Genomic DNA, 144,179 nt, shown 5'->3' on the forward strand with positions numbered 1-144,179 from the left:
GCTGTCAGGGAAATTTGTCGTAAGAGGTCCCAATCCATAGGTTGTTGTCTCAGACATAGTTGTTTTATTATTGCTGGAAAAGTTGCATTCCAACAGTGCCTGCCTGGTATCACAGAATAGCTGCTCTATGGCTGAAGGCATCTTACACTCCTGTGAGAGCCTGGTCACACCATTTCCACTACACCACCAACCATACCACCTGTGACAATGAAGGCCTTTGTTTCTGAGGCTAACTCTGGGAGTGAACTTTTTGGATCTTGTGAGGGTTGCATCTTGTGTATTCTCCTTTGGGAACCCCCCTTAAATCCAAGTTTAAGCTGTAAAAAAGCTTATCGATTTGAGTCTCTACAGAGATTCATGGATCCTGGTTATCAATGGGCAGATCATGGGTCCTTTCAACTGAAAAAGCTTCTACATTTGAAAAAAGTTTTGAGAGCTCATATCCTGAACAACTATCTTATTGGTATCTATGGGAAGATCAAGTTGAAAAGTGGATAGAAAGGAATATAATAGTTAGCCCTAGTGACTCTCTTCACAAGAGGAAAGAGCAGAAATTAAACTTAGAACAAAATTGAAAGTCCACATCCAACCTAAATTCTCCTTCTTGAAATCTGGCCCATCTCCCCACCGTTACTTAAATCTCAGTAGTCCTCCACCTTCCCCAGAATATCCTTTAAACCCCCAGTTGTGCGTTCTAACCTTCCTTTCCCTGCAAGATTGACAGAGGATGCTAGGCCTCATCTCTAGGTCCCAGGTGTCCCAGGTTACTCCTATCAGTGCTGGAAGCCAGGAAGAGAATTTAGTAGAACCACCTGCGGCAGGAGGGAAAGCTGCTTTGCTTTCTTAAAACTCCTCCTGTTTTCCAGATCTGGCTCTGACAGCCTGGGGCCTTCCTTTGCAATGTCTTTTGCAGATGTAACCTGGACACCCACTTGCAAACAATTCATGTCCCCTGGACAACAACAAATCTTTTAAATTATAAAGCCCTTTTATGCCAGTTTGAGAAGCTCTTACCTTTTTTTTTTTTTTTAATATGACTGCATGGTTAAGTTTATTTGTAAAAGGCTCTCCTCCATCTTGCTGAAATTCTTTATTTTAGCACCGTGCATACCATCAATAATCAAATCACTTAAATTATTTGATCTAACATGTTCTTCAACATTCCTATTAAATCATCTAAGTAATCTTATGTTCTTATATAATAAAAGCAAAGCATGAAACATATTTATAAATTGACAAACTTTTTTTAAACCAAAGATAAAGTATAATTTTTAAACCTGTTTTAGAATTTCATGGAATGAACTGACAAAATTAGGTAATAAAGTGGCTAACATACTAGATCAACAGAAAGATCTTACCAAATTTCAAGAGGACTTAAAATGATTAACGGCCATTCACAACCCCACTCAGAGGGATCTTGTTTGGCAGTTAAGGGGTGTTCTTCCCAGCCCTGATTATGCTGTAGTTATCAGGCAAGCCAGATGACTCCTTGTGGGGGGAAAAAACCCCACAAGGAAACAGATGGCCAGAAAGTCTCCCAGGTCTTCCTGCAAATGACCAGGTAAAGGACCAACTGGAGGCTGATGGTAAGAGGCTAATGGAAACATTAGTAGAGGCTCGCCCTCTGGGCTGCCTTGGGCCAAGGTCAAATGGTAGGCGCAGAAAGCAGGAGAGCATCCAAGCCTTTGTTGAATGCTCTATACAGACTTTTCAAAGGCATCCTACACTAAACCCTGATGTCCCAGAACATAGAAATGTTTTAATTTCCGCCTTAGTAAGAAACTTTCTCTGGATAAAAGTATGTTCAAAGTAGTGTGGTTGAGTAGGCTAGTCAATCTCGAAGCAAGATAGCAGAAGCAGCTACCCAATTCTTAGAAGAGCACTTGTAAGAATACAAGAGGAGGGACGCCTGGGTGGCTCAGTCGGTTAAAAAGCTGCCTCTGTTCCTATCATCATCCCGAGGTCCTGGGATCCAGCCCTGAATTGAGCCCCTCATCAGGTTCCCTGCTCAGCAGGGAATCTGCTTCTCCCTTTGCCTCTCACCCTGCTCGCTCATGCTCTCTTTCTCTCTCTCTCTCTCAAACACACACATACACTCTCTCTCTCTCTCTCTCTCTCTGAAATAAATAAATAAAATCTAAAAAAATAAAAGAGAATACAAGAGGAAAAAAGAGTTAAAATTCAACAATTGTTTACTTACAACTTGAAACTTTAGAAAAGCAAAAACGTAATTCTGAAAGCACCTCAAAAGCCTCTCAGATCCTTTCCTATTTGCCTTCAGACATTTGCAGATATTTAAAATATCAGGACATAAGGAAGTACAATTGTTCTGCATTTAATAAAAAGAAGAAAACATTTAAATAGTAATTGCCCTAGACTTTTTTTTCCCCCTTTCCCTCCACCCCCTAGACTTCTAATAATAGACAAACATATCCCCAGACTCCTAGGAGAAAACTTAGCATTCTTTCCCTTGAAGATGTAAGTCTTATCATATCTTTAAAATGTAAACACCCCAGAAAGTAGCTAAAAAGCTGCCCCACCTTCTTGCCAGAGACTGGTGGGGAAAATTGGGGGTAGAGGGAAGGAGACTTTTAAAGATACAAACTGCTACAAAGTCTTTTTTGCCCAAATTTAGTCCACACCTTCCATAAGATTACTTCTCAAGGACAAATAGGAAGCTTAAAAGTCTTCTCCAGTAATATTAGTTAAAAGTTCTAACCATTTTAGTGGGTCAACTTATTTTGTCTGCCAGAGACACACTTACTTATAAACTAGTGAATTTTGTCTTGTATCTGACTCATGGCTAAAATTTTAAGATGGAAGCTATAAGGACTCTGTTTATGTCTGGCTAGGTATGTACGGATGCCTATGGATGTATGTTACATATGTGCCATTTTTCTACCTCAGGATGGCCTTACCAAAATTAATTTGTAAAAGAGCTCCATGTGGCTGGTTTGAAGGGCAGGTGCTTATATGGATTGGGTATTTTCAAAACTCTCAGAAATATAGAAACTAACCCACATGTTATTCAAGTTTGCACGGTCTAGGATAATTTTCAGTAAATAAAGGCTAAATTATGTTTGTTGGTTTAATTAACACAGGCATGTCTTTAGAATTATCAACATTAAGTATAATACACTTATTCTACCTAGATTTACTAAAAGTCAAAGTCATTATCTCTGTTACAAAATTTGTCAGCAAGAAAATTAACTTAAAATGATGGCTAACTGCTTTAATGTCTCACGAACTTTTCATAAGTAATCTAAGTATGACTGTTAAAACAAGTAAATTAGGGGTGGCTGGGCAGCTCAGTCAGTTGAGCATCTGACTCTTGGTTTGGACTCACATGGTGATCTCAGGGTTGGGAGATCGAACCCCAAGTGTGGCTCTGTGCTCAGCAGGAAGTCAGCTCTATTCTACTCCCCCTGTGCACATGCAGTATCTCATAAAGCAATAAAATCTTTTTTTTTTTAAAGTGAATTAAATAAATATAAGTGGTACAAGAGTTCTTGGGTGAACTTTTCAGCAATGATGGTCTTACAACATTTCTACTTAAGTAGTTTCCCAAATCTCTTCGGCAAATTTTACCCTTAGTTAAATGATGGGAATTCATTGAATGTCTAGATCATTTCCAAATAAGATAAAATACAGAAACATTGATCATTAAATGTAAGTTTATTCACTTTGGCTCTTATTACAGAGGAACTAAAGATATTGGGATCCATCAGTAAATGTGTCTTGTGTCACATTAAAAAAAATACAGGGAGAAACACGCTTCTCGAAGTTATGAAATGTATTCATAAATCTGCCAATATAAAGAATGCTAGCCTAAAGAGTTCATAATAAGCTAACTTAGTTTTTGCTCAAAATTAAGATTTCTAAGGTTTAAGAAATACTAATTAAAATATATAATTAAAGCTACTAGAAATAATAAGGGAAACAGTTCTGTATGCAAATAAATAAAATGTGTTTTTTGCTAATAAAAGGTATGAAGTATGGAGATGCACTTTTGTTAAGGGAAAAGAAAGCATTCTTGTCTTAAAGGAAAGCTGGTTATTTCAGAATGGGAAACATGAAAACAAAGAACAAACCATGGGCATAGAAAATTGGAAGAGAGAGGGAAAAAAATGTTACCTTTTATAATTAAGCTGGCTCAAATGTAATGGTTATTATATGGGTTTTAAAAATAAGCTTTAATATCAGTAGTATACTTATGTAACACTGGGACTTAATTCTCTTTCGTTGCTGACATGACAAAGCTTTCTTGGATGATTGATCTGCTCCTGATAAGAGATTATGAAAGGTTTTTCTTTACCTTTTAAGTAATCTGCCTAGAAAATGAAGATTCTATGTTTTATCAAATTAATTTCCTGTGCTTTGTTGCCTTTACTAAGTCTTTGATTACTTAGGAAAGCAAAGTCTTCTCTATTGAAAGAGCTAAGGTGTTTGGATTTTTTCCCCCCCAACTATGTAACTTTCTATATTTGCCTGGAAATCTTTGTCACTTTGGCTAAATGGACAAGTATTGTTTCACAGTGACCTACAATCCTATCTAATCAAATGTTTTAAAACTTTGCTAATATTTTTTGATCAACTTCTCCATATCAAATTCTAATCTTTTTGACCTGGAAGTATCCTTAATTGTGGAGACCACAGGTGGTTTGAGAGGGCTGGGCGAGGAATGCCTTAGAAATGTGTTGGCAGATAGGCCCAAGTGTCGTGAGACATTAGATCATGAGGGACCTTTATCACTCAGGAGGAAAATCAGTTAAAGATTTAAATAGGGGGGAAATGTGCTCAGATTCCTTAATCAGATGGTTTCTCTAGCTCCAGTGAGGAGGATAGATTGAGAAGGGGCAATGTTATCTTGCTTTTGGGGCCATGAGACTCTCTCTTTAATAAATGCCAGAAAAGGCATTCTGTTTTTCATAACATTCCAATTGCCGAAGGGCTATGGTGAAAGTGAGAAATCACTATTAATATTAGGGGGAAAATCAAAGGAAAACAAAAGAAAACAAAATATATCCTTCTAGTCTGAACAGTGCTAATATTTATACCCAACAATTACATTTCTAATGAAAGTCGATGCTACAAGAATCAATCTTGGTCTGATGTTGGAAATTCCTATATTTCTATGAAAAGGTTTTATTTCTTCTCACTAAAGCTTAAAGGGGACTTGGGGGTTCACATGATTCATTCAGAAGCAACTCACTACAGGAATGTTTTAGGGTAATGGAAACTGAAGCCCGTGTCACTTGACTCCATTTATAACAGGCAGTGCACACGGGGTGGGAGGTGAAATAGCCTGATGCTATGACCTACTTTGTGGCTGAAGCTCTCCATTGTCCTGGGAGCAAGGTTATTTTTGTTTTTGCTCATCTCTTAGATGTATACATGGAGCATAAGCATCTGCTGCTCCTGAAAACATCTAGATAGTCCTAGGGCAAAATGGGCTTCAAGGTTATTTAAGTTAACCTCTTAAAACCTCAGATACTTTTTTCCCCAAGTGAAATTTCATGAAGTGTACACAATGTTTTACCTTTTACTTGATTTCTCCTATCACCTATTTTTTTTTCTTTTAAAGAAATTAATCCAAGGCCCAAGTAGCTGGCTGTTGAACTCCCAGCTTCTGTGTTCCTGGATATAATGTTTGTTTTATTTTCCTGAAAGATTACACTTAAATATACTTTTTCTTGGCATATGTATGTTAACTTAAAAAAATAATTTAAAAGATGTTTTAGTAATGTTTCCTTAGGAAAGCAACTGGGAGCATATCTTCATGGTATTCTTGGATGGGTTATGTGATTTAAGAAACACTTGTAGTGTCTATCCCTTTTAATATATAGGGCTTCATTGAGTTTTAGGATTGCTGGATTAGTCTGGTTTTAATTTTACCCAGCTCATTTAGAAGAAATTGCCATGCTCATTTTAAAAGTAATCTTCACATCTCAGGCAACCATCAGGTGGGAGTTTATTTGGCTTGCTCTTGTGTTTATTTGATGTGAAGGTCCGTGGGTTCATCTAGCAACATGAGGTAATGCAGCATTGCCTGGTATTTCTGCAGTAAGGAAAATCTTTTTCTTCCTCTCAGAATCTGTTTTTGTAACGATAAACTTTACCTGGGTATTTCTACAATAATACACTAAAATAATGGTATAGACTGCAAGCAGTAAGGAACAAAGTTTAGAAAAAGACACATCCATGTTCAAATTCTAACTCCCCCACTACTAACTTACATGCCATCAGGCAAATCACCCTTGGGTTTTTCATCTGAAAAATGGTGAAATTTTTGCAGCAAATGGTTGTTTTAAATTATTAACAAAATAAAAATACCAAGTGAGGAAAATGGCATCTACTAATTAAAGGATTTTTAAAATTTTTTGAAAAGATTTTACTTATTTAATAGAGAGAGAGAGAGTGCCAGCACACTAGCTGGGGAAAGGGGTAGAGGGAGAAGGAGAAGCAGATTCCCCACTAAGCAGGGAGCCCGATGCGAGGCTCTATCCCAGGACTCTGGGATCATGACCTGAGCTGAAGGCAGACAGAAGCTGAACCAACTGAGCCACCCAGGTGCCCCAATGATAGGATTTCAAGTCATGAAACTATTGTCATTATTCTCTCTTCTTTTATTTCACCTTTTGTATTTCTCCCAATAACTTTCTAGTTTCCAACTGGATTTTGTCCAACATTAGCAATGCTGAGTCTATTTTGATCTTTTGGCAACTATTTCCTTTCCAATACAGAATCCTTCTTTTCTGGTCTTGATCTGTTATTTTGATTTTTCTCTAATGATTTCACCATTTGGATATAAGAATCATACTTTATTTTTCCATTTTATTCTCCCTGCTATTTGAGGTCTCTTTTTCTTTTTGACTGGTTATGCTGATGATAACTGTGATGAAAGTTTCTAACTTTAGACATAAAATTTCACCATGTTCACTGTCAGGGCCTCTCAGGGTGAACTTAGAATCAACCAGCAGCTTTATTACAAGTCTTTTTCTTTTTGTTTTTTGACCTCCTTATTTTTTATTTTGTAAACTCTATTTGATATCACATTTTTATTGAAGTATGACTTTGGATGACTTGCAAACTTTACTGTTTTTTTTTTTCTTATTGTTTTTATTTTTAATTTTAAAGTATTTTTCTGTAGTTGCCTTAGTTTTTTTTTTTTTTTTTTGGTCCTCCATATTCAGTATGATTGTTCTTCTTGTGTATTATATTTCCCCCCAGCTTTATTGAGGTATGATTGATAAATAAGACTATCATATATATTTATTTATTTTTAAGGATTTTATTTATTTATTCATGAGAGACAAAGAGAGAGGGGCAGAGACATAGGCATAGGGAGAAGCAGGCTCTCCGTGAAGAGCCCGATGTGGATCTCAATCCCAGGACCTCAGGACCACGGCCTGAGCCAAGGGCAGATGCTCAATCACTGAGCCACCCAGCTGCCCCTTATTTATTTATTTAGATTTTATTTATTTATTTAGAGAGAGAGCACATGACAACAGGGGCTGGAGGGGGAAGGGAGGGATATAGAGAAAGAATCTCAAGTAGACTCTGCTGAATGCAGAACCTGACAAGGGGCTCGACCCTAGGACCCTGAGATCATGACCTGAGCCAAAACCAAGACTTGGATGCTTAACTGATGGAGCCACCCAGGCACCCCAACTGTCAGATATTTAAAGCATACAGCTTGATGATTTGACACACAGCTAGGCTGTGAGAGGATTCTCCCCATCAAATTAATGAACACATCCATCACCTGGCATATTTATTTTTTGGTGAGTACTTTAAGTTCTACTCTCATCAAATTTCAATTAAGCTATGCAGTGTTAGCAGCTATAGTCATCCTGTTCTGCATTAGATTATCAGATTTTATCCATCTTGCAACTGAAAGCTTGTATTCTTTTTAAACCTCTTCCTATCTCCCCTGCTTCCCAGTCTCTGACAACCACTGTCTTATTCTGTTTCTACAAATTTGAGTTTTCTTTTCTTTTTTAGGTTTCACATATGAGTGATAGAATGCAACATATGTCTTAGTCTGGCTTTTTTAACTTAGCAAAACCTCCACCAGGTTCATCCATGTTGTTACTGTTATTAAAAGACGATCATCACCTAAACATTTCCTGGCATCTGGATATTAGAGCCCAGCAGGTGGGACCTAAATGTCCTGGTCCTTTGTGAGGCCAGTCTCTAAATGATTACACATATAAATAAAACACACATTGAACTTTGTTCAGTCCTTTACCAAATATTTCTTGAGAATTTGGAAGCAGGAAATTTATATTGCATTTTAATATAACTGCAATTAATTTTAATATAATTGTATTTATTTAAATACTACTACTAGTATTTAAATAACTCTGCTGTTTCCCACAGTTCCAAGCTCCACAGAAGCTCTCCTTCTCACTCCCTCCTCTCTCCTCTCTATTCTGTGTGCTGTCCCTAGGCCACCAAACTGGTTCTTCTCTTGACTCCCCAGTACCCACTTTGCCAAGCTCTTCCCACTCTCCCCATTGCCCGGATTTCTCCTCCATGGGTATCTCCACACCCTTGAAGAGCTAGGTTTTGGTTTCAGAAAGAGGAGCGGCTCCTGTGACTGTTCCAGGGAGAATGGAATGACCCTCAGGCAAGCATCAAGCTTCAATACATTATATGATAAATGATTATTATGTGTACCAGGCACTAACAATGAATGGAAGATGTCTAATCCTTTTTCTTCAAAGTTCATTAAAAGGCGACCACTGTTTGGGATCATTATATTTTTCAAGAACTTTGCCATCTGATTTCAACTGGATATCAATTTCAGTTGTTACGGGCTGAAATGACAGCAAGGTGCATGAGAAAGAATTTACATCTAACACTGGCTCCATATTACTGTCCTCTGTGCCACTGAATTATAAAATGTCATAGAATTATAAAATTATAAAATTCTTGTGGGATCTAATAATGAACTTTATTTGTGATGGAGACATTTCTTCATGACTAATCTGTTGTAGTCGATCTTGCTGATGATTTTGGAGGTTTATAAGCCTTGAAAATTACTTGGGAAACAGCATCAACTTACTTAGATAAAAATATACTTCTCTTCTTGCCTGTGCATACAGAATTTATGCTATATTTGCAAAATTGAACTATGGTATGAAATGCTGTATAATATGTTTTTATTATAAGAGGACAGACTGTTTGCTCTGCTCAGTCACTTACTGACAGAATTTACGTCTTGTCAGCAGATGATGTGAAATTGATAAAATGTGCTTCAATCATACAATCCAAATCAGCATAAGAGAGACTACTAGATTCCATCTGTTTTATTGCACAGATTACTCTGCCAAGAGGAAGCAAAGTAGTGAAGAAATTTGGGGGAGAATGCAGATCAGAAAATATTAATTCAAGGACATAGTGTGAAGGCTCTGTAGAGGGAGATGAGGGGGGACAGGTGTACAAAAGGGCAGAAAATAGAGCGAACACGCAAATTGGGAAATTTCTGTGGGCTAAAAGAAATAAATGAAGAAGAAGCAGAGGAGGCCACTACCCAAGGGAAAAAAAGACAGTATGTCCTACAGGGAGTTTGCATGGAATGGGGGTGCAGGCTTGAAAAGTAAAGGGAGTGCTCTGAGTCGTCAGGCTGATCAAGAGGCAGCTAGGGTGACTGAGACATTGGAGCAGCACCCGGAAGCTGTTCTCGCTGGACCAGAGTGGGAGCCCCACAAGAACACAGAGCAAGTCCTATGCAGTGAGCTGAACTAAGCTATCAGCAACCCAGCCTTCTGAAGCAATGGCCAGTTTTAATTCCCATGCTCCATCAGCTTTTTCTTCCGTGAACATGTCCCTTTCCACTTCTGTAAGCAGACATACCCAATCCTGTAGCTCAATCTGCCCCCCAAAGAGTGGCAGATGGGGCACCTGGAATTATTTCTTGAGCAACAGATAGTGTTGATAAAGCATGGGCAGGAGAGGGTGAAGAGATTTTTATGTGATTTAGGGGGAGAAGTCAGTAAACTCCCAAGCTTTTAGGTCTAGTCATCTGCAGACTATCAATCTTCAGCCCAGTTCTGAGTCCCAAACCATTGTTGATTTGTATCCCTGGGGTGGGGATCAGTGATGGAGTGAGGGGTGAGGCGACACCTGGCGGAATTAGGAAAGGAGCTACAGATGCTGATGGGACAGAGAGGTGAATACAGGCTATAGCTGGGAGAGGATTGATCCCAATTTTTTGAAGATTAAGTATGGACTAGAGTTGGGATGCTCGAAAGTTCTGTACTTAGCATGGAGCAATTTTTTTAAAAAGTGATTTTATGTTTCAAGAGGAACCTTTGATTTGACAAAATGTATCCTTTGCCAAAATATCTTCAAGTGAAGTCACATTTTGGGGGCAAATCTTGTAGCGATTTTGAGAGGAATGGAAAGGGAAAAGACAGGCTCATTAGAAATATCCATGTGTGAAATGATTGGGTTGAACTGGAGATCCTGCAGATCGTGTGGTAATAATGTGTCTAAAAGATCATTAAAAATATGAGATGTGGAAACCAGATCTGGCAACTCCCCAGTGCTGGTCCAGGGCTCAGCTAGATCATTGAATAATACAGATTTTTGGGGTCTATACCAGAAATTCTGATTTAGAGGTCTGGAGAAGGGCGTCGCTGGTGGTCCTGATGGATCCTCAAGTTTAGAAGCCAGTCACCTGCAGTCAGAGATCTCCATTTTGGCTTCAGGTTAAAACCACCTGAACTTTAGATGAATGTTGCTGTTCAAATTCTACCCTATAGCATTTAAATCTGAATCTTTGGGAGGCACTCGGGCATGGGTATGTTAAAAAAAAATCTCTTAGGTGATTTTAATATATAACCAAGATTGAGAACCTTTGCTCTAGACCATACTGAGGTTGTTACACTTCAGACTTAATGCTCTCAGAGCCTAGGCAAGAGGCAAGGAGAAACATCCTCCACAAGAATCATCTGGCTAATGATAATCTACAGTAACTCTGGCATTTATTACTATTATTTTGAGGAAGAACATAAAACAGATTGGAAAAAATAGTAGTTGAATACCCAATTCAAAATATCAGGGTAGTGACATCTAGTGTTGGATATAGATGCTTAGGATTTCAATAATCTCCCCTCCCCGCCTTGGCCAGTATTATTTAAGGTAAAACGCAAAGACATAAATTCCAGTAGTCTTTTAATCCAGTCTTCAGGACTATAAAGTAGATGGTTTGGTGATTGGAATGGGGGTGGTGGTGAGTGGAAAGATATATATATAAAATATAATTATTCTTCTTGTTTTCTAGTTAATTTGAAAAAAAATACAAAAAGACAAAACAGATATAGGAATTAATTGAGGCTACAGAACACCATCAAATAATTATCCCCAAATAATTAACTGGTATGTTGAGTTGGAGCAGGTCTTCCGATACTCTGGTCTGATGCCAAATCTAGAGCTTTCTCATTCACTGCCCTGAGTGGAGGTGTGGGTACTCATCTCTGCAGGAAACAGAATCCCAGCCTGCCACACAGCCCAGGCACTGCAGACCAGAGCTTTTGGTTTCCAGGCCTGCCTCCAACAGCGGGTCTAGGGCTCTCCTTGCTGCATTCATTGCTGGCTGTTCATAGTTCATGGCTCACCAGTGAATTGAAGAAGAATTGGAGAACCTTCAGGAAGACAAAGAAAGAACCACACGTGAGCCCCTGATTTGCCCCCTGCAATTCCAAACAGGTAAGTCAGTCCTTGTTTTGAGGCAAGCAGGGAGTGAGAGGCAGGAGCAGAGGCTGGGAAACCTTCTTCAGTATCTTTGCTCCCTCTTTAAGGAAATAAGGGCAGCAAGAAAGTACATATTTCCCTTCTCCCAACTGTACTTTGATATTTTTCTGAGCCAAAGGTGTCACTTCTGCAAATTAATCTCCTTTATAGTTGAATGATGAGAAAATAATAAAAAAACTTTTTTTTTTTTCTGGACTCTGGAAAATCTGTTGCAAATAGTGGAATGCATATAGAGAGTATACAATATAAGGCCTTAATGGAAATGTATGCTGGGGGCACCTAGGTGGCTCAGTCGGTTAAGAGTCTGACTCTGGGGCAGCCTTGGTGGCACAGCGGTTTAGTGACGCCTGCAGCCCAGGGCGTGATCCTGGAAATCCAGGATTGAATCCCACGTCTGGCTCCCTGCATGGAGCCTGCTTCTCCCTCTGCCTGTGTCTCTGCCTCTCTCTCTCCCGCTCTGTATCTTTCATGAGTAAATAAAATACAATCTTTTTTTAAAAAAGAGTCTGACTCTGGATTTTGGCTCAGGTCATGATTTCAGGGTGATGAGATGGAGCCTCATGTCAGGTCCCGTGCTGGGCGTGGAGCTTGATGAGATTCTCTCTCTCTCCATCCCTCTGCCCTGCCCACCCCCTGGCTCATCCGTGTGCCCTCTAAAAAAAAAAAAAACCCAAAACCCACCGCCCCTAAACCCAACTCTATTAAAGGTATATTTCCTATAATGGAGGGGGGAGGCAATTGAGAATCCAGGAGGGATCAGCACCATTTCAAGTAGCAGGTGGGCTCTCTATTACAGAAAAAGAATGAAGGCCACATAGAGATCACAACTTACAGGTAGAAGTTTTAAGCTTCCAGTGGTCTTTATTTTTAACAGATTATTTGAGTTTGTTATCAACACAGATTCTCCATTTTTTTAAAAACTTGTAATAGAGATAAGCCATAATGAAATAACTCAGATCTTAATTTTTTTATGCTGAAGAGCAGAACATTTTGCTAATTCTATAATCACATCAACAAATTAGTGTTTATTCAATTTGTTACAAAATTTGGGATCTCACTTGAGCAGCTGGCTGTCTTTCCTTGCCAAATTAATTGTAACAAATGTTCTAATTTCTTAGGTAAATGAATTCGAAAAAATCTTGGATTAAATAGGTCTGTGACTAAGAGGCAGCATTATTGGGTTACCCTGTGTCAGGTACCTGGGAAATCCCATTTGGGTCCCGGAGCTCTATTAACAAATGCCACTTTATAATGAGACCTTCTCTGGTCATCAGTAAGCTACTAAAATTAGCTAGATGAAGCAATTTGAGTATATGATCCCAGTTTGAATTTGAGGGCCGATGTCACATTTGATCAGTAAACATGGGACTGGATTTTCAGTTCCTATTTTTAAAGGATTAGAAGGTTAGGCACGTCCTGGCAGCTCAGGTCCTGAATGCCTGGCATGTCCACTTCTGATCATATTCAACTGTTCCTATAAATAAAGAAAGCCCAGTGGCCTTTCTGGGGCAGCCTATGGTAATATGACATGGCCATCATAGGTACTAACCTCACCCTTTGAAGAATCTGAACCTACCTATAAGCAAAATATAAGTAGATATCAAAAGTACTATTTAAAAAAAAAGATTCTATTTATTTGTTCATGAGAGACACACAGAGAGAGGTAGAGACATAGGCAGAGGGAGAAGCAGGCTTCCTGTGGGGAACCTGGTGCAGGACTCCATCCCAGGACCCTGAGTCAAGGGCAGATGCTCAACCACTGAACCACCCAGGTGCCCCCAAAGGGCTATTTTTAATAACAATGCTACAAATAAGGCTGTTTGTATCAGTAGTGAACAGAGTCTAAGACCCTTCTTTTGGGGCTAAAGGTACTAACAGTTTCAAATCTGCCTGTCCCAGGGCCTTCTAGCATGTGCTGCTCCGAGACAGTTCCTGCAAGCATGAGCTCTTCCATCTGAGTCCCAGGATTGAGGATATAAACCTTTTCCCAGGGAGGTCCTCGCATGCCTTCTGACCCAAGGCCTCATTGTGCCTTCCCTATGGAGCCACTCCTTCTAGAAAGCCTCAAGGCATATGAAAATGGAGCCTGACCATTTCTTTCCTGTTCTGGCCAGTAACTAGCTCTTTGAGATGAGAATGAATCACTAGCAATGCAACTATTCCATCAGGGGGACTTCTGAAGACTGCTGTCTAGGGGCAAATGGCAGTGTGGATAGGTGATCAAATCGATATCTTCCCCGTGACCACTATCTATAGCACAGCTGATGCTAACTAAGTCCTCAACTGCAGACAATAAACCACGAAGAAGATCTTCCAGATGAGGTGCAATCTGAACTAAAATGGAAGAAGACTCCAGACAGTAAGTGGAGGTAATTCTGAAGTCCCAGCTAATTCCCTGAAGCTTAAGGGGCAAGGGCTGGATGCCTGGATAGGTTTTAGCTAAGATAGATAGGAACTCCCTTGAAGTTTTTTTTTTTCTTTCTTTTCTCTTCTTTTTAAATAAATTTTTTTAGAATGACAGAAGTGGAGGGAAGGGAGGGGTGGAGGGAGAGGGAGAGAGATTCTCTGGCAGGTTCCACCCTGAGTGTGGAGCCTGATGTGGGGCTCCATTTCACAGCCCTGAGGTCATGAGCTGAGCTAAAACCAAAAGTCAGGAATTTAACCAACTGAGCCATTGAGGAGCTTTCTTTCTTTCTTTCTTTCTTTCTTTCTTTCTTTCTTTCTTTCTTTCCTTCCTTCCTTCCTTCCTTCCTTCCTTCCTTCCTTCCTTCCTTCCTTTCTGTGGCACTAGAGTTTATTAAGCTCTGACTTTTACTATCTTAATACAGGCATCGGGACTTACCCATGGTGCTCTTCATATATCAGATTAAAAAAAAATTTTTTTTCCCCCTGAAGTTTTCCTCATGATGGACTGCGAAGAGTAAGAGAGCTGAAAGATAAACATTTTTTTCCAGTTTTATTGAGGTATAATTGACAAAATTATAATAGATTTAATGTATACACTGTTGAAAGGATTTGGAAAGTAAATTATCCATCAGACAGTGTTGGAAGTAAAAAGGGCTCCTCAGCCAAGCTAGGTCAGTCTTTTCCTTTAAACTAAGGGAACAGTCAGAAAGAAATGCCCAAAGGCTTTAGGAACCCAATCACGGTCAATAGCCCTCAGAGAAAGCTTGGAGTGAGCCTCTGCATGGGGCCAGATGGTGTGAGGAGAGAAGGAAACAGGGATTACTGATCTATATGACATCTGAGCAAACCCCCATAAGTTATCAGCACCCCTGGAACTCTTGGTGGTTCTCAAACTCTGTCACATGGGGAATCATCTGGAGAAATGGTTTAGAATACATGTTCCTGGCCCCCATCCCAAAGAGGATCTTCATCAATAGTGAAGCCCTACAAATATGCTCTTTTGTTGTTTAACTGAGCACCTACCAGCCACACCTGGGAAACACTTGGCTGTTTATTTATTAAAATAAGCAATATGTGGAAAGTTAATGAGATATTTGAGTAGGAGTGGCAGAAGAGATGAAGCTAGACAATTAGAGCCAATGGTCATCAAAGAACCAATTCTGGAGTCTAGAAAATGAACAATCCCAAAAGTATGTTTTTTTTTTTTTTTAATTTTTATTTATTTATGATAGTCACAGAGAGAGAGAGAGAGAGGCAGAGACACAGGCAGAGGGAGAAGCAGGCTCCATGCACCGGGAGCCTGATGTGGGATTCGATCCTGGGTCTCCAGGATCGCGCCCTGGGCCAAAGGCAGGCGCCAAACCGCTGCGCCACCCAGGGATCCCCCAAAAGTATGTTTTAAAAGACAAGGAATGGGGACTTTGAGAGGTGAGATAATCTGTTCAAGGTCATAATGCTAGTAAGTATTGGGGCCAGAAGTCCAGCCAGATTCAGGAATCTGTTCTAACCACTGCAATAGTCTTTGCAATGCACTGTATTTGGAAGAGATCAATTAGAGTCTAACAAACCTGACCAAGAGAGAAGACATAATATTAATAATAAATATTAATATGGTAGCTCAGTTGGTTAAGCCTCTGCCTTAAGCTCAGGTCATGATCCCGGGGTCAGTCCTTCATCAGGGACTTTCTCCCTCTCCCTCTGCTGCTCTCCTTGCTTGTACTCTCTCATTCTGTCACATAAATAAGTAAAATCTTTTTTAAAAAAAGAATAAATATTAATGTACTTAATTGTGTGTCTCCTACGTGCCAGAATGATCAGGAACCCACTTGGGGATTCAGCCATGAAAATGAGGGACAAATTCCTCGCCTTTGTGAGTTTCATGTTCTAGTTGGAGAAGCAGAAAATAAGCAAATGAGCAAATGGAGGCACCTGGGGTGGCTCAGTCAGTTGGATGTCTGACTCTTGGTTTGGCTCAAGTGGTGATCTCTGGGTCCCGATCTCAAGGTCGTGGGCTCCAGCCCCAGATGGGGCTCCACACTCAGTGCGGAGTTCACTTGGGACTCTTCCCCTCTTTCTCCCCCTCTGCCCCATCCTGTGTGCTGCATGCATGCATTCTCTCTCTCAAGTAAATAAAATCTTGAAAAAAAAAAAAAGGAAAATAAGCAAGTGAACAAATAAATATACATTTCAGGCAAATATGTATTTTAGAGAAAAATAAAGAGAGTGAAAGGGTTGAATGGGAGGCTATTTTAAATTGGGTGCTCAGTTATGGTGTCTCTGAGGAGCGGACAAATGCAGCCATGGGGAGAGCCAAGCAAAGATCTTGGGAGGTGGATACTGGACAATAGGAACATGACTTTGGTGTTTTCCGGAAATACAATCAGGCTGGAGCAAAGGGGCAAGAGGAATAACATTAGAAAATGACCTCAGATAGGTAGCATTGTCTACACCACTCCAAATAATAGTCGCCATCTGACCTCAGCCGGCATCCTGTTACAGGACTGTGGCCACTCTTGCAAACAACCCATGCTAATTGCTCTGGGACCCTAGAGAGAACATCTGAAAATACACGAAGATTAGTTTTCATGGTTCTTGGGTGCAGTGCCTTTTAAGCATTAACCTGATTCTAAGATTTATTTATTTGGCTCATATATTGGTTGGTTACATTCCCAACGTTCTTTCTAACTCAGTTCAGGACAAATTTTCCCAGAGCCATAGGGTTTATGTGGTAGTTTAGTTTTCCAGAATGACCCTTGAGTCCCATCTAGCACCTCTGTACTTAACTGTGGTATTAATGATAGTACATAACCGAGGTGACAGCATTATTTCTGTGAGGAAGTTAATTCTGGGTTCCACTGAGTGGGTCCAATTCACACACCCCCTCCCACTGTCCTGTATGGGAAAGAGATCCACTCTGGTGCTGCCACTTTATAGGGTTTCAGCAGCTGCAGCAGATTTCTAGGGTTCTTGTGGCATCAGAGGGAGCTCTGAGCTGTTAAAGAGGGACCTGGTGACCCAAGGGTAGTGGGGAATCACACAAGAGTCCCCAGAATGATCAAGAAGGGGGCAGTTGTCCTCCACAGTGGGAGGAAATGGAAAGTAAAGGTGATGAGAATGTAGATGAGCGGCAGAGAAGATGGAATCACCAAAGTCCAGTGGAGAAGAGGGGAGAGATATCCAGTCAGCATGGCTCTGTTGCTTACCCTAAGGGGCACCATTGGCATGGGAGAGGTGCTCCTCACACAGAATTTAAAATTCGGGGGTGGGGTGGGGGTAGGTTGGGGAAATGAAGGGGTGTAGGGCAAAGTGGGGGCTGTTTTCAGCAGGACATTGGCGGAGGTGAACTCCTGAATGACACACCTACGTCTGGGTAAGAGATGCTTATATATCAGATATTTGTAAGTCAAAAACTGCCTTGAAAACTTTTGTATATATTACAAAGTTCTCCATAAATTACTATATATATGTGCATGCGCACGTGCGCACGCGCACACACACACAAACACACATATATATACACTAGGAGATAGAGTAGGATTATTTGGCTTCATGCTTTCTTCCAGACCAAGTTGTGTTAGGCCACGTGATAGTTTCTTTCCAGAAGTGCATTTTGGGCCCATCCTTCTGGTTTCATTGTGGACAAATGCAGAGAAAAGCAAGACTGGAGACAGGAAGAATAATTAGGAGGGGGCTGAAACAATGATGTTCAGGCCTGACGTAGGGCAGGAGGATTTGACAATATCTGGGCGGTGAAATTGGACCGACTTGAGACATTGGATCCGAAGGCAAGGAGGGAGAAGAGAATAGGATGCTTACTGGCTCCTGGTTAACTAAGCAGGTGATAGGGAACCCTGATGAATGAAGAGTTTTGGAGGAATGATGGTGAGTTCACTTCTAGACTTGTTGAATTTGATGCAATCAGGGAGGATCCAGGAAGCCCGGAGCTCAGTGGGGAGCCCAGAGGTGGAGCTAGTTTGAGCCAAGGGTCATCAGCACGCAGGTGAGACCACACCAGAGGAGTGCAAGGAACCAGTGCTGAGCATTTATAGAGGACACAACATCTAGGAAAGAGCCTTGAAGATGAGCAGCATTAACTGGTCACATAGAGAAAATCCAGTGACAGTTCATGGACTGGAAAACCAAAGAGTGTGTCTTCCACTGGGTTTACGAAGTACTAAACCTACCTGCTCCTGGCTACTTAAGACTGTTCCACAATGATTGTACCATGAGCATAAAATAAATTGCTTCTTCCTCTTTTAAACCCTTACTGCAATAGGTCCTTATGTAATAATTTGTAAAGAATTTAACATGGATCGAAACAGGATTCAATAAACTGTCTTTGGTGCCCTTTTAGAGAAGACTTTTACAAGTTATGAATATTTGCATTGACTTAAAGCTTTTTTTTATTGCCCAACAAACATTTTTAAGCCAATTTTATTGTTTTAATTAACCTTAGAAACATCATTAAACTTCTCATATTTTGAAATTGTCAATAATGAGGATGCCATCATTTTCTAACCAGAAAAAATTACATCTTTTTTTTTTAAAGAAATTAGTTGGAAGCAAATATGAAAAATACTAACAGTAACGGTGTGGCAGTGGAATGTGTGTTTGTTATATTATTAAAGTATATATTTAAATTTCGAAAAATCAGGAAGTTTAAAAAAGTGTTTATTTTCTGTTTTTCATTATTCAGCTCCAACCTGCAATAAGAATGTAGGGTTAGAAAAGTCCTGTTTGGGTACATTTTGTGTGTGCCCGAATGTAAAATCCAACACCATGATTATTACTTAATTCATTCATACGTCAGAGGCTACACCCACAAATATAAATGAATAGTGAGTCTTCAATTTTATTTTCTGGTTTTCTATCTTTGACCAAAATCGAGTGATAAAGTATCAGTGTTTCATGAGTCACTGAAGATCTACTCTCCACTCTGTTTTCATATGTGTGAATCGTTTCTAAGAGATCTCAGTAGAGCTGTGGTTCATTCGGGTTCGGACTCTCCCCCCTGAAAGAGCCACTGCTGCCAGCTTGTGGCCAGGGGGAAGCCAGGCTTTTTCAGGCCTGTGGTGATGATGACTGAGGCTGGCTGGTGAGGGGTTCACGGCTGTCCTGTCAGGTTCTCAAAGTGGCCTCTAGAGGGCAGAGAAATCACAAGCCCGTGAGCAATTCTGTGCCAACAGCTACCCAGGTTCCTGCAGCCCTTCTTTCAAAATATTATGTGCTATGCCTCTTTCTTTCAAGTGGGTTTGTTTTCATGGTCTATGGGACCAAATTTTTGAGTTACAGAAGGGTAGTGTTATTCACCAGAAACAGTCATTGGAAAAACCAAATGACCAATCCCTTCTATATCTATCCAGAGTTAACGTATGTGCATGAGTGCGTGCGTTACTACCCAACTTCCTCCCTCCTTTTACATGAGTACTAGCATCTGTACATCCTATTCTGCGTCTTGATATTTTTTCATTTAATATTATCTCAGGTAAAATTCAATGTAAGAATATAGAGAGCTTTCATGTTTAGGCTGCAAATTATTCTAGCTTTGGGTGTGCCATAATGTTTCAAGCAACACTTTGGTAAAGGACATTGAGTTGTTTCTGCACTACTGCAGGAACTTGTACGTGCATAATTTCACTTCTGCACTGATTACATCTGTAGGTTAAAAACAGGGATTGCCTCATGCAGTTATGGGGGCTGGTAAGTGTGAAATCTGTAAGGCAGGCTGGCAGGCTGGGGACTCAGGCAATGGCTGATGTTGCAGTTTCGAGTTTGAAATTCGAAGAGCAGGCTTGCAGCCTGGGAACTCAGGAAGGATTTAAAAAAAATTATATGGCTAATTTGTTCATACATTCGCTTTTAATTCAGCCAACAAGCAGTTAATATGTTCCAGGCTCTATGCGAGGCATGGGGCACATAATGTCAACAAACACAGACTTGGGTCCCTTTCTTAAGGAGCTTTCATATTCTTTTGACAACTCAGTCACATTTCTGGTACTTGCTGTGTTTTCTCTTCCTGAACCCAGGAGACACTTGATTCTTCTCTCCTCATCCTCCTCCACCCTATTGACCCCAAATTGTTTCCCACTGCTCTACTCCTGCCTACAACCCTGTTTAGAACAGTTTAGGTGTGTGTCTCCTCCTCCCTCCTTTCTCTATCTCTCCATTTTTCATAGATGGACAGGGCTGCTGGCTGGGTTCTCCATTCAGAGGCCTCTGCAAACAGGAATGCAGTCCTCCAAGATCTGAGAACTGGAGTCCTAGAAGCCCCACCCCTTCCTCTGTCTCTATCTCACCCCCAGTCATCTAGCCCTGCAGATTTCCCCAGTGATCCTGTGAGATGAGACCCAAGTGGGCCTCCTGGGAAGGGTCCTTCAATGTTGAGAAAGTTAGATGCCCACCTTGGGCTCTCGTTATCCAGCTGGATAAGTCATACACTGAGGGGTCCTCCCGGTATAGTGAGTGCTATGCTGGCCTGGAGTGGGGCACCCTAAGATCAAAGTGAAATTGGATCTCTTGCCCTTCTGTTGGGGTCCTTCTCAGTCTCTGTGGTCCACAGTTGGTGCTTTAGCCTCACCCTTGGGTTCTGGGATTTTCACAATGGTGTCTTGCCTATGGGTAGTTGCTAGGTGCCCTTTTTGTGAGGGGGCCTAAAATCAAGACTGACCTGTATTGCCTCTTGATGACATCACTTTCCAGGAAGGATTCTTGTGTTACAATCTTGAAGCAGAATTCCTTCTACTCTGGGAAACCTCCATTTTTGGTCTTCAGATCTCAGCTGATTGAATGAATCCCACCCACGTTATCAAGGGCAATGTCTTCTACTTTGAGTCAACTGATTGTAGATGTTAATCATGTCTACAGAATACCTTCACTGCAACATCTAGTTGCATGTTTGACCAGATAACTGGGCGCTATAGCTTTGCCAAGTTAACACTTAAGATGTAAGCACCATGTCAAGTTATTCTCCACAGAGGCTGAATGGATTTACTCTCTTACCTAGAAGATTTGAGAGTGGCATGCCCAAGATAGCATTAGAGGATATCTATCAAAAAAGCCTTTTGAAAGAGGTTCTGGTTTGCTACTTAAACCACTTGGTGCTATCACACTCGTAATAGCTAAATGATATTGAGCTGATTTTTTTTTTTCTCCTTTAAACTTTAAATTCCCTCTGAAAACAGTGTCTTTCCCAAAGAAATCTTTCCCTCAAGGACACCGCTTCCTCTGCAGGCTTCTCAAGGAGAGTGCTAAGTATCTCCCTTTGCTCTCCTTTGTGTCTTCCAGGTCATTTTACCTCTTCCCTAAACACCTACTCTTAAATTCCGTGTCACCAGGCTTTTCAGCTACTTCTCTTTAGTGCTGGTGTTCATTCCCAACCCCCAGAACACATTCCCTCATTTCTCCGTGTTTTTTAGTTCCTGGATCACTGTTGTCTCTTCTGTTCTATTCAAGTCTATTTCTGTCTACCGATCTACACGTTAATATATACCTAGGTGAAGCTTTCACATTCTTCTCTGGTTGAACTAGATTTTTAAGGGTAAAGATCCAGACAAACAAGGCGGGCAAGGTCATTTTAACTGGATAAAGGAGCTTATATATAAAAGCAAGAATGTGAAATTAAGGTTTGCGCATAGGAAAACCACCTAGTGAGATTCTAGTAAGTAGGGGCAAGATTGTGACCAGGCATAATTATCATAATTTATTTAGACTTTTGAGTAGAAGGTGAGAGTCATGAAAGATTCTAAGGGTTGAGGTAACAATCTAACATTTGTGTTTATAAAGATAATGCTGATTGTAACGTAGAAGGTAGATGGGAGGACAGTGTTGCCAGAGTGTCTACCAGGCTAAAAAGGTGTTTATCTCTGGGTGGCATATTATTTCTTAGACGGTTTATTTGTTCATTGTGCCACATCCTGGACTTGGGAGACCGAGATAAATATTTCCTGGTTGGCATCGTCCCCAGCATCTCCTGGGCTAGAGTTAGTCTCACGGGTGAAACATCTGCAGGGTACCCAGAAGAAGCTAGGTAGTTGGAGTAAGGTGGCCCTGTGGGTCCTCTCCTTTAAACTGAGTTGGACTAGGGGAGAATTTCATTTTAATTTCTTTGAAGATAGGGGTTGAAAGCATATAATGTAGTGTCTAAGTGTGAAGTTTTGGAGCTGAAAAGCCTGGGTTTGAATACAAGTTTTGTTTCTTGCTGGCTATGTGATCTTGAGCATCCACTGAGTCTCTGTACACCTGTTTCCTCATATAAAACATAAACATGGAAATAAAATTTGTACCTTTGCCACAGGCTTATCACTTAAAGCAGCAGCTGGTATATACTAAATATTAATGAGCGCTGGTACTATTACCTTTGCTTATATTACTTTGTAGTAAGACAAACGCTTTGGGGAAAATCCTTTGTGTAGCACTTCAAACTCCCATTTGCAAAGCGTGAGTGAAAAAATCATTTTGGGGGGTTGCTACAAAAATTTAATAAAGAACAGATAGAATATAATGTTGCAATAAAATATAGTCAAATCACAGTTTGTATTAGCTTTGTTTTTTTTTTTAACTTCATCATACAGAGTAAAGTGTTTCATTTTTCTTTAAAGATTTTATTCATTTATTCATGAGAGACACACACAGTGAAAGAGAGAGGCAGAGACACAGGCAAAGGGAGAAGCAGGCTCCATGCAGGAAGCCCGACATGGAACTTGATCCCGGGACACCAGGATCACGCCCTGGGCTGAAGGCAGACACTCAACCGCTGAGCCACCCAGAGATCCCCTGTTTGTTTCATTTTTGAGTGGTGAGTGAGTGTGTGTGTCTGTGTGTGTGCTGCATCACTGGGTAAAAGGCATTTTTATTCTAGCTCACATTAAGAAACATTTGAAAATTCTGTTTCAAAAGAAGCAGTGAGGCTAAAAACCTGGAGACACTGTCAAAAATAGGAGACTCCCAGGATGCTGGGTGACTCAGTGGTTGAATGTCTGCCTTCGACTCAGGGCGTGATCCTGGGGTTCTGGGATCAAGTCCCGCATCAGGCTCCCCTTAGGGAGCCTGTTTCTCTCTCTGCCTTCCTCTCTGTGTCTCTCATGAATAAATAAATAAATAAGCTTAAAAAAAACAAAACCCAAGAGACTCCCAACTTGTTTGAGCCTAGGAAAAAGAGGAAAATTCTTAATACATATGTCTACCATTTTGCTGTAGGACCTTCCCGGGATCCTTGACCTAGAAGCAGAATGTACTTCCCTATCTGCTCTCTAGGCACACCTGAATTTCCAAGAGTTGAACCAACTGAAAAGCAAGAATTATTTATTTTACAGCGGATTTGGGGGCTTTCAGGCTGAGTTTCTAAAAGTGCTCCCTCCTTTTCCTTCTGTCCCCGAGGTCTGACCTCTGGCTGGCCCGTGCACATGCTCTTTGTTACCTAGCAACTTTGACTGCCAAGCCTGAGCCCAGCTGATGACCAGTCAGCAGCATTATTCTTATTGTTACAACACTAGAGTAAAATCAGTGAGAAATTTTCCTCAAAAGAGAAAACACACTTACTATTTTGTTTCAATTCCAGTTTATGCTGAAGTAGGTGCAAGAACACATATTCTAGTTTAAATATTTTATTTTGGGAAGTGTATGTTTGCTACTGTAATATGGATCTGGAAAGGAGTCTGGAAGTAACTTGTGAGGCCATCTCATCTTTAACCCTTTCATTTCCATGTAACCCTTCTGTTTCTATATCAAATCAGCCAACACATAAGCTCATGGACTGTATTTTTATCAACTCGGATGTCTTCTTAAATGCAAGAGCCTGATGTTTTAAGCCTCAGTCAAAAGAGTTCCTTGGGGCACCTGGCTGGCTCAGTTGGAGGAGTGTGAGGCTCTTGATCTTGGGGTGGTGAGTTCGAGCCCCATATTGGGTGTAGAGATTGCTTAAAAAAATAAATAAATAAACTTAAAAGAATTCCTGGAGAAAATAATTTTTTAGGTTGCTTTTCCTGGACAAATATGGAAAATAATGCTTTAGGCTATTGTGCCTCAAGTTATTGGTATTCTCAATCTCACTACTATGAAAGAGTAAAAAAGGAAAGATGATACCAAATCTAAGTATTTAGTGCATTTTTCCATGCAATATGATGGTATTATATATTATTTAGGGATACCGTTCAAGTGTTTTAAAGGTTAATAGAGAAACTTACTTCCAAAATGATTTTAAATCCGGGTTTTTCTAAGAGGGTCAAATGTCTATAATAATAATTCATTCACCCAGCTACAATCTAATAAGGATGACTTGTTTAGTTATAAGAATATTAATTGAGGGATGCCTGGGTGGCTCATCAGTTGAGCATCTGCCTTCGGCTCAGGGTGTGATCCCGGAGTCCCGGGATCGAGTCCCATATCAGGCTCCTTGCATGGAGCCTGCTTCTCCTGTCTTTGCCTCTCTCTCTGCCTCTCTCTGTGTCTCTCATGAATAAGCAAATAAAATCTTAAAAAAAAAAAAGAATATTAATTGAGTTCCAACATGATGTTGAGCATATGCTCTCCTCCTGTGCATCATATGCTGATTGAACATGGTATCAAGCCTTTCGTGTCTGAAGTGGGTACCTTTCAATCAACTGTCAGGATTCAGGAATATTATAACGTTCAGTATATTAATAGCTCATAGGAAAGATTAAACATGAGACATGTACTAAAATGGACAGATGGTGCTATAGCTCCTCTACTTGCTTCAGAAATTCACTTTACTAGCTGTATTTCTTAGAATTGAATGAATCTCTTCTGGTAGCATGCCAATGTTCTCTGTAATTGTGGATGTGTGATGACTTGGGGCACCTTCAAGGAATTGTTCTCAATAGCAAACAGCTTAAGGAGATGAGTTCAGAGGCTGCTCAGCTTCTGTCATCACCCCCTGGCATTCAGTTGGGCCCTGGTGGTCACCTCTCCCTTGGAACCTAAGAGCCTATGTATGTGATTTTTCCCCACTTCTCCTTCTCCAACACTAACCCGTCTCTGAACCTGTTCACCACAGTGCAGCCCTTGAGATCAGGTCAGGTGCAGAGCTACTCATTTATTTTATTGTGAAGAAATTCCAGAGTATGAACTCGGTGGTTGAGGTAAATTACAGGTACACTAGTATCTCATTACTCAGTGTAACAACAGTTTTGAGCATAAAACTTTCTTTCAGGCATTCTCTGTCATCGCTCTCATTACCAGTCTCAAAGCCAATTTCTGGACTATTTTGGTTCCATCACCCACTTCTGAACTCTCTCTCAGACCCCTCAGTACCTGGAGACTTGGGATCCTTTGAACTCTGGGTCCCAGGTCTGCTCCTTCAGTTTCCTAGTGACCTGGTGATCAAGAAAGCTGTGAGTCCATGAAGTGGTAATTGATTAGTTAACCATACTTTGGATGAAAAATTCTTAGAAGCTCTCTGTCTCAATTTCTTTCATTCTCTTTGTCTCTGTCTCTGTCTTATGTTGTTCCTATCTTCTTTCACTTATAGCCCTGAACAGTTGAATGAGCATTGTCATTGGAACTCAGAAGACATGAGTTTGGATTCTTAGTTTGCCATTTACTAGCAGGTCAGCCTGGGAAGTCTAAGTCTCTGAGCCTCAGTTTTCTTACTGACAGAATGAGGAGACTCTTTGCCTTTCTTGCTTTACAGGGTTATCATGAGGATCAAATAGCACAATGAAGGCAACAGTCATGTGTAACTTGGTATTTGCTGTAGGAGACTGTGATTTCATTTAAAAAGATTGTTCTAAAGGTGACAGAGATTTGGCTAAAAAATGAAACACTACCCAGAGGCAAGTGCATTAACTATGATCAATGGTTCCTAAATTTGAGTGAATATTAGAATTATGGAGTCAGTGGGGCAGCTGGGTGGCCTAGTTGATTGAATGTTCAACTCTTGATTTTTAGCTCAAGTCACTATCTCAGGGTCAGGAGATGGACCCTGCATTGGGCCCATACTCAGTGGGGAGTCTGCTTCTCTCTGTCTCTCCCTCTCTCTTTGCCCCTCCCCCCCCACTCACGTTTTTCCTCTCTCCCTAAAATAAATAAATAAATAAATCTAAAAAAAGAAAGAATTATTGGAACCAGAAAAACAGTATATATTTTTAAGGATGTATTTATTTATTTGAAAGAGAGAGAGAGAGAGAAAGAGAGAGAGACACAGAGAGAGAGATAGAGATGGCAGGGGTGAGGGGTAAAGGGAGAGAGAGAGATTGAATCTCAAGCAGACTCCCCACTGAGTATGAAGACCAATGCAAGGCTCCATCTCACAACCCTGAAATAGTGACCTGAGCTGAAATCAAGAGTTGAACACTCAATCTACTGACCTACCCAGGCACTTCAATAGTATTTTTATAATAAGGCCACAGGTTTAGGATTTTCAGATACAATCCAAATTGCATGGCATATGGGACATACTTCCACTAGAACTTATTCATTGTTTACTTGAAACTGAAATTTAACTGAGAATTTTGTATTTTTACTTGCTAATACTGGCAATCCCACACAGGTGATTCTCATGAGCAGCTCTTTTAGAAACTACTGACCCAGATCCTGAGTGGGGCCTGCCATTACATGAGGGAAATGAGCTAACTACCTGTAAGGCAGGATTTAAGATGCTCCAGGAGATGATCCTATGAGAATAAGAAACCCTGCCTTACTATCTCCTCTAGGCTTGACATTTCACTCTTAGAATTTTATACATTATAAAGGTAAATATCCTAGGGAAGGGTAGAAACATTAGGTAATATCCATTATTTACATATTACTGTAGTTGAACAGTCTAAAAATAAGTTTTTGAGAGTGAATAAATAGGATATGAGGTTTTGATCTTTGTGGAAAGGGGAGGATAGTGGCCTGGCTTGTAGTTCCAGAGCTGGATGTAGGAGAGGCTAAGGACACACTTTGCCTACTCCCCAGGTCTGTCCTGGATCTGACTTGTTTTCTCAGTGATGTCCAGCCAGATGAGTGGCCTTTGCAGCCTCTCTCTGTTCAGGTGGATGAGAAATGGTAGGAATGGCCCTGGAGGATCAGTTACCTTTAGCCCTGCTTTGTACCAGTTCATGAATCATGACAGATGACAGAAAAACAGCCCAGATTTTCTTGTTCTAGGTCAGTGCTATCCAATAGAACTTTCTACAATAATGGAAATGTTCTGACCTGTCCATTACAGGACCCACAAACTACATGTTCCTACTGAACACTGGAAATGTTGCCAGTTCAACTAAATAACTGAAGTTTAAATTTTATTTTATTTTTATTAAAATTAAAATAGCTGCATGTGGCTTTTGGCTACCATATTGGACATGTGGTTTATGGGCCAACATCAGCCTATACTAGAGTTATTCAGCAGTTAGCAGCTTGTAGGTCATGTAGACACATTTAGTTTGCCCAGTTAGAATAACAAAAAGCCTGATTTAACATTTAATAATTGGCAGATTTTAAGTGAAAATCTAAATTTCTGCCTTCTTTAGAAGATAACAAGATATCTGGCAAACAAGCCAACAGTCCTCAAGACACTAACTTGAGCTTATCACTGGTTATTTTGCTTTTGTTTAATTTTATACCCTACCTGGTTCCCTCATTTATTTTATCTGCCTAGTTGCCACAGGCATTTGATTTTGGGATCCCTATTTGAAAAACAACAATGAAGTTTTGCCTTTATGAAAAGAAATTAAACTCCTAACTTTGAGATGCTTTTTAAAAATATTAATTAGAAGGAGCCTCTGATTGAAAAAGTGGCCCAAGTACAGGAAAGCAGGAGCTTCAAACTCTGTCAGAGTAGGACACTATGCTGGAATCATCATGTTTTAAGTAGACAACTTTGGTCTCATCTTTTTGCTTCTGAGATTTTCTGTTTATCCATCTGTAACAAAAGATAATTATAGTGGGTACCTTATAGCATCATTATATGGCTTTATCATAATGAAGTATATAAAGCACGTAAGATCTGTGCTCAGTAATAAATTTAAAATTTTTTAAATAACATTTTCATCTGAGTTATAATTTTATATTTAGATAAGAATGTTAATTTTTAAAGAATCTAGGAGAACTAAACAGTGGTTGGAAACAATGTACTTTTTGTTAATAAATAAAAAAAAGTGCTGCAGCCTGCATAGAGGAAATAAAAGAAAAGGTTCTTTTCACGTGTTTTCAGGTTTAGACTCATTGATCATAATCTAATATGCCCTACAAGAAAATAACTGCATTTTGAGCCTGTCAAGATGAAATTGGCTCATTAACACACTTTCCCTATTTAGTGGCGTAATTTGGAATTGGAAAGGAATCAAAAATAGACAAAGAAATCAAAATCAGATGAAACATAACATCACCCAAAAGCCCTTAAAAATAGGGCAGTGAATGCAAATGTGAGCATAACAAAGGGAATTAGGAAGGAGAAAGTGAAAGTGATTTTCCTGAAAGATACTATGTCAGGAAAGCAAAAAGAAAGAGGATGTAACATAGAGGTACAAAAAAATGGCAATCACAAACTATTGCAGAAATCCAAAGGTAAATAAAAAGACTCTATGCTATAGCTTATGTCTACATCATCAGGTAAAGTGATGGCCAACAGAACTTGTATGACTTTTAATGTTACTGATTTTGGAAAATGGCAAGAGTTTAAACTTAAGTGACTATAATCCTCTTAGGGTATTTGGTTATGAGAAAAATGCTTAGGAAACAGACATTTCAGCATGAACTAATGCCATGGGAACAACAAATCAGGGCTCTGCTCTCAAAGAGTTATCAAGTTGGGGGAGATATAGGGGAGAACAGAGGCTTCTGTGTGAGATAGATGATGACTGGTGAATTTGAAGGGATATTCTATAGTCTTTACTTTTTAATAAGACCATTTTTTTTTTTTCATTTTGAAATGGGTTCTGAAGGATGACTAGATGAACAAGAGTTTACCTGGTAGACAAGAGGAGAAGGTGATTCTAAGCACAAGGTAATGTGTGTTCAAAGGCTCAGAGACAAAATAGTGAAAAAAGATGGAAAAAATATTTATCATTTTCATCTGCAGAATATGGTACACAGAGAGGGTTTGTGGGATGGCTTACATCAGTAGCAGAGTTGTATATTAAACATTTTGGTATTTTGGAAATAAGATAGTAACACGAGAGAAAAATTGAACATGACAGTGAAATTGTGTGTTATGTGTGTTATCTTTCTCTGTGCTATCCCCAAACTTTAGTAATCTTCCTAGGCTTAAGAGATTCTTGATATTTGGGAATTATTTGTGGATACCAGTCTTGGGGAAGAGCTGAGATCATGGTACCAGGGGCAAGAGGACAAAAAGAACCACTAAAACTACTGCTGATGTTACATCATTTTTGCATGAATTTTAAAAAGATATCTCTTTGGGACCCTGTAGTTGATTTGTACAAAAAAGAGGCCTTCCATTACCAAGGCAATTGGGGATCTTCTTTTGATCCTTTCACAGCAGGGTGCACAGCTTTGAGGGCAGAGCACTGGTGGATTGCAACCCTTACTCACCTCCCTGGCCTCCTCACTCACCCATGACCTACAATACATAGCCTGTGCAACTCGATATGGCAACCCCAACCATGAGGAATTCTGCATGGAATGGAAATTCACAGGATGTATGTGGTGGGTTTTTGACCATCTAGTTTATGACAATGTGTGACAGCAGCTTTAGGAAACAAATACACTCCTTTAAAATTACACAATTTGGGGAGGCATTTGGGTGGCTCAGTCATTTAAGCATCCAGCTCTTGATTTCACCTCAGGTCATGATCTCGGGATTGTGAGACGGAGCCTCATTTGGGCTCTGTGCTCAGTGAGAAGTCTACTTGAGATTGTTTCCCTCCCTCTCCCACTGCCCCTCCCCCCACTCATGCTCTCTAAATAAATAAATAAAATCTTTTTAAAAGATAAAATAAAAACACGCAATTGTCCCGTGAACAACACAGTGGTTAGGGATGATGACCCCTGTCCTGTGCACTTGAAAATCAGCATATAATTTTTGACTCCCCCAAAACTTAACAACTAATAGCTTAGTGTTTACTGACAGCCTTACTAATAACATAACAATCAATTAATACTTATTGTGTATGTTATATGTACTATATACTATATTCTTACAATAAGGTAAGCTAGAGAAAAGGAAATGTTATTAAGAAAATTATTGGGAAGAGAAAATATTTTGATAGTACTTAGCAAAAGAAAGCCATGTATAAGTGGACCTGTGCAGTTCAAATCCCTATTGTTCAAGGGTCAGCTGTAGTTTCCAAAAATCCTGATCTGCTCAGAGTTCTCCGAATACACCGTACATATGTACACATAACATAGTCCCCAAATCTTTTACAGATTAGGTGATGTTGGCCTAAATCCACTTTCATGACTTTATTTATTTAGAGAGTGTGAGGTTGGGGGAGGAGCAGTAGGAGAGGGAGGGATTGCCAGCAGTCCCCTCTTGACAACTGCTGGTAATACTTGGATGATAGACATGTTCCATCTCTGCCTCTGTCTTCACATCATCTTTTTCTCTGTGATAAGCACACTTGTCATTGGATTTAGAATAATGAAGATTACATTTCCAACACCCTTTTTCACCAATACTGTCACATTCACAGGTTCTGGGTGGACACATCTTTTGGGAGCCACCATTCAACCCACTACAAGGTTAGTTGTGGTAGGACATTAAGCTGCTGAGAAGGCAGGAACTTCCCATCTGATATTCTGAGATCACTGCATTGCTTGTCTTCTTCTTCACAGCAGGTTTTGCATTGCTTGTTTACATCAGTTTATGGTTCAAAGATATTCAAATATTTGTCACTTACTTGCTGTTTCTTTCAGCCTATGTAGTCTTCCCTCATTTTATACGTGTGTGATTTGGTTTTATCTTGACAAGGTAACTGTTTTAAGAAAAACACACTTTCCATTTACACATTTATTTCTTAAAGCTAAAAAGTCCCTGAGTTGCTGTTGGCAGTCTTTGAGTTTGACCCTAAATTTTTCTGTCTGCCTAGAACTTGTTTTAAATTGTTGATATTCTAGAGACATAATTTTCCTTCTAATGTCTTTGCAGATTGATTCACATTGATGTATTCAAACCCTTCTATAATTAATGAATTCTCTTTGGCTCTCTGTATTTCAGAATAACATATAGTATGTAATATACATTTGATGAGAAAGGTTCCGGTGGGATGTATATTTATAGGTTGTAAATGCTTATTGTCACATATTTCTTTATTCTAACTTAAATGCCCATGGGTTTTTAAGTTAGAATAAAGAAAAGGCTCTTTTTTCTGAAATGGGCTTAATTACAAAATGAAACAAACTGCTCTCATGGAATTAAAGAATATTAAAGGTGAAGGTTTCTGTAGATTAATCTAGTGCACACATTTTATAGGCTAGGAAGCTGATGCAGGAGAAATTGATTTGTCAAAGATCATCCAGCTAGAGAGTAAAGGGAGATAATAAGATGTAGACCTTGTCCCATTCACCTTTATTGCTGAAAGTTAAATTTGCGACCGTTTTGAAAATGAAGTACCTAGGTAGAAACCCTAATGAAATGAAAAATGTGTTTAAAATAGGAGTTCCGGGGCACCTGGGTGGCACGTGGGTGAGTCACCTTTGACTCAGGTGGTGATCCTGGGGCCCTGAGATCGAGTCCTGCATCAACCTCCTTGCTGGGAGACCCTGCTTCTCCCTCTGCCTTTGTCTTTGCCTCTCTCTCTGTGTCTCTCATGAATAAATAAAATCTTAAAAAAATAAATAAAATAGGAGTTCCTACTTCATAGTGATGTATCTAGAAAAACAAATCTAGTCTCATCCTTTTTAAGTAGCTTATTCCTAAACTAGACAATGGCTTCTCTTCCACACTACCATCACATTTTGCTATTTCTAATTAAGTATATTAATTGAATAAATGCATTCTTTGCTGACATATTTTGTTTTTCCTTCTTCCAATATTTCCCAGTATCTTCTATTGAACTCCTTTCTTGTCATAGTTTCCTTGAACTTTATTTTTTTCAAAACTCCAATATTTTACTATCTTTCCTTCTATGGAATAAGTGGGACAGTCAAAGCTGGAGTGAAATGAAAAAGAAAGGTGGGAAGAATAAAGGGAGAGAAAAATAAGATTATTTCTTCCTAACTTTCTATTTCTTTTGTTTTTTAGGTGTCTATTTTTACAATGTTTTGCACAAAAAATATAGACCTAAATGTACATCAATAAGAAACTTATTAACTCAGTGGCTCTCAAAATTTGGTCTGTATCAGAATCTCTTCTGAACATTCTTTAAAATATGGACATTTGAGTCCCATGCTGGGCCTTTGGAATCTATGTAGTGTAAGCTGGACATTGGAGCAGGATAATTACTAAATTTCACAGGAGTGTAAGTAATGTAAAGTGAAATTGGCTAATTAACGCATTAAACTACTTCATGATAAACTCATGTGAAGAAATACTATATAGCCATCAAAAAGGGTAATGTAGACTAATATGAATTGACATTGATAAAGGTCCATAATCTGCTGAGTGAAAGGTCAGGTTAAAGCATGATCAGGTTTAAGATGATCTCATTTATTTTTTAATATATATCATATATGCAATGTAATAGTACTCCTAGAATACTGTTACATATATGATATATTATATATTATAATTAATATATTATACTATATTATTATAATATAATAGTTATATTAAAATTAATATATTAAAAATAAAATTAATATATTATACATATAATATATATTATATATATATCTGAAGGAATATAGGAGCCAGCATTCTAAATTGTGTTAGAGACTTCTACTTCCACTCAATATATTTCTGTTTTCAAAATTTTATGATGAATCTATTACGAGCCATGCATAATTAGTGGAAAATATTAAAATAAGAAACTGCCTAGGAGCTCTTGTCCTTAAATGACAATGTCAAGGAAGCTTCTGAGGAGACTTAAATTAATTAATGCCATTTAAATAATTTACCACCTGAAAAATGTTTTATTCATTTCTTTTCTGAGCTTATTCTTTTCAAACATTCTAAATTATAGGCAGAACATGTTTAACTTAGTTCGTAAATTAACCTCTTCATTTAGAACAGGGAAGAATACAAAATTCTGTGCCCACCTTTTTCATTGTGGTAAAAGCTGTAACTCTTAATGAGGCCAGTTGATTAACATCTATGAATTAGAAAGAAATAAAATGATTATCTTTCAAGCCAGATACCTTGTTTGGATTACCAGCACTGGCGAAATATATTACTATGTTCTAACACTATAGTGTCTTGGAACATGAGTGAATATTTTATTAAAGTGGGAAAAATAGGTTCTGGTTACCAAGGCTGCATTAAATGTTAAAACAAAAGAAATATAAAAATAAATCAATTATTTCTCATCGATAAGGGTGTGTTTAATCATTTTGGGTCCCTGAGTAAAAAGTTTAGAAAAAGTTGACTTTCATAATTTTATTTGGAAGGAAAACAGTTTTCCAGACACTATGTTGTGCAGCCACTCTTATGAAGAAAGAAAAAATATAGGCAACTTGTGCCTGTTTATGTTTCTCTGCAGTTTCCTTCTTCCTTGTATCCACCTTCCCCATATATACCAGGGCACATGAAGAAATGTCCACTCAAGTCAGATGTTTGTCAATAAGCAACTCTTGCAATTTAGAAATCTCAACATGGCTAATGTTTTAGAGTTCTCACAGAACACTCAGTAACCTTTTCTTCCCAAATTAGTATATTCTCAGAGTTATCTCTACGATGCTGCTATTGTTTCTCATTTGGTCTGTTTACATACTTTTAGCTTAGGGATAAAGCCAAAAACAGGCTTGAGCATATTGTCATTATTTGTTAATATTAACATTTCTAGGAGACATTAATGTCAGTCATAGGAATAAGGAAATATATAGAGATTCTTTTGAAGTTACATAAGGTTCTTGATAGTAAACGTGTTGTGTATAAGACATACACATCAGTTTTATACATATAATACATGTACATATATGTATATATACACATCTAATACATGAATACACATATGTGTGTATTTCATCTGTGAACAATGTTATATATTTGTTTTAATTTAAAAAAATTTTACAATGTTATATTTTTTATAAGGTTGGAAGAATTAGGATATGAAACTTAATGAAATCTAATTATCGAGAATTTACTATGTTCTAGACTTGTCTCATTTAATCATCGTAACTACCTGTCAAACTATAATTTTCAGGGCGTCTGGGTGGTGCAGTCATTTAGTGACTGACTCTTGGTTTCAGCTCAGGTCGTGGTCTTGGGGTGGTGAGATCAAGCATCCCGTGGACCTCCGCGCTCAGCCCTGAGTCTGCTTAAGACTCTCTGCCCCTCCCCTCTGCATGCCGTCTCTGTCCCAAATAAATCTTAAAAAAATAATAACTTTCAAGAAATTAAAAACATGATTTTCATTCCAATATAGAATGAACATATGCTAAAGATTTATTAACTCATTAATGAGCAAATCAGCAACATAATAGAGCTGTTCAAAAAGTATTTTAAGGAACTGGGTGTTTTTGGACATGTTAAGAGGAATGTCAGATTGATCCTCTTTTTTAAAAAAAGAATTTATTTATTTATTTGAAAGACAGAGAGAGAGTGAGAGCACAAGCAGGGAGGAGGGGCAGAGGGAGTCAGAGAAGCAGACCGCCACTGAACTGGGAGCCTGATTTGGGGCTTGATCCCAGGACCCTGAGATGATGACTTGAGTTGAAGACAGGTGCTTAACTGACTGAGACACCCAGGAGCCCCAGATATAAGACTAATACTGAGGGCAGTAAAAAATATCACCTTTTGGGGCTATCTTTTCTACCTGACAGAAATTCCTTGCTGCTCCACTGTACTTGCCTTCAAGTTAACATGTGACTCTACAGAGTCTAAGATCTTAATTTATGTACAAATCATACACAGGTCTGTATGAAAATCAAACAAAGCAATGTTACCCCAGATAATGAAATAGTGAATAGGCTGGTTAAACAATGCCCCAGTTTGACATTGAAAGTAAACTCTGCACTTTCTCTGCCTTATAGCTAAGTATTAGATACTATCTTTTAACGTATTCTATTGTGTAAGTACTTTTCTTACTCTCATTAATTTGTTAGAGTTAAGAAAAAACATCAGATTCAAATATACTAAGCGACAAATATTTTATAAGGCAGTTAAAACATCTGAGTTTGAGGTCAGCTCTACTCTATATATTACCATCTATGAATGGAGAATTTAGTACTATATTTATTACTTGACTTTTGTCTTATTTCTCTTATTTGGCTGATTTGGCATTGTGTTGTATCTGTGATTTTTATTTTTTTTATTTTTTTATTTTTTAATTTTTTTTGTATCTGTGATTTTTAAATGACAGCCTATGCTAAATTCTTTTGGTAGGTAAACAGAATATTAATATGTCATAGTTATAAAGATTTAACTTTATATGCCTATGTACATTTCCCTATACATTTCTTATATCTCTCTCAAATTGTAAATTAATTACTAAACATGTGACTCTTTTCATGTCCCCAAAACTCTGGGCCACTCAGTCCTGTTGATTATTGTATGTGTTGTACAAAGGAGGTCATTAAAGGTTGCTTAACCTTAATATGAAAAAAAAAACCAACAAACTCTTGAATGGCTATGGCCTGCATCCCTAAGCCAACTGGTTAATTCAAGAATATATATTATTGGTTGGGAGAAGAAAAAAAACCCTACATACTATGTCTTCTAAAGTTGTAACCCATCATCAGTCTCAGAAAAACAAATCCAGCTTTTTTTCATATATTTTGTCAGTTTTTGTAAATATTCTAAAACCACTTGAAAATAGGTTTGTTAATTTTTCCATTTATGGGGTCTACATATTTAAATAAGTGCAATTTATTTAAAAAAAAAAGAAAGAAAAGCAAAATCCAAATGCCTGACTATTTATGAAAGCTCATGTATTTGGAAAAGACATGACAAAACTATACTAAGAATAGATACAGGACTTTTTTGAAATGAAAAAGATGTCCTATGCTCTTTTATGAAAGATGTTGGTTTTGCTTAACCAGTTCTATTATTTCTATATATTTTGAAGCCCTCTAGGTTCTTCAGATTAGTAATTAATTATAGAATTATTATGAATTATTATGTGTACTTGACAATCTGATGTATCATTTACCACAAAACTTGTTTAAGACCAGTTTTCTATATTCAGTTTTTGTTGTTGTCATTAATGTTGTTTTTTGCTGAAAATAGAGATAACAATGACGGATTAAAATTCTGGGCCTGACTGAGGGGGGCACTTGATGGGATGAGCACTGGGTGTTATTCTATATGTTGGCAAATTGAACACCAATAAAAAATAAATTAAAAAAAATTCTGGGCCTGAATACATGATTTATTATGATAGAAAAAGTCTAACAGCCTCTTCTGAATCATAACACACTGGCTATCAATTTCCAGAATAATATTTAAACCTCTTAACCCTTTTGATATGAAAAAAAAGCCAATGCAAAGTACTTGAGCTCCGAGCTTTACATATTTCTTCATCTGAATTCTTAGACATCTGCGGAATACCTGAGTCAGAATTATCCTTGAATATATTTATTTGCTTCTCCTTGAGTTCTATATATATCACACAGCTCCCCAGGCATCCTCAGGGCTCTAGCTGTTTAGGCTCACTCTTTTCTTAAAACCGGCTTGGTCTCCGACCTCAAATATGCTGAAAATCAGCATCTCTCCTATATTGCTGAAGACTTTCTAGGGGCTTATGTTTTCCCAAGTCAGATTCTGTCCCAATTTCTGGTTTAGGATGAAATACATTTTTTTTTTTTTGTATGTGTCTGGCTAACTGTAATTCTTCTTTATTCTCAGTCCTAAAATAGCCCAAACAGGAAGCAGAGTCCTATCCTTTTAATCTCTCCCACTCGCCCTAACCACACACCATAAGTACAAGTGAATATAGCTGGCTTTCTGAAAGATTGGGATAATACAAAACTGGGTATTAGAGAGCTTTTTCTTAGAGTTCTGTGTCATTCTGGTTCTTTTTTTCTCCTTAGGTCTTAGCCATCCAGCATTTTCTGTGCCCATTGTAGCTCTCCTTAACTTCTTCACTTCTTTGGGGCGTCTGGCTGGCTGAGTCAGCAAAGCAAGCACTCTTGATTTCAGGGTTTTGAGTTTGAGGCATACGTTGGGGATAGAGCTTACTTGAAAAAAGTTGTTCACTTCTTCCCATTTTCTATTTATTCCTGGGTTCCCTTACTCTCTTCAAGTTATTCTTTTTTTTTTTTAATTTTTTAAATTTTTATTTATTTATCATAGTCACAGAGAGAGAGAGAGAGGCAGAGACACAGGCAGAGGGAGAAGCAGGCTCCATGCACCGGGAGCCCGATGTGGGATTCGATCCCGGGTCTCCAGGATCGCGCCCTGGGCCAAAGGCAGGCGCTAAACCGCTGCGCCACCCAGGGGTCCCTCTTCAAGTTATTCTTAACCGTTTCTTTTTCTCTCTTCTTTGCCTCCCAGACCTCTCTTTCTTCAGCCAGCAAGACCTACCAAGATGCTTGCTAAACAAGAGTACTCTCCCTAAAAGAAATTGTCACCAGCTAGTTTTTAAATTGAAAGAATAATACATGCATAAGGTTACAAAACTTTCAACAGTAACATAAAGAATGCAGAAGACATACCATTTCTTTCCACCTCACACTGCAAAAGACTCTCATTCCCATGGCTCTCTTTCTCAAAGACCCCTCATGCCGATTCTTGAGTACATCAGTTCAAGTATACTCCCACTTTTCTTATATCTCCCATTTCCCTCTCCAGATCAACTCTCTACCTTTCTTTCCCTGCTCAGAGCTCCATTATGGATTAATCCCCAGACTTGCTCACCTCTGGCTTCATGTTGGAAGATCTAAGTGATGGCGGGGAGGTGGGCTTGGCCTGGCTTCCTAGGGTCCTGTTTGTGGTCCCAACTACCCTCTCATCCCGTTCTGATAACTGTAACTTTATCCCATCTCCTCAGGTCTATTTGTGGCTATAATGCCTTGCATTATCTCTAGAGGTTTCTCTACCACACCCTCCCAAATTTATAAACAGCCTCCTTTGAAATCTCCTCAGATTATCCAGTTTGAGTGTGACCTGATAGAATCCTAAAGATGTAAATGGGACCATCATTTACGCACTTTTCTGGAGCTTAGATGCCAGGATGTATCAATTCACATGAAATCTACCTTAGGCCTTTAGAAGCAGAGCATTCAATCACACTGCTATAATACAGCAGGTACACTGCTATACCTGTCTCTTAGGTTAGGCAGTTAGGTTATCTCCTGTTTCTGACACTGATGCACACACATACCCCTGTGCTTATATCTTTGCACAGATATACAAGTAGAACTGCAGAATAATTTTCTTAAAAATAGCAATTGCTCTACCAAAGCCCATGGGCACTTAAAATATTAGTAAATGCTGACAATTGCCCCCTTAGAGGTTTGTATTAGTTTGTACTGCCTCTGATAGTATCTTGCCCATACAGTTAATTCTTTACCAAATCTATAAGTGAAAGAGGGTATCTCACTGCCATTATAATTTGCATCTTAAAAATTGTGAGCATACATTTAACAACTTTGTATTTATTTAAAATTATTTTTTTCCCAGGAAGCTGTCTTTTCCCATCTCTTATTGATATGTAAGTGCTTTTATTATATATTAAGGAAACTAATTCTTTGTCTCTTTCACACATTTCAAACACTTGTTTTCAGATTGTCATTGACTTTAACTTTGCCTATGGAACATTTCCAATGAAGAAAGTTGTATTTGTTTAGTAACCCTTCCCAATCGTTTTTAAAAATGTCTTTGTTAGAAAGATCTTCTCCATTCTCAGACAACTGAAAGATTTGCCTTCTTTTCCTCTAATATTTTTAGTTTTTACTTTCTATGCTTTTATGCTTCAAACTTTGACCCTGGAAATTTTCAGCATAAAAAGTTAAGTAGACCTAGTTCCTTCCAGATGTTAGTATTGTTCCTTCTCCATTTAATGACTAATTTGCCTACTTCCCATGACTTCAAAGAAATGCCATTTTAAAAAAAGATTTTATTTTTGAGTAGTCTCTACACCCAATGTAGGGCTCAAATTTATAATCCACAAATCAAGATTTTTTACTGACTGAGCCAGCCAGGCACCCCCAAAATGCCACTTGTATGTGTGTGTGTGTGCATATATATATATATATATATATATATATATATACACACACACATATATATATATAATTGTATATATAATCTATATATTTTATATACATATATAGAATTTCCATACTCATTTGTGTTTATTTTTTTTAATTTTTTTATTTATGATAGTCACAGAGAGAGAGAGAGAGGCAGAGACATAGGCAGAGGGAGAAGCAGGCTCCATGCACCAGAAGCCCAACATGGGATTCGATCCCGGGTTTCCAGGATCGCGCCCTGGGCCGAAGGCAGGCACCAAACCACTGCGCCACCCAGGGATCCCCCTCATTTGTGTTTAAATCTGAATTTCTATTCTGCTCTATTGTTTTGGCAGCTGAATTGATTAGTTGTAGTTGTCTTTACTGATTCAATAATCACATATTCCTCCACCATCATTTCTTCATTCAGCTCTTTGCTAACTGAAGTTCACTGTACAGCAGATTTTTCAAGAAGGGGCTCATGGGAAGTATACTTTTTAACTTCTTCCACATTTGAAAGTATTTGTTGCCTTTATTCTAAGCAACAGTTTCTATGGGTATAAAATTATGGCATGACATTCTTTCCCCTGGTGACTTCTGAGAATTACTGTAGAATTCAACACTCTTGTGGAGAAGTCTGGAGCCAGTTAATTTTTTCCCTGTTGTAATGATTTGACCCTTTTTGCTTGAATATCCAGAAGACTCTTTCTTTTTTGCTGTTAACTTAGTATATTGATCAATGTTGATTAGTTTGTATTAATTTTTCTTCTGGGACATGGCATGCACTTTGAACATGTTGACTTAAGCTTTAACCACCTGTAAGATGGTAGACTGAGCTCACCAGACAGAAGCATCCCTTTTATTGTAAACACATTGAAAAGATCAAAAAGAAGAATAGAAAAGCAATGTCATAACTGAATGTCATAACTGTCATAACTGAATATAAGCTGAGGCTCTAACTCAGAATGAAGCAGACTCAGAGATGAAGAGATGGCAAACTGAATGACAAATTAAAAGACAGGCAGGGGGAATGGGAAGATCCAACATATGCCAAACAGACTTCCTGTAGGAGAATATGGAGAGAACAGAGAAGTAGAATATTCAGGGAACTAATTACTGCAAAATTTTCAGAACTTAAGAAGGACATCACATATTGAATCCCTAACAGTATAAATAAGAACATATATTTCAAACACATAATAATGAAACCACAGAACATCCCCAAAGAGAGAAAATTATAATAGTGATGGAGGGAAAATTATCTACTAAAGAATGAAAATCAATCAAATAGCAACCATAGATACCATAAGGTGGTAACACAAAACCTTCAAAGACTGAAGGAAGAATCACCATCAATCTATAAATCTATGCCAAGCTAGCTATCATTTAGTACTGAGGGCAAAATAAAGACACATTTATACACACAGTGATCAACAGTTTAATATCACAGACTCTTACTATAAGACCTTAAGGATATACACTTAAGTAAGAAGGAACATGGTCTTAGAGGAAACAACTGATGCAAGAAGCCATGGTAAGAAGAGAAATGGGCAAAACATCTCAGAAGATATATATATGTATTACTCCTAAAGGCAGCAGCAACAATAATTTTAAGAAGACATTTGATAGGGTTTAAAGCAATGAAAATAAAATGGTAGGCATGGCATGTTATAGTAGGCTGTATGGAGAGAAGTTACATTATTCTAGATCCTTGAGAAAGAGACACCTATAATTTTAGAATTACTGAAAATAATAAAAAATTTAATATGTATGTTGAAAATTTGAAGGTAATCAATAAAATAATAGAAATAGAATATAGAAAACAGTAAAGGGGGAAAAGCAATGAAATAAAACTTGATTAATCAAAATGCAAGACTTGCAATAAAGAAAGCCAAAAAAATTTAAAATGAATAGAAATATTCTTTCTTTTTGGTTTGTTCAATTATGTTTTTGAATTTTTTCTGTTGCATGTATCCTATTTTCTTCTTCAGCAGTACCAAGCATGCATGTGATGAATTCTGTTGCCCATCTTTCCTATCTAGTTTTTCCTTTATAATTTCACTCTGCTCAGTTTTTTCAAGTGTGTTATCTCACATCTCTGTGTTTTCAGCAATATCTGTTATTCTTTTATTTCTGCCCTCCATATGGATATGATTTTTGTGATGGTATTCTTCTTCTCTTTCATTTTCTCCTGAGCTCTGCCAGCTTATATTTTGCATCTGCTTTCCTGAGCCCTTGTATCCCTCTCCCTCTCTCTCTCTCTCTCTCTCTATATATATATATATATATATCCCAGATAAATGTGTGTGTATAAAAATTCTTTGGATTTAGGGCAGCCTGGGTGGCTCAGCGGTTTAGCGCCGCCTTCGGCCCAGGGTGTGATCTTGGAGACCCAGGATTAAGTCCCATGTCTGGCTCCCTGCATGGAACCTGCTTCTCCCTCTGCCTGTGTCTCTGCCCGCCCCCCTCTCTGTTTCTCATAAATAAATAGAATCTTTAAAGAAAAATTCTTTGGAATTAAAAAATCTATATTGACTTCATTTATAGTATAATCTCTCTGGTATGTGGTTGTTATCTACCTTTCTTATGTCATGTTCTTTTCCCTCTTGTTTTTCTTGTGGTTTATGGGGGCCCATTCTTGGCTACTTCTGTTTGGAATGAAGTTGTTCCCAGCCTGGGAGGGGGTAAGGACCAGGGAGTGCCCCTGCCTCCCCCAACCTGAGGAGCAGCTACATTACATGACATCACCTAGGAAAGCTGTTTTACCACTTCACCTGGTGGCATAATTCTAATCCAAGTTAGAAGTTGCACTGGTTTTTCGTGACTCTCCATATGATACAATTTTCCAGGATGTTTACCTTTGACTTAGCTTTCACAACCTTCAACTTAAACAAATTGGCAGCTCAGGGGTGCAGGTCATCCTGGGTGTTGCTTTCACATGATACACTGATAGTCTGCTTCTTAGAGAAGTGGTGGGCCTGAATACTGCCCCTGCCACAAGGTCACCGAGGTGAGAGAAGCTCCGGAGGCAGTCTGGATACCACCTCTCCTTCCAGAGGCAGAGGGGCAGAGGCGGAGGGGACTGTTTTGCTGCTCAGGGGTCCCACCACAGAGGTAACTGGGCACTCAGAGCTCTGGCCCCATGGCCCGAGTAGGGATTTGCTTACACCATTCTCCCTGACAGAAGGCCAACATGCCCAGGCTTTCTTCATATATCACTGTTCACGATTTTAGGTATTTTCTTGCATTATGGAAGCTTTATCCGTACTCCTTGTTATTTTCAGTTGATTTCAGGGAGAAGAGGTGGCAGGGCTATTTTTACTTCGTTGGTTTAAACTGGAAACCGCCTTTTGCCAGCCTCGCCTTTAATAACAAGTTACCTCCTGCTACACGTATACTTTGATTGTCTTAGCCCCTTGCTCTGTGGGCGTGGAGAAGGGCTTGCCAGAAAGATCCTTCCTAAAGATAGGAAAAAAGTCTCAATATTTTAATGAGACTTATATTTCAACGGATCAGCATTCCCTCTCCACTGTACAGCATGGTTCTTGATACATAAGAAAGGCTCCCAAGAGATTTTATTTTTATTTATTTTATTATTTTATTTTATTTTATTATTTTATTTTATTTATTTTATTTATTTTTTTATTTTCCCAAGAGATTTTAATGTTATTTTACAAGCAGACCCAGAACTCAATCAAGGATGTTTAAAATTAAGTGTCGTTATTAATCACAATGCAATTCATATTGGAAAAATTATTCTACTGATAACGGTTTAAGGAGATATGGGGGGGATCCCTGGGTGGCTCAGCAGTTTAGCGCCACCTTCAGCCCAGGGCGTGATCCTGGAGTCCCGGAATCGAGTCCCGCATCGGACTCCTTACATGGAGCCTGCTTCTCCCTCTGCCTGTGTCTCTGCCTTTCTCTCTCTCTCTCTCTGTGTCTCTCATGAATAAATAAAAATAAAAAAATCTTTAAAAAAAACCCCAAGAGATATGGGGTTTGGGAGTGACTGGTATGTCACATGTGGCGGGGCAAAATTTATTTGTTGTTTTGTATTATCAGTTTCACGTTAGAGGCATTTTACTGTTTTGATAAAGTGGGATTTTAGGTTAAGCTATTTCTTTTTTTTTTTAATGACAATACAATCTTTTCCATTCTTTAAAGATTATTTATTTATTTATTTATTTGTTTATTTATTTATTTATTTATGAGAGACACACAGAGAGAGAGAGGGAGGCAGAAATACAGGCAGAGGAAGAAGCAGGCTCCATGTAGGGAGCTCGACGTGGGACTCGATCCTGGATCTCCAGGATCAGGCCCCAGGCTGAAGGTGGCGCTAAACCGCTGAGCCACCGGGGCCTGCCCAGGTTAAGCTATTTCTATCATATGGCAAAAATAGGGAAATGTTTTATTGAAGTTATTCTAAGAAAACTTACAACAGGACCAGAAACAAAACCAGCTATAACTCAGTAATAATTGCCAGTTGCTGCAAATTATCTGTGTGAACAAAAGTCCTACAGATGCTTTTCAGTTTGACCAGGGGTGAAGATCGTATAGCTAACAGCTCTAGCTGAAGTCACTTCATGTCCTCTCCTTAGTACACGGGCTCTCCCAACCCACAGTAGAGCCTGGAAGAGACTGAGCAATCATTTCCCATCCAGTATACCATAATTCTGAGGAGGATGGTGTGGTCAAAGGTGTCCAGTCTTCTTTGGAACATCTGTGCTCCAAGGGTAAGGGAAGGGGTATTATGCTTAGTGTAAGCAATAATGCTTCCACTTAGAAGGCAAGTCTTGTTTATGAGTGCTGACCCTTTCCACCTCAGATGTTTTAGCCAACTAGTCTAGAAATACTTCCTGTTTACCTTACCTCTTCCTGAAGGAAAGACTTCCTTTATTTAAGTATAGATGGATCTTTTTTTTCTCACCTTGGCAATAACCATATTTTTCATGCCTTGTCAGATGAAGAATACTGGAAACGTAATGGGCAGTGATAATTAATATTGTTACATTATAGTTAAGGAGTTTTCTTTTGCTTTGGAAGCACATTTACTGTTGAGTGTCCCGTCTCCATCCATCTATTTTGGGGATAAGTGATTGTAACTCTCTAATGTGGTCATTCTCCAACATTCATGGTCACAGGGAGAATCCACATCTTCATAATACTGAATTCCTCTATCCTTTCCATCTCTCAAGCCTTTTTGGTCTCCATTTTTCTGGAAGCAAATTTATCTTAATAAAACACTTGATTTTCAATAGGAGTTGTGCTCCTTTTCAAATTAGCCCTTCTTTTAAAAGCTTTGTTTTTTTTTTTTTTACTTAATTAAGTTTTAAATTTTATTTTTTGAGAGAGAGAGAGAGAGAGAGCAATAAGGAAGGGGCAGAGGGAAAAAGAGAATTCGAAGCAGGCTCCACACGCAGTGCGTAGCCTGAGGCAGCCTAGTCTCAGGACCCTGGGATCCCGACCTGAAGCCAAGAGTCAGATGCTTAACTGACCGAGCCACCTAGGAATCCCTTTGTTTATTTATTTACTTAATTGTTTAGAAGAGGTTCACAGAAAAGTTGGAGGGAAGGTACAGAGATTTCCCCATATACCTCTGTCCCAACCTGCAGAGCCTCTTCCATCCCAGTGGTACATTTGTTACTCTCATCCCAGTGGTACATTTGTTACATTGATACACCTACAATTGAGACATCATTATTACCCAAAGTCCATAGTTTTTACGTTAAAGTTTGCTCTTGGTGTTGCATATTCTATGAGTTTGGACAAATATATAATGACATGTATGTATCACTATAGCATCATATTGAGTATTTTCACTGCCCTAAAAATCCTCTGTGCTCTGCGTATTCATCCCCTCCCCCCTCCGAATCCCTAGCAACTGGTCTTTTTACTGTCTTCATAGTTGGCCTTTTCCAGAATGCAATATAATTGGAATCATACAGTCTGTAGCATTTTTCTGTGTGCTCTGTGTGCCATCAGATGTTCAACCCATGAGGCACTAGTGGAGTACACTGCTACCAAACATAACCAGTGGGCAATGTCCCATTCATCCTGAGATGAGTGGTTCTATGATGTGTGTGGTTTCCTCTGCCTAGCTTCTCCCGCATTTTGAGTTCTGGTAAATAATTTTGACATAAACGATTTCCAAAGTTATGGTACCACACTGCTTTACCTACAACAAAGGGACAAGGAGGATCAGAAGCTATGTTATATTAGAAGACAAATTTTCTGGTAACTTATGCTTTCAAGGAAATGCCTGAGGAAGCAGAGAATAAAGGAAATTAAGAGATTGGCAGGATTCTTTTTTGACATTTTGAAGTAATCTTAAACTTTGCTAAAAGCTGAGAGGATTAAGAAATTGCTTCAGTACAATATTTAAAATACTTCCCCATTAGGAACTGTAGGACTAGGTTCAGCTAGAGCTCTGATTCCTAAAAATGTATCTCCATGCTGAACTGGGTAAGTGTGCCTATATTATTTTTATTGGCTCTTTATTGATCTCCCCTATTTGATCTAACAGGTTTTCCAGTTAATGCTTTTTTTTGGTAGTCACAAACCTATAAATAGCAATAATTTTTCTCACTTTCTTTTCACTATTTTTACCTCTTCATGTTCTCATCCAAGTGCATTGCCTAATTCTTGCCTGTCCATGTCTTTTTCATGATTTGAATAAGGATGATTCTACATTAATCATACTGATGCCTCCTGGTCTTTAAAAAATAAGAACAGGGGCATTTGAGTGGTTCAGTTGGTTGTTTCCAACTCTTGATCTCAGCTCAGGTCTTGATCTTGGGGTCCTGAGTTCAACTCCCATACTGGGCTCTACACTGGGCATGGAGTCTATTAAAATAACAACAACAACATATCCTCTTATCCCTATTTTATGAAAAGTTTTAACATCAGAAATTACTTGATTGTATCAAATGCTTTTCTAGCCTCCAGAGGAGATGTTGTATGCCAATGCATTTCAAAAATTGCTTAATCCTGATAGTCCTTAGGAAAGTGGAAATTAAAGCCAAAATGCAACACTATTATATTCTACCTGAAATGCTAATATTAATAGGGTTGATTACACCAAGTGTTGGCGAAAACATAAGGAACTTGAAATCTCAAACGTTACTGGTGGGAGTGTGAGTTGGTAAAACAATTTTGGGGAATTGACTACCATTATATTATTTCTGAAATCTCAGCATGCCTATATCATGAAGCCAAGAATTTTGACTAGTAGGCATATAGTCAACAGAAATGCAAAGATTTGTGTATCTTATACTAGTTTATAATGTGTGCATTATACTAGTTTTATTTGAAACTAAATCAATTGAAAAGCAGTGTTCATTCACAAATAATAGGATAGGTAATGAAATTGTAGTATATTTGTACAATCACCTGCTTGAAAATAAGATACTGAATTTTTTTCTTTGGCCTAATATGTTGGATTATGCTAATAATTTGCTTAATGTTGCTAGGTTCTTACATTTCTGGAGCATTCCTTACTGGTCATGGTGAATTGGTATTATTTGTACTTATAGGCTGAAAAGACTGGCTTCTATATTTCTTTTGGTTAACTCTGACATATTTAAACTTTATATCCCTGGTTACAGTGACTTAAATCCTTCCAGTGATTATGAACTTGTGAATTTTAGTTTAAGTCAGGATGTTGGTATTCCAAAATTCTCTTTTTAGACACAGAAGCACTGAAATCCTTTATCAAATTTACCTGAATCTTCTTTCTCACTTCAACATTTAGCCATTTAAACTCTAAAACTAGTCCCTTCCCCACCCCCCACCCCCACCCCAGGTGATTTAGTCACTAAAAGAATAGATGGAGAAAAACCTATAAGCCTTATGATGTTAACCAGGATATAAAAAAATGGATAGAAAATTTCCTACTAATGTCCTTCATTAAAGGTTATTCTGTATTTTAAACTCTCTTTTTTTTTATTGCTTTTGGCTGCCACAGGTATAAGATTCTTGATATGATAGAACACTTTAATAGTACACTAGCTTTTATCTATGCATTTTATCTTCTACTTTTATGACTCATACACCTATGAAGATGGCTCTTTTGATAAAATGCTCTGGGTAAGTTAAGGTGAACTAACTTGTGTTCCATGTTATGCTACTCAAAGGAATATATGTAATTATGCAAAAGGTTAAGGGTGTGTTGATTCATTCATTCAATAATTATTTATTGCCTTGTTTTTGTATGAGGTTCTAGATGACTACTGTATATCATCAAAACAGAATCATGTTCAGGAAATGATTTTTTAAAAATTAAATGACTGAGGATGGGCTATCTTGATTCCAATAAGCAGAATCTTTTGAACTGTGTCAAATAATAGGAGTGGTTTTCTTTTTTTTCCTTCTTTTTAGCATGGATGTGTGAATCAGTAAGAAAGGTATTTCTCAGAGTTACCCAGGACTAACTGCTGCTAGGAATTCAAGGCAGCTCTGGGGATGTAGCTACTGTTTTGTTTGTTTAGTGGCTGTGTTTAAGGACTCTCTCTAGGGCTGGGTTGCTCAGCTGGTATGTAAAACGCCCGTGTGTCCTATGCATCTGGTTTATATGTGTGCTGATACTCTGATTTTCCTCAGCTTCTGGGGGGGTGGTGCTAGTGCATGGGACCTGGGTGATGGAAGCCTCAGGCAGGAAGAGAAAGCCCCCTACATTTACCCTGGTAGGCACTTAGGTCACATCCCTTTCCATGGAAGGCACAAGGCACTCACTACCTTGTATTGGACTTAGCGGCTTTTTCAATTTCCTGTCTTTGCTTTTCATCGTCTGTTTCCCAACCTCCAAACCTCTGGTTTTCTGAACAGATTCTAACTCCATCTGCATGGGCGGGTTTCTTTTTCCCAGGCAGTCTAGGGGCTAGTCAGGGGCAAGGCCTGGCAGCTCAGAATCTCTTTCAGGCAAAACTAGCAATCTGTTGAAGACACCAACATTATGCTGAGAAAAAGAATGGACAAAGCAAACACAATCTATTACTTTTTCATTACGACTTATCAATTGCTTGAACTAGACAGATGTGCCTTAACATGTACACGTGGTATAACTGATATACTTCGTGACACAGATGTCTGAGGCAAAATCAGTAAAGGTGGTTTGAAAGATGGATAGCACCTATTTACATCTAGAAAAAATTTGGAAAATACACTAAATAAAACATTTGCTCTGATAGGCCACATAGTCCCTGGGAAGACAGGAGCTGGTGTGGGTTGTGGAAAGGACACTGAAAGGCTGCTAACATTTTAGCTCTCTTACCCCAGCTCTGCTACCTAATTACCATGTGACCTCAGGCCACATATTGTACCCAACTCAGTGTAGTTTCCTCATCCCTAGTGACATAATAATACTTGCTAAATGTATGCCAAAGGGATATTGTGAAAATGATAGGAAGGTGGTTTGAATACTTGAAAATGCTACAGGGCATTCTTACCATGGGAAAGAATGATTTTGGATTTAGGAATCAAGGGTTAAGGCAATTTGAGAGGAGTATGAAATTTAGGTCAACTGCTAAAGTAGGGAGTCTTATCTCTCCAGTGGTTTTCTTTTTAAATTTTAACTACAATACAATATTATCATAAAGTTTGGATTATTTCATATGTATACAATTATTAAAGTCTGGCTTTAAAGGGATTGTTTGCTCTCAAATGAAAGACATTTATTTTAAAGTTTCTTTAATATAACCTAAGATATAGGGACTATTGTTTTTTGTTTTTTTTCTCATCAGAACTCTGACTACATTTATCATGGAAATCAGTGGGAAATGGGCTTTACTTAAGGGGAGTTTCTAAGGTCACCTGGGGGGCTCAGTAAGTTAAGCATCTGACTCTTAATATTAGCTCAGGGGGTGAGGTCAAACCCCATGTTGGGCTCAAAGAAAAAAAGTTTTTGTGACACAATATTTTAGAATATATACTCCATTTTACAGATAATCCCAATGTCTAACTCTTATACAATCTACATTCCAATTATGTAAGTAAAATAATTCAACTGTCCAAGCATAATTCATCAACCCAACAATTTTCTTTAACTGAATCTCAGGTGCTGAGACCCTGTATTTAAATATATAAAATTACTATGTTTAATCAGTGATTGTAATATGGAGGTCCGAACCCTAACTAACCATAAAAGTAAGATTCAATGTGCTTTCTTTCATTCCTTCTCCCCACCCCCAATTTATAGAAAAAAAAACCTTACTGACTTGAATGCTACCGAGGTTGTGAGCAAAATCCAGTACACTTAATGGATATTGTTTATCCTCACTCAGCATGAACCAAGTAAAATGTCCATCCACCTGATCAAACAAGTACATTTTTTTTGTTGTCATCACAATCTCAGTAATATGTTTCTGATTAATATCAATAGAAAACCATTAGTTATAATGTAACTTAGTCTGATACCCAAATATTTAAGGGCACGAGGGCTCTCAGACAGAAAATAATGAAGGGACTACATGGTGGTATGGGTGGCGCAGTGGTTTGGCGCCTGCCTTTGGCCCAGGGCGCGATACTGGAGACCTGGGATCGAATCCCACATCGGGCTCCCAGTGCATGGAGCCTGCTTCTCCCTCTGCCTGTATCTCTGCCTCTCTCTCTCTCTCTCTCTCTGTGACTATCATAAATAAAAAATATATATATATGTATATAGAACAAAGAAGCTAAATGGAATTCACTTGTGTCTTACTGTTTTGTCAGTTTTGTGTGATTACTGTAAGTTTAAAGTTTCCTTGATATTCTAGAGCTTAGCTTTGTTATTATAAAATTAAACTTTCTGCAAGGTCATTCCTTTGCTGTGGACTTTACCTGGCTCCTGAGGAAGTATCAGTTGATAATCTGGACTTGAAAAGGTTTGGTTAGCATTTCTGGACCTCTCAGTATTTCATGGATTTTGGCTTTACAAATGAGCTGAGCTCCTGAGGCATCCTTCAGACTGCTGGAGATTTCATGGCTGACTCTGTAGGGAATTCGGTTTTTAAACAGGAGACCAGCATCACCCTTTCCTGTTGGCAGAGTGTGATCTAAAAGAGAGATTAAAGAGTGAAATAAGTCAGTCGGAAAAAGACAATTATCATATGGTTTCACTCTTATGTGGAATATAAGAAACAGTACACAGGATCATAGGGGAAGGGAGGGAAAACTGAATGGGAAGAAATGAGAAGGAGACAAACCATGAGAAACTCTTAAATTGGGAAACAAACTGAGGGTTGCTAGAGGGGTGGTGAGTGGGGGAATGGCATAACTAGGTAATGGGCATTAAGGAGGGCACATGATGTGATAAGCACTGGGTGTTACACACAACTGAAAAATTATTGAGCACTAAATCTGAAGCTAATGATGCACTGTATGTTGGCTAGTTGAATTTAAAATAAAAAAAATAAAAAAAGAGAGGTTAAAAAAATGAACAAATATTTGAATTGTGCTTACTAGGTACCAGGCTCCCCTAAGTTCTTTAGAGGAATTAACTCATTTAATTTAATCCTTACAACACTAATAGGTAGTATGATTATCTTTAGTTGATGAGGAAATGGAGGCCCAGGTAGCTTAAGTAATCTTTGAGGTCATTTGATCAGAGAGTGATTGGGATTCCACCCCAGGCTCTCTGGCTCTAGGGGCTTGGCTGCTTCTGTGACTGGTGATAAAAGTGCTATTTGGGTGCACCAACCAAGCTGGTTTTCTGGTACACACTGCTTTACTCCAGGAGAGAACCAACCAGTCTTTCTTTTTAGAACAAACCAGTCTTTATTTTTTTTTTAATTTGAATTTTTTTCTATAATTGATTTTTTTTTTTTTTTTTTTATTGAGGTAGAGTTGACATAAAATCTTACATTAGTTTCAGGTATACAGCATGATTCAATATTTGTATACATTACAAAATAATGACCACAATAAATCTGGTTACCATCTGTCACCATGCATAATTGTAATTTTTTTTTTCTTGAGATGTGACCTTGTAAGATTTACTCTCTTAGCAACTATGAGCTTTAACAAGTACGGTGGTCAACTTGAGAGAGATATGAGTGGCAGTCGTCTATGCTAGCCAGGCACATCTATACGTGGACATCAGATTTCTTAAAATAAGATTAATAATCAATTTCTATGATGTTAATACTTCCCTCTTAGCTTAATAATAAACTTTCCTTATACAACGCCAAGGTTGCCTGAGACCTGGCCATTGCTAAGCCAGCATGGTGGTGGTAGCTTTGTAAACAACAACGTTGAACTTGTGGGAATAGAGAGATGAAAAGTCAGCAGGGTCTGAGAAGGAAATTCTTTATCTCCTCACCATTCATGGATTTCTTTTGTTTGCATAGGTATTTTTTAAAAGTGACTTTTATTTCTGTTTAATGTTGCTCCATTTGTATTTCACATTCCCCTCAAGCATCAAAAATATTACAGAATACTGTCATTTCCTTTCACATTAAATATCCAATCAGCCGGAGAATTCCAAAAAACCAAAATATATATATATAAAAAAATGAATTTGAACTTGGCAATTCCATTCAGGCAACTGTCTGACATTCCCACATACGAGGGAATCTCTTATGTGCCAGACAGAGCGCTTGGCGTTTTACATAGTGACCCCGTTTAACCCCACAGCCTTGCAAGGTGGTATCTCACCCATCATTTGAGGGCCAAGGAGGGGGGGCTTGCAGAGGATAGTAGTTTGCCAGGAATCTCGCAGTTAATCAAAGGCCTTAGTTATAAATTCAGGTGTTTCGGGCTCCATGTAGCATATTACTATTTAAGGGACCATCCAAGGCACGGGTATCTTGCTAAGAAGGTACCAAACTTGGGATCCCTGGGTGGCGCAGTGGTTTGGCGCCTGCCTTTGGCCCAGGGCGCGATCCTGGAGACCCGGGATCGAATCCCACATCAGGCTCCCGGTGCATGGAGCCTGCTTCTCCCTCTGCCTGTGTCTCTGCCTCTCTCTCTTTCTCTCTCTGTGACTATCATAAATAAATAAAAATTAAAAAAAAAAAAAAAAAAAAAAAAAGAAGGTACCAAACTTGCCGGCAATCGAGCGGTGATGGGTCCATACCACTGCATCTGGAAATCCTGAGCAAGAAATGGCGGTAGGGGGCATCTAGCCACTTCCTACAAGATTGAGACACCTTCACACACACGTTGGAAAACTGTGAGACCGCTTAGGCTCTGGACTATTTTGCTAGCAGGAAGAAGCAGTTTTTGAACAAAGGCGAGACCACGGCCTAGGAGGGGTATTAAAACAATGTGCTGGTTGGTGCCGCAGTACTCAACGGCCAATTGGCTGCACAGCAGTGCCCCCCCCCGCCCTTGGATGGAGCTGCCATAGGACTCCCCGGTGCTCACCTTCAGAGGGGAAGGCACGTCCTGTTACAAGGGACACACACCGATCCACTGCACAACCTGACAGCATGTCTCTATGAGAAGTGCGGGATGGAAGGTTTCGTTCATCCGGGACGGAAGAAAAACCTTGTTCCCGGAGCGGGTATTTCGGGAGGGAATTACACCATCCGAAGTCCCCTCCTCGAGGTCCCCTTTCCCCTCCAGGTACCTCGTCCTTCATTAGCGATCCCTGGCGGGGGGGGGGGGGGGGCGCGCAGCCGAGGCTCACCAGCCGACCCTCCGCCGGGGGAGCCGCGGGAGCCGGGGTCCCGGGCGGTGACGCAGGCGGCGGCCCAGGTCGCGGCGCGGGGGGAGGGGAGGGGGCAGGTTGCTCGGCGCGGCGCCGGCCAATCAGGAGGCGCGGTGCTTGGGGCGCTGGGAGGGGAGCGGGGGGGCCTCCGGGTTCCGTGGGGTGCCGAGGCAGCGCCGCGCGCGGTTTGCAGGGCGAGCGCGGGGCCCCGCGGGGTCTCCGGGCGCGCCCGCCGGTCCCGGTTTCCCGCGCCCTTCCAGGCCCGCCCCCTCCCGCGACCCAGGCGCGGCCCCGACGGCGCCCGGGCTCCCCCTCCCCCTCGGGCTCCCCCGCTCAGCCCGCAGCGCGCGGCGCCCGGCGTCCGGGGGCGGAGTGGGGGCGGCGCCGCCCGGGCCGGCGGCGGTAATGTGGCTGCGGCTGCGGCGCCTGCGGCGGGCCGGGCAGCGGGCGGCGGCGGGAGCCGGGGTCGGGGCGCCGCCCTCGCCCTCGCCCTCGCCCTCGCCCGCGCTCTGCTCCCGCGCCCTCCGCGGGGCGCCGGGGCCCGGCGCGGCATGAGCAGGAGGCTGCGCGCCCGCCAGCGCTCGGCTCCGCGGCCCCCAGGGCCCCCGCGGGCCCCCGCGCGCCGCGCGCGCCCACTGCGGCCCCGGCGCCCACGCTAGCCCCGCGCAGGCACGAGACGCCGCGGCCTCCCGAGCGCCGGGCTTCGCGTCCTGCGCCCCGAGGACGCGGGGGAGCCCGGGCCGGCCGCGGCCCGCCGCGCCGCGCCGCCCCGCACCTGCAGCCCCCCCCCCGCCGCTGCCGGGCGGGCCGAAGGCGCGTCCTTGCCCTTCCGGGCCTCCCCAGGCCCTGCCGTCCCCGGCCCCCGAGCGCCCCCGGCCTCGCTCCCCGCCCCCTCCTCGCCCCTCCCGCGCCTCCCCTCCCCCGGCCCTCCGGCCTCCCATTCATTCCGTCCGCCGCCTCCCCCCTCCTCCTTCCCGCCCCGGCCCTCTGCCCTAGGTCCTCCCCGCGCGGCCCCGGTTGCAGCCTCGGGGTTCCTGGCGCGTTCGCGCAGGCTGAGGGCCTGGATGGTGCCCCCCAGGCCGGCCTGAGAGCGCAGCCCGAGCTGCCGGCCGGGAAGAGGAAGATGTCTGTGCTCAAGCGGATGATGCGGGTCTCCAATCGCTCCCTGCTCGCCTTCATCTTCTTCTTCTCCCTCTCGTCGTCCTGCCTCTACTTCGTCTATGTGGCCCCGGGCATCGGTAAGCACCGAGACACACCCTCGCCTCCCGCGGTTACGCCGCAGGGAAGGCGGGATGTCGCTTGCGGGGTTTGGAAGGTGCGCAGCGCGGGGAGGCAGCGCGGGGAGGCAGCGCGGGGAGGCAGCGCGGGGCCCGGGGCCGCCGAGAGCGTTTCCTTTGAAATGACATTCACGGGCGGGTCGGAGGAGCTGCTCCGGGCACCGCTTCGCTACGTGAGTTTCGTCTGTGCAGGTTGCAGTGACTTAAAAGACTGCATTAGATGGACGCGACACAGTTAGGCGTGGTGACCCCGGATGCCCTGGTCGCCGTCCTGAGTGTTCATGCCCCGCTTTATGCAGTTGACGCCGAGTCTTTGAGCTTCAGCTCGGTGCCTTGATCGTCGTCTTAAGCGAACGTCCTCAGGTATAACGTAACTGGTTTAGAAAACGTGATGGAGAAACCAACGCCAGGGAATGTGGTTGAGCTCAAGAACGCGTATGTATTGTCGTGTTCTAGGTCACTTTTTTAGAATGAGGTCAGTGAACATTTGTGCCACCGTTCAGGAATCTGGGGGCCTTGGGTTTTCTTATGAAAACAATGCTCCGTTATTTAGCCCGCTTCTCCAGGGTAGGTAGACTCTGCTACCTGTTAGGATAACTTCTGAGATCAAACAATGACTAGGGTGACAGGCCAGTTTGTAGCTTGATTTTTAACCTTTTAATCACATTTTGGGCCAAATATGCTTATTGAATATTCTGATTATTCCCCTCCGGTTGAAAAGGTACCAGTGGGGCATTCTAATGAATCAAAAATAAGAGAACTTCATACGAATGTTAAAACGCATCGTATTTCCAAAACTTTTTCTGAGTTTTTCCTGATTATTATGTATTTAACGTTGAATATTTATGGTGTATATGTAAATATTTATGGTTAACATATTTAATGTAAAGTATAAGTTTAAGGTTAATTTAGGGATAGTGTGTATCTCCTATTATTTCTTTTTAGGCTCTAGTATACTGTCTTTTGAGCCAGGGCCATTTCTCCCTGGGTCAGCCAAAAATGTATGGCCTCTTACACAGTGAAAACACCTGCAGAATTTTGAGATGGCAATTGGTATCAGAGCATTGTCTTGTGGGGTAATAGATTATTGTAATGAATTGCAGGGAAGAAGGAAGAAACAAACCCCCTGGAGATGTTCTGTTTTCTAAAACAGAATTTTTATTCTGTGTGACTTTTCTTGATTAAATTTTTGGATTCAAGTCAGATGTATAAACTAAGAGAATGATGCCAGAGAAGACATAAAATTGTTGAAACCTTTGATGTATTCCAAAATAGAAGTTTGAGGTTAAAGTTTGAAGAAGTGTGAATATTTTGAGATATTATTTTCCTTTGACGCAGTTTTTTTCTTTAGGCTGAATAAAAACCCCTGGAAGCCTGTAGTAGAAATGACAGTGGTAGCTCAGTGGATTTGAGAGTAGTTAGCCAATATGTTTGGCTGGCTTTTCTTAAAGTCCTCTGCCATTTTGGCAGTCTCAAAAATTAACTCTTTATTCTACAGCAGTTTTTACTTAGTCATGTAGCTCTCTAAAGGTTGGAAATCTTTGGGTGATACTGTTTAATCAGACACTTAACTTTGAGAGGTTTTAGAGAAAAAGGGTTTTTGCATTTAGGCAACAATGTTAACGTTCTTGGTATTTTGAATGACTTTGTTGAAGTTATGTTACTCAAAAAGTTAACCAAAGGAAATCCGAATTCTACCTGTTACTTGATAGCCATCCTTTTTTTTTTTTTCTTGGTAGGTTGATAGATTAGCTGTAGATTCTTAAAATTCAATTGATGTGAAATACTAATACATCCGTCTCACTTATGGATTAGTTTAATGGTTACCATAGAATAATCACTTGATAGGTCATAAAAATTTGGCAGTTTTCTTAGAGACGATTAGGTTGACACAGTTTAAACTATTGTTTTTTGTGGGTCTTATAATTTATGACTTAAAAAAAATTGATTAAAGCCAGTAGGAAGAATGAAAACCAAAGCTTATAGAGTGCTATCAGTTTGTTAAACTGTAGCTGTTTCCCAAAACCAGTGTTATTTAGCAGGAAAAAAGTCTCCTTGTTTCTCTTTTAAGTATTGGGAAGCAGTTTTCCAAAAATCACGTTTGCTTGAAAGCTCGAATTTTATCATTGGCGACAAATACTGTCAGCTTTTTTATTTATTTATTTATTTTTTAGTGTCAGGCTCTCTTTGTTCATTTTAGGGGAAAATGTAGGTCAAATGCAGGAGTCTAAATAACCAAGTTTGTCAGTTCTTTAAAGTAAAAATGATAGTTTGTGAAAAACATGGCTAGTTCAGCTCACGGTGCAAAAATCTGTACAAGTTGATTTTCAGGCTAACCATAGTACGTTGGTATGCTACAGAAATGCTTTGTATATACTTCCCGTTTTGTTGCAGATTTCTTAACTAAGATATATCCCAAACTAATTCGGTTCTTTAATTTACATTAAATGTACAGAGAAACTTCTTGAAATAGTTCATATTTTAGCCTGAATTACTTCTTTGGGCAAAATTTTCTGGTGACTAAAATTTATGTGGTGTAAGAGAGCACTTTTTATTGATCCTAAATAAATGTTTCAAGTGTCTTCTGTTAAAAAGTCCGTATCATTCCTATCCACATCAACCTGTTGTATAGACATTAAATTTATTTTTCCTACATTTTCTATCCACAGACCTAGTTTTGTCATGCACCTTCCCCCAGGCAGTTCTTTTCTCATTTTTAGTTCCTCTTCCTTAGCCTTCTTCACCTGTTTCTCCTTCCCTCCTTCCCTCCCCTCTGAGCAGATAGTAGTACCACACAGTTATAGACAGCATAATCTTTTTAGTTTCCAATGTTCTCTCACATTTAACTATTTGACTATTTGGGTGTTACTATTTGGGTGTTACTCTACAATGAGTTCCATCAAACTCAAAGCTCATTGTTTTAAGAATAATTTGAAACATTTTCCTTGAAATTTCTAATTCATGCAGGAAACACAGGAATAGATTATATTATGAACTTTAGTACCAAGGAAAACTGGTCTGCAGACACCCACTCCCATAGGAAGATAAATTTTTCCCTAGCCCACCTGGTAGAGTCAGGAGCAGTTAACTAACTAATGGCTTTCTTGTTCTCATTTTACTTTTGTGCATGATTGCAAAAAAGATGAGTGCAGTTTTTCACCAAGATCTTGACTTGGTTGGATTGAGAATGGAATTCCATTTAGTATTTAGTTTCCAGTGTAACTTCCAATACAACATACTGAGATTTCCCTGCTATAGCATCATAGGACAAGATGAGCTGACTTATGAGTTCATTCAGCAAACACAAATGGAGTATCTCAGATAAGCTAGACATTGTTTGAGGCACAGAAAATAGATGACTAAGACACAGTTACTTCCTTCATGCTAATGGAATGAGCACCAGAAAAGAGCTGTAGCCAGTCCTTGGAAGGCATGCATTAGTGAAGGCTGGTTAAGGATTTATTTCCAGCGGGAGCTGGTGATTGGAGCGGGCTATTGAGGACGGGTAAGATTTATCTGGAATAAGCAATAGGACAGTATGGTCAAAGGGACTTAATGGAAAATAGTAGCATTTCCAGCTGTCTACCATTGAGAGTGTGGGATGGCATATCAGCCAGGTTGAGAAAAAGTCTTGGGGTTCCCTTGCCCAGCCTAGTGTTTCCGTGTTGAGGTCCTGAAAACTCCTGGCAGGGAGAAGCTTGTCTTGACTTACATAGATTTATCAAAACTGGCTATGATTAAGAAAAAGTCAATGTGCCTATGATCATTGGGGTAGTATTGTGGAAAAGACTGTACAACTCCATTGGGAGCAGGGTTTCACTGTGTGACTCACTAGAGGTTCTGACCTTTCCTAGATGTGCTGATAGGCTGTTTTATTCTTTGAGTAGAGGTGGAATCTGGTTGGGGCACTTTGGTCTGGATTCCTATGGGCTCTTTAAGAAATTACCTGGCAAGTGCTTTGTTATTTGGGCCTCAAGGCAGTTTGTGCTCTAGTGGTACTGGTGTAGCTAATGGGTGGTCAGGGTGTGTGGGTATATGTGTAAGGGTAGGTTTTATGGGAGGGGGTGGCTTAGTTAGGTCCTTGCTGAGAGTCCCTGGATATTTTGCCTGGGTTTCTCTTGGCTAGTTCATAAGGTGGCAGGTTGCCCTGCAGCTTTCTTATCATAGTCCTTTAGCCACCTGGCCCTGGCTGGGTAAGCCTGGTTGTGGGGTATTTTTTTGAGCTCTTATAGTTTGCTTTTGTTTCAAAGGTCCTTTAGTTTTTTTCCTCACCAAGTTCTCTGACCTTCGTGGCTCTTTTCAGGGGTTCTTTTTATTCAGGCCATCGTGTAGACTGTTCCTTTCCTCTGGGCCTTCCTTTGCTGGTCACTCATTCCATGCTCAAATTTTTGTACTGGGAGTAGCAGGGAAAATCAGAAGTTTTGAAAGGGGGAATGATGCAATCCTTTGTTTTAAAGCATTTCTTTTAGCATGGAGCATGGTGATAGAGGGCAGAACCAGTTGGAGGGAGACCAGATAGGAAATTATTTCACTAACTCAGAAGATTAGAACCTGATCAAGGTCATAGTTGGGTTTGAGCAGAGTTGCGAGGATGTGAAAAGTAACATGAAGGAAAGGGAGAAGCTTTAAGATGATGCTAGTATTCTAGCTTAGACAACCGGCTGGCTGGTTGTAGGGAATATTAGAAAGGTATGTGCTTTGAGGGAGCTATTTTGGTTTTAGAGAAATTGAGTTAGGATGCCTGTGGGATATCCAGGAAGAACTTGTCAATAGGTAGGAAGGTAGAAATAAGGACTGGAGCCCAGGAGAAATGTCTAACAGGAGAGAGATTTAGCTGTCTTTAGCATGTAGGTGAATGGTACTTACCTATTTCTCTCCCAACACACCTGAATGATAAAACCGAACTCCTGCAAGCAGAAATGACTCACTGAGTCAGTTACTCTTAAACATGGGATGATAGGGATTAAATCAAAATATAGAGGAAGCCCAAGTGAAAAGTTTCCCATGAGACTCTGTTTACCCTTTTCATTCCCCAGTTTCAAATAGGCAGTCATCGAGGTTGACACCATGGAAAGTTTAGATGGCCACTCAAGGAGAACTTATGGAAACTGAAGAGAAGGTATCCATGGATGAAATATAACAGCTTAGGGCAAGTGGAGAAATAGGAACAGGAAATTGAAAGGAGATCATATGAGTGAAGTGAGGCCTTTATGAATGAATGAATGAATGAATGAAAAATGATGATTAGCGAGAGAAGTATTGAAATGGGGTTAATACGTGGAAGGAGAACTTCCTTCGTAAGTAGGAGGTCCGTGACAGCTACTCCAAGAGCAGTTTTTGTTTTGACTGATCAGATAGCCTCAAATTGGGTAGTAAATCAGAGATCACATGAAAGTGCTTGTTTAGTGGAAAGTAGGGGGAAACAGGATGGGAAGACCTGAGCTTATATAAATGTTTAAGGACTGAGGACAGGGTTTGAAGACTTGAGAAAGGGAACAGATTACGATATGTATCTAGGAAGACTTCATTTATTTTTTCATACAGCAAATGTTTTGTCTGCAGAAGGCACTATGGTTTAGCATTGAACAGAATCCACATGGTCCCTGTCTTCATAGATCATATTGCCAGTGAGAAATCCTCACAACTGAAGAATAACTATTCTAGAGTAGAGTCTCATTTGCTATGGGGACCCTGGTTGTGCAGTTGGCACTAAACTGGTTTAGGCATTATGGAGAAGATTAAGATGAAGCTGAGGCCAGAAGCTTAAGTTAGGTAATTAAAAGATTGGCTCGGGGAAACATATTTCATGCAGGAATGGAACATTTGAAGGCTAAGAGATGAAGGAGAAACGGAAAGTTAAAAGAAAACAATATAGGGGCTAAAGCATGGAGTGCAGAGGGGAGTGTGGGCTGAAGCCAGAGAGGTGAATATGGGTCTAGTCAGTGATCCTTGTAAACTGGCTACGACAACTTGGATGTTAGTCCGAGGACAATGTCAAGCCATTGAGCTTAAATTTTAAGTAGGAGAGTGACATGATCAGATTTTCATTTCAGAAATACTTAGGCGGTACTGGTAGGAGTGGATTCAAGATAACAAGACTGGAATCAGGGAAAGCAGGTAGAGAGAGTGGGAGCAAGTATATAGGTATATTAATTTGGAGATGGGAGAAGAGGACATAAAGACGTTTGCAGTAGCAAAAATTAGATGAATAAGGAGATGGAGGAAGTTCATACTTGATTAGGTAGGTATCTGAGTTATATGTTTAGAGTGAGGCGTTCAGTTTATGTGACCAAATCTTAGTATAGAGTGAACTGTTTCCTAAATTAAGAGATTTGGTTTCTACCTTGGTGCACAGTAGGGGCTTAGTAAAGAATTGCTGACTGGCTGAATGCTTCTGATTAGATCACTTCTCTTGGTATGGCAAATCTCTTAGCAGCTGACTCATCAATACCATTGGGATGGTATATGTTAGCTAGATACCTTGGGGGAGGATATGGAGAGATGGCTGGGAATTAGGAATAGTAGAGAAAATTGGATTGGTCAGTATATTTGTTATCTATAACTTTGTGAATTACCCCAAAATGTAGGGATTTAAAGAGCAAATATATTGTTATCTCATAGTTGCTATGGGCCAGGAATCTGGACATGCTTTGGCTGCATGCCTCTAGTTCAGGGTCTCTCAACTAGGCTGCAGAGTGTTGAGTGTTGATCAGGGTTGTGGTGGAAGGTTCTAATGGGGAGCCTTCCAATTCACCTGTGTGGATTGGGGCAGTATTCAATTCCTGAGGGTTGTTGGACTGAGGGTCTCAGCTCTTTGCAGGTTGTTAGTTGGAGGCCTCCCTCGCTTCTTGCCATGTGGGCCTCTCCACAGGGCAGCTCATGACTCCATCACTCTTGCTGTATTTTCTTTGAAAAGAATCATCTGAGCCTGGGTGGCTCAGATGGTTAAGCATCTGCCTTTGGCTCAGGTAATGATGTCCAGGTCCTGGGATCGAGCCCTGTGTCAGGCTCCCTGCTCAGCGGGGAGCCTGCTTACCCCTTTCCCTATGCCTCTCCCCCTGCTCATGCTCTCTGTGTCTCTTTCTCTCTCAAATGAATAAAAAAAAAAAAAATCTTTAAAAAAAAGAATCATTCAGTCTAGTTAGTCTATAGTCAAGGGAATGGGAGGCATTCTTAGAGGCTGCTACCAGTCAGATTGCATTCTTGAGCAGCATATGTAACTCTGCTATTTTGTTTCAGTATAAGTGAATCTAAATCCTGTGGACTTGTGGGAAATGAAGTATTATTGGAGGGAAAATGGACTCATTGAAATCTGACAATGCTAAATACTGCTCTTCACGTTATTCTTTCATGAATAAATTTGAGATTTATTAAACAATGTGGCAGAATGAGATAAATGATGTATGTATTCCACAGCAGCATTTATCATACTGCCCTTTAATGTTTATTAAAGGTAAAAATAGCCATGTCTGTGGATTCTTTTAAAAGAGAAACTCCTAATCAAAGTTTTGTATGGTAGGTATTCCAAATACCAGTTGGTTGGACTTTAGTTGGGAACAGAATGGACTTTTCTCTGGAGGCAGTGTTATACAGGTTGGATAATTTCCTGACCCATTCTGTGGCCAGCCCGTTTATCACAGGATGTACCACAAAGCTTATCAGGGCACTTGGGTTTATAGGCCATAGGCTCTGGTGGTCAGAGCTGTGGCTGCCCATCTCCCCACAGAGCCTCTAGATTTGCTTCTCTGATCAAGGGCCCAGGGCCATGGGAACCTTGGACACAGAGGCCATGGTGTCTCTGGAACCAAAGCTTTGTGCAAGGAAGTTCCAGGAGAAAGACTTCAAATGTAGCCCAATGCTTTGTCCACAGTTGGAGATTCATAGAGTTGTCCCTGCCACACCCCCAAACCCCATGCTGACAAAACAGCCTTCCTGTAAAGAAAGAGAAGGCAAGGGGCACCTGGGTGGCTCAGTCATTTGGTGTCTACCTTTGGCTCAGGTAACGATCCTGGAGTCCTGGGTTTGGGGAGCCTGCTTCTCCCTCTCCCTCCGCCCCTCTACCCACTTGTGCTTTCTGGCTCTCTCCTTCTGTCTATCAAATAAATAAATAAAATCTTGAAGAAAAAAGAAAGAAAGAGAGGGCAAGACAGCCTCCCAAAGATTGTCACTTGCCCAAAGTCTCACATGTCGTTGGGAGAGCTGAAGTAGACAGTTTTTTGGAACAGCTGAAATGTATACTCCGGGATATCTGACTCTTCACTGTGCTGGAGTTGAAGGATCTGATCATTGTTACCCTGGAAAATGATTTGGGGGAAGTATGAGCTCTCTCTTCTTTAGGTTAAAGAAATACCACGTAGAAGAGAGATGAACACTTTTTTTTTTTTTGGATAGTGTCAGAGAGCAGGGAGGGTAGTTTCAAAGCGGCAGATTTTAAGAACTCAGACCTTTCTAACTGAGCTATAATCAATGAAATCAGTGCCTCATGGGTGCCTCATCAAGCCGGGGGCAGATAAGCACTTGTTAAGGCTGGAGAAGGTCCTTTGCTTGGGAGACTGGATGGACTTCTAATCGTCTCTTAAACTCAGGTATGGTATGTTCAACTCTGCAGCACCCTTGCTCACCCAGCCTAGGGGCAGACCTGCTCCTCCACCTGTCTCCCCCACCCACACCACCTTTTGTGATTCCCTTTCCCTTTCAAGCCTGTGTTTCATGTTTGTCTTCACATCAGTCGATGTGGGGGTGGGTGTGGAGCTGCCATGAGACAGTGGGAAGAGGTGCATTGTGGTGATCTGTCTAGAGCTTGCTTTCCCTGGGTCACGTTTGGGAGTTCCCAAGAACGTGGATTTCTGCATTTGCAGTAGTCTCCTTCTGGTCAGTTTTCCTGGTTGCCTTAGAGAGAGCTGGCTGCTGTTACCCCTGCCTGAGGCTGCAGCTTCCCCTGTCATCAGAGCAGCCTGCCCCTGTCTCTCTGTCATCTTCTCTCCCTGCCTTTTCCCTCTCAATCTGTTTTTCTTCTTCTTTTATTTATTTTTTTCCTTTTTAATTCCTGGAAGACATAGTAATTTAGTATTTAAAAGACTGTTTCTTTCCATTTCTACCTTTTGTCAGAAGAATAACAAAGAGAATACTATACAGGTAATGTGATTTGGGTTGAAGGTGAGGCCAATTCAAGGTTGAAAGTAGGTTTTCCTCAGAAAATGCCATTAACATGCCTTTGCAAAATTCAGAGTTTACTCCAGTTGGTACTAGATATTTTTACTTCATGTTTTGGACTCACTAGAGAATTTCAGGTAACACCCCAGTTTTTTTTGTTTTTTGTTTTTTGTTTTATTCACAGCATGTGAATCCTGTGTTGGGCCAACTTGATTTGTTGCGTTTTGTGAACATTCTTGGTTTTGGTCATACCAGAACTTGGCAAAGTTTGGTTTAAAGCTACAGCAAAAACCCTCCTCAGTTAAAATAGGAAAGCTAGCTTAAAGGATGTTCGTCACCAGTTATATTTTTGGCTGTGTGGCACAGCAAAATGTTTAGGAAAACATACTTAGTAATTTTATATCTGAAATTTATAATTAACTTTTTTTTCTCCAGAGGCATAATAAATATGGCTTTTTTGCTTTCATCTTTGTTTTCATGATTAATTACTCGAGTTAGCAAAAGGCTTTGGCTCCACCAAATCATTGTGTGGTACCATTTTAATAAGAGGTAAACACAGATTCTGCTATGTCTGAATGAACTGTGGATAAATTAGAAAGCTGTGTAAAGAGGATTTATTTAATATAAGTTAAACTAATGTAAAAGAAGGTTCTACTTTTTTACTTGTTACAAATGTTATGTTTAAAGAATTACTACAAGCAGTGGTTGTCAAATATGAATTGCTTAAGCCTTACTTAAGGTGGTTCACATAAGTAAATTTATTTCCTAGGTTTTATTATCTAATCAGAATTATTCTCATTATTCTGATTCATTTTTAATACACATCCCAGGTAATTCTGGACCCTGGGAACTTTATTTCTAACAAATACTCCAAGTGGTAGGTTAAAAAAATCAAGTGTTAGGTTTATTTTTCTAAATTAATCATCTTACATCATTTGATCTTTCAGAGAGAAGTAACCTTACTTTTTAAAAACCAGATTAACTTGTTTGTAGCATCATGTTTTACTGGTGCTAGAGATGGCTATCATGGTAAAGAATTTTTTTCCTCCAGAAAAGAAATGGAAAGAATGGATAAATACATCCTTTAAGACAACGAGGATCATGTGTTTCTTTGTGAGTCTACAGTGACTGTGATTGCATTGTAGATTGATCAGAGATTTGTCATTGTTTCTAATTATTAGAAAGATACATTGCAATTTACATAATAAGATCAGTAAAAATGATTAAAGCATATAGCCCTGCATGTTAGTCAATGATTTAAAAACATTTCATATAGCATTTGGCTAGAATAGTCCCTTTGTGATATTGTTACACGTAAGTAGGTATATGAGATTTGTTACTGTAACCTGTCATGGTGATTGAGATATTATGTCTTGTTTTATTTTTAGATATTTGAGACTTGTTAGTGTTAATGTGACTTTACTGAAACCATGTTATATATGTTGCTGATAATTAAGTTAATAGCCTGGAAATTATGACTTACGCAATTTCCAGTTTGACTCAGAGGAAGAGAAATTGGACTTTAATTTTATTTGGATCAAGAGCTAAGGTAGAGAATTATAAGGTGCTTTGTTTATTGATTTGAAAATATGCTCTAGCTTCGGAAATCTTTTTTTAAGATTGTATTTGTTTATTTTGAGAGCGAGAATACACACACACACACACACACACACACAGATGCATGTGTGAATAGGGGACAAGAGCAGAGGGAGAAAGTAAGTTTTGAGTAGACTCTGCTCAGAGCCCCCGGAGCTATAAGATCATGACTGGAGCCCAAACCAAGTCCTCTGCTCAATCGACTGAGCCACCCAGGCACCCCTAGCTCTGGAAATCTTTGAAATTCACTTCCCACAGTGTCCCCTTCTCTCATGCTTGTTTTAGAGTCATTTTCCTTTCATAAAATAAATCAGTTAAAATTTCAAAAGGTAATTGTGAAAACACAAGGAAATTGGGGATGATTGTAAAACATATAGTTCAAATACCACTTTTTTCCCTCATGATAGAATTCTTAAGTGAATAGAGAGATTCATTTCACATTTACCTTATGTATACTCTGAAATCATTAATTTTCAACAATTTTATATTTCCTGGTTGTGTTTATGGTTTGATCTTTTAGTCTGTAATTTCATTAAGTTTCCTTACTGATTGGCTTTAAAAAATCTCTTTAATAACCTGCATTCTTCCTTTCTCAGTTCCCTCATTTCCTCTTAATTTTACCTTTCTACAGTGTAGGGTATAATGCATAACTCTTTAACCTACTCTCCTGCTTTACAGAAGCATGTGTTTATCTTAAGTGAGTAACAGTCAACTAACAAATGACAGTGCAGATCAATATCTTGTGTTTTCATATTGCCAGGTTCAGAGTCTATTTTTAGAATTATCAACTAAGTTTAAACCAGCCTGAACTGATGATCTGATTGTTTTGAGAGTACTTCTGATGTTTTAGGCACTTTATGCTTCCTCAGGATTTTGGTTTTTACAAAGGAACCCCCCTGACACCTTGGTTTCTAGTACTCTTTGGCAAATGGTAGGCATTCGGTAAAATATCTGTTGAACAAGCACAAGTCTCCACCCTTGAATGTCTTTAGTAGGACTGTTGGAAAAGTCTAATTTTATTTAAACATATTTAATTTTGATCAGTATTCAAACACAAATAATCTCCCGAAATAACTTAAAACTGCTAAACTGCAGAGGAGTGGTAAAAGTACCAGTTTTAAATAATTTCTTGTTAATTTCTAGTGTCTACGTCAGCAAAGTGGTAGCTGTTGGCCAAGATCTGAAATAGATCTATACTGTATATAATCACTGAATTCATTATTCCTTGATAAAAAGGGATTCTGAATGCAGAATTCTTTCATTCTCTTTATTCATTAGTCAGCTCATGACTCACTTGAGAGATGGGGAGGAGGTTATTATAGGTTGGTAATTATTTGCACTACAGATTTCCTTGAGCCCGTACCTGGCTTTGATTTATTGTCACCAAGGTAAGATACTTTGCTTAAATAGTGCTTTGACATAAAGTGAATCATTTGTTTTACAGCCTGGCACAGCCTAGAAATTTGCAAATTTTTTTTTTTTAACCCAAGCAGTACTTTGGTCCTAAGCAAAGTATGAACAATATTTCATATATAGTCTGGCCTAATTGGGGTTTACAACATTATTACCAGAGATAATATGTTTAGCTTTACCATCTTGGATGAGTCATTTCTGGGAATTATTTGAACAAGGGCTGGATGTGGGAAGAAGAAAACCTTTAAACATCTGAAACAGATACTTAGAAGGTTATTGTGAGTTCCTAGAAATTCACGTATCTGTACTAATGTCCAGGGCCAAATATAAGTGGTATTTTGCTTTTTTCCACATTGGTTATTTCCTTATATGTTCTGTAGATAATATGGGAAACTATTTTAAAACTATTTAAGTGCCCCTTTTGATTTCCTAACCCTCCTTGCACTAGTTGAAATCTGGCTTATCCGTTCTTTCTTACTCCCTTATTACTTTTTACATTGAAAATTTTTCTCTCTTTTTTTGGTCCCTTCCTCTCTGACTTTGAACCATTGCTTCTTCCAAATTGCTGCCCCTCAGAAACTTTCAGACCTGCCCTTGAATCCCTAATACTACCTATGCAACTTCTGAGTTTGTTTTCTTTCAAATGGAGAAAAATTATCCCACACTACGTGGTGATGTATTGGTTTCCTAGGACTACCATACACATTATCACACACTGAGTGGCTTAAAACAACAGAAATTTATTATCTCATAGTTCTGGAAGCCAGAAGTCTGAAACCAAGTGTTGCCAGGGGCTGTGCTCCCTCTGGAGGCTCTCGAGGGGGGGATCCTTCCTTGCTGCTTCCAGCTTCAAGTGCCTGTTGGCATTCCTTGCCTTCCTAGGCTTGTGGTCACATCACTCCATTCTCTGCCTCCATCTTTACATTGTTTTCTCGTGTGTGTGTGTGTGTGTGTGTGTGTGTGTGTAAAATATCCCTTGCCATTTTCTTATCTGAGCATTTGTCATTGGATTTAGATGCAGATAATCCAGGATGATCTGCTCATCTCAAGATCCTTAATTATATCTGCAAAGACTCCTTTTCCAAATAAGATAACATTTTCACAGCTTCTGGGAATTAGGATGTGCACATATTTTTTTAGAAGGCCCCATTCTACCTGCGCTACATACAGGTGGTTTAAGAATTAAATGAAATATAATTATGTGTATTTAAATATATTCATACATGGCAGTGGACCTGACCAATTTAGGTACTCAATACTGTATATTTTAAAGATTTTATTTATTTATTTATTTATTTATTTACTTACTTACTTATTTATTTGAGAGAGAGAGCATTCAGGGAGGGACAGAATGGAGGGAGGGGGAAAGAATTCCAAGTGGACTCTGTGCTGTCCACAGAGCGTGACGCTGCCCAGTGTGGGGGCTGAATCTCATGACCCTGAGATCATGACCTGAGTTGAAACCAAGAGTTGGATGCTTAACCGACTGAGCCACCCAGGTGTCTCTCCCTTTGCTTTAGGAGTCTCTGTCCACCAACATTCTGCATCCTGGTATGATTTTGGCAGTTAGTACAGGCATACCTCATTTTATTATGCTTCACTTTATCATGCTTTGCCAATAAGTTTTTTTTTGTTTTTTTTTTTTTTATAAATTGAAGGTTTGTGGTAATCTTACCTCAAGGGAAGTCTATTGCCACCATTTTTCCAACAGTATCTGCTCACTTCATGTCTTTGTGTCACATTTGGTAACTGTCATAATATTTCAAACCTTTTCATTATTATTATATTTGCTATAGGCATCTGTGTTCTTTGATGTTACTGTTGTCATTGTTTTGGGTGTTAGGAGCTGTGCCCATATAAGATAGCAAATTTAATTGATAAAAGTGTGTGTTCTGACTGCTTCGCTGATGGGCCTTTCCCCATCAGTCTCCCCCTCCTTGGGCCTCCCTATATTTCTTGAGACACAACAATATCGAAATTAGGCTAATTAATAATCCTAAAGTGGTCTCTAAGTGTTTAACTGAAAGGAGTAGTTGCTCACTTTAAATCAAAAGCTAGAAACAGTTATGTTTAATGGGGAAGGGATGTTGAAAGCCAAGATAGGTAGAAGGCTGGGCGTCTTGCATCAAACAGTTAGCCAACGTGTGAATGCAGAGGAATGATTCTTCAAGGAAATTAAAAATGCTACTCCAGTGAACACATGAATGATAGGAAAGTGAAACAAACCTTTTGCTGAAGTGGAAAAAGTTTTAGTGGTTTGGTTGGAAGATCAAACCAGCCACAACGTTCTGAAGCCAAAGCCTAATCAGGAGCGAGGTCCTAAATGTCTTCAATTTTCTGAAGACTGAGAGAGGTGAGGAAGCTTCAGGAGAAAAGCCTGAAGCTAGCAGAAGGTGGTTCATGAGGTTTGAAGAGAGAAGCTATCTCCATAAGATGACTGAGCAAGGTGGAATCAGCAAGTGCTGATGTAGAAGCTGTAGCAAGGATCCAGAAAGTCTAGTTAATTAATGAAGGCAGCTACATTAAACAACAGATTCCCAATGTAGACAAAACAGTTTTCTGTTGGAAGAATGCCATCTAGGACTTTTATAGCTAGAGAAGAGAGGTCAATGCCTGGTTTCAAAGCTTCAAAGGATAGGTAGACTCTTGTCAGGTAGGGGCTAATGTAGCTGGTGACTTTAAGTTGAAGCCATTGCTCATTTGCCATTCCCCAAATCCTAAGACCCTGAGGAATTATGCTAAATCTACTCTGCCTGTGCCCTAGAAATGGAACAACAAAGCCCGGATGAGGGCACATTTGTTTGCAACATAGTTTACTGAATATTTTAAGCCCACTGTTGAGACCTACTGATTAGAAAAAAAAATGTTTCTTAGAAAAGATTACTGCTCATTGACAATGTACCTTGTCACTCAAGAGCTCTGATAGAGACATATGGTGAGGTTAGTATTTTCATATCTGTTAATATCCATCCTGTGGCTCATGGGTCAAAGAATCATTTTGACTTTCAAGTCTTATTTAAGAAATACATTTCATAAAGCTCTACCTGCTCTACATGATAATTTCTCTGATGGAACTGTGCAAGGTAAATTGGGAACCTTCTGGAAAAGATTCACCATTCTAGATGCCATTAAGAACATTTATGATGGGAAGAGGTCCAAATACCAGCATTACCAAGAGTTAAGAAGAAGTTGACTCCAGCTCTGATGGAGAACATGAGGGGTTCAAGACTTCATGAAAGACATAACTGCAGATGTGGCAGGAATAGCAAAAGAACTAGAATTAGAAGTGGAGCCTGAAGACGTGACTGAACTGGTGCCATCTCATGGTAAAACTTGAGTGGATGAGGAGTTGCTTCTTATGGATGAACAAAGAAAGTAGTTTCTTGAGATGGTTTCTACTCCAGGTGAAGATGCTGTAAAGATGGTTGAAATGGCAATAAAAGACTTAAAGTGTGACATAAGCTTAGTTGATAATACAGCGGAGGGTTTCCAATTTGGAAAGAAGTTCTGTGGGTAAAATGCTATCAACAGTGTAGCATGCTACCAAGAAATCATTTATGGAAGGAAGAATCATTTGATGTGGCAGACTTCATTGTTGTCTTATTTTGAGAAATTGCCACAGCTACTCCACCATCAGCAATCACCACCCTGATCAGTCAGCAGCCATCAACATGGAGGCAAGACCCTCTGTCAGCAAAAAGGTTATTACTCGCTGAAAGCTCAGATGATACTTAAGATTTTTTGGCAATAAAGTATTTTTAAATTATGATATATGTACATTGCTTGGGATGCCTGGGTGGCTCAGTGGTTGAGTGGCTGCCTTTGGCTCAGGTGATGATCCTGGGGTCCAGGGATCAAGTCCCACATCAGGCTTCCCAGAGGGAACCTGCTTCTTCCTCTGCCTATGTCTCTGCCTCTCTCTGTGTGTCTCATGAATAAATAAATAAAATCATTTAAAAAAAGATAATGGAGATTGCGTTTTAAAACTTAATGCTGTTGCACACTTAAAGACTGTAGTGTAAACTTTTATATGGAAAATGAAAACATTTATTTGACTTGGTTTATTGTAATATTTGTTTTATTGTGGTGGTCTGCAGCAGAACCTGCAATGTCTATGAGGTATGCTTGTACTCAATTCAGAATGTTCCTTCTCCACCTTGTCCCCCACTAAGTCCCTGTTGGTGGCCATCAGGTAGTCTGGTCGCTCACTTGTCTGGCCATGCTAAGTCCTCGTAGTTGTGACCTGTTCTCCTTTACACCTCTCCAGACCATTGTCTTTCTAACGTTACTTCTGGTTAGTACTTTAGTACTTCTGGTATTTTCTCACTGTTGTTAACGTTACTTCTCATTTTCAGTGACCTGGAGTCTTCTCCCTTCTTCTGTTTTTTTTCACACCGTCCATCACTTAGATCCTTACAAATTATTTTTCATTGTCGCCAAACTCATTTGTTTATTCCTGGGTATGCACCTGGGCACCCCAGAGCCTCTGCTTATACTGTCCCCTCAGTGGAAATGTTCTTTTCCATCCTTCCTCTTATTTCTTTTAGTGCCTTAAATTTAAATTTTCTCTTTCTTCCCTCTCATTAGGCCACAGTCATGCTCAAGATTCTCCTGTCTTAAAAAACAAAACAAAACTTCCCCTGACCTTGCCCTCACTTCTCTTTTCTGAAACTTGCTTTTACTTGTTACTATCCACTTTACTCTTTCCTATTGGCTTTTTGTTTCCATTGCTTTCCAGAAACTCTTCTTTTAAAGATGACAGTGATCCTACTAATGGCATTTTTAAGAGGCTACATAGTGTGGTGGTGAAGAGCTAGACTGCTTGGGGACACCCTGCTGGGGCTTGAATTCTGGCTCCACCACCAGCTAATAACTTTGTGACCTTGAGCAAGTTACTTAACTCTGTATTTCAGTTTCTTTATTTGTAAAATGGGAATAATATTAGTACCCACCATTATAGGGTTGCTTATAAGGATTAACTAGATTCATATATGTAAAACCCTTTGAAGGATGCCTGGCAAAGAGAATGCACCAAATATTAGTGTTTTATTTTTTTAACCTATTATTTTTTGTCTTTTTTCTTAGCCTCTGTGACGTTTGATATGGTTGACCATTTCCTCTTCTTGACTGTGTTCAAGCTCAGACTGATTCATCTTAGGGTCCTTTCTTTATCTTTGTGAGCCTATTTGTGGTCTCTCTCCATATGTCTGAACTTCACTTTCTTCTCCCTTTTCTGGATAATTTTTCCTTACACTAATTCACCACTCAAGTCCCCATTATAAGAATGTCACCCCAAATTGTATTTCTTGTCTTAGGTCCAGGCCTGCTCTTACGATGTACCTAATCAACATACTGTCCCTCTCAACATCAGCTTTTTATTGGATTATTCTTAGTCAGAGGACCTGCGGCAGTGTATCATAGAGTTCAAGAACATGGTCTTGGGCCAGGGGAATGTTGTGTCGAGGCCTTCGAAGCTCCGGAAACCTTTCTAGATCAGTGCACACTGGCACATTCTCCTTGTCTGGAATACTTTTTTCACTGAACAAAACTGGATGTGGAAAGGGATAGGGAGACACAGTACTAGCAAATGCATTCCTTAGTTTTCTTATGTGGGGAATGAGGCAAGTTCATAAATCTCGGGCCTCACAATCCCAGGGTAGGATATCTAGAAGCTGTTGTAAACTCTTGATGTTTTAAGTTTTTGTTGTTTTTTTTTTTTAAGTTGAAGGTATCCTTCCCTTATCCCCAAGGTAGAACTAATTGGAAAATTAAATGTATGTCTCACAAAGCAGAGGCAAATAGAAAATTAAATTAGAGAATAGGGCCTGATCTCAATTAAACAGTAGTAGTTTTCAGTATATTTCTGAGTTGTCTCAAGACCAAAGGGCAAAGCCGAGAGAGATTTCCTTATTTTTTTTCTGAAATGCAATTTTCTTCTACTTGGAATAGAAACTTCAGACAAGGATTTCTTCTTAACTTGCTGGTTTGCCAATAAGATGTTACATTTTATATTAATGATAATTAGCAGTCATATAGTTATTTGAGTGTAGGGTTAACAGTTTAGGGTGTTTAGAAATCAGACAGTTGGAACCATTTTCATGCTGGTTTAGCATGCCTTGAAATACTTCGACACATCACATTCTTTCCATTAACAACGACTCTGTTTAAACAAAACAGCTTCATTCCCTAATGGGTTTTGATCTTTAGGGATTAAACCCATGAGGACCATTAACCTAAGGAATGTAACTCAATTAGCTGTAAATGATTTAAAATAAACTAATAGATTTTCCATTTGGAGAGCTTGGTGTCTTGCGTTCCTTAATTTTTTGTTCCTTAATTTTTTTCTCCGTCCATCTAATGAATAGTAAATGCATTCTTTTGGTAAATGATCCACCTTTGTCACAGTTGCCGTAAGTCATCATTTTTTTTTCCTTAACAAGTTTGTTACCTGCTGTTTTAGATGTTTCTAGGATAATTTGACTTTGATTCTTTTCTATAGCAGATCTTTGGTTTGCTGCTTAAAGCTGACTGGGCTTCAAGATGTCAGACAACATTCCTTATATGAGTAGGTGTGTTAAAAGTAAAAGGTATACAGCTTTAAAAAGTTGCATTTCCAGGACACGCGGTAGCACACATTCGTTCTTAACTAGCGTATCCTTACTTGTGCCAGTATCGTTTCCAGGGGCTCAGTTCTGTTGTCCCGTGACAGATCCTTTTTATGGTTTGGGCAGAACAAATGTTACAAGATATTACATCATGGATAACAAATTTCATATATAACTATAGGATTAAATGATCCAAGGTGTTGTAAACCAGTTGGCATTATTTTTCAATTTGACGGTTTCCCCTGCATCATTTCAGTTGAATTTTAGGTCTCAGTTTTTGCTAATGTTAGTTGGCTCTTATTGAATGTTTTCCTACATATTTGGTGGGCTGTTCTTTTCGTTTTCATTTTTCACTTCATCTCTTCTTTCTTTTAAAGTCCACTTAAGAGCAGAAATGTAATAAAAACTTATATTTGTAAACGCACGGCTGTAATAATTCAAGCCTAAACAAGTTATATCTAATTATAGGACTGCTTTCTTGAAAGGATGTAGACAGGCTCTTAAAAATGATTGAGGTAAAACTTGTGTGAAGCTTGTATTTCTGTTGTTTTCTCTCTTATTGATTGAAGGTAAGAGGAAACTTGTTATTTTACTCTGCCTTTTGTGTTTTGAGGAGGTTAACATTACATAAAAAATAGGAAAGGAGAGGGGTGCCTGGGTGGCTCAGTCAGTTAAGTGTCTGCCTTCAGCTCAGGTTGGGATCTCAGATTCCTCCCCTGCTAGGTGGGGAGTCTTCTTCTCCTTCTCCTTTTGCCCCCTCCTGCTCCCCCCCCCCACACACACACTCACTCTCTCTCACACACACACACACACACACATACTCTCTCACACTCTCAAATAAATCTTTTTTAAAAAAAGGGAAGGAAGTAGTAAACACATTTTGCTCATCTCTCTACCATTTCAAAGAAGTAGAGCAGGGCCCAGAAAATTAGTTGGCATTTAAGATTTTTAAATTTGGCATTCATTTTTCGAGAGTGTCCTTGCAGTGTTCAGAGGCAGCTTATTTTAAAATTGGAAGAGTCATTAACTGAGCCTAGCAGTTTTTTGGTTTTGCTATGAAAATGATCCTCCTCCTCTTGAATGAATGGAGTTTATGATTTTTTGGCTGTGTGCTTGGAGAATTGAGAGTACAAAGGGCTTTAGAGAACATCTAATGCAATACTACCTTTTTTAGGTGAGGAAACTGAGATTCAGTGAGTTGTCCAGTTATGCATTATGCTCACAGAATTAGGACCGAGAAAGGATCTTTTGATTACTTCTATGCTTCTCTGAGGAGTCCTGGCATCTTAAAAGGCAGAGATTTTTGTCATCTTTGTCAATTTACTAGTTTCTCCCAAAGCAAGAAATTAGGGGCCTAGTTTTGAAGCACTTACCACAAATAATTAAATGTACCAACTTGAAAATGCACATTGATTTCAATTTTGTTTGCTTTTAAAATCCTGGTAGGTAGGTTTGTGACTGAAAGGGAGTGTAAAAGTTCTAAGTTATTAACTCAGTGGAGAGAAATTACCAAAGTAGATATTGATTGTAGGTCATCCTGCCCTCTAACCCTGCTTCCCCAAACACGTTGAGAATTTACAAGATCCATCGCGAGATTCATATTCATACTAGATATTATGATGAATTATGATATATTTATTTATTTTAAAAGATTTTATTTATTTATTCATTAGAGACACAGAAAGAGAGAGGCAGAGACCTAGGCAGAGGGAGAGGCAGGCTCCATGCAGGGAGCCTGATGTGGGACTCGATCTCACTACTCCAGGATCACGCCCTGAGCCGAAGACAGATGCACTTTACCGCTGAGCCACCCAGGCGTCCCATATGATATATTTATTATTAGATAAGGAATCATTGTCCTTGTGGAGTTTTTGGTTCAAAGGAGTTACTATAGAATTAAAGAAAGTATACTATATGATTGCATATTTGCAATAATATACCTTTTTGAAATTTCTAAGTATATTTATAGAGTAGAAAATCATTTATTGTTAAAGAAACTCATTGTGGTATTCATTTAGTCTCATTCTATTTGATGGATATTACTACCTGAGTCTTTCATTTTTATTATTTTAAAAAAGCAGTTCTTTTGGTTTCTTTCTTTCTTTCTTTCTTTCTTTTTTTAGATTTTATTTTTTTTTTTAAGAAATCCGCATCCAACATGGGGCTCAAACTTACAACCCCAAGATTAAGAGCTGTGTGCTCTACTGACTAAGCCAGCCAGGCACCCCTGTTTTTGTAAGTTTTTGATAATGAGAAATAGTCCTTTTGTATTTCTCTTTTCTGTTTGGACATGCTAATTGAGCCAGTTGGGTTTATTAGGCAGTTCTCCATTATGAATATTATTTTATTAAATTAAAAAAAAGGCTTTACTGAGTCATGGTATTTCCTCTCTTTTCTTTTGTAGCTAACACATATCTCTTTATGGTACAAGCTCGAGGAATAATGTTGAGAGAAAATGTGAAAACAATAGGACATATGATCAGACTATACACGAATAAAAACACTACCCTCAATGGTACAGGTAAGATTGCTTGTTTCTTAATCATGCTTTGTTTCTCTTTCTTACCTTTGTAGTCAAAAGAGCTAAATCACATCTCTCAAGCTCTGGTTTTGCTTCCAAATAACTCCTGGTAAAAATGAAGGTATCTCCGATTGAGTGTATTGGGAGATTCTTTTATTGTTTGTGCCGAGGCTGTCACATGTTTTAGGATATGTAGGATATATAAAGGTGTTCTCACAGAGGTGACGGGGTATTTGTACAAAGATGCTTAAGTTAATTCCTTTTTAGAAAGTTAATTCTTGGAAACATAAACAAAATACAAAAAGCAGCTTGTGCTTTTTCAATTCTCCTATCATAGTTAAGAAAAATTAACCTACAAAAAGAATAATTTATCCACATTAGTCATTCTGCTGTCTTTATACCCATTCTAACTCCTAAAATGTTTTTCCTACTGTGTTTAGAAAATACCTACTGTTTTTAATTATAGAAGATTCTTAATAATTTTATGGCCTTTTTAAGGGGCTTGAGGAGAAATTATATAAAAGTAGAAATCTGTAGCTGCTCTCTCTTTTAAAAATATTATTTGGAAGTAGAATGTCCATCAGAATTACATGAAGTTAAAACCAAGTAAATAAGCCAATGTAGTGATTTAATTAAGGTAGCATTGATATAAATAGATTTAACTATTATGGAAGAATGGTTAGGCTCCCATGTGGCAGTGTTTCTGTAGTGTCTCCTGAAGTGTTATTAGATGTTACTTAAAGGTTTCAAGTAACTGATTGTTCACTTGTCCTGTCCTCTATATTCTCATTTTAAACAGTTAAAGATTTCATTTGTGTCAACAGTTCTCCATCATACCACCTTAAACAACAGATACACACACACTCACTCACCCACTCACTCACTCACTGTTAATAGGAAGTCCCTATCTGTCAGCCACAGATATTCTTTCTTAAAATGTATGTTAAGGTGAGGAACAGTTTTACCCTTCTAAAAATTCAAGACTGTGTCATATTGATTCTTAATTTCACGTATGATTCTGCAAAATCTATTCTAGTCATTTGCCTGATTTGTTTTATGATGCCACAAATCAAAACACATTTTTTCCTCTTTAACTTGGAAGAAATTTCTTTTGGAAAGACTGTCATTGTACCATATTTTAATAGTATTGTTAAAATCTCATTAACTGGTTTTCTGCTTTCATTGGTCTTCTGAATAGTAGGTCAATGTTAGGAGCAGTTTAAATGTTATAAAAGCTTCTTTAGGACTTGTCCTGGTTGAATAAGTATTGTGAAAGTGTTCATTAAAAGTTCATTCAGCTGAACAGAAATACTCAGCATCTTTAGGTTACTATATTCATATAAGAAAGTACTGGACATCTGTGCATAATCGGGTTCTTTTCCTGGGGCATGAATAAGTTTTATGTGGGAACTCAGCTGAGCTTGATTAGGAGAATTGATTACTGGTGAAAACAAACTCCCTCCCACTATCTACACCCCACAACTGGAAGACAAGAAAAAGGGAAATCCTCTTTTCCGCTTAGCAACTCATGGTTTCAACACTGACTGAACAACCACTGCCTACTTTGATTAGATTTGGCTTACTTTTATGAACCTTTGAAAACTTTTCACATGGCTCTTTTACTGGTGGTAAAGCTGTTCTCAAGAAACAGTCAGTCATTGTATCAGCTAGAAGTTGGGTTTGGTTGTAAGAGTGACATGGCTGCAGTGGCTTAAGCACATGAGGTTTTATGTTCCTCTGTAGAAGGGTCTGAAACTTGGGTATCTGAGGCTGTGGTGGAGAAGGTCTTCACATGCCTTACATCTTCTGCTCTGTCATGGAGTTCTATATTCTTCTAAGGTTGTTGTGGGACTCCATGAATGGAAGAGGGAAGAAGAACAGAGGGACCCTTTTAAGGAGACTTCTCAGAAGTTTCATGTGGTACTTCTGCTTACATCCCACTGGCCAGGATTTTATTATAAGCACTGTAAATTACAGTCTTTGAGCTGGATACACTGGTGTTTTGAATGAAATTGGGGTTCTGTTACCTAAGGAGAAAGGGAAAATGGAGTTTGAGTATGCAACCGTGTGACTCTGCCATGTTCTCGTGTATTGAACAATTCATGTGGTTAGTATACTTACCTGGATACTTGGAGACACAGCATTAAGAAAAGCATCCTCCCTTTATATGAGGATCTCTAGGCTTTTGGGAGAGATGGAAGCATATATGGTTACTTACAAGGCAGTTGTTTATTTCTGCGCAGACTTATATAGATATAATCTGCCAACAAGGAGATAACGGCCAATAAGGTGTAGTAAAAGCTAATTGAACTCCAGGAGAGAATTGATTGACATGTATTGGCTCATTTAAAATTTAACACTTGATGGCAAATAGATTGTGATATTTCTACGTACATTTTTTGATTTCAAAAAGGGGCTTTTAACCTTGTACCTGACTTTATGAAGCACCCAATGTAAGTAAATACTATATGTAATATTTTTGCAAAGAAATCACATACTCTCATAATCAAATGATGCTTTGCCTTATAGCTGTGGAGTTAGTCAAATTAAGGAAACAAGATGTAATCAGTGAATAATTACCAAAAGCAGATGATAAGGGTCATGCAATGTTAGAACTGGTAGGTTTGTTGGAAATAACCGAGCACACTTCCTCATTTGATTGGATGCGTGGTCTGAAGTCCTCAGCCGTACCAGATTGACACAACAAGCCGGGGGTAAACAGACTAAAATTTTCATTGAGTCTGTACCTATTTTAAGCTGCCTTTTGCAGGAAAAACAAAGTCCTTGAGAGTCTAATTTGGTGCTATTCTTTGCCCATAAGTGTGAGGTCCAGTGAGAGCTGAGGAGGGGACCTGTCCAGCAGTTTTCATTCTGTGTTTTTTTCTTCAGGTGTGGCTCTAGAAAAGAGGAAGAAGGCTGGGGACGCAGAACTCATTGTGTTTTCATCCATCCATTCATTAGATGAAATAATGTCTACATTTTAAAGCAGTTGTGGTAGATCAGTCTGAAATGCATCTGTCATGCATAACCTTTTAAAACTGCTCCTGATTTTTGAAAGCAGTGGTTATACTTGATGGACCTAAGCACTTTTGTGGAAATAATGATTTTGTGGGTTTATTATGGTATAGTCTCCAAAAGCTTAAATTATTGTTGGCTGTATTATCAGTTGTGAAGTGTTCATTTACAGTAAGTTTTTACCATGTTGTAGTTACTTTGTTAGATACTGGAAATCAAAGGCAATTTGATTTAAAAAAAAAAAAAGAGAGATATTCAGACTAGTGGGAGGGGTGGGTGGGTAGACCTATACATAATACATTGGGATGACATGAGTACCCTTGGACACAGTACCTAAGGAGTGCAGAGACTTTTCTGTAAGTCTGGCAGTGAGTTGATCCTTATCATTTTTAATGATTTGGCCAAGAATAACACATTTAGCTCCAAACTTTGTATTTAAAGGAAGTGAATATACTGCTATTCCACATCTTTGAAGGTTTTTGATTTGTTTGTTCTTTAATTCAGTCCTTTAAAAACTGATCAAAGTGATGCATAGGTTCTTTTGTGAAAGACTCAGTCATTCTAGCACTAAAATAAAAAGTGAAACAATCCTCCTGGCTTCCTCCTGCCACTGGACTCCCCAGGGGGAGCTACCATTAACAGTTTGTTTTGCAGAAATGTCTAGAGAGCTTACAATTTCTGTGAGTTGGATGTAAATTTATGGAATCATAGCATGTGACTAAGAGAAGGGGCCCAAACATTAATCACAAGAAGTAATAAATTATGCAAAATAAGAAAATACTCTTATCTAAAGTTAACTACATGACATTAAGAAATACTTGAGGATTTTGAGAATGTTAATATTTATCTGCCTCAGGATTATAAGAAAATGAATCTTCAGAACACATAAAGGCCAGGGACAACCTTATTTGTCATCTGTTTTTAGCTCCTACAAATACATGGGGTATAGTAGCTGCCTAGTATAATAGGAGTCCCCATAAATGCAGAACATTTTTTTGAAAATAACTTGAAATTTGATCTATATGTAGATATATGTATATATTTTTTTTAAGATTTTATTTATTTATTCATGAGAGACACACAGAGAGAGAGAGGCAGAGACACAGGCAGAGGGAGGAGCAGGCTCCATGCTGGGAGCCTGACACGGGACCCGATCCTAAAAGATATATTTTTAAAAAGCATTTTAAGGAAAGAATCAGAACTTCAATGGACTTACACTTATTTTATGTTCAGTATCTTTAAATCTTTCAGATATAAATGGAAGACATCTAGAATATGGACCCCTAGCGGGGTCTTTATGCTCTTCATGTGTCCCTGGGATTACAAAACAGTTGATGTCCACTGACTGCCCCTCTGCTTTGGCTTGGAGGGTTTTCCTTGTGAAGCACTTTCCAGGCCTTCTCTGGAGAGAGCTACTGGGAGAATTCTGTCACTGGGGCTTTCCCACTTTCCTACTTACTGGAATAGGCCTTGATGGTTGTACATCATTCGGCCCTACTCATCCTCTTGAGGTTTCCTGGCAATAAATACACTTATCTCAAAGCCTTCCCTATGCCCTGTCAAATTCACAACTGCAATTTCCATGCAGTCCTCTGGAGTTGGGCCTTTGCGTCCAGCTGCTGTCTCCTTCTTGGTACCAGAATGTCTTGCCCTCTGCCTGGCAGCCTGTGTAGGGTCCCTTCCAGCAGGTGTGCCTGGGAGCGGGGGACTCACTTCACTGGAAGTGCCATCCTGGAGCCCAGGCGGCATCTGCCGTCCAGTCCATTTTGATGAAGGATGAATATCTAGGTTAGGCAAAAGGTATGCGAGGTCGGTGTTTAGTGTTCTTTGACTCTTCTCATGTACTTCATGTTCAATTGCCAGATTTCTACCATTTTTCCGTAGGGAGAACGTTTAGCTTTTACAGTTTAGTCAGGCATGTGATTTTTACCTTTCGCCTTTTGCTTGCTGGTTCCTGGCAAACAGGCCTCTCTTTCAAGTCATATGCCTGTTCTCTTATCTGTTTGTATGCAGACCAGTTCAGACAGGAATAACTGTCATCAGAGTAGATTACTGGAGATTGAAAGAATATCTTTGCATTTTCCTAAAGTGTCTGCTAGAGAGCTTCATTTCCTGTGGGTACATGGTTTACGATCCAGGAGACAGACACTAGTTTAATCAGCTGTTTCCAGGTCTTGTCTCTTACTGCACATCACTCTCATTTTCCTAGATTAGCTTCCTTTCCCATAGAGGAAACTGACAGGTCATGGTTCTCAGGCTTGCATCTTAGGACCTTGTTCCAGAAAGGGCTGAAACATAATCCCTTTGGTTCCAGGTTCAAAATTCCTAAAGATCTGAATGTCCCAGGTTAAGTCCTGTGCACAGCTCTAAACCAGTCACTCATAGCTCCAGCCATTGAATATGTATATGGGCCAGGGATTGTTCTAAGCAATTTGTGCATTTCTTTTACTGAAATCTGAAAATGGCTACATTAGGTAGGCATGGATGAGAAACTGTTGTCTTGCCTTGTACCACAAAGCTCATGCATGTTGGAGCAAGGATTTTTTTTTTTTTTAAGATTTTATTTATTTATTCATGAGAGAGAGAGAGGCAGCCAGAGACACAGGCAGAGGGAGAAGCAGGCTCCATGCAGGGAGTCCGACGCGGGACTCGATCCTGGGTCTCCAGGATCAGGCCCTGGGCTGAAGGCGGTGCTAAACCGCTGAGCCACCTGGGCTGCCCCAGGAGCAAGGATTTGAACTCCACATTTGACTGTGGTGCTCTAACCAGTGCCCTCTATGCTGTAAAATTTGCAATATCTAAAGATAATGGACCTAATATAATACACAGCTTCAGGGCTCCCCAGGGACTACAGCCTATGAATTCAGAACCAGTAACTTGAAGATTTAAAATGGACTGTGTTATGGAAATAAGTTGAGTGGGAAAATCTCAGTTTTTTAAGTGTGGGGTGGTGAGAAAACATTGCTCCCACCCCTCAGCTCAGTGCTTACTAGAAGCATAGTGCTCTGGCTATGTGGTCGACCAGGATGCCCTTGGCTATTGATAGTGGAGAGGCTTCCCTGGTGTACTTCACATTCCCTTTTGATCTTGCTCATTCTGGGGAGGGATGGGAGCAGATGTTCTTGTATGGCCACAGATAAGCCTGCTCTCTCTGTATGCACAGATCAGGCCAGTCGGCTCTCTAGACTTGTCCCTGAGTTCCCTCGGGAAATCATGCTGAGGGGTTCTTTCCAGTAGCAGTGATGGGTGAGGGGAAGAGTAGCCACAGTAGCTGCATGTGCTTTTCTCTGGTTCTTTATAGATAATTGCTTTTAAGTACTTCTTCAGATTGCATATTGTGGGTCTTCTTACAGTGATAGTGACATATTTCATATGAGGAGCAAAGCACAAAGTAATTTTTGGGTTGTAACTTTTTTCTCTCTTTCCAAGATTATCCTGAAGGCAATAATTCAAGTGATTATCTTGTTCAAACAACAACATATCTTCCGGAAAACTTCACATATTCACCATATCTACCCTGCCCAGAAAAACTGCCTTATATGCGTAAGTGTCATCTAATTTTGGCTTAACTCTTTGCTTGGGTTATAATAAAGTAATAAAAACTACATGGTTTGACCACACTACACTCAGATCATTACTGTGGGTGCTAATGTTCATGTTATGTAGCATGTTACTTGATTGTTCTTTTTTTGACAAAGCATGTTTTGGAGGGGGAGGGAGATTGAAAAGCTAAAGAAAAAGCTCATCCTTTGCCCACTAGTAACCTATATTGTGAGTTTAATATGTATTATTACAAGATATTATTTTTTACATAAATAGATGGTTAGATAGAAAATTATTATATTTCAAAGGTTTTAGGAATTTTTATAAATGGTCTTAAAATTGCAATTCTTTCTATAATTTGCTTGCTTAATTTTTAAAGAACTATCCATGTTGATACACATAGATCCATTTATTTTCCTTAACTACCATAGAGTACATCTTTGAATAAATGTACCACATTTCATTTACCTGTTTCCCTGCTGATGGAAATTTAGGTTATTTCCACTTTTTTGCTATCATGAGGTAGTGCTATAGGGAGCAGCATAGTCCGGAGTTCTCTGCATATGGTGCAGCCTAGAATTGGAGTTGCTACATAGGCTCGCTTGCTTTTGTACCAAAGCAGCCGGACCAGTATTTTTTTTTTTTTTAAGATTTTATTTTTTCATGAGAGATGCAGAGGGAGAGAGAGGCAGAGACACAGGCAGAGGGAGAAGCAGGCTTCCTGCAGGGAGCCCAATGCAGGACTTGATCCCTGGGTATCAGGGATCATGGCCTGAGCTGAAGGCAGGCGCTCAACTGCTGAGCCACCCAGGCATCCCATGAATATATCATTTTGATGTGGATGGACTTTTCTAATATATTAAATAAAAAAATATCTCGTTTGAATTTTCACTGTTCTCATTACTAGTGGGTTTGAGTAAATGTTTTTTTAAAACATTTATTTGTTTATTTTAGAGAGAGAGCACACATGAGTAGGGGGAGGAGTAAAGGGAGAGGGAGAGAGAGAATCTCTAACAGACTCCCCACCAAACATGGAGCCCATGCAGAGCTCAACCCAAGACCCTGAGATCATGACCTGAGCTGAAATCAAGAGTCAGGACAGTTAACTGACTAAGCCACGCAGATGTCCCTCGAGTCACTTTTGATGTGTTTGTAATTTTGAATATTTTCTCCTGTGACTCAGTTGTGTGCTTTATCAATTTCATATTGGTTAATTAGATTTTCATATTGATTAAGATTCTTTACATGTATTCCAACAGTGACCTATTGGCTGCTATATGTGGTATAATGGCTTTTCACAGTCCCTGGCTTATCTTTTCATTTTCTTCATGGAATCTTTTATTTTATGGACATTTAAAGTTATGACATTTTCAAGTGTATCAATCAGATTATTTAAAGTTTTTCTTTTTCTGTCTTAAGAAAGCTTTATTACTCGAAGGCCATACAAATAGTCTTACTTCCTTCTAACAGTTTTACCATTTTGTCTTTAAGTTTTGTGCATAATATGAGATAGCAAGCGAGATAATGCATTTTAAAAACATATTTTTTTCAAAATTATGAAGATAGTACATCCTCATTGAAAAGGCCACTATAATCATTCAGAAGTCATAGGGCTATTATTTTGGCAGTTTTTTCTTTGTAGCCCCCCATTTTAAGCATACTATTTACATATGAGCTTGTATGTTGATTTTTATATAATTAAAATTTTAAATAAATATTCTTTCGAATTACTTGTTTATCCCTGGGTTCTAAAGTACCCAGTTCTAGATTTTTTTTTTAATTTTCATTTATTTATGATAGTCACAGAGAGAGAGAGAGAGAGGCAGAGACACAGGCAGAGGGAGAAGCAGGCTCCATGCACCAGGAGCCTGATGTGGGATTCGATCCCGGGTCTCCAGGATCGCGCCCTGGGCCAAAGGCAGGCGCCAAACCGCTGCGCCACCCAGGGATCCCCAAGTACCCAGTTCTAAATGTGTCTTTTATCTCTCTACATGGGTATTCTTTATTGAGGAAACTAGCCTTTGCCCATCATATTTGTAGGAGTTTTTTTCAGTTTATTGTTGGTAAATTGTTGATATTGCATATCTATAATAAAATGAGCCATCTTTCAATGTCATGTAAGGCCATGGTTCTCAAATTTTGGGATAAGTCAGAATCAGCTGGATATTCTTTTATTCATTTATTTTTAATTTTTAAAAATTATTTATTTTACATATTTTTAATTTAAATTCAATTAATTAACATAGAGTATATTATTAGTTTCAGAAGTAGAGGTCAGTGATTCACCAGTCTTCTATAATAACCAGTGTTTATTATATCATGTGTCTTCCTTAATGCCCATCACCCAGTTACCCCATCCTCCCACCCCCTTCGATAGTCTTTAAAATACAGGTTATTGTGCTCTACCTTCAGAGTTCAGACGCAGTAGATCTTGAGTAGAGTCTGAGAATTTTCATTTCTAACAAGTTTCTAGGTGCTTGTCATTCTTGGACTACACTTGGAGATCCACTAATCTAGAACAGATCCTGGCTATACTGAGTCTGGGGATCTTTTATAATTCTTGGTCCCATCCTCTAAGTGATTTTATTAATCTGAGAGGGGGTATGAGTATTTACAAAAAATTCTCAGTTGATTCTAATCTTGCTATCTCCTGTCTTATGGTAGAGAATGAAGCTGTGATTTTTGTGGCTATATATTTGTCATTACTTTATTATTGTAGCCTTGGTTTTCTAAAAATGAATGTTTTTGTCTCTGCAGTACTGAAACCACTAAGTAATGTTCTGTTGAAATATTGATTACAATAGTTTCATTTTCATAATTTGCATATTCAAGGATTTATAGTTTTAGGAAATCTTTCTGTTCTTGGTTTAGTTGCCATTTTCTTAATTACTGCTTTATGGGTACTAATTAAACTCTGTTTCAAAGCATTTGCCTGCCAGGCCTTCCTAGTAGCCCTGTTTTCCTCCTCCCATAACTTATAATTGCTCCTGTCCTAGTGCTTGAGAGATTATGTCAGGGCTGTGAGGCATTGCCTTTTCATCTAATGTCCTGGTGCTGCTTGTGTTCCGTCAGGCTTGTGTTCTTCACAAGAGAAGATCACACTGGTTTGGTGAGCCACCTTTTCACAGAAGACCTCCTCATGGGCTGCTGGCATGGGATCCGGCATCAACCCCACATCCAATTAGAAAATTGGCCACATACGAATGACTACTTAGAAAGGGGCCTATGCATACAGCCAACATAATGAGACTTCTTCCAAGAGACCCTTGCGTGGGCCATCCAGTAGAGCCTCTTCACTTAGTCATGTGATCTCTGCAAAACAGAGCCTCACTTTACCTATCTACAAAATATGGGAGTATAGTAACAATTTCACAGTGTTGCAAGGATTCCCTTTCCTTCTAACTGCTTTGATAGAGCCAGAGTTTGTAATAATTAAGGGAATGAGAAATCTGGGAGCAATGGGTGGAGTTAAGGGATTTTATACTTAGCTATGCATCTCTAATTTTTTTTTTTTAATGAACAGGTTATTTCTCATCCATAATAGAGAACATCATACTGAAATACCTACGTGTAAAATCTTATTATAATATCATACAAAATAATTAAATACAATACTTCCCTAAATAATAGTTAAAGGAGGTCTGTGTAGGAATACCTACCTTGATGAAAACTGTCCAAGTATGAATGATACCTAATTTTCCTATATTCACCAAAAGTGAAGTTAAGGCTTAAAATTGGTGTGTTTGATTATCTAGCTGTAACTTCCTTTTTATTTTTCTCTAGTGTAGCGGTGGGACTGGCAACACTGGCTTGCCATAAAGATAACATTGGAAGTTTTCCAATTGGAATTTAGATAAAATTGATTTGATGGATTTCAGCAATATTTTACATTCAATTATACTCTAAAGTCTATTTTAATATGAGTTATTTATACAGTATGAGTGACTTCCATGTCACTGTTTATATTTGTAGATTCTCCAGAGGGCTAATCCACTTTCAGCCTTCTTAAACCTTTTTTGAAGATTTTATTTATTTATTTGAGAAAGAGAGAAAGCGAGACAACACAAGCATTGGGGAAGGGTGGAGAGAGAAGTAGGCTCCTCACTGAGCAGAGTTCAATGCTGCACAACTCAATCCCAGGACCCTGGGATCATGATCTGAGCCAAAGGCAGATGCTCAACTGGCTGAGCCACCCAGGCACCCTGCAGCTTTCTTAAATTTATGTGAGACTCTCCATGCTGCAAAGTAAAGAAGAAATTTCACTTTATCTAGAGCTAGAAAATAATAAGTGCTTAGAGTGGATGTTTTGATTTTTCTGAGTGAAGTAGAGCTAGAAAATGTCATTCATATACTTTGCATTAAAATGAAGACAGGCTTACCTGGAGTTTTCTATCTTTTAACTCTTAATTCAAATAAAATACATTTGCAGCAACTTTCATATATTTTGTTCTTACTGTTTATGGAATAGTTTTCTTTATGGTTTGACCCTGATAATTGCTATAGTTGTTAGACTTAGGAACATAACACAAGCTGTAAGGATTTTTTGAGAGGAGTTTAAATAATTCAGATGAAAATCAGCAAAGAGGGAAAAGGTAAATACACTTCAGAATGCTCAAAGAATACTTAATGTGATAAACCATTATGCATGTATTTATTGTCAAAAGAGAGGTGGGAGCCATTTTAGAGTAAGCCATGACTGCATATGTAGTGGCCTTGGGTTGTTCACAGGGACAGGCAGAGGAGAAACAAAGCTGAATTCTATCAGCCAGAGCAGGTAACACGCTCAGAGAAAGGCAGTGTGCTCATTGCTATGAATGGGTTACTGTGTGTTAGTAGGAGTCAGTGGTTCATTCTTGAAGGGAAAGGGAGACGTCAGTGAGAGGGGATGTTGTAATTGGGTCTTGCAAGGTTGTTCAGTAGGTAGTTGAGGTAACCAGTGTCAGAGCATGAAAGGTTCTGTGTTTTGAGAATAGAGGATGGTCTGCTGTGACCAGGGCAGGTGTGTGCGAGGGCGTGTGGACAGTGAGTCTGGATGGGGAGGTGAGGGGCCTTGAGGGCATCTGGGTCCACAAATCCCTGGGCATCCATGAGTGAGACCTTAGAGGGAGCAGAGCCCCTGGACATACATGCCAAGGGTTGATTTATGGCCTGTGTGCATATCTTAGGGTGAGAGTGCACAGCTTTCAAAAGGTCAGGGGCAAAAAAAGGATAAAACAAAATACCACTGCTTTCAGCAGATGAATAATGTGACTAAGATGGTATTCAGAAAGATTATTGTGATGTCAAGTTGAAAAATGGCTGAGAATGGGAAAATATTAGAATCTGGAAGACCAGTGAGAAGCTTTCTGAAGGGGCCAAGAGGAATGACAAGAGCAAATTACAAGGCCAGGGCATTGGAGAGAGAGGATGGGGCACCAAAGAGAAGCGCCAAGGGATGTCATTGGCCAGATGAGGTGACCAACTGAGGGATCAGGGTTCATGAGCAGGTTTCTGGCTTGGTGTCTGTTAACTGAGACATGTAATGCAGGATAAACATCACATTTGGAGAATGGGGAAGTTAATGAGGAAGTTAGAGTTGGGACCATTTTATTTAAAGCTCAAGAGAGTTAATGTGGGGTCTGAATTTCATCAGAGAGATATAGGCTGGAAATAGAGGCAGAGAGACAGGAATACCGAGATTGGGTCCCTGGAGAACACTGGCACTTGCGGGGCTGGGGGGTCATCAGTAAAAGAAGGGAAACAGTCAGGGGCATGGAAGAGTCCGAGAATGTGCTCCCAGAGGCCAACGAGTACAGAGTTTCAAGGAGAGACTGTTCTGTCTTGTGACATGCATGAAGAAAGCAGGGCCACAGCAAGCACAGTCTCAGTAGAGAGGTAGGGTAAGAGGCAAAATATACTGTCAGGAGAAATGACTCCGAGGTGTATGAAAACTAGTTGGTTAAAAAAAAATTAGTAGAAAAGGGAAGCAGAAGGGGGTAAAGTATCTGGAAGAGGTGAGGGTGAGGGAAGAACTATTTGGGGAAATGCGGGCCTGAGCAAGTTTTAGGCATCACAGAGAGACAAGAGATGGGAAGTATTAGGGAGCCAGATTCTGGAGAAACTTACAGGGAACAGAAATACACTCAGGTCAAAGAATTAGCCTTGGAAAATAGGAACCGCTTCTCCCCTGAGGGAGAACAGTTCATTTGGAGATGAGGTGGAGAAAGTGAAGGGGTTCATGCCTGTTGCTTCTGTGTTCCTAATAAAATGAGAGGCCACATACATATGAGAGGTTTACCAGGAAGCACTGAGCAGCATGAAAGGTAGAGGTAAATATTTAAAAAGTTGTTGCAGGGAATGAAAAGTAGAGTCAACTAATCATAAATTAAAGGTGACTAACTGGTTAGCCAAGAGAGCCCTCCACACACCAACCCTAGAGGGTTAAAATGCACAAATATTATGACACTTGTTTTTGTTGAGAGCTTACTTTTTTCAAGATAGTGTGTTAGGTACTATCCCTTACGATGAGATTAGTGTATGTGCTTATGTGATTTTCTTTAGTGGTATTTATTGGACAGAGGATTCAAGCATGGACAGTTATTGATCAGGTGTGTCGGGTCAGGAAGAGAGGGGAAGTAAGAGTATGTGTGAGTGAATAGGTGTGGCTTAGTCCTAAGCCCTTTTGGGCTGCTAAAACAAAAATACCATAGACTGAATGGCTTAAACAAGAAGTATTTATTTTACAGTCTCGGAGACTAAAAATGTTAGGATCAGAGTACTAGCAGATTCAGGGTCCGGTGAGGGCCTAATTCTTGGTTCACAAATGGCCATCCTCTCACTATGTCCTCACATGGTGGAAGGGGTGAAGGATCCCTCTGAGATCTCTTTTATAAGGCCCCTAATCCTACTTATGAAGGCTTTGTCCTCATGACCTAATCACCTTCCAGAGGCCCCTCCTCCTGATACTATCCTGTTGAGGGTTAGGATTTCAACATATGAATTTTAGAGGACATGAACATTCAGTCCATTACAAGGTGCCGTCATTGGGTAAAACTCATGGAGCAGTGTTTCTAGAAGTGTGGTCTGGGGATCATTCACACCAGAAGCAGCTCCGGATACTGGTTAAAAATGTAAGCCTCTAAACCAAACTCCAGATCCATAGAGAACATCAGATTTCCAGGTTGCAAACCCCAAAATACAGTTTCACTCTCAGGCAGTCCTCAGAAAACCTGGGTGGCCAGAGTTAGATTTAGGGGCTGAGCCGCCACAATGAGGCCCAGACTACTGTGTGAAGCATCTCTTGCTTTCACTCAGCTGAGGTCATAGATTCCACCACAGTGCTTAGCTCTGGAGACCAGAGGTGCCCCTAAAGCTAGAAGCTTCTGCTGTCACTGTGTTTATGAAAAGGTAGTTTTGTAAAGTGCCCATGTCCTCATGTTATTCTTTCTGTTTTAATGTTCGTGCTGGTATATGTGGTTACGTGACTGCTCCTAGCTGCTAGAGAGGATGGGAAAGTGGGTTTTAGCTTCTTCCTCTGGAAGGCAGGACTCAGTGATGGGCAGTTCCAGCAGGTGGAATGTGTTCACATAAAGCTGGGTGGCTGCAAACGTAATCCAGGGGTGTCTCCTGACATAGGAGCTTTGAGAATGGGGCCAGTAACCTTCATTCTAAACAGCCATGCCCGATGATTCTTAGCCATACCACCAAATTTAGTGAGCTGCTTTATTAGAAGACCAGATAGATGGGAAAAATGAGGATCTAGCAGAGATTTTTTTTTTTTTTTTTTTTTTTAGCAGAGAAAATTTTAAGCTAGAGCTGACTGGCTTTCAACTCTGACACTGCTAGTCATTCTAGGTGACAGTGAAGCTTAGGAAATGAATACAGATCCGGGCTTATAAGGATGATGTACAGGAAGGGGAGAGGGGACAGTCCCTCCTTGCCAGTAAACAAGGTTGGGTATTAGAAGGTGGTATGATTAGCAATCATGAACTTCAAAGGAGGTCAATTTATGAAAGAAAGTAAATATTTTTTTGTAAAGTGTAGGTGTAAGTCTGTGGAATACCTTCTTTTATCCCTGACTCTAAGACTATGGACCTAGGAAAGTGAGCACTTAGCACAGTTTGAAAGGAAGAATACTTGTTCATTTAAGATGAGGAGTGAGGTGGTGTTCTAGAAAAAACACTGAGGTGCTGCATATGGAAATTTCTTGGTGATGAAATGGTTCCAGAAATCCTGGGAGGAGTATATGACATACCATATTTTCTTTACAAGACACATCATTATTTTATAATGACTTTTGGGAACAAGGAAGCAGCAGTCCATTAAATGCACACATTGTGAGGTATGTCCCTATGTCAGGATGCTAAAACATATACAAGTACATGTGTCAGAGTTGAAGAAATAAGTAATAGTTGTGAATTATGACACTGGAGGAGGTTGTCAGCTTCTCAATAGTTAGGGATGAGGAGAACCATTTGGAAGAATGTGATAAAAGCTGTGAGGCTTTCAGGGGTGGATTAAAGGCTCATTGGGTGGGTTAGAAGGGAAAAGTGGGGACAAAAAGCAAAGATTATTACCTGGATGCTCCAGTTAGTCATTCAGAGTAAAGCGAGACAAAACCATAAGTAAGATGTCATGCGCAGGATTAGGGGATGAGAATTTGGGCTTTCCAGGGGCTATTGTTTTGGGTCATCTACATGTGGGACACCTTTGGCACAAATGTCTTATAGGTATAGTTTAGCACCTGATGGAGCCAAGGGGTGGGGATACAGGTTGGAAGGAAAAGCAGAAGAAAGAGAGGTGAGACAGAATTTGAACATGGCTGGCTTCACCCTTCCTACCCATTCATTCATTTGTTCATTCATTTGCCCAATGTCCAGGCATTCTGGGCACATGGATGGTTCAGTCTGTTAAGCATCCGACTCTTGGCTTTGGCTCAAGTCATGATCTCAGGGTCATGAGGTTGAGCCCTGCATCAGGCTCTATGCTCAGTAAAGAGTCTGCTTGAGAATCTGTCTCCCCCACCCCCATACCCCACCCTCTCCCTGTTTGCATGCTCTCTCTAAATAAATAAGTAAAATCTTAAAAAAAAAAAAAAATCTTAGATTTGGTCACTTCAGGAGTAGTTGAATTAGAAATTGTGTAAACAGACACAAAATTCCAGAAGTTGAGAAGCCTAAGTAATTCCCCATTGGGAATAGGCAGTTTCTAGGGTTGGTTCCAAGGCGGGCAGTGGGTAACAGGGGACAAGATGACTGATATAACCAATAAGCCTTGAGCTGTGCTCAGGTAGCAGCCCAGAGGGTAAGGGAGAGTATGTGCTCTCTTATTGTAAAAATCATTTTTTGACTTTGGAGTGAAATTCACCCAATAGGATATTTCTTCAGGAAATTCAGGTCTTTCTCAACACTGTCATCAGATCGTTAGGCTGTGCACATTTGAACCCCTAAGGGTAAAGTGGTGATAAAAAGCCAGGATATCTAGAATTAGGCTTTAGGTACCAAGAAATAGATCATAGGCCCTAAACCAAGTGCAGTAGTCATGGAAAGCTGTTGATTTATAGGGAAAACAACTCTCTGGCTAGAGATAATATCTTACTTGAAATGTAAGAAAAAAATGTAAACGTAGGTAATTCATACGTACTGACTATTCTTTTAAGAATTATACATTTTTATTTTTTTAAAGATTTTATTTGAAAAAAAGATTTTGTTTATTTATTCATGATAGACGTAGAGAGAGAGGGGGGTGGGCAGAGACATGGGCAGAGGGAGAAGCAGGCTCCATGCCAGGAGCCTGACACGGGACTCGATCCCGGGACTCCAGGATCACGTCCTGGGCCAAAGGCAGGCGCTAAACCGCTGAACCACCCAGGGATCCCCAAGAATTATATTTTAATAGAAGGGGGAATCCCTGGATGGCTCAGTGGTTTAGTGCCTGCCATCGGCCCAGGGCATAGTCCTGGAGTCCCGGGATCGAGTCCCACATTGGGCTCCCTGCATGGAGCCTGCTTCTCTCTCTGCCTGTGTCTCTCCCTCTCTCTGTGTCTCTCATGAATAAATAAATAAAATCTTAAAAAAAAAGAAAAAAAGTAATATCCTAAGTCATGTCATGAGATATGTTACAATGCACACTTCCATGAGCCTGTAGTCTGGGCCTGCATGTACCTCACAGACCCCAGACCCATTGAGGTTTCCAAACTGTGTGGTATTATCACATGTCTTGCTAATTCAGCATTAAGAAATTATAGTAAATGTTGTACATAATCAATGATGCAAGCAAGTTTTTCTCAGATGTAGAAGAAATAGGTTGGCATGCAGGCTTTGTTGCCAGACTAATGGATAGCTTACAGTTCACTCTCATTCCTCCACTTGGCCCTCTAGCTAACTGGCAGCCCCTCCTCTTTTCAGGGACCCAGTTCTGTTCTTCCCTTTCTAATCCCACTTCTGTCTTCCAAACAATGAAAATCAAGATTTGATAATTACGTTATTTATATTTGTGTGCTGATAGCACTGCTAGATAAATTGATTTCAGCAAATAGATTTATTTTTCGACCTTTTAATTTCTAACTGGGGAAAGAGCACACTTTCTCATTGGAATAGCACAGGCACGGAGTGAAGCTTGGGGATTCTCTGTGGAGTTCAATGGGTCCTTCTGTTGCCCTTGAAATCTCAACAAATGAAATAAAGGGGGCTAGCCTGCCTGATTGCCTAATTCGTTACAAGTAAGAAAGATGTATCCTCTCCTGGTTTTAAAGCCCCAGAACACTTCTTTGAGTGAAACTTGAGGGCACATCCAGTATGTAAAGGGGGTGAAAGTAGCTTTAGTGAGTGCGGTGGTGGGAGAACCTAAAGTCCTCCCTGACCACAGGCTCTCCTTGAGAGATTTTTTTCTCCTGAGGTTTGTTTGGGAACCACATCACCAGCAGTTCAGCTGCTCAGTGCCTCTTCTTGCCTGTTCTCTGTAATATGCCCCTTCCCTTCACTTTCTGTGCATGAGGTCTTTTCCCTAATACCATGTGTTGAGGAGAGGGAGCTAGTGTATTAAGAATATGCAGATTATGACCTGCTGAATGAGGGGGCACAAGCCACCCACATGGGGTTGGCATCCGACCTCCCACTTTGGGGAAATGAAACCCATGGGGTCCTTTTGACTGAGGGTGCAGTTTCAGTATACCCACCCAAAGGAAGTAGAGTCACAAGATTTACTTATGTACAGATCCCAGAAGCAAGGGGGCGCAGTGAGCTGGGGGAAGGCAGTCCTGTTCCAGGTTGAGTGAGCAGGAGGTAGAGCAAGGTAGCCAGCACCTATCACTTACAGGGTGGTTGGGGCAGAGGTCATTTAACTTTTTGTGGACTTCATTCTAAGTGGTAATTTTAAAATGTGCCTGGCAAAAGCAAAGCAGGAATTTATGACGGAAATCCTAAACTGAAGTCCTTATCTAAGTATCCAGACTCTGGGTGTGAGCAGGGTTATCATACTTCGAAATGCCTAGGCAGCAACTCAGAAAAACAAAGTTGTTTTTTCAGAAGAACAATAGTTGTTTTTCTCATCACAATTGACCCCATAATGCCTAGACATTAATCTTTAGGGAAAATCATAGGCACTGCCAAGACAGCGGAGATATTACAAGCCACTGGCAGGGTTTTGGTCACCTAGAGCATGAAACACTTGAACAAAGCAAAAATGCCAGTCAGCAATACCAATAGACAAACAGCAATTTAAAATGCTGTCCTTAACCACCACCCCCATTTGTTGGGGTCCAGCCAAGAAAATAAACCAAAGCCCCAGAAAAGGCTAAAGTAGATATTTGATCAAACACTTGGATGAGATTATGGAATATTTGTACCTGTAGGGCCATATTTTATAAATTTGTCTGAAGCATTCCAGAACTATTAATATACATGTAGCAGGTGGGGCCCTTGCCAGCACCTACAGCTCCTTCCCTGGCCAGTAGGTAAGCTAAAATTGAATGGTTATCTAGAACTGTCTGTGCTAAAGAATCATGTTGTTGTATCGGGGCTAGTCTTTGGTGTGATAGCCCAGTGTGTTCAGCAGGGTGGCTGACAGGTTGGTGTTTGTCTTAATAAGTTGTCCTTGTGTGCCAGCACCTATCCCAGTCCCAGTGAGGGTTAGCAGCAGACCTCGGCCCGATGTAAAGGGGCTAAATTCTGCCTGCTTTTGACGTGATGGGGCAGAGTGATGGATGGGGTCTGTTCAGTGTTTTGTAAGGGTAGCTCCAGGGAGATTGAAGTTCATTGGTAGGCGTAGATGGGACTCTTGGGGCCTGGCACGGAGGCAGTTGCTTTGGAGGTTGAGTGATGAAGTGGACATATGGAGAGCCACATGGGTGTGATGGCCCAAGGGCACTGGACCCACAGTGGACACGAACTGCTTAATCGGGGAAGCCAAAATAAGTTGGAGGGTCCCCCTGGATGGTTGGGCCTTGAGGGCCAAGACCATAGGGGTGGTTCTCCTTGGGACAAGGTGTAGATCATACTCATCCATGTGGTGGTGGTGCCTGGGCAGATATGGAAGAGTATAAAGGGCCCGGGGGAGGGGGGAGGGGCTCCTGCCAAGTATCACATAGTGTACTGCAAAATGTCCTGCATGAAAGCAGTGAGCATCAGAGAGGCCCAGCAAGCCATAGGGATGCATGGGGCCCTTCTGCTGGTCGAATGGGAATGGGGTCAGTAAATCAGCTTGGTAGGCCACTAACTTGGAAACAGCCTTCACTGAGCCTGGTAACATGCCTGACAATTATAGCGACCCCCCCCGAAATGAGCTCTGATTTCTGCCTATTGTATACAAATATTAAGACTGTTGGAAGGCTTGAATGGGAGGAACCGTCTATTATGTGTGTCCCAGTGGATAATTAGAGAACTATATGGGTGATTGGCCCCCAGAGGAGAGACAAGTTCCAGGGAACTGCTGGGTTTATAGGGCAGCGTCCTTGGCAGTTTCCACTTTCGGAGGTCAGAGTATATGGGACCCCAGATCCTGCTGCCAGGGCTGGAGGATTCTAAGTGGTGATAGCATTTGCCCTCGTGGTGGGCTGGCAGTCTTTTGGAGACCCTACGAAGCCTGAGCAAAGGCTTCAGACTTGTATTGGAGCTGTCTTGGATTAGAGACCCCTGATCTCCAGAGCTGCCCACACAGAAGAGCCTGTTAGTCATTGTATGAGGGAGGAAGCTGAGTCCAGGAGCCGCCCCTCTAGGGAGACTGATAAGGGGCCTGGAAGCCCTACTAGCTGAAGGAGCAGAGGGGCCATTTGCTTTTTTGGGGCAGACAAGATATGGCCTTCAGGGAAATTATCTTTTTCAGGTCTAGCTACATCACTGATGTGGTCTAGTGCCTTTTATGCTGTATATCACCTTGTTGTGAGTTGTAACAGTATGGTCTTATAATTGAGGGGGGAGCTTCAAGAAGAACTCCTTAGGGGCACCTGGTGGGGGGAGCTCAGGCGGTGAAACCTCCAACTCTTGGTTTTAGCTCAAATCATGATCTTAGGGTTGTGGGATCCAGCAAGGTGGCTCCCTGCAGTGGGGAGCCTGCTTCCTTTCTCTCTCTCCCTCAGCCCCTCCCCCCATTCATTCTCATTCTTTTTGTCTCAAAAATAAAATCAGTCTTTAAAGAAAGAACTCCTTAGATTCTGGCCTGAAGGGCACCTTCTGGGTTGGAAGTGGTCCGGGGGGGGGGGGGGGGGGGGCGGTGCTGTGGAAGCATGATATACCCATTGATCCTTCCCAATTTTACATAAGAGGAGGTATGCTTCATCTAGTCTTGTCCACTCACAGTGAACCTGAGCTGTAATAGCTGTGATGGATAGAATGGCCTGGTGCCAAGCCATAGAAACCCAGGTTAGGAGAAGCAGAGCTGCTTTCTCCTTATCCTGCAGACTCCAGAGCTTGTGGGGGAGGTCTCTTCCTGAGCATCTATTCCCTTTTTTGTTTTCATCTCCTGCCTTGGTAGCTCAATTCATTTGGGAGTGCTGTCGCTGTGGTGACAAGTCTGGAGTCTCCTCTAGGGTGTCTCTAATAAAATAGACCCTCGAAACCTTGTGTTGTTTTTTTGTACAAATTGTGAATTTTGGGGTCTTTGGCCTCTCCAGCCAGGGCAGGCATCTTAATTGCTATAACCAACAGCTGGGAACCAGTCCCAAAGACCTGAGCCAATTAGCACCCTTCTTCACCTTCCCATGGGCAGATTTTTCTAGAAAACCTTAGCAATTCTATCCTGTATAGTTACTTGTCTGTTTCTTTTCACACTGGTGGCTGGATGTCTTGGTTGGACAGATAGTAACAGGGAACACCTGGGATGGAGGTTGCCTCTTCCCTGACTCCCATGCTGCCATCTCCTGTTCTAGTTTATCCCAGCCAACCCTCCCAAGTGGTCAGGATTCGCCTCTACCAGTGCAACATTAGCTGATGTATCCCAAGTCTCAAGAATGTGGCACCAGTGATTAGGCATGTTGATAGGCCATACTGCTCAAGACAGCCTACGCCTTTTGAGCAGGGTTCCTACAAGTGTCTGTTAGTTTTCCGACCTGGGAATTTGGGAGGACCTGCTGCCATGTGTTCAGGGGCCCTACTTTTAGTAAGAATTGGTTTTGCTGTACCATGCCAGGGGTGGGACTCCTGACATCCCATGGGGTTGGGTCATTTGCGACCCAGCAAGGAATGTGGCAGCATAAGAGGTGCTTGCCTAGGCAGTCTTTGCCCACCCAGAGCACCACGGTGCCCCTGGTAGAGTTCATGTGTCAGGGCTGGCTTTCCAAGCCCAACACCCTAGTCCCAGGTGCTGACACCAGAGGCCCAGTGTCAGCCTCCCCTTGGGGCACTAATGTATGGGAACTCTCCTTGGCTCCTAGGACCTGATAGCCCGCCTCCCCTGTCCCTGCCCGGGAAAAGGAGGCAGAGGCCTAGTGTTCCATTTAGCTCATGATGGCATAGTGCTGGGACTGTCATATATGAGCATTGCCAATTCTCTCCAGACCTGATACATAGCAGGGACTTGCTTAGAGACTCATGGGAAATACACCTACCTCAGGCTGGGGCCTGCCAGTGTTGTCTTTGCAGGGGAGTCTGACTTCAACAGCAGCGACAGTTTAGGGTGGGGATTTGTGGCAATACCTGTCTGCCACAGTCCACAGTGGTGCAGGGCAATTCCACAGACTGCCAGCAAGCACTGGTTCCTTCCCAGGGAGACTGAGTGGTTTGGGAGAGGAAGTTAGTAGCTGTTTGTAGCTCCAGGGCATTATAGGGCGATACAACCTGCACCCACAATGCTATCCTCCTTGCCCATTGTGTTGAGAAACAGAGCAGGTATATCCAATTAAGAATACCAAGATTATGACCTGCTGAATACGGGAGCACAAGCCCTCCACGTGGGGTTGGCAGGTAGCTCCCTCAGCTTTCGAGCTCCCATTTTGAAGTCAAACCCGAGGGGTCCTTTTGACTGAAGGTACACCACACAAAGGAAGTGGAGTCACAAGATTTACTTACAGACCCCAGAAGCAAGGAGGTACAGTGAGCTGGCGGGAGGGCAGTCCTCTGTTCCAGGTTGAGTGAGCAGGGGATAGAGCAGGGTAGCCAGCACCTATCACTTATAGAGTGGTTGGGGCAGGGGTCACTTAACTTTTTTGTGGACCTAACTCTAAGTGATAATTTAAAAAGGTGCTGTGGGGAAAAACAAAGCAGGAACTTAAGGCAGGAATCCTGAAGTCACATCCTGATCTAAATGTTGAGGCTCTTGTGTGAGTTCGGTGATCATACTTTGAAATGCGTAGGCAGCTGCTCAGAAAAACAGAGTTGTTTGTCTCCTCAGACTCCACCCCACCCCACTAAATTATTGTTTCTTCTTCCTCTTCTCGCTCTGATCACACTCTCACTGTTTCCAGTGGTGGCAGTCCTGTCTTGGAAGCCTGTCTCCTACCCTCCACCCCCACACCGCCAAAGAGTAACGTTGCTGGTCCCCCTGGCATGACAATGTCTTGCCCCTGGGTCGTCTTTGGCCTCCAGACTGTAAGAGAGGAGGATTTCAGAGGAAGGAGCAATATGCACATAGGAAAGCTGCTAAGGGAGTCTGAGGAATGTGCCTGGTGCAGCAGTTGGAAGGGAGATGAACTCTGGGGGCCTGGAGCATTAGAGAGAGTAGATGGTGGCCTGCCTGTTGAGAAGAGAGCTGGAAGGCTTGCCTCCTCATTTGCCAGTGCATGTGTGTTTGAGATAACAGACTAAATGAGACTGGAGAGAACCGCTGACAATAACGGTGATTGCAGCTGGATCAGGTCCTGTCAACCTGGAAAATAGGCAAGGAAATCGGTGTAACAGCACATAAAGAATCCCAGCTTCGGTGACTTCTGTGAACTGCCTATAATTTAGCCCAATGGCTGTCACGGTAGCAATCATGCATACCATAAATGCATCAGATTTATTGGTGTGAATTTTAATTGATTACGGTGGTAGATACTGTTTTTGTCAGTGGAGTCTGTACTTACACTGACCAGTCTTACATGGTGACCTGCCCTTTCTCTGTGAGTCCATAGATCACTCTTTCCTTTAGGTGAATCTTGTCACAGGAAAGGCTGGGTGTTTGGTTATAAAAGACCACAAACATCGTCAGGAGAACTGGCAGATGTGAGAAGATTGCACATTTTCCCCCCAGCTTACCCTTTGAAATGTAGGCATTTGTATTTTAAAATACTTCTCTCTGGCATGCCTCATGCTTAGCGGAAGCTGCTGGTATTCCTGCCTCCTTAGGGAGAAGGGAGGGATGGGGAGAGAGGCAGCTGTGAAGCCTTAGAATATAGAACAACAGGAGGAAGGGAAAGGGTTCTCTCCAGGAGGAGCTGAGGATTTTGTATGTGGCATCAGGGCCACTGAGGCTCAGACGACTTGAAGAGGGACACTTCATTTGTTGGTACGTATTTAATGAGATGAAGAATGAGACAGAACTTAGTTCGGTAAGTTCTTAGTTCTGTTTTTGATTGAATTAATGGGAATGGCTTTCCATCCAAGAGTCATTCCTATTTCAGTGGTATACAGCAGAAAAGCTACTAGTAAAAACACCTCCAGGAATATACTTGTTAATTCAGAGAGCGAGTGCCTAGTAGGCCAGGAATATCTTAAAAGCCTATAGTTTTCCAGGTTTGCATACAAGGGGATACTGAGTGGGTGCTAAAAATATAAATGTATTGAGTTGTGTTTGCAAATTCTCTCAAGAAATGTGAGTAAAGTAGAGGACAGTAATAACAGCTAATGTATATTGTGTACCCCTGTGGCTGACGCTGTGTTTGATCCTTCACACGCACCATTTTATCTGGTGGATGCAGCCACACTGGGAGGCAGGTATTACCATCTGCTTTTACAGAGAAAGAGGCTGAGGCACAGAGAGTTAAAGTGTCCCTAGTACACAGAAGGTAGGACCTGGCGGCTCCCTGCCAACCTGACTGCTTAATTAACTCTTAGGTACTATGTGCTCATGCTGCCCGTGTCAATGACTTTGAAGTTAAAAGTAGTTTAAAAATACTTGAATGAGTTGTAAAATTATGATAAGCCAATTTGTAATGACATGCAAATATTTCCCAAGGATAGTAAAATGGTCACTGTATTACGCAGAGCAAAAAAATTAAACAATTTGGTTTCTGTTTGGCTGATTTGCCAACGATAGTGAAGCAATCATAGAATTTATCATCCAAACTAAAACCAAAAGGGGGTGATACTAACAATTACATGGTGATAACAGTAACACACTGTGTACTGTCCTGGCAACTAAATTATGCTATCACCCCACTGACTGTTGTCTATCTTGCTTCATATTAAAACAGTTCTTCACGTGTTTGACCTTCCAGGGGGAATCCTCCACGTCAACGTAAGTGAAATCAGTTTTGATGAAATTCATCAACTCTTCTCCAAGGACTTAGATATTGAGCCAGGAGGTCACTGGAGGCCTAAGGACTGTAAGCCCAGATGGAAGGTGAGGTAGATTTTCTCATAAGTGATGACATTGTTATTGTGCATTTGAGAAAAAGTGTGCTTGATTCAGAATATATAGCAGAATATATCTGTCTCTTGGTAATTTGAGACCTCAGAATTGTTGTATCTCATGTGTAGGTATTCACAGTTCCAGTACGATTTCTCAGTGTTACTTGTGAAGACTATAAGCACACCTTTTTGTTTACAACATATGGCTCATGTGTTGTCCTTTGGAGATCCTGGTAATAAATACCTCCTTTGAGATTGGCTTGCAAAGCAGATTTTGTTTTTCCTGTTCCATTGGAAGTGAGGCTGTGACTTCTGTGCACCCCGCTGCTGTCCCTAATGAGTACTGTCACTGGCAGGCATAGCCCCTCCAGCTTCTGGAACTGTGATTTCCAGGTGGGTGTCACACTGGGGTCCCTCAGAGTCTCAGAATCCTAAAGAGGCAGCTCAGAGCTCCCTGTGGGACACACAAAGGAAAACTTTGGGTTCTTCACCTCTATTTCAGAAGACGGAGCACAAGCATTTTATCTTTTTGACGTGTCAGAGTTCTACTTAACGTTTTGTTTGAAAACCTATAAGGGAATGTGTCTGCCTCTGCTGCTTAAAATAAATTGAAAACTATGATTTAAATCAGAGTTGCTCACAGTACTATCAAATTGGCTAGTGAGGGCATATTCCTGTAAGGTGGTGATGTTTGGGTAGGAAGTAACATTTACATAATTCAAGTGAAAATTACATATGATGAAATCAAACGTGCTATCCTCAAGGATGGTGATATAGCCTTAATTTGGGAAACGTTTTCAATTCCTCTTTTCAATATTTGTATTTTGCTAAAATATTTGTCTTTTTGTACACAAAATCACTGCTGAGGAGGAGAATTTAGATAAAAGCCCTCTGACTTTTCTGGCCATGAACTCTTTGTGTTTGAGGAGTATGTTATTTATATCTACATCTCTAACGCAGAGCATGTTATCTTGTCTGAGGTAAGCACTAAACCCAGTTCCGTTGAGTTGAGATTACGAGATAAATAAATGCCTTCTTACAAATGATTAAATAAACGTTTGTGTTCTTTTGCCTCAAACAAGTTGTAAAGCTGCTTTACAGTGGATTCCACTACAAATTTTGGCAAATCATTTATTTAACAGATGTCTAGTCAGATTCAGTTAATAAATGTATCTTCATATTTCATGACTGATTTTTCTCACATTTATATATAAAATAGGCCTAATTTATACAATTCTACTTTTAAAAAGTGTCCGGGGCAAATAAATTATTTTTCTTCCTTGGGTGATGAGTATATATATTGAATGCTAATGAGAGAAAAAAAGCATAATTAAGCACAATAGCTATGGAGTAGCGTGGAGGTTGGTCCTCAGCCGTATTTATGTGGGGTGCAGCATCCTGCTCGAGTCTGCATGGTGTACTATGGTAGAATAATTTGGGATTGGGAAAATTAAGTATTCTTGTTCTTTCTTAATTGGTCCTATATCAGACACTGGTTTGTTTTTCTCCTTCTCATTTTCTGGGAGAAACTATACCACACAGACAAGTAATTCCTGTTTAGAGATTTTAGTAGACTGTAAACTCCCTGTGAATGACTGGGTGAGAATATTGAAAGTGGAGTTCCTAGGAGCAATCTAATTCAAGGATCTAAAAATAAGCTTATTTTATTTAGGAACCGTATGGTAATGCTGCTCTTATTTCAACTTTACGCAAACCCTTCTCAGAATACAGTTTCTGGTTCTGAGCTCTGCAGCTAAAGAGTGAGAGGAAGTGTGGACATCATTCAGAGATGATGTGTACTTGCCATATTTAACTAATCAAGGACTCTCCCCCTCCTCTCCCTGTCCCCAGCCTGTTAACAATCTAATCATGTCCCATTCCAGTCTTGGAACAAAGCTGAGTGAGAGGGAGAGAAGAGATTACTAGATTTATGTTAAACCTGTGCTGCCAGCTTGATTCTTAATATTTGAGGTTCTTTTTCTTTTTTTAAAAAAATACCAACTAAGTTCATTGATGGCCAATTAATTAGAACTTAGAACTGAGATCTTCTAAATCTAGTGGTTTCAGCAGTTCTCAGGTATTTTTGAACACTGGAGGTCCAAGTGGAAATTCAGCCCATGTAGGAGGTCTTATGGAAGCAAGCTGATTTCCAGGAGGGTTGGGAGAGGAAGATGGTGATGCTTTTTTAGACTTCCGAAGTAAAGTGGTCACCTGTGACATTGCCTTTCCATTCAGATGTCACAACTGCTAAACTGCTTTTGCCTAAAACCTAAAGGCTTAAAGAACCAGGCAGCTGCCTTTGTGCACATCTGCTCAGAGGCATGGGTTCCATTTCTCGTCCCAGGTGACTCAGAGACGAGTCTTCACCACCTGTTCAGAACTACCCAGGGTGTTTGGTAAAAATGACAATTCTCAAACATAATGCTCATTCTGATTCTGTTGGTGGGAAGGGACAAAGAACCTGCTTTTTAAATCAAGTGCCTCCTGTTTGAGAAGCTCCTAGAGACACTGGGAATGGGGGGGATGAGGAAGATGGACCTGAAAGCAGGGCAGAAGATTGAGAGCACAGCAGCTTTGTCAATGTCAGAGACTTGCCCTTTGTCAATGGCAGAGACTCTTGTGCCCTTGGGGCAGATGTGAAGCCGGGTCACTCAGGGACACCATCACTGCTGGTGTGCTTGAAGTGTGAAAGTAGGACAAAAACCTGGGGAAAATGTATGTGATAAACACTTCTCTTGCTAATCTCCTCATAGTGAGTATAAGAGAAAATAAGCAAGCTTGAAAAATAGGTGCATAAATTCAGTAAGATCAGTGGTTTAAAGTGAGTGCAGACTGAATGGGATAATTTTGCTTGAATAAGAGGCAATGAGGAGAGATTCATGAAGTTGAAGTGTCATTTTGCAGAAGATCATGACCAGATGTTGTGTGTCTCCACTGGAGATGCATCAACAGGAGAGTGGCTCAAGCGGCAAATTAAGGCACACATAAGAAATGGCCTGAAACAAAGGTTATTAAACTTTGAAATATATTGTTACAGAACGCTGAGATCTTCGTTTTCCAGACAATAAATTGTAAACTATTGAGAATGTCATTCCACAGCCACAAGAAGCGACCTGCCAAATGAATTTTAAAGATACCGTTTAGCTTTATTTTAATAAAAACGTTGCTTTAGGCATATTCAAAATATTTGATAACCGTCTCATTAAAAATAAGGACATTTATTTGCTATTAAGACAACAGTTCAGCTTATTTTGAATTTGTCAAGACACTGGTAATTTTTTTTCTAATATTCTGTTTCCATATAAGATTAAGAAAAAAGACACCAACTCTTGATATTTGAAATGCTTCATTGAACAGATGACTGTGTTAGGGGCTATGACTTTGTCTTTGTTTATTCTTATATGTTCATCACTCAGCCTAATTGTATTTAATTAATATGGACTCAGCAGCCGTTTAATAGCTTCTTTCCTTAAATATTTATAATTCTCCTCATCTGCTTTATAACTCTTTTACATTATGTCTTAGGCAGCTAACTTGTGGCCAAAATGAGGAAGGGCAAGCTTGACGCTTACTTCTTTCTGCAGAAGTTATCATGCTGTTCACTTCAGATAAGGCCAGTGGTAGGGATCTGTTAAAGCCATCTGACTCCTTGCTCTCCTTTTACTTTTCATAGCAGTTTGCCCACCTAAGAGTGAGTCTGAGGTTCCCTAACCACTTTGGAGTTGTATTGATTTGGGAATTCTGTGACTGCGCCAGCAGTGGACAGGTCCCCCATCAGTGGAGGCTGTCCCTTGCCAGCAGTGCCATGGTACAGGAGGCTGGAGGGGACAGAAGGGCCTCATAGATGTGTGGTAGCTCTGCTCCAGCAGCCTCGTGGTGCTCAGGTTCAAGAGGTGAACCAAAAGGGAATGGGATCCCCAGTGGGACTGGCAGAGAAACCAGAGCCTTTTTCTTTTCCTACCGTGTACTGAATAGAAAACAGTATAAACATGAGAATATCAGCATCATAGCAGCCCTTGTGTCTTTTTGCTATCTCATCAGTATTAGGGGAAAATTAGTGGTGGTGTTTCTAGTGTAGACTCAGTTATGCTAAATTATTCTTTATGGGCTTTTAAAAATAAAGGACCATTTTAATAATTTAAAATTTCTCTCCTTTATGATCCTGGTAACATAAAATACACAAGTAAGAGTTACTATTTTCTGTTGACTGTATCTAATGTCACATCCTGATTTTACAAATAGGATTAGGTCCTAAACCTATGCCCTTTCAGTTATTCGCATTTATTCATTCACTAGGAAAAATTTGATGTAGGTGAAATTTCAGTAAATCATAGATTCAATGTTCCTGCAAAATATTCTGTTATAACCAGTTTAGACTCTATTTTAAAATCAGAATATAGAGTGATGCAGAGATAATGTAATTAGATATATTTTGACTGTTATGTCCTTTGAAAATCCAATGGTTTGAGGATTTATAACCTTAAAAAACAATTTCAACTGGTATTAGAAAATTTACAATTATAATAAACCCAACCTAGCTCAGAAATTGCTAAAAAAAGTAATATTTAGGAAACATTTCATCTTTTTCAAGGGCAAAATCTAAATTGTAGGGCAACTTAGCTTATATGACAAAGTTTAGATCCAGGAAATAGAGAATTTGAATATGTGATGATTGATAATATTCATTTATTCTTATTTTATATGAACACATTTTATATACATGCTGTTTTTTAGTCTTGGTTTTCAGAGTTCCAATACTTTTTTCCTATTAAAAGAAACATTGATTTGCTGAGAAACTATAATTTCCATTTATGTGTTTCTTCTTTTGTTCTTTAGATTATATAAGAAACACATTTCTTTGGCTATTTAAAAAGGACACATTTCTCTGTTTTCTGCTACTTACATTACCTTTTTTTGTTAAGCTTAATATTTTAATGTAATTTTATTCTCAATTGCATTTTAAACTCAGTATTATCTTACCACTGAAATACATATAACATGTACCAAAAATTTATTTGTGCATTTCGATTAAAGGAAAAATGTCAATATAATTATGAAACTCCTATGTTTTATCCCTTATTTTTCTCAAACATAACTCTATAGACCAGATAAGCCATGTGTAGGATAGTATATACTCAAGTGGAATCTCTTAAATTCAGTTTAAAAGCCATGAATTTATTATTTATGGTCTACTTTAAAACCTAGAAGTTTCTCTTGACACACCCCTTCCCCTCACTCCTTATATCCAATCCATAATCTAGTCCTGTTAATTTACTTCTTAAATGTTTCAAAAATTCATGTACCTCTTCTCCACCTTCTCCACAGTTCTGGCAACCATCACCTCTTGTCTTAGCTAATTATGTTAATGTCCTGTTCAGCTCCCTGAATCTATTTTGGGCTTTCTCTAGTCTCCTCTCCATAGTGGTCTTTGCTATCTCCAAATGTGATTTTGTCACTCTTAATAAATCTTTACTAGATTTACAAGATTTCTCATGGTGTTAGGATAAAGATCTAAGTAAATGAGTGGCTCTCAGAGCCCACTTATGCCCCCCCGCCCCAGGTTCAAAAGACCGTAAGTGACACAAAGGCAAGGGCCATATCTGTTTTTTCTCACTGTTGGTGAGAAAATCCATAAAAGTATGACTTTAAAACCTTCAGAAATTTTTAAGGATAGGTTTTTATCTTTACCTCCAGGGCTTGCTGTTATGTTAATTTACATATGTGACCATTTTGTTTTTAAAGGTGGCAGTTCTCATTCCTTTCCGTAATCGCCATGAACATCTTCCGATTTTTTTCTTGCATCTGATTCCAATGCTCCAGAAGCAGAGGTTGGAATTTGCCTTTTATGTCATTGAACAGGTAAGAATATTTTTTCTTTTTTTTTTAATATTTAAAATTTAAAAAACAATTTTTTTTTAAGAGAGAGCATGTGTGAGGGGGAGAGGGGCTGAGAGAGAAGCTCAAGTGGGCTCCATGCTCAGCACAGAACCCGAAGTGAGGTTCAATCTCACGATCCTGAAATCATGATCTGAGTTGAAATCAAGAGTTGATGCTTAACCAGCTGAACCACACAGGCACTCCCTAGGTGAGAATATTTTTCAAAATGGTACCTAAGTATACTGAAACTTAAACTCTTAGATATGGTAGGATTAAATATGTTTAGCTTAAGGCAAATCTGGTTTTATGTTTGGGTAAATTCTCATTTGGGATTGGGCATGTTATATACACCACATTTTGTTAATGCACTTTGTAAGTTAATGTGCTCTTGTCATTTTTAATCATCATCTCTTACCTACTAAAGTGAAATATTTTTTCAAATTATTCTTCATATTATCAGCTAACTTTTTCTCCATAAATGTTTTTCATATCTCAGCATTCCATATATACAATTTCTTTCAGTCTTACTTGAATTCTTGGAGGATATTTACCATACTTTCAGCTTTTTCCACTTCTATCATTACCTGGTTTTATACTTAAGGTATCATCTTTCGTCATCTTTCTCTCCCACCCACCTCCCAAACACCTAGGGCACTGGCTGGATTTCATCAGTGATTTCTAGGTAGCATTTCTAAAATGGTGCATTTTGTTTGTGTTTCAAATATATTGTCATGTGGATAAGTTTGGTTTTGTCATTGATAACCTCATTCTATCATGATACTCCCACTCTTTACTTACACTAAACATGACTAAAAATGTATTTCCTTACTTATCAGTAGACAGAAAGTGACCTAGCTTCTGTTATTAGGTGTTTCTGGGTTTGTTTTGTTTTGTTTGTGGAACACATTCAAAGTTTTGTTCCTAAGATTATTATATATAATATGTTATCCCACCTCTTTTGTGGCTCATTCTAGATCTGCTCTTTGCTTTTTGCCTCTCTTTTTCCCCCCCAGGAAATCCTTGGTATTTATTATAACCTATGCTTCTCTGTATGCAATCACCCTGCTAAGGTGATTTGTTCCTGTGCAATGATGCGTATAATGCACATGTGCTTGTTAATCTGACAACCTATACTATGAAAATTGATTCTCTTTAACCTGATAACAAATTAAAGTTTTTAGCTTGTATGGTAGCCATAGTTAAAAACCTCTAGGTCAGTTTTACCAACTGCTAGTTTCCTTTTCTGAAACGTCAGCCCCCTTAGCATGTTGCGAGGTGAGATGTCTGCATCTGGGTTTTTACAGTCCTCCCTCTACCAGCTGAGCTATGGAAGAGGGCACTGGGTTTATGTTTTTAAAGGCATAGTCTTCTAAGAGGCCAGCAGCACTGAATTATTTTGTGAACGTGATGAAGCAACTTTTCCAAAGCAACTAAGATCCATATTTTTATAAACCTCTTATGTCTAAATCTCAGCCTTGATCAATATTAATTCAGGCCTATGTATTTAGTAGTGGGTGGTCTTGAGGTAGTAACATTTTTACCACATATGAAATAGAAGAGTGATGTTTCTGCTGGACTGGTGCCCAGAAGTGCTAAGCATTTGAAGAACAGCTTAGAACTCTGAGTTAAATATAGAAGATTGTACACATATTTACCACTTCCCCTTTTCAAACTCCTAAAATGAGAGTGAAAGAAAAAAGTTTTTTAAAAAAAATTTTCAAACCAGGACAGAGAGATGATTGTTGAGAGATTTCAACACATGTCTGGGAGTCAGGAAGCAGATAGGTCACTAACAGCTCCCTTTATAGAACACAAGATGTTCAAAACCACGTGCTTGTTGCAGGGGATCGTGATTGGCATTGAGTCAGTTTGCTGGACAGTCGCCTGCAGGTCTCGGTACCTGAAAGATGTCACAGATGGACTGAAGCACTGGGCTAAAGTAACAGGACTGTTCAAAAGTCTCACTACAAAACAGTCAGATTCCCAGTTCCTCATCTTTGCTAGTGTTGCTAGGTGATTACTCCATTGTGTCTTATAAAAAATAAAAGTTTATCCTCTGGAGAAACCACATCAGAGGAAGTCCAGACTGTGCTGGCCCAGCTCAGCTGGGGGCCTCAGAGCACAGGGGTTAAGTAAGTTCAGGTGCTGACCCTCGGGACCCTCAGGGCTTCTCTCTGTCTGGTTTTTTGAAGCCAGCAGTGAGGTATGAATCCCCCCAACCCCTTCAACTGAGGCAGGGCAATGAGTAGTGTCTGTATTAGAGAAACAGATTAGCCCCAGGAAAAAGATGCCTAATCTAATATTTAGAAATTTCCAAAGGAAGAGGCTAGCTGATCACTTTATCACCTCCACAAAACCCTTTCCTTCATTCAACAATAGGGATACAGCAGTGAACACGGCAAGGTGAGGCCCCTCATTCTGTGGAGGAGAGATGGGCAATAATAAGTAATTTGTGCTATGTCAGGGAATGCTGGGGACTAAAAGTCAGGGCAGAGAGAGATATACGCTTTTTTATATAGTGTGTTCAGGGAAGGCCTCTTGGAGGAGGTGAAGTTGGGGCAGCCCTGAGTCATGTGATGGGATGTGGATTCCAGACAGGTACATGGTGTGTTTGTGCAGAGGTTGGTGTCCCTGGAGCGGGTGGGGGGGGGGGGCAATGTTAGGGAGGAAGTCAGAGAGGGTGTGAGAAGCAGATAATGGAGGGCCTGACAGGTTAGGGTGCAGACGTAGGTTCTTGCATGTGAGGCTGGAAGACACTAGAGGGTTTTGAATTGAGCAATGACATGACCTAACGGAGGCTTTGAAAAGATGACTGTGGTGAGTGTAGGCGCAGTGAGGCAAGGGTGGAGAGGAGGGCAGTTAGGGTGCTCTCACAGCTGTCTAGGCAGGAGGAGATGTGGGCTTGCACTGCTGTGGTGATGGAGGGGGAGGTGAGCTGTGGTGGGGTTCGGGCTACCTTGGGTTGAAAAGTAATGTTACTACTGATGAATCGGATGTGCATTGTGAGCGATGGAGAATTGTCGGCAGTGCCCAAGTTTGTGTCTTGAATGAGAATGTTGCCATTTTCTGGGCTATGAACATGTAGGACACAGGGAGAGGAATGAGGCTTTCAGTTTTTTATTTTAGTTTGGTTTAGGGATTTGCTTGTGCACCTGTATGTGCGTGTGTGGTGTGTTTGAGTCAAGAGTGGGATGCCACAGTCCTTGCATACCTACATGGAGACTCTGCCTAGCTTTTCAGTGCCTCACACTCCAACATGAATGCCAAGGGTTCTCAGGTTTTGAAGAAAGCTTGCACAAGAGGAGACAAAACCAACCCAGCAAGAGGGAGTATAGGGAATAGAGACAGTGAAAGAAACAGAGAGAATCTTAAAAGAACAACAGCTCATAATCAGTACCCACAGAGAGTAAAGATAATGAATCTGCAAACGTAGGCCATCATAAAGGAAGAGTAGTCAGAATAAGGATGTTATTGTAAAAGAAAATGCCATAACAAAATAAAACTTTGAATAGAATGGCTGGAAGATAAGAAAACAACTCCTAAAATAGATTCAAAACGTAAGAAATTAAGATCAGTCGCTACCAGTATGTCACGGGGGTAACCACTCCCAGCATGGCCTGCAAGGATTTTTGCCTCTGTGGAACCAGGCCCTTGTGTGGTCTCTTCCCGCAATGAATAAGGTCCGACTTGCATCGGTGACCAAACTGCAGAGTGACAGCCTGCAACTTCTGACGCCAGGTCGTGGAAGACATTGCTCCTTGTGCCTCGGTCTCTTGGATGGCTCCCTCTCCGGGAAGCCAGCTCCCAGGTCATGAGGACGCAAGCAGCCTGGTGGAGGGGAAGCCAGCTTGGCAGCAGTGTCTTGCTGGCTGTGAGTGAGCCACCTTGGAAGCCCAGACGTCACGGAGTAGAGATGAGGCATCTGTGCAGTGCCCTCAGAATTCCCTGTTCACAATTGGCAGTAGACTTGCTAATCAGAGTGCTGAAAAAATAGAGCAGAAAAAAACTGGGGAGGGAGTTGGGGGAAAATGACCAAAGAAATAATATAAGAAAAATAAATAAATAATATAAGAAAATTTCCCAGAAGGAAAGACATGTCTTTGGGTTAAAGGGACTCACATGTACACATGAATCAAAGATAGATCCACTGTGAAGTTGGATGAATGCAACTTAAAAAGAGAAGCTCTCAAGAAGTTTCTGTAGGAAGAATTAGCAGTGATTATTCATCAGGGTCATATGAACTTTCTCAGTAATGCTGATAGCTAGAGGATTGTGGTGCCATGCTGTTATAATTCTAGGGGAAAGTGATTTTAAACCTAGAAATTTTTACCCAGCCAAAATGTCAGTCAGGCATGTGGGTAGACTGATGGCGTTTTCAAGCATTCATTATGAAATATATATATATATATATTAATATTATATTATATTTATATTATATATACACACATATATATGTATGTTATTAAAAATATGTATGTTATATATATATATATATATATATATATATATTTTTTTTTTTTTTTTCCCCTCCATGAACCCTTACGTAGGAAGCTGCTGAAGGATGTACCTCAGCAAATTGAGAATGCCAAGTCCTAGATGATGCTAGGGAACAAAGGGATGATGCCGGGGATGGAAGGGGTGATGTGGGGAATGAAGGAGTAATCCTGGGGAATGAAGGGGTGAGCCAGGGAACAGAGGGGCAGTGCCAAGGAACAGAGGAGAGATACCAGGGAACAGAGATGTGATCCTGGGGAACAGAAGGGTGATGCCAGGGAACAGAGGGGTGATCCTGGGAAACGGAGGGGTGATACCAGGGAACAGAGGGGTGATCCTGGGGAACAGAGGGGTGATGCCACGGGAGCAGAAAGGTGACACCAGAAGCGAAGGGGTGACATTAGGGAATGGAGGAGTGACCCTGGGGGACGAAGAAGTCCTAGGATGAGAGGTACAAGGTCAGACCAGTCCAGACTGGAGCAAGAATCCAGGGCAGTGGCAGTTGGTGTTGGGCTTGAGGGGGTGGAAAACAAATTGATAGATGACTAGATGTGTTTGCATTACATCAGTTATTAATAAGTACAAGGCATATCTATTGGGGCTTTTGTACAGAGTAATAATAGTTACATAGAAAACAGAAGATAGTTATTAATCCCAGTTTGAAAAAGAAAACAGAGTCATGATTCGCTCGGCACTCAGGAAATATTTATGCAGTCCTAATAATATAAAAATTATTGGTTTAGCCAAAAGTTATGATCTAACTATATTGGGAAAATGGATGGAGGGGCCGTGAGTGTGGTGGTCTGAATCCTCAGTGGCCATCGTACGAAGTCAGTAGACAATGTCTGTCGTTAATGAGGCGAGGAAATATCGCAACTCTCATTACCTTGCAATATGGAGAGAAGTACTAGAATAAACCACCAGAGGCGGTGAAATGCTCTGCTTCTGGAAGATGGAGATGGGTTAGACATAGGACAACTTATTTTTATTATAAGCCATTAAGTTTTATGTCCGCATTTAATAAAAAACAATTTTTTTAGACCTTCAAGGAAAGGAGATTGTTCACACTGATGTTGATGTGCCAGCAATGACACTATAATTTTTATCCCCTTCCTTTTTTATTCTTCTTTTCATTGGTGAAGAGAGAAACTACAAAATATAAAGTGATTTCTGTTACCTCAGGTTAGTGCAGGGCTCGGGATGAGAGACTAGTCATTTCTCACTCTGAAGGCAGCCCTCTGGTGCTGCCTGTGTTGTGTAGCTCATTTGCTTTGGTCATCATCCTGTTTTGTTGCTAGTTTGGAAATGGCTTTGAGAAACATGGCAAAGGTGTGGGTAATTGCGCTTTAATTTCCTTCAGATACAGAATGAAGCGATTTAATTGCCATTGCACCTTAATATAATTTTCCTCATAAATAAAGGGAAGTGGCTATTCCATAGGAAGTTGGGTTCTGCATAACAAGTCCCCATTTCCTTGTCCCTTAAAGTGTTCTTGGTCTGTATCATAAGCAAAAATGATAAAAATGGGAAGTGTTTGTTGCCCAGGCATTTTAATATATTTTTTCTTAGTAATAAAGGAAAATGGCTGTAATAAAGGAAGTTGGGTTTTGTGTAATAAGTTCCACTTGTTTTTGTCTCTGAAAATGTGTGTTTATCGTAAGCATTAACAGTACAGTTCGCTCTCACTGGCCTTGTTCTGTAAGCAAGGGCCTACTCCTTGTCCAGTCATAGTTAATCTCATGCTTCTCTTAGTCTTGGCATATATGGAAAGCTTCACTAAAAACTACAACCTGTATTATTTTTAATGGCTTTATATTTTTCTCCTGGTCATAAATGATCTATACTCTGATGTATTTGAGGTAAGACAGAAATGCACTGTAAATGCACTCGATAACAGTGTTTTGTTTTATGTAACCAAAGTACAAAAGAATGTAGTAAGTAAATCTAAACAGTATATTTGAAGATCCTGAAGTGTATTTTTTATTTTATCTAGTTGATTTGGATGTATTTACTACTATTATTTGACTGTGATTCAGCAAGTTAGAAAATCTTAGAAAAAAGTCAGATGACAAAGCCTGACTACATTTCTGTTTTCCTCTGTGAAGACTGGCACACAACCTTTTAACCGTGCAATGCTCTTCAACGTGGGCTTCAAAGAGGCCATGAAAGACAGTGTCTGGGACTGCGTAATCTTCCATGATGTGGATCATCTACCCGAAAATGACCGAAACTATTACGGTTGTGGAGAAATGCCACGTCATTTTGCAGCAAAGCTGGATAAATACATGTATATGTGAGTAATACGCAGTCTTCCTGATATCAGACAATAGCTTTACAATATGGTATCATTGAAATGGTAGCTCTGTTAAGGTGCCAGGATCTAAAAGGGCTCAAAAGCCTAAGAGCATCTTTAGCCCTGCTTGGTCCTCACAGGGAGCCAGGATGTAGTCACTTGCTCACCATCTAGGTACTTCCTCACGCAGGGGTCTGCATGTGGGTCGATGGGAAAGAGAACCTGGGTTCTATGTCAAGCAAATATGGGTTTAACTTCTGGTTGCACACTTACCCGTGATAGGACCTGGTGAGTCCCTTATATATCTGCCTGCTGGTTTTCTTGTCCGTTGGAGTGATAGAGTCCACCCCTAGGGCTGCAGGAGGTCGCACATTCTGGGCCTGCCCTGTGTGCATGCACGTAGCCCTGGCGGCTCCCTTCTGCTTTCCCTTTTTCAGTGATTTGTTTCAGGGCAAGGAACTTGTTTCTAGGTTATAGGTTCTTGTCTTGCCTTTAATAGTAAGAGGCAGACTTTTTTTGCTCTCTGACTGCACATACCTTGAAATGTAAACAGTCAGCGGAGCTGTGACAGTAACTTAAATTGACATTGAAGCATGCAAGTCATTACAGCTTTCATCAGCTGATGGATGTGGAGAAAAGAGAGAGTAGCTTGGAGCAGGGGAGATGTTACCCACATCACAGTTTTGCCTGCTGCCCGACCCACAGAATAGAGGGAGGCAAAGAGTCTTAATGACATGACCAGGTGAATCAGCACTAGAACAGGAAAGGAATGCCCTTTTTTTTTTCTTCTGGTCATTATTATTAGAAAACCTTTTCTTATTATTACAGTGTCTGAACTCCCAAGTTAGGCGTTACTACAGGCTTGGGGAAGATCATCCAAGTTCAGAATCTGATTTTTAGCCCTGGTTCTTGGAAATTCGGTATTGATTAGGCCACTAGAGTCAAATTAGATTCAAAGTAAATGGTTTTCACCAAAAAAAAAAAAAGTCATATGTGTCATATAAACTAAGAATTCTCAATTAACTTTTCTTACTTGAAAAGGTTAAGTATTAATGTAAATGATGCTCATATCTACCTAGATTAATCCCAGGGTTAGTAGAATATCTTTGAAGTTGGAGTCGAAATTAGAATGCAGCTTAGGGAGAATGTCGGCAGACCAAGGAATAGGGCTGGTAGTGGGAAGACTTCAGGCCATGGGTGAAGCCTGATAGAGCATCCCTGTCCCATAATGGCACCCACAATCTGACGGCTAAGGACCAGAAAGCTCCAGTCCCCAGATTTGTGACTCTCTCCTCTCAGTCAGTGTGAGATAAGTACTACTGGATTTTTTATTGAGCTTCTGTTTTCTCTTTAGTTTATTTGTTATGCCTTCATTTTGCCTAATACTGGATATAGTGCAATTGGTTGTTTTCATTTAAGCAGAACAATAAATGGAATTAATATGCTTGCCAATGTATACATGTTAATGAAAGCACACACACACACATATCCATATTTACCTATCTACTGATCTTCGCTTTCTCCCAAACCACTAGCCTGGGGAAGAATACTCTAACTAGCATGGGAAACCCAACAGTGCCATGAATGCTTATTCCCAACTGGGTTTATAACTAGAATCCTTACTTCCCACACGTAAGCCTCTCCCAGTCTCCTGGGACAGTGTGATTGTCTTTGGGATCAGTATTGCTGTTACTGTCTTTGGGTGCCTTTGGCCCACAGTGGGCCAAGATTGCTTTCTTCTATACCAGTGAGTTCCGTGCAGGAGCTGCTTCTCCTACCCTCTGTGACCATACAAGATCTCAGCTAGCACACAGCACTTCTTCCCCACGGGGAATGGGGTGAGAGTCCTCCAACAAAAAAAATTGAGATCTGCTGTCTCCCTTCCTCTGAAGCAGCTTTGCTCCCTTAAGGCCAGATCTCCCTTAGCATGAGCTATATAGATGCTGTGCGTGGTCGTGTGTTCCCTGCTGCCTCCCGCCCCCCCTCAATTAACCTGACCTCGGTAAGGGCTCTGGCATGCAGCTTCCCAATAGCACATTTGGGGCCAGAGGGATTTATTCAGGACTGAGTGTAGGGATGCTATGTTGAAATCAGAAAACCAGTCTATATCTACCTGAACAACTTAGTCTGACAAATTCCTCGGAGTACGAGTTAGGGAAAGGTAAGGAGAATAAAATCCAGATTTAAAAATGTAGTAGTCATTTCTCAGAAAGAGAGACTGTATGATCTCACTTATATGTGGAAACTAAAAAGAAAAAAAACAAACAAACTTAGAGATACAGAGCACAGATTGGTGGTTGCCAGAAGTGATGGTGGGGGGATGGTGGCTGAAGTGGGTTAAAAAGTACAAAGTTGAGGTTTCAGATAAATAAGTCCTGGGGATGTAATGTACAGCATAGTGACTAGAATTAACGATGCTCTACTGTATATTTGAAAATTGCTAAGAGAATGGATCTTAAAAGCTCTCATCACAAGAAAACAAAAACTTTTTAACTGTGTGTGGTGACAGATATTAACTAGATTTATTGTGGTAATCTTTTTGCAATATATAATGTGTGAAATCATTATATTGTACACCTAAAATGAATCCAATGTTCTGTGTCTATTATATCTCAATAAAAAAGTCATTTATCCAAATATTAGAACATTACAAAAATAAATATATTTGTAAATTTTCATGAGTATTATGATATCATGCCAAACAGGTATGATTATTACAGGAGCAGGCAGCTAGTCATTTCAAAATTAAATGCTAGCATTGTATTTATCAATTTCTATTTATCCTGGTTAATGTAATAAATAACACATAATTAAGTTCAATTAATTTAGAACACTTCATTAGCTTAACAGCATCTAACATTGCATTGATAACTATTGATATATTAATCAAGTTTAGTGTGGTGTGGAAATCGTATGCATTTTTGAACACTGGGTTGTGAGTCTTACAAAGGAACAATACTGAATATTAAATTTCAGTTATCACAAGTGTTTTACCTCACACATGTAGATGTTTCACTAGACTGTGAAAATGTTTTCTTTCTTGGTGTACTTTACATTTCCCACAATATGATTGAATCGGCACAATTGTTGATATGGAAAGTATGCAAAGGCGCTGTGAGACTGAAAACTCCATCTCAGATGGCAGACTGCTCGGATCTCATGTTTAGAAATCTGTGTTCTGCTTGCTTCTTAGTCTACCATATAAAGAATTTTTTGGTGGTGTAAGTGGCCTGACAGTGGAGCAATTCAGAAAGATCAATGGTTTTCCTAATGCCTTCTGGGGATGGGGAGGAGAAGATGATGACCTTTGGAACAGGTATGTTGAGGTACAAATTGCTTGGTCATCGAATTTGTGTCGGTTTCCTTTCTGTTAGTTAAATTGCACTTTGCTATTCTGAGGAAGGATTTTGGGGGCTGGAAAATGTTTGAGGTTCCTAAATCTTACTTTGTGCTTCTGCCTTTCTTCATTAAGAGTGCCTTCTGAAATTATGGACAGCTCTCCAATGATAGCATATTTTTTTTTGCATTTCAAGTTGAACTCACATAATTTTTATGTCACTTTATTTTTTTATTTTCATGTATTATAGAGTTCACTATGCAGGATATAATGTAACAAGACCAGAGGGAGACTTGGGAAAATATAAGTCTATTCCTCATCACCATCGAGGCGAAGTCCAGTTTTTAGGACGGTAAGTTTAATATCACCTTCAGATAACAAGGTTTCAAAATTATTTAATGTATGAAAGTTTTGTTAAAAAAAAAAAAAAACATTGCAGCCCCCAGAAAATCGCCTGCAGGGAATTTTTTTTGTTGATTTTATTTTTCTTTATAGAAGTAAAATATTTTTGTGCTTGTTTTGAAAAGATATACGTATATATTTATGTTATGTTAAAGAGCCCAATTAACTATTTATATAAAAAGTATTTCCTTAACATAAAACGTAGTATTTCATAAAACATTTATTTCTTAAGGATGTCTAAATTGTAAGTGTACAAAATGATTTTTTCAGGAGGCATTTTTAAGACTAGTAAAAATGCTAATTTAGTAATGGTTTAGAAAGATTTTTAAAAATAAAAAAATTTTTAAAAAATTTTTTAAAATTAAAAAAATAAAATAATAAAATAAAAAATAAATAAAAAAGAAAGATTTTTAATTATGCGTGACAAAAATTGAAAAAGTTTTAAATGCTGTAATTATAAGAATGACCTTGAGCGAGCGTATTTGTTGTCAGTTTTTCTTTTTTGAATGTGTTAATGTTATTTTTCACTTTTTTCTCTAACCCTATAGGTATAAATTGCTAAGATACTCAAAAGAGCGTCAGTACATTGATGGGTTGAACAATTTAATATATACGCCAAAAATACTGGTTGATAGGTTGTATACAAATATATCTGTAAACCTCATGCCAGAGTTAGCTCCAATTGAAGACTATTAAAAGAAATAGCTCTCATGGCAAGATCGACTGCAATGCTGGATCATAAACTTGGAGCATACTCTTCCTGGAGGTCAGTGAATGGATGTGTCACAGTGCCCCGATCTGTGCGAAGAAGAGCCAGCAGTCCTCACTGTTTACAGTGTGGGATAAGATTCGATCACCCATCCTCTTCTCTGAGACACACCCCCATGGCAAGCACGCAGAGACCCGATGCCATTGCTGAAATCTGAACGTTGAGAGAGCTCCCTACAAAGAGAAAATTTTTATACTGAAATATATAATTTAATTCAAGAGAATGCTTTATTTCTGTTTAAACATGTTTTGTATATATGTGATGTAAATTAATGTGTTCAAATTGTTGGAAAAGAAGGTGTGTTGCAGTTTTGCATGTAATTGGTTATGCCTTTATTGGACTTTTATAGAATTTTTTATTTGCATGGAAAAAAACAATGCAAATCTATGTCACTAAAAAAGGTTAACCCTTGTGTGAAATGAAGGAACTGTCAATAATTGACACCCAACTACTACAGTAAACTGTTATACTAGTTTTGAGCTTTAGACCTTCAGCCTTTTGTGTGGAAGAAGTCACAGCTTTCTTAGGGTCTTAAAGGGTAAGAAGAAGGGATGTAAACTGCTTTTCTTCCTACCAGGATTACCTGTTTTTTTCCTTGCTTGCAATCTCATCAGATTTTGCTAAATCACAACCATATTGTTTATGCACATTGCATGAGTATTACCAAGAAAATCTTAAACGTTGGGATGTAACATGATATAAAGGACCTCTTTATGTTAACTGTCTTTCATGTATCTTTGGTGTGATTGTCGGGGATTTCATGCCTCAATGTTCTAGCAGCTGTGTGTGTTTGTACACTGTATTTTTTTTTAATTCCTAGTGAACAGCACTTTTATTATTTCTAGTTCAGAAGAGCCAAAAAAACAATATCATTTAAAAAAATCAAAACAATTTTTTTTAAAAGAATGAGCTATGGAAAACCCAATAGTACCTATAATATACAAATGAATTATACTATTAGAGAAGAAATTAAATGTTCTATTTTTATGAAGATAAAAGCTTAGTAGATAAAAACAAATTTTAAGTTTAATTCTCAGACTCATAGACTTTCAAGTTTTGAGGGGAACCTTTAATGTCAACCAGTTTTATTAGAACTATATTTTTTTCACTTTTAAGAAATTACATTTCTGGTATCCTTAAAATTGCCTCACTGAACTAATTTAATAGAATTATATTAAAATATATAATCAGTTATTTAAATGCACTGATGTAATAGGACACTTCTCTGAGAACAGGTCTCACTACCTGACATCCAGGATATTATTTTATCTTAAATTCAGATGAAGTTCTCATGGCAAAACCAAACAATATCCTTCCTTTGAAAATTGTCAACTATAATTAACCAAAGATTCTAGGAAATACCTTGATATTTTCACAAATTTAAAACAAAAAATTATGTATCTATAAAGTGAATCTTCAAAAACAATGAAGAACAATAGAAATCTATCTATGCGGGATGTTGGGATCATATTTGCCTCATGGATTATTCATCTAAAACAGAAATGTGGTTATTTATCTCAGGTTTAAGTTTAATTTTGAAGTATCAATTTTTATGGCAGTTTTGGTAATACAAATGACCACAAGCCAAATAATAAAATAATTGAAGTTCTTACGCTTTGAGAAAACTGATCAATCTCCCTTATGATACCAAACAGAATTTTCCATATTTATTTCTCTAGAAGTAGTTCCCAAATATTTATCTTCCTTTTTTTTTGGTGGTATTCAAAATCACCAAAAAAAATCAAACCTTCTGAAAAGTAAGAGATTTGTTCAGAATTTGTATATCTGTTCATTTTGGTCTCACAGCCAATACAGTTTTTTTAATTTGGTGAAAGGAAAGGAGGTTGGGAATGTTAACATTTGTGATCACTAACAAGATAGTGGGGGCATAGGAGCATAATTAACCCAATAATAGTTAAATATTTTTTTAATACATATTTTAACTGTGGGGAAAATTAGGGCTGTTTCTGAGTCTTATTTGTAAAACATATTTTTTGCTTTTTGATGTGGAGCTGCCCACATTTTGGAATCCTCATTGTTTTGATACACATTTAACAGGTTCAGAAGAACTCAGTTCTACTAGTATCTGCCTTATTTTCTTGGATTAAGTCTAATAGCAATTTTTGTTTTATGAGTGAGCCATGTTATTTTGCTCTCTTTAGTTTTGAATAATATATGTCATCCTGTGAAAATCATCTCATTAGTTTGTTTTTTCCCCTTTTTTGTTTTGTTTTGCTTTTTAAGTGCACACCTAAAATTGATTTTTGCCTATAAAGAAAGACTTTTATATGTTTTCCTAAGAGTGATAGAGAGCTTTCCTTGGTCAGTTATCTTCATTTTATGAAAATAAATCTATTCCATAAAAATTAACGAATACATTGCAAATGCAAATTTCTCTTTATTGTTACATTTGGTAGATTTCTTAGTGAACATATATTGATTGCCTACTCTGTATCAAGTGTGATGCGAGGTATGTCAACAGAAAAAGTATTTTATTTCTGAACAAATAAAATCAAGTTGAAACCTAAAGTTATGAAGACATCCTCTGATAACTTATCAGTTGTCTTTCTTAGTTTCAAGGTCAAGGAATATATGTATGTGGACATGGAGCTATTATGAGGTCCCTAAGGCACTAACTGGGAAAGTTACATAGTGCCTTTCAGCTAGAGAGAGAAGTAATGATTAATGGGCCTGTTTGTAGAAAAGAGAGGGAAAAGTGTACACATGAGTATTTTTTTAAATCTACATTTAAATTTGTATTTTGTGAAGAGGTGTTCAATAAGAAAACTTATTTATAGTATTATGCAAATACATAATTATGTATTAAAAACTTGCTTAGACTCCTTTTCCAACCAAAATATTGATATCCATTTTAAAACAAAATGGAAAAATAACCAATACAAGATTGTCCTTCTTTTGGAGGCTTCCTACAAGTGAAAGCAGATTTGTGTCATTTTATTTGGCCTCTGCTTGTATCTGTTATATTTCTCTGTGTACTTTTCAGACAAATATTAGCGCTCTAGGTTTATTGCCTTGTATTTGCAAGTATGCCAATTGAGAGATCTCAAGTGGCCATAGTGTTGTTTATCAGAAAGAGGAAGTGTACTTAAGATTATTTTATTTATTAGATCTGAAAGGCTTCTACATAAATGCACTGAAATAAATGCTAGTAATTCTTGTACTCCCATTTTTTTTTCGCTTCTCATGGAAATGTTTGTACTTTTTTATCATTGTCTTTTATGAAATATAATGTTCTAAAGACTCCGTGTGCTACTGTAATTATTTTCGCTCAGGAACTTTTTTGGGGTTATCTGGGGTTTTGTTGTGTTTGTTTTCCTGATTTTGAGGTGAACTGTTGATGAATACCATGGTTGTACTAGGATGGCAACAGCGGCCTAAGGGGACCACTGTATCTGTCTTTGCAACAGTTTTAGTTCAATACATTTAGTGATCTCCTCATACCTTTAACTCCAAGAAGACACAATAACATTTAAATATTTTTCATCAATACAATTAGTAATCTAGTGTATCAAGGAGAATGTTTAAGGAGTTGTTTTTAATATTTCTTCTGCCTACACAACTTGAGTAAACTAAGCTGGTGTGTTGCAGTCAATCCCCTTCTTGTTTTCCAGGTATCAAGTAGTAGTGAAGATCTTTAAGGCAAATAATACCTAGCGACTAGATTTGTAACAGGGCCTGGAATGTGAGATCATGACTTCTGTCAAATTACTTATGTAATAAATTCCAAGTATTATTAGTATTATTAATTTTATGCATAGTATGAGCATAGTATGAGCTACTGGGATGTTGATACTGTATGTCACAAAGCCAATTATGAAATCATAACCATGTAGTCATTTAAACCATGCAGAGCCGTGAAATCGAGTTGGTATAGTCTGGCCCAGGTCTCTACCTATGATATTAATGTGTCCTCTGATGAAACATACCAACTCAGTTTAATGTTCTTATATATGGATTTTTTTTTGTCCTGTCTTAAACATGTGGATTTAAGGTTGTGGAGATACTCTAGACCCCAGTTTTCTTTAGAGAAGGCCGTGCTTCTCTCTAGAGAAGAGCATTCACTGTATTGCTCTTAATTTAAGTGACTTCAGAAAACATAGTGCTGTATCACTCAAAATCATACTACAATTAAAAGAAAAATATTACATAGGCTGTAAAAATAAAACTTGTTATCTCTCTCAACACATTCCTATAACATATTTTGGTGGATCAAAATTCCATTGCTAATTTCACCCTCCTAACTCCCATCACTTGAAATCTATGCTCTGGAGGACGTCCAAGGAGTATCAGATATTACCTACATTCACAGGAACTCTCTTCTGTGGGTAAAACAGACACATGGAAACAACTGAAAAACCTGCATACCATCCTCTGAGGTGCACAATTGTGTCCTTTGCAAATGTTGGCTTCATATTTCACTAATGCAGTTTTAGGCCAATAGAGCATCATTGTAGGAGAAGTTTTTCCCAAGGCATCTAATATTTCTTAGCTATAAACCCTATGCTTCAGAAGGATAATTGAGATCATTGTCTACAATGGACCTTGTCTACATTGTTGTCGACAATACAGTTAACTTTTATATATTTATTTTTTAAAGATTTTTAGAAATTTATTCATGAAAGACATGGAGAAAGAGGCAGAGACAAAGGCAGAGGGAGCCAGCCTCCCTGTGGGGAGCCCGAGGCAGGACTCAATCCCAGGACCCCAGGATCATGACCCAAGCCAAAGGCAGACACTTAGCCACTGAGCCACCCTGGTGACCCTACAGTTAACCTTTAATAGGACTGTGTGGAAGGCGGTGGTTATAAGCAAAGACTCTGGAAATCAGACTGACCTGAGTTTTAATTCAGAGATTCCCTCATTATTCACTGTGACATTTTAGCACAATTTTAAACCCCTGGGGTCTTCAGTTTCCTGATCTTTCAGTTAAGGATGATAGAAACTACTTGAGGATTGCTGAAGAGCTAATCCCAGAAAAATGAGCACAGCACCTGACACGCTGAGCAAAAACTTGGTTTATATTACATAAGTTTTCAGCTCAAGGGCAATAAGCTTTTCTTTCATGCAAGTTACCTTGGATCATATTCTTTAATGACACTGCATTTTTTGGTCCTATTAGGAAATGAAATTAGTGATGACCTTATATATGATGATGTCTGTAAATAATTAGTAAAACTGGCAAAGGCACAAAATTAAGTTTTAGCAGTAATAGTCATGAGGAGAAATGTAGCAATTGGGAAGGCTGCGTTTGCTCAGAGGTTGTGTGATTTTAGGGAAGCACCTATTAGGATACTTTGCATATGGTAGGTATTCAGTCACTTGTAGCTTCTCTCGGTACCGTTCCTGAAAAAGTTAAATGCCATGGGGAACTGGACTAGTCTTTCTCTCCTACCTTGGTGTTTGGGCTTGGCATTTTCACCTATTTCCATCCCAGTTTCTTTGGAAGACCCTTCTTCCTCTGCTTTCTTTTTATTTTTAAAAGATTTTGTTTATTTATTCACGAGAGACAGACATAGCCAGAGGGAGAAGCAGGCTCCCCGCAGGGATCCCAATCCCAGGACCCCGGGATCACGACCTGAGGACAGACACACAACCATTGAGCCACCTAGGTGCCCCTCTTCCTCTGCTTTCCATTCTTTCTCCTTTCTCCCTCTCATTAGTAATTCGCTTTCTCAGACCACTGTCTAACATTGTGCAGTAGAATGTTCTAGGATGATGGAAATGTTCTGTGACTGTGCTATCCAGTATGATAGCCGCTAGCCACATGTGGCTGTTGAGCACTTGACATGCGGCTAGTGTGAGCAAGGAACTGGGTTTTTTATTTTGTTAAATTTTCAATAAATGTAAATAGCCACATACAGCAAGTGATCTCTTATACTCGCGGTGCTTTAACCTCATGGTCTCCGAGGTACATGCAGGAGAATCTCAAGCCAAATGTCCAATTTAGAACTCTTAGCTCCTGACCCACATTATCAATTATGGGTCATCTCTACCTGCTTGTTCACAGAAGTTAAAACTCAGCATGTCCTGGGGCACCTGGGTGGCTCAGTGGGTTAAGCATCTGCCTTTGGCCCAGGTCATGATCCCAGGGTCCTGGGATCGAGCCCTCTGTCGGGCTCCCTCCTCAGCGGGGAGTCTGCTTCTCTCTCTCCCTCTCCCTTTGTCTGCCGGTCCGCTTACTTATGTGCTCTAAGTAAATAAAATCTTTAAAAAAAAAATAAAACCCATCTCAGCCCGTCCTAAGAGCAATTTATCATATCCACCTTCAAAAACCTAGTCTTCCTCTTGTTTTACCACCCACTCAGTAACTCAAGGCCAAATCTGTGAGTCACCTTCCCCTTTCTCCTCTGTACAATCGACATTAGCTCTATCTCTGAAGTCCCTCTCCACTCTACAGGGTCTTTTGTTTTCTGCAACAACTGCCTGGATCCTCCTAGTCGTCTTACTGCAAAGGTATGCCTTCTGTTTTGAATCTCTCTTCCATCTTGCCACACAAACACACACACTCAAAATGTCTTTTGAAATACTACCTTGCTTTATATCTCTCAGTGGCTCCCCATTGCCTACAGGAAAAAGGTCCAAATATTTCTGCTTCTCACACCAGGGCCTTAATGATCTGGCTTCTGCTTGCCTCTGCAGGACGGACTCCTCATCTCTCCTCCCTCTTGCACCACTTTTCATTCTCCAACTGCCTGGGAACTACTCCAACTGGTCTTTCCTACCCCCATCCACTAGCAGATCTCCTTCATATCTCTTAAGACTCAAGCTCCTGGGGCACCTGGGTGGCTCAGTTGGTTGGGTGTCCAACTCTTGATTTTGGCTCAGGGTTGTGAGTTCAAGCCCCACATTGGTTTTGGAGCTTACTTAAAAGAGAGAGAGAGAGAGAGAGAGAGAGAGAGAGAGACTCCTCCGGAAGCTGTCTCTGGCCAACCTAAGTAAAATTTGCCACTCCCTCCCTTGCACTCCTACCCTCCAGTACTACACTATTAAAGCATGTCTTATGCTGTTAAATTTGTTTAAGCATTTTCTTTTTCTCCCAAAGACTGGTAGCTCTTTGAGGGCAGTGGCCTGTGGCATTCATTTCTGTATACCCAGCATCCTGCACAGTGCTCAGGAATGAATGATTCTCTCAGGGAGACACTATTTGCCATCTGTTAGCCCTGAACAGTCCACAGCATTCTAAATTACTGTGCTATTAATACATATGCCATACCTACTTATGAAGCGGTGTTCAGCGGGATCAGTGCCTTAATCAGGACTATTCAGTGCCATCATCAAGATGTAATCCAACCTACCTACACGTCTACCTGAACAGGGAGCCAGGCCCATCTTTTCACTCAATATATTTTTAAAATTTAAAAGGATTTATTAAGCTTTAGAAAATTAATATAGGGTTGCCGGGGTAGCTCAGTTGGTTAAGTGTCTGACTCTTGATTTTGGTTCGGGTCATGATCTCAGGGTCATAAGATCGAGTCCCAAGTGATCGGGCTGCCACACTCAGCAGGGAGTCTGCTTGCTATTCCTTCTTCCTCTCCCTCTTCTTCTGCCCCTCCCCACCACTCTTTCTCCAATAGGAAACAAATCTTTATTTTTTTACATTTAATTTTATTTAAATTCAATTAATTAACATATAGGGTATTATTAGTTTCAGAAGTAGAGAAAAATCTATTTAAAAATTACAGGTTAGTGTATAAAAGAAATAGAATAGTGAAGAATTCATTGCCAAAATAATTTATTAAATTCAAAAACAAAAAACCTGGAAAGTGAAAGTCACCCTTCTCATAAAATAAGTGTCACAAGACACTACTGTGTTGATGGAAGAATGAGATGCTGGAAACACGTTTGACTTAACACCAGAGAGAAGGTGTTAATTTACCACTGGAACATAATTTCTATCTGAAGCAATTTTTAAAATGTATTTAGTTGATTTCCGAGCAGTCATCCCTTACACAGTCATCCCTCCCCTTCTCCCTTTCTTCATCTATTTTTCCTTCTTTCATCTCTTCCACCACCACTGTTGTTAGAATTAAAAAGAAATCCTGATGGTGATTCGTTTCCCTGGAGTCTTCATGTTCAGGCTGAACAGGGTCACTATGGAAACCGGATTTCCCCAACATTATTCTCTTATTCCTTGACCTTGTATAAATGTCATTTGCATGGCATAATTATGTAGTCTTTTAACCTGTCTGGCAACTTCTGGCAGCCTTGTTTCTGGTCTCTCCAACCACAATATGCCCGGGCATTTATTAAGCACCTGCTATGTCAGGCGCTGTGCTGTGCTGGGAATGTGAGAGTGAACAAGGCAGTTCCTTCCCCCCCAGGTAGGCTAGAGTCAAGCAAGGAAATGCTTGCCAAAGGCTTCTCATGGAGGCCACCCTTTTGCCTCTAAATATTTTATAACCTACTTGGAAACCCAAATAGAGGAATGGACAAAGGAATGGACAAATGGACAAACAAAATAGAGGAATGGACAAGACAAATGTCTTGTTTCTCAGACAAGTCTGGTAGAAGCGGGGAGTTCCCAAAGAGTTGCATCCACAGGCTCTGAGGGAGAGCATCCCCTCCACTGTGGAGAGGGTCAAAGTGGAGGGTGTGGGGGACAGGGTTGTGGCTTGCGGGTGGAGAGGGCCCTGGCTTTTCTGGAGTGCCTTCTGGAGAATAGACTGGTATGGTGGAAAGCTCTCTGCCTGATGGCTTGCACTCTTCTAGGCTCTCAGGCTACAGAGAACAACAGGCTTTGGTGCGGGGGGCAGGGGGGTCTGCTCTCAGTATTTCTGGGCTGCAGGTACCTCTAGCACTCAGGCTGCCATACTGAGGAAGCAGGAAAGAAATTCCCAGAACTCACACCTGGGTTGTGTCTCATCAAGTCCCCAGGTCCCCTGGGAGCTGGCTTCTTTTATGGTACCTTTCAGTCCACTGGTGGGGTTTCATCGTCGTTTGGTGATTAATTGGGAGAAGTGAATGGAGTGCATTTACCCGCGTTTCTCTGGGCTCAGAGAAATGTCACCTACAACGGAAGGTCAGGAACTGTTTTCTGTATCTTGACCTTGTCGGTATGGTAGCTGTGACATGGCATTATAACTGCGTGCAGGACTGGGAAAGGGAACAGCATCTCTCTGTATCTTTTCTTACAACTGCACGTGAGTCTCCAAGGGCCTTAGAGTTAAAAATTTTATCACCAAAGAAGTAAAGTGCCCTCCATGAAAGATGATCGCCTCTACTCACAGTGAGAGAGATGCAGATGCAAATTACCTGGACGTACCAATTCTGACCTATCAGATTGGCAAAAATCCAGAAGTCTCACCGACGTGATTGGTGAGGCTGTGGCGAGCCAAGTGCTCTCATACATAGGATGGAAAATGTCACAACCCCTGTGGAGGAGGATTCAGAAATATCCAAAAAAATTACTAACGCATTTATCCTTTGCCCCAGAAATCTTTTTCAAGGCATTTATTCTAAAGACACATTTCTACAGATATGAAACAACATGTATACAAGTTTATTCGTGGAGGTGTTATTTAGAAGAGCAAAAGATTGAAACTAAGCAGAGGGAACAGGTTGACTAATCACCCACACACTGAAGCACTTGCAGCCATACGAAAGTGGGAGCATAGATTCTATGTTCTGATTGTACTGGTTTCCAGGCTAATAGTGGCCTGTGGGAAAAAAGATAAGGTTCACAACTATATAAAAGGCTACCTTTTGTGAATGAAAGAAGGGAAACTAAAAGTGTATGTGTGTGTTTGCTTCTTTTTTACAAGAGTCAATGGCAGGATAATAGAAATGGTGGTCTATGTGGGGGCGGGGGTAGGGTGAAGCCCACAGGGCTGGCAGTGAGACTGGCTCTTAATTTTTTTTAAAGATTTTGTTTACTTATTCATGAGAGACACAGAGAGAGGCTGAGACACAGGCAGAGGGAAAAGCAGGCTCCCCACAGGGAACCCTATTTGGGACTCAATCCCAGGACCCCAGGATCATGACCGGAGCAGAAGGCAGATGCTCAACCACTGAGCCACCCTGGTGTCCGAGACTGATTCTTTAAGTGTGATTTTACATAGTCAGGAAATCTATTGACACTGGAATTGTGTCAATGTTTTTACAAAGTCAAAAAATTGAATTTAAAGCAAACCCTAAAATCGATTTTCAACAAGACAAATTTAAAAATGTATTTGGGCAAAGCAGAACAAATGTTGTCTAGTGATTTTGTTCTTCATTAACTAATGATTAACCTTAGCAAGTAGAAAGAAAACAATTCTTGTTTGATCACTGCCGCATTATATAAGTGTCACTAATACCATGTTTCAATGTTATACAGGCTCTTCCCATTCTTCCCATCTTTACTGTGCATTTTTCTTTTTTGTAGACAGTGTACTTTGTATTCTTAATGTGACAAATGTAATAACTTCTCTTTTGTAGCCCTTTCAGGGGGCTTAGCAGCTCTGCCGGTGGTCCTTGGCCAGAGAACCTGCCTTACCCACCTCCTCGAAGGAGGAGTTCCACGGAGCGCCCTCTAGCTTTCCTGGCCACTGCTCCCTGGACGAAGGTAGAGCCTTGCTCAGAGAAAGCACAACAATACGCAAACCAGACCAACTAGATTCTCAGAAATCTGAAGAGACACAGGGACTGAGGCAATTAAATTGGGGTGGAGATCGAGGCCAAATTTCCTTCCATGTGGTTAAATGAGCAGAGAAGTGGGTCTGCAGAGAGAAGGAACAAAACTTACTTATATTGGGAATCAAGCAACCCAGAAATAGAGAGATGAAAAAGTAGTTGCTTTAGCTGCAGGTGGCTTTCCAGACCCAGTCCCCGGTGAGGCCCAGCTGTGTCCATTCCATTTGTGTTCTGTGAGATACATGGGAATCCTTAAATAAATCCTCTGTCATTCAAGGTAGCTAAACCGAGTTTGTGTTTCTTAAATGAACCCCTTGTAGAGACACTTCATTTCTCTTTTAGAAAGGTTTTTGACCTCATTAAAATCAATCCTGATTACCTCAATCAAAGGTAAGTGACAAGCTATTCATAATCAAGGGCATTCAAACCTACATAAAAATAGCCCCTCTCAGAGTGAGATGTCTTTGAAGACAAGAACCATTTCTTTTTTCATCTTTACCTGGCACTCCTAACAGGAGTTCAATAAATATTTGCTAAGTGACCTTTTTTAGTTATAGCCCTTGGAGTATGGATTCAGTTTATTTCAAATGACTTTTTTTTAAAAGATTTTATTTATTTATTCATGAGAGAAGGAGAGAGGCAAAGACACAGGCAGAGGGAGGAGCAGGCTCCCTGTGGGGAGCCTGATGTGGGACTCGATCCCAGGACCCCGGGATCATGACCCTGAGACAAAGGCAGACACTCAACCACTGAGCCACCCAGGTGCCCCTCAAACAACTTTTTCCTAAGACAACAGAATATAGAATCTCTAGGGGTACAGCTTCAGTTTGAGCCAGATTTCAGGAGCTATGGATAATCTGGATCAATCCCCCAGTTATCTGACCCTCATCAGTCCTTGTCACTTTGATCTAGAGGCAGAGGGAAAGGGAGGCAGAGAATATCACGGAGAATCCGCTGAGCATGGAGCCTGACACAGGGCTCGATCCCACGACCCCAAGATCATGACCTGAGCCGAAACCAAGATTTGGACACAACAGACTGAGCCACCCAGGTGCCCCATTATGACAGCCTATTTAATAAGACCAGTATCTTGACAAGTTGTTGACTCTTTCATAGGATAACGTACTTGGTTTATACACAGTTCATGTCGGTAACTATTTCACATACTACATATTTACGACGGGCCAGATACTGTTTCACGTCATACCTCATTACTGCTCCTCACAACCACCCTCAAGGAGTAAAAGTAGGGACCCATCAAGAAGCCACAGGAAAGAGATTCAGTGGCCAAAGAGAAAAAGTTAAGCGCTGCCTCTTCTAGATAAATCAGAAAGGAGAAGTGGTTAAAGGGAATTTGAGGATCTAAGGAAGTGAAATAGGAAGCAGTGGATGAGAAATTTTATAAACCCCAGAAATTTGCAGAACTTATGAAAACCTTTACAGAAATTAATTCCTGACTCTAGACTACAAACTTAAGGTCCAGCAATTTATTAAAATTAAGAAAGAAAACCCCCCAGCAATGTGTCTCTGTGTCGGCAGTCTGAGGCAAAGTTTTGTTGCTTCTAAGTTACAAGGGCTATGGTGTTGCTTTTAGAGTGTGTGTTCTTGTAAGGAAATATCCAAAGGCTTAGGAGTCTACATTGGGGGAAAATAATTGAGTCATTTTTAAATGACACTTTTTAGTAGCTACTTACCTAAAAACTTCTTTCCTAAGTCATTTCCTGGGAGTAAATGTAATTTCTCACTAGGGCTCGTAGCTAAAGGATTGTAATTACCTGTCCCATTGGGAGAACAAACTGAATAGGAATCATGAACCCGCAGAACTTGAGATCAGGAAGCGACTTTAACATCATCTAGTTTGTTTCTTTTCCTTCCTATTTATTGTATTAGATACCAATGGAAACAAAAAGAAACGTAAGTGGAATTTACCTGTCCTCCACCGGACAATTGTTGGGCTCCTGTCACTCAGTCCATCCCGGCCAGGAGCCTGGGTTTAAGGCACTGGTCGGATCAGGTGGCTGCCTGTCTTTACCTTGACACTAGCTTCCCCTTACCCCTTGGGCTCCTAACTTCCTAACAGAGGCCCTTCCATCCTCTGCTCCTCCATGCGAAATAGCCCGCCTCTAAGTAAACCAAGCCGCTGTGCCTTTCTCTGATGAGTAATGTTCTCTCAAACCTCTGCCCCCTGCACATCAGCCTCCTCCTCAGGAACCATCAAGAAGCCACAGAAGCCTCCTGCTCATTTTCCTGCTGCTTCCTATTTAGCTTCTAGGAACCAGCTCAGTTGTTCCCCACTCTGAGTGGCCTCTGGGCCCCCAGGAATCAGGGCAAGTTGCTCCATTATGCTGTTATAGCATTTAAATCTTTTTATGTCAGTGCTGACTTTCTTTCCTTCCCTCTCTCTTCTTTCTCCCCCCCCCTTCCTTGGCTTCCTCCCTTCTTTCCCTTCCTCCTTCTCTTTTTCTCCCTGTTCTTTCATGCCCCTCTCTGTTGCTAATATCATGAGTTCCCTGAAAACAGGCTTTTTGTCTTAATTCATCCTCTTTCATCCTCTGGCTCCAACACCTGGTACAGGTGCACAACACACATGTGTGGAATTCCCAATCCAGGTGTGCTGTCATAGATTGAATAAAGCAACCCCCACCCCTGCCGCCCATGCTCCGAGATATCCACCTGCTAATTTCTAGAATCTGTGCAAGGAATGTTGCAGATGTGATTAAATGAAGGATTTTGAGATGAAGAAATGATCCTGGATCATTTGGGTGACCCAACATAATCACAAGGATCCTTATAAGAAGGGGCCATGAGCCAAGGATGCAAGTGGCCTCTAGAAGCTTAAAAAGGCAAGGAGAACCACTCCTTGAGCCAAGCATCCAAAAGGAGCACAGCTCTGCCGACACTTTGATTTTAGATTTCTGGCTTCTGGAAGTGTAAGAGAATAAATTCGGGTTGTTTCAAGCCACTGAACGTGTGGTAATTTGTTACAGTGACAATACGCTAATGCATGTGCCTAAATGAATTAAATAGTCAGACCTTTCAGACTACTAGACATATTTTTAAAGGGAATAGACAATGCACATTAAAAATACAGGAATGCCAGAGTGGCTCAGTCAGTTAAGAGTCTGACTCTTGATACTGATTTAGACAGATAAATCCCTTGCTCCCACTCCCTTCTCCTGGAGCATTTCCACTGCTCTTCAAAGGAAGCAGAATGGATGGAATGTTCATGAGAGAGCTTTCATGGATTTTCTTGTGTATTTGCCTCGGTACAGAGGAACCCCAGGCAGGAAGGGCCCTGACTCCTGCTGAGATGCCAAATTCTCATGCAGGACCCTGACTCTTGATTTTGGCTCAGGTCATGATCTCAGGGTAATGAAGTGGAGCTCCGGTCAGGCTCATTCCCTGGGCAGGGCCCTGACCCCCCACAATGTGGGGCTCCCACCCCCTGATACCTGTCTGTGAGGTGGTCTGGGATGGCAGTGGGTCTCTGCCTTTCAAGACGCTGAAGCAAAATCCACTCAGTAATAGCCTTTAGTTGTCATTGGAATGAAAGGACCTTTTTGTTCTTTTGCCCCTAGCCCTAGGAGCACTTTAAATAGACTATTTTCTATTTTTAAACATTCTCAGTGACTAAGTTCTTGAAATCAGTTCAAGGATGCAGAACCTTGGCGCTCAGCATTTGAGCTAGATTACTCCCAGGAGCTGGTGGTCATTCAGTGTCCATCTCTTGGAGACCGGTAGGTCATGGTGCCATTTCTCACATGTCTATACGAGAGGAGAAAACACCTTGGTAAAACCCAAAGACCTGGCAAGGGCTTGTAGGAGAACTGTTTGCCAGCTCGGAGTCAAGCCTGTCACTTATTCCTGCAGCAAATATATACTGAGCCCTGACTATGTGCAGGACACTGTTCTGCAGATACTTCGAAATCCATCCCCATGTATTTTCCCAAAAGGCTTTTGGGGGGGGGGGGCTGTCAAGCAGTGTTCATTCAGCTCAGCTCGGGCCATGCAGACAGCTTCCTGGGGCTCCCCTCCCTGAGCCCACCACTGCCTTCCAAGGCAGGCTTTGCACCCACCTTGGCAAGCCGGGCCTCCCAGCGCGTGGGGCCGCTGCCTGCACGGAGGCACAGTCTCCGGCGTTTATTCACACGGGCTGCAGGTAGCCCCGGCCCCTCGCTAGCCCCGATGGTTCCAGACGGACCTTCAGCATTTGCATTGATTGCCAAAGATGAATTACCATCCGCCCGGGCTGGAAATGAACGGAGGCAGGTCCAACCCACAGTGAATGGGGAACTGGGAAACGGATTGATTGGAGGCTTATTTCCACTTTGAAAGGCAGTAAGAAGTCCTGGGGCTAAGGGGTGGGTGTTCTCTGAACTGTGTAGAAAGAAGGAACGGCTGCACGACTGAGGGTTTGGATGCCATACAGAATTCCTGGGAAGTGCTGCCTCTGCGGGCAAAATGCCGTCTAAGGCATAAATACCCTCCCTAAACGTCCCTGTTTGACAGGTGCTATCCGAATGTCGCAGGAGCTATTTTAATATTGGTGATTTTTGTTTCCTGCCTGTGTGTGTGCATCCAATGCCAACTCCCAAGGCATCACATTAACAAGAGGCTTGGTTACTTCCAGCTGGGCGTGCTTGAAATTGAATTCACAATCTCTGCCGACAGATCTGCTCTTCTGCCCTGATTCCTGAGCTCGGTTGCAGGCTCATCCACTCAATCTGCTAGCCATGATCCGTGTGCCTAAAACCTCACCGGCTCCTCTAATTTTCCCCATTCCCACAACAAAGCCAGCATTGCTACCTGCTGATTTTCTCTTCTAAATACCTCTAGGGACATTGAGGTAAAGTGGGGAGCTGCTGGGGAAGTAGCCCATGCATCCAGGAACTGGCCTCAGTGGTATCACAAGCTAGTTTGATGCTCACAATAGGGCAGTGTTGTTCCGTTGCATGTGACAATGCCACAGAACATCAACATCGTTGGGGTTGCTCTGAGACCATGACAAAGTAAGACAAAAACCAAAATCACCATGAAACCCACAAAACACCATATCTCCCCTCTATTGAAAGGATTAACTGCGTCTGCTTTATTACCAATTCCAGTTCTTTCTCTTCTCTGATCTGCTCTCCCTACAGATAAACCTTTGAGCCGCCCATAGAATTGGCCTCACTGCAACAGCATCCAATCTAGATGAAGTCCCACTTCCTTAGGAGCTTTCTCAAATTACCCTATTAAAGCCCAAATCCTATAATAGATTCTTTCCAACACTCTATGGCTCCCCATGGTGTGTGTTCTTTCTTCCTAGAAAGAGTAATAAACCCAAGTGGCTCAACTACATAAATGTGCTCCTGGTGGATTTTGGCTGAAGAGTATTGACTCCATTTTCTTCTCTCTGTTTCTGGCCAAATCTTATTCTTGATTATCACCAGCCTATAAAGCTATAACAACAAGTATGTTTTTCCAGATTCCAAGGTTCTTCCCCTCTCATTCCTGTTTCATGCAGCCATGACATTACCTCTTCCACCCTCACCAGCACATTGCATCAGACTTTCTGTTTATTAAAAATGGGACATGGTATAGGTCATATTGACAACATAAACTCTTAGATGTGATGCAGGGCAAGATATCACTTCTGTGGTATTCTTAACTAAAATGCATAATCTCATTCAGATCATGAGAATATGTCGGGTGAATCCAAATTGAGAATCATCGTACAAAATAACTGATCAGTACTCTTCAAAAGTATCCAGGTCATGAAAGGCAAATGTTATGGGTTGAATTTTGCTTCCCCTCAGAAGATACGGTTAAGTCCTAATCTCCATTACTTCAGAATGTGACTTTATTTGGACATAAGGTTATCACATATGTAATTAGGATGAGGTCAGATTTGTCACAAAAAGACAAATATTGTTATGATTCCACTTATATGAGGATCTAAAGTAGTCACATTTATAGACACAGAAAGTAGAATGGGGGTTTCCAGGGGGTTGCTGTGTTGAGGGGGGGAAGGGAAGTTATTGTTTAGTTGGTATAGAGTTTCATATTTGCAAGATGAAAAAGTTCTGGAGATGTGTTTCAGAACAAGGTTGAATTGCATACTAAAAAATAGTTAATATGGTAAATTTTTTAAAAAATTTATTTGTTTCGTGGGGGACAGAGGAGGGGGAGACAAGCAGACTCTTGCTAAGCAGAGAGTCCAACATGGGGCTCCATCCCAGGACCCCAAGATCATGATGTGAGCCAAAGTCAAGAGTTGGACGCTGAATCAACTGAGCCATCCACACACCTCAAGATGGTAAAAATTATATAAAATAATTTTATAACATAATTTTATAAAATTATATAACATACTTTTTACCACAATGAAAATTATATAAATTTTTAAAGAGCTGAGATTACTCCTGTGTAGGGTACCCACTAATCCAATAAGAAGAAAGCCATATGAAGACAGAGGCAGAGACTGGAGAGAGAGAGCTACAAAGGACCCCAAAGATTACCAGTAAGTCACCAGAAGCTAGGGAGAGGCAAGGAAGGATCCTATCCTACAGATTTCAGAAAGAATGTGGCCCTGCCAATGTCTTGATTTTGGACTTCTAACCCCCAGAACTGTGAGACAATAAATTTCTGTTGTTTTAAGCCACCTGGTTTATGGTACTCTTTTATAGCAGCCTCAGGAATCTAATACAGCAAGAAAAGACTTAGAAACTGTTATGGGTTGGATGCCACTAACAAGCCTTATATCAATGCTGTTTTCCCAGTTTTGATAATTATACTAAGATCATGTACAATGTTAGCATTAGAATTTGGACAAGGAGCTCTATGTACTACTTTAAACTTTTCTTCTCTGAGGCTAAAACTAGTTCAAGATGAGAAGTTAAAACAATGGCATACATAGCAACATTTTTCTAGATACATCTCCTGAGGCAAGGGGAACAAAAGCAAAAATAAGCTGTTGAGATTACATCAAAATAAAAGTTTCTGTACAGCAGAGGAAACAATCAACAAAACTAAAAGACAACCCACAGAATGGAAAAAGATATTTTCAAATGACATATCTGATAAAGGATTATTATCTAAAATATATGAAGAAAGTATACACCTCAAAAAAAAAACAAAACACAAATACTTTAAAGATGGGCAGAAGACATGAACAGACATTTCTCCAGAGAAATGGAGATGGCCATTTACAAGATGGCGAAGACCTCCAGGAAAAGATGCTCAACATCATTCATCATCAGGGAAATGCAAATCAAAACCACAATATCACTCATACCTGTTGGAATGTCCAAAATAAGAAACTCCTTTAGGAACCCTCATGCACTATAGGTGGGAATGCAAACTGGTGCAGCCACTGTGGAAAACAGTATAGAGGTTCCTCAAAAAATTACAAATAGAATTACCATATGATCCAGTAATTCCACTACTGAGTATTTACCCAAAGAATATGAAAACACTAATTTTAAAAGATATATACACCCCTATGTTTATTGCAGAATTATTTACAATAGCCAATTATGGAAGCAGCCCAAGTGTCCACTGATAGATGAATAGATAAAGGAGAAGAAGTACATACTCTCTCTCTCTCTCTCTCTCTCTCTCTCTCCACAATGGAATATTATTTAGCTGTACAAAAGAGTGATATCTTGCCATTTGCAACAACATTAGATGGACCTAGAGGGTTATAATGCTAAGTGAAATAAGTGAGTGACAAATATCATATGATTTCAATCATCTGTAGCTTATAAGAAACAGAAACAAACGAAAAAAGAGACAAAAAAACAACAGGCCCCTAACTATAGAGAATAATCAGATGGTTACCAGAGGGGAGGTAGGTAGGAGGATGGGTGATATAGGTGCTGGGGATTAAGAGGACCCTTTCTGTGAGGAGCATACAGCTTAGCTCTAGAAGTGTTGAATCACTGTTATCATACACCTGAAACTCATGTGACACTGTATGCTAACTACTGGAATTTAAAAAGCACGCATGCAACAGGGCATAGACTTTTTTTCTTGTCTTTCTTTCTTTCTTTTTTTTTTTTTTAAAGATTTTATTTATTTGTTTGACAGAGTGTGAGCACAAGCAAGGGGAGTGGAGGGAGAAGGAGAAGCAGGCCCCCTACGGAACAGGGAGTCTGATGTGGGGCTGGATCCCAGGCCCTGGGATCATGACCTGAGCCAAAGGCAGATGCTTAACCGACTGAGCCACCCAGGCGCCGCTAGACTTTTTTTCTTAAATAAGAAACGGTAATCTGGCATCCTAATTTAATCATGCCACTTCTCTGCTTAAAACCCTGCATTTGGGATAAGGGGAACCTCTATGCTCGTTTTCACTGAAGATTGTTTGGGGTGGCATAGAAGGAGTCTCACAGGCCATCCACTGTCCATCATGCTGGCCTCCCTGCTCTGGCCTTTGCTCACCAGCAACACTGACCTCATTGGGCTCCTCTCCACGGCTCTCCTTCCCACTGGAGGAATTCATAGGACTCCATTCATTTGTCATCTCTTCTCTAAATCCTCCTCTTCTTCTCCTCAGGCTACATCAATCCCCAACCATGCCCCAAGGAGGAGAGGATGCCCAAGAGATACACACACATGTTGAGCAAATATACAGGGGGTGTTCTGTTTCTTTCTTCTGTTTATATCAGAAACCATGAGAAGAATAGTCCTTTTCTCTTATGCCCCTCAAAGGGCTGCGTGGCTGGTCTTGAGTCTCCAGGCTTCAGCAGTGTAACATCGTGAAACATCAGAAAGGTTAAGGCGGGGAGGGGGGATGTTGTATTAATCGATCCATCTATATGTGACCAGATTAATAATTTTTACCTGTGAGGTAAAGTCTTGGGACATCCCATTGATTTTAATAGTGATTTCTGGTTCCCTAAAGGTATATAATACGTGGCCCAGGAAAGTCTTTAAACAGAAGTAATCTTGAAATAGTTTGTTGCATCGAAATGTCTCATTCAAATTATCTTCCTTTGAATATACTTTATGTGGAGAGCATAGTAGTATTGTTTTCTTATTTTTAAAAGGGCAGGGACATTTTATGAGAATGAATACCTCGCCTTTAAATGACACTGCTGTTTACAATTATCCCCCACCCATTCACACACATGGACACTCACAGTCAAGTGACTGATTTGAAAGGAGTTGTAATTCAGAGGATTTAAGCACTGGTGTACTGGAACCAGCATGTAATGCCTTATGTTAAATTTTCAGGAATTTTATGAGCTGATTATCAAACAGTGCATTAAATTATATTAAAATAAAGGCAATAAATACTCAAATCTTATTACTTTCTAATCATCTTTTATCTATGCCCTTGATGTTACTTGTGTCTGGGGCATCTGCATGGTGGATATAATATACTACGCTACTATGTTTCTCTTCCCAGCTCCCCATTCAGTGACACCTCACTGGCAGCTTGAGATCGGCCATGGTGGGATTATTTACGCCATAGAAGTTGGCAAACACTACAAATCTGGGCTGACTTTTTTTCTCTGAGGAGTCCGTTGTTAAATATATATCATCAAACATACATACACACATGATGTGTGTGTATCACTTTATTGATTTTATGTTTTTGTATATGGAAATAAATTATTGATTCAAGTATTAGGAAGTCTACGTAAGCCAGAGGGATATTTTCATTCAGCTCCCCTTTAAGGCACTGGGTACTTTTCAATCCATCTCATAATTTCTTTCCGAACAATACAAATTTATCAACTATATATTTTATAATCTAATATTCATTCCTTCCTCCGAATTTCCACATGGACCACACTAATCCAAATCACACTAATCCAGAACTCAAACCTTTATTTCTACAAATGAATTGGGCTGGTTCCCCTGCTTCTGCTTTCAATCGGTCCCATGAGGCTCATTCTACAAGCTTTGTTTTCTATTTATTTATTATTTGAGAGAGAGATAGAGAGAGAAAGACAGAGAGAGTTCACAAGCAGTGGAAACGGAGGGGCAGAGGGAGAAGGAGAAGCAGACTCCCCTCTGAGTGGGGATCCAATGGTGACTTGATCCCAGAACCCTGAGATCATGACCTGAGCTGAAGGCAGATGTATAACCAAATGAACCACCTAGGCTCCCACTTGTTTTTTTAAAAACTGGAGTTATTTATTGATTTATTTATTATTGATGTGAGAAAGAGCGTGAAAGTGCATGCTTGTAAGTGGTGGGAGGAGCAGAGAGGGAGAGAGAGAATATCTAGCTGACTATCCGCTGAGAGCAGAGCCCCACGTGGGGCTCAATCTCATTACCCTGAAATCACGACCCTGAGATCATGACCTGAGACGAAATCAAGAGTTGGACACTAACCAATCCCACAAGCTTTGTTTTCTTAAACTCAACCTCTATCATGTCATTCCCCTAGTCCAGACCCTACAAGACCTCCTTAATACCACACATAGGTTTTTCAAAAGATAAATGGTAGTATTAGTATTACAGATAGTAGAACCCTGTATTAATTCAGGGTTCTCCAGAGAAATATAAATATAAATAAAATTATATAAGTATAAATTTAATAAATTTATATTTAATATAAAATTCAAAGATATTTATATTTAAATATAGATATATATTTAGAGAGAGAATAATTCATTTTAAGGAATTGGCTTCTGTGACTGTGGGAGCTGACAAGTCAGAAATTTGCAGGGCAGGCCTGCAGGCTAGAGATCTAGGGAAGGGCTGATGTTGCCATCATGCACCTAAAGGCAGTCAGCAGAAAGAATTCCTTCTTTCTCTGGGAGTCTTAGTCTTTTTTGTAAGACAATCCATTGATTGGTTGGATGAGGCCTACCCACATTATGGACCACAATCTGCTATACTTGAAGACCACTGATTTAAATGTTAATTATGTCTGAGGTAGACCAAGTGTACAAACTTCCTGTAATGAGATGAGTAAGTTCTAGGGTATAGTGTACAGCATGATAACTGTAGTTAACAACACTGTATCATATACTTGAAAGTCATTAAGAGAGTAAATCTTAAGACACACACGCACACAAAAGGTAACCCTGTGAAGTGATGAATGTGTTAACTAATCTTACTGTGGTAATCTTTTCACAGTATATATATTTATCAAATCATCATATTTTACATTTAAACTTATACAACGTTATATGTCAATTATATCCCAATAAAGCTAGGAGGAAAAAAACGTTAATTATGTCAAAAAGTCCCTTCACAGAAACATCTAGAGTGGTGTTTGATCAAAAACTGGGTACCATAGTCTAACCAAGTTGACATGGAGTTAATCAACATGGTGCTCCTCCTCTAATTTATCCATCTTAGGGTGAAATATTTGGTCACATCCTTATTCCTGGGTTATTGGGAAATTGATACAATATGATGAAGATCCTTTTAGTTTTAGGAAAGTAAGAGATGTGTGTTTCTAATTAGTGGGAAAGGCCATGAATGGAATTAATTAAGATACTCTAATCTCTTGGGTATTTTATGGGAAAGAGAATAGGGCTGATGGGAGGCCACCAAGGTTGATATGTTAGAAGCACATATGTTGTTGCTTTTGTGGATTTTTGGCAGGACTTTCGTATTCACATTCATTGCTATTTCAAGGTTTGGATGAGCAGCTCATCACTGTCTGAATTAATCAGGAACCCATGGACTAATGTGGCAAATGTTTCTCTGCCGTTCAGGGCTTTCCAAAGCTCTCTGCATGGCTTTGGGCAAATTACTTAACCTTTTGTAGCTCAGCTTTCTTATCCCCCAAAGACTTCCAAAACCTAGCATTCAGTGATTCTATAACCTGAACTTACCCATCCAATTATCCCTCTGTGATTTTTTTATCTCTGCTTGTGACAACCCAGTTCCCACCCTTCTCTTTGCAATTATTGCACCAACTTCCAACAAGGTATCTTAGCTGATGTGGTTTTCTACAACTTAGGTAACTATTCTTCAGTCTGTCTGTCACATCTACCTTTCAAATACAACTTGTCATATCTTTATTATACACAGTGCTTTCATAAATCAATTTTGAATAAACAGACCCCCTGCATAATATGGTAAACGATGTGGACATGCAATTCACAAGAGGTTCAAATGGTCAATGAACACAAAACAATATGTTCAGCATCACAAAAGAAAAAAAGAAATCTAAATAAATATTAGGTGTAATTTTTGACTTTCAAAATGGCATATTTCAGGGCAGCCTGGGTGGCTCAGCGGTTTAGCACTGCCTTCAGCCCCAGGTGTGATCCTGGAGACTCGGGATCGAGTCCCACGTCAGGCTCCCTGCATGGGGCCTGCTTCTCCCTCTGCCTGTGTCTCTGCTTCTCTCTCTCTCTCTCTGTGTCTCTCATGAATAAATAAATAAAATCTTTTTTAAAAATGGCATATTTCAATGAATACAAACCAGGATAAAATTTGGGTTTATATTAATTGATTGATTAATTGATAAAAGAATCCCATAGGAGGCTGGTTATATTAGTTTTCCAGGGTGGTAGTAACAAAGTACCACAAGTGGGTAGCTCAAAATAACAGAAATTTATTGTTTCATGGTTCTGGAGTTATAAATCCAAAATCAAGGTTTCAGCTGGGCCATACTCCTTCCAAAACTTGTAGGGGAGAAGACTTCTGTTGATGATTATCAATCCTTGGTGTCTTTGGCTCACAGCTGGTTGTCACTCCATTCTTTCTGCCTCTGTCACCACCTGGCCTTCATTCTGTGTACCTGTGTCTGAATTTTCCTCTTATAAGGACACCAGTCCTATTGGCTTAGGGTCCAACCCAATGACTTCATCTCTACTAATTACATCTACAGACTTTATTTCCAAATAAGGTCGCATTCAGAGGTATTGGGTGTTAGGACTTCAATGTATCTTTTTAGGAGACACAATTCAACCCATAACATTAGTGGCCATGAAAGGCATAAGCCAAGATACTAACACATAACGAAGAGCAAAGAAGCAAAGTATCATTTTAGTGGAGGCGGCAAGGACAGAGAACTGTCAGGGACCAGACAACACATTCCACTTTCTGCCAAGATGCTACATAGCTTCCAGAAGATAGATGACATTCAGAAAGGAAGGAGAAGGCTGAGTGTTAAACAGGAAGTCAAATTGAGTTGATTTCAATGGACAAGATTCAATTTGTTGATGCCAAGAAGAAATGAGGCAGGAACGTTAAAAAGTTAAATTCAATTCAGATGTGTATATATATATGTATATATATATATATATGTATATATATATATATACATATATATATGAATTTAACATATATATATATGGAAGATTCATATTTTCAATCTGCTTGGGCTATAAAAATCCATAGCTATTTAAAAGCGGCCAAATTGAAATGTAGCATTTTATTAATAGGCAGGTCAGTGACCAATACAATCATTGTAAGTATTAGATTGAATCTTACAAAATTGTCAATATTTGACCATTTAATCTATAAAAATGCCAATTTGATGTGGATTAGCCTAATATACGTGGCAAAAGGACTTGCTAACCTCATTAATAGAATGAGAGGCATTGATTTTTACCACATGGATTTGAGGCAAAGCTTAAATACATTTGTTAAAAAGTCCAAAACCACATTCCATTTTCTTCAAATTTCTTCCTCCTTCTACACAGCCAGCTAGAGCATGGCAAGATTTTAGATTTGAATTTGGCAGAAAATGGAATAGATGCTTAGGTATGTTTAGGCCTAAACCTTGCATCAGATCAAGGTTGTCCTGAGGAATCCTGGTTGGAGATTGTGCCCCAGAGGAACTCTCTGCCCCAGCCACATGGGAACCTGGTGATAAGTTTCCTAGTATGGGTCTCTATGGTCTAGAAGATGAATTTGCAGCTTTAGCAGGTGGCGTAGAAAGACTGTGTTCACTCCAGCCTTCTTTCCTTCTATTCCTAACCTTACTGTGGCAGAGATGGTTCTTGACCCCACAGATGAGTGCTTTTCTCCAGAATGCAGTCATTCTGGGAAATGACTCCCAGCCAGGAACTCGATCGCTCAGTGCATTTAAATGAGACCATGCAACAAATTCTAGCCACATAAATGTCAGTTGGAATCATGCATGTCACTTCAGCATGGAGGGGATAAAGACCATACTTTCTCTCCTTCTTTCAGTCTGCTGACTTGGTGTACCTTGAGGCCACAAAATAGACAAACTAGGGCCCTGAGTCACCATTTGGAGGAAAGCCACCCTGGAAGTCAGTAACGAACTCCTGCATCAGACTTGGTGCGAGTGAGAAATAAACTGTGGTTTTGTTAAACCCCGGAGATTGGGATTGTTATTATGGCAGCACAACCTGGCCCACCTTAATACCTCCTACCCATCAACATCCTTAAGCTCCATCTGTTCCCTCAATTTACCACGTTGTTTCACTGTGTCTGGGCCTTGCAATCTCTGCTCTCTCCATCTAGAATAACTCCTCCCTTTTCTAGCTGGTAAACCGCCAAGATTGAGAAGCAAAATTTATTCAGAGTCCTTGTCTGACTTCTCCCGGCTGTTTGCTACGCCCTCGTTCCTCCCCTCGCTGAGCCTTGTACCCTAGCCTCTGTGAAATCATGTTGACATCGTCATCTTCTCAAAAGACTGTGAACTCTGTAAATGCAGGCAGTAGATCTCATTCTTTATGTTCAGGGCACCTAAAATAGAACTTGGCATGTAGCGGTTTCCCAGTGTGGGGATTTTGGGTGAGTCCATAGGAATGGGGGTGGGAGGGTTCTCTGATTACATCTTTTGTTCAGCTGGCTATGGTGTGTGGTTGGTCAGAACCAGATTAGAGGCCTCAAGTCACTACAGGTCTGTCCCTGTACAACTGAGCTGCTCTTGAGATCAGCAAAGCACTTAAAAGGAATGCACAGAATAAAGAAGTGGGTCCTCAGCATTCGTCTTTTGCTATTCACTGAAGGTTAGAGGAAACTAAAGCTTTCTCTTTTTCAGAGTGTGTGTTTTTAACGGCTGCAGACCATGTTGAATACGTGCTTAGCTGGAAAGACACTGGGAATTGAGACTTCCCACAGAATTCAGCCAGAGACTTTTTTGAGTTCCCTAGCTTCTCTCTAAAATTTGATTTTTTGGGGCACCCCTGGTGGCGCAGTGGTTTAGCGCCGCCTGCAGCCCGGGGTCTGATCCTGGAGACCCAGGATCAAGTCTTGCGTCAGGCTCCCTACATGGAGCCCGCTTCTCCCTCTGCCTGTGTCTCTGCCTCTCAGTCTCTCTCTCTCCCTGAATAAATAAATTGAAAAAAAATACTTATTAAAAATAATAATAATAAAAAAAATAAAATTAGATTTTTTTTTGAAAGGACAATCAGGAAATAAAAAAAACAAGTTCAAATGAAGTGGGAAGTGCTTTAATAGGAATGTTTTATTATCTCTGCCCGAGTTTCTAGGATAGCTTATAAAGTGAAAACACTGCTTTAATAAAAACGGAATACTACTGGTTACACAAAATCCTGTCCTTTCTCCTTCAAATCCACCAAAGGAGGAGTCCTTCATTCTTTGGGGTTGCTGACAAGGGCTGTCGTGGAGTAGGAGTAGGGGCTGAGCAGGGCAGCGATGGTGTAGTGGCGGAGGCCAGAGTCATTGGCTGTGAACACCACCTAAGAGAGAGCACAGACAGGGTCCATTTCGCAAAGAGCCAAAAAATGTGAGTCACTGAGAGAGAGACCACTGGAAGTCCCATGCCAATTTAATCCATTTTATTTTATGATTTCTATCTCTGGAACAGTTTGAACAAAAGGCAAAAATCCAAATATGCTGGTAAGACTCCATGGGTGCCTGGCACAACGCTTCGTACAAGATTTCTTTACCTATATCAGGTCTCTCTCTCTCTCTCTCTCTCTCTCTCTTTCTCTCTCTCTCTCTCTCTCTCTCTCTTTTTCTCTCTCTCTATTTTTTTTTTTTTTACAAATTCACACTAGAAACCAGGGTGGCCCTAGCCCAACTGAGGGAAATCACAGAGAACCTAAATGCTCTTGTCCATTTTCTTGGTTTTAGAAAAAGAAGAAGAGGTAGTAACTGGTGCCCAGTGACCCAAACACCGAAGAATGGTGACTGCTATTCCCATCCGACACCAGAGACCTAGAATTGTAGAACTGAAAGGGAATATTCTTCCCATTTTATAGATAAGTAAACCAGACCTCTGAGTTCATGTTTGGGCCAAGTTTATATAGGACAGAGCAAGGTTAGAAGTTAAGGCTCCTGTCTCCAAACCCAGAGATTTTTCTCTCTCTATTCCTTTGCATTTTCTAACATGAAGAACAAGTATGTTTTTATGTGTATAACAAGCTATGAAATATGGGGTAAAGGTGCTGTAAGGCTCTAGTTACAATAGCAGAGTGTGGAAGATTG

General features: G+C 40.1%; 2 protein-coding genes and 1 long non-coding RNA gene across 5 annotated transcripts in view; 1 reads left to right on the forward strand and 2 right to left on the reverse strand.

The window, feature by feature from the left end:
* Window positions 1-9,299: 9,299 nt before the first annotated feature.
* On the reverse strand, window positions 9,300-52,818 carry LOC112647910 (uncharacterized). Its single transcript, XR_007412091.1, has 3 exons — window positions 52,678-52,818; window positions 50,152-50,366; window positions 9,300-11,654 (listed from the first exon to the last, which is right to left on the reverse strand). It is a non-coding gene; the product is annotated as an uncharacterized LOC112647910 (long non-coding RNA).
* Window positions 52,747-120,479, forward strand: B4GALT6 (beta-1,4-galactosyltransferase 6). Of its 3 annotated transcripts, none has more exons than XM_035718471.2 (10): window positions 52,747-52,878; window positions 53,960-54,201; window positions 75,412-75,528; window positions 81,973-82,086; window positions 99,890-100,038; window positions 105,789-105,905; window positions 112,523-112,710; window positions 115,904-116,026; window positions 116,298-116,399; window positions 116,998-120,479. In XM_035718471.2, exons 1-10 carry the CDS (start codon window positions 52,751-52,753, stop codon window positions 117,143-117,145), a joined length of 1,428 nt encoding a protein of 475 aa, XP_035574364.1. In that variant the 5' UTR covers window positions 52,747-52,750; the 3' UTR covers window positions 117,146-120,479. The 3 variants fall into 3 exon arrangements, with proteins under 3 accessions (XP_035574364.1, XP_025285017.2, XP_048968762.1); XM_025429232.3 differs by having other exon boundaries at window positions 52,748-52,878; window positions 99,914-100,038; XM_049112805.1 differs by lacking the exons at window positions 52,747-52,878; window positions 99,890-100,038 and having other exon boundaries at window positions 54,177-54,201.
* Window positions 120,480-143,163: 22,684 nt separating this feature from the next.
* The window catches only part of TTR (transthyretin), a 6,767-nt gene continuing 5,751 nt past the window's right edge, over window positions 143,164-144,179 (reverse strand). The window contains exon 4 of the mRNA XM_025429234.3: window positions 143,164-143,428. Coding sequence (XP_025285019.3) covers window positions 143,321-143,428 — 108 coding nt within the window. The 3' untranslated portion in view covers window positions 143,164-143,320. The remainder of the gene's footprint in view (window positions 143,429-144,179) is intronic.

Source organism: Canis lupus, chromosome 7, assembly GCF_003254725.2.
Source record: "Canis lupus dingo isolate Sandy chromosome 7, ASM325472v2, whole genome shotgun sequence".
In the NCBI taxonomy this organism is placed as follows: Eukaryota; Metazoa; Chordata; class Mammalia; order Carnivora; family Canidae; genus Canis; species Canis lupus.

Coding starts and splice junctions, on each gene's coding strand:
- B4GALT6 (XM_035718471.2), top strand. CDS start 52,751: ATGAGAAGTGCGGGATGGAAGGTTTCGTTCATCCGGGACGGAAGAAAA. Junction 52,879..53,959: donor AGGTCCCCTTTCCCCTCCAG/GTACCTCGTCCT, acceptor CCTCTGCCCTAG/GTCCTCCCCGCGCGGCCCCG. Junction 54,202..75,411: donor CTATGTGGCCCCGGGCATCG/GTAAGCACCGAG, acceptor TTTCTTTTGTAG/CTAACACATATCTCTTTATG.